This window comes from Achroia grisella, unplaced genomic scaffold (assembly GCF_030625045.1).
Source record: "Achroia grisella isolate CSIRO2021 unplaced genomic scaffold, CSIRO_AGI_Agris_v1 utg551, whole genome shotgun sequence".
In the NCBI taxonomy this organism is placed as follows: Eukaryota; Metazoa; Arthropoda; class Insecta; order Lepidoptera; family Pyralidae; genus Achroia; species Achroia grisella.
Window position 1 is genome coordinate 109,629 of NW_026712935.1, and position 144,179 is coordinate 253,807.

Sequence of the window (144,179 nt, forward strand, 5' to 3'; positions counted from 1 at the left end):
TTTCTATAATTAATCTCAAACATGCGGATGTGGGTAAAAATCGTGCAACTATATTTTTTTATTATTCGGATACGCTGCTATGTAAAAATGGAGAATAAGAGAATATCTAGTGATTGAAATAAGTGACCCCGTCATTTCGCCCTGGTTATCTTCGTAGTAATTATATAATTTTCCTAAGATGGGTTAATCCGTCTTACTTGATTATCTTTCACTGTTGGTGGTAGTGTATACCTACATTGGGAACGAGTTCAATATTTCGGCATAATTAATATGCCGGCCAAATGCTCTATTACCTTCTGTATTGTAAATGAATAAAATAAAAGAACATTACAGATATATCAAATTAATTACATTAGTTATGGTCGTAATCTACCAACACCATATGTAAATAAGCGAAAAGACCCTGCAAGATTAGCTCATCTCCACGTTGATCTAAATAGAAAGCTCCGAAGCGTGACTAAACGCGTACACAATGAGATAACGGGGTGAACGTAACAGATGCTATTCGACACAGTGTCGCTGACGGGTAACGTTGCGTAACTCAGAACACCCGCGGTGACATCGAAGTTATGACCGATACGGCGTCATGCCGTCGAGACTGAGAGTTTTCTTAATGGTCGTATATCCTCGGCTAATTAGATTATTTATTTGTCTAATACGAGGTTTACACCGCGGATTTGTTCCGTGTAACCCGTCATCTTCATTTTCCTTTCATATGGGAATTTCAGTATTCTTAATGTTAATAACGATAGTTATAACATGTGCTTATATTCAATATTGTATAATTATAGAATTTGGAATATTAGTACTTATAGTACCATAAAAGTTATCTGCTGTACAGTTGAAGTAAAATCATTGTTTTATTTAGTTATGGTCTATAAGATTAACATTTTGTCCATTTTGTGAGTGTCTAATTTTGTGTTTACTGAACTTTAATTAATTCACGTGGTGTAAAGTGCTGTTAGATCCTTTTATAAATGCTATCTATTGGTTCATAAGTTTGTTAATGTTTCGCAAAAAAATCTCGGCTAATATTATATCTTTAAAAAATATTTATTCCGATTAAATCTTTAACTAATGATTTTGTTACATATTTATGATATGAAATATTGCGCACATTTCATCTAGACACGCGGTAGCGTGTCAAAACCGAGTTCAAGTAAGAGAACTGGCGAGCGTAAATATTACGAGTAATATTATCGATGAGGTGTTTATTTATAATATAAAATATAATATAAAAATAATATTATGAAGTTTGGAAAATAAATTTTATGAACGAAGGTATCATAACCATAGACATTGCAATGACCTTGCTGGTTTGTATTTTATTTCAATGCCGTAACAGTTTCTGGCATTCGGTAGAATTGGTATCTACCGAAATCAATACATTCTATCTGTATCAAACAATTTATTAATAATTATTTTAATAGAGTAATTGTTATTCTAATTGACAAATAATCAGAGCGTTTGTCTTACACAAAGCATAGGAATGTTAAGTGAGTTTTTATAAATATACATTACGTATTATTAAAACAATATTATAACTATACAATATTGTTCTAATGGTCGACTACGACTCCACAGTTCTAGTTCGTATTGTCGTATTTAAAATCTTATTGTAAAGTTTAGGTGACTGAATAAAATTACGAAATGGTAAGAAGGTTGTACGTATATATATTTATTGTTCACTTATCACTGTCTTGTTATTATTCCGTAACAATGAAACAGTATTCTTACTGTTACTACTATATTACTAGTAAGAGCACATGCCTAGTTGTACTATGTAATATTAAATTATCTGTGGTTGTACCTAATAATATCTTATCTGTCCTAGTGGATACTGTACTAAATAACTATTTAGATTATCTAAAAGCGTTGAAATTATTGATGTATAAGGTTACTTATTTAGTTCATTGTGTTTTTTTCAGAGAGAATAATAGTGAACATGAAAGATGATATGGATAAGAGGAGAGAAGTTCAGATCGATCAGATCAGATCAGAAGGGTCGACGAGACTGAGAGATCGGTGGAAGATGAAATGGACCGAAATTAATAACTTATCTATATACAAAACAAATCTTTAATTGATTCCAAGCTCCAGATCGGTTCCATCCATTCTCCATTCCATCTTTTCTAGCTGTAAGTACCTACAGGTAGAAAAGATTGCAATATAAAACGAATATCGATTATAAAAGTACGATTTCTTTAAAAATTGTTTGAAATTTCCATCTTAGGTTGCTAAAAATGTATTAGTATTTGGCAGTCGATTATACTACGTGATTCCAAATAACACGCAAGGCTTGGCATGACGACTGATAATAATAATACAAACCGTACGTCTATATACATAGTGTAAGTACCTATGCGTAATTCCGGAGTTCTAAATAATTCATTACATTATATTATAATTCACGTCATGTGAGAATACAATAACAATACTACTGATCTACTACCTGCCACATCTAACACCATTGAAAAAAATGACATACCAAAAACATTATTGTGGGTATCTTTTTAATTAATAATTAAAATCAAGGGCAACGTCAGTTATTTTTTAATTGTGTCTATAACCACAGGTAATATAATATTACGTACTATAACTAACACATAACAATACAAATTTATATCTACTATAAAATATAGCACCCAGTTTATGACAGTATGGTCTAGGCCCCTATTTGTGATCATATCGACATTGCTCGATTTCTTTTACTCGTAGTTTATAAAACTCATATCTGTCACACTTGACCGAGCTAAATATTTTTAGGTGCAGGCTGCAGGTGTGGGCCTTGAGTTTCGTATACAACAGGCCAGATTCCGGCAACCTTTCCATTTGGTTGAGTAACTACCTTAAACACAACTAGTTGTAAATACAGATTAACAATTGTTTTAAATATACAGCAGCTTGATTATAACTTAAATTTATTATAATTAGCAACCCGGTTCTCAAGGGTATTTCAATTATTTTTAATAAAACCGTAATGAATTATACAGCTACACCTTTGTCAGAAATCACTCTGTTAATGCATGAAAACCTATCAGTAGTTTCTGTTTAAATTATCACGAACATATACGCAGTGGAGGACTTTCTTTTACTATACGTACAAATGACACCATATTTTGACCTACAGTAATTTCAAAACGTTAGTGATTGAAGAGTTTACATCTAATATAAATATAAAATTCGATCAACTTCTTAGCTGTTAATGTATGGAATTATTTTTCGAAAATGTAACTTGTTATTTATAGAATTTTGATTATTTGATAACTGAACTTTGCTTTGTACACATTCATTTGTGGGTATCATATTCCTGTCTAAAATAGTACTGAAATTACAGGTTACAGAGGCAGAGTACTTTAGTTCTCAGAAATGCATTTGGAGTACCAGAAACACTATATTTTGTGATATTCTTCTTCAGCTCAGTATATAACATAACTTTTTCATCAAATTAACATCAAAATCTAAATTATTTATTTATTTAGAACATGTCATTTATAAATGTCGGCTAGGTATATATTTTAAGAGGAATTTTGAAGAATCTCAATTGGTATTTATTATTATATAAAGCTTCATTAAAGAAAATAGTAGTTTCAGTTTAGTGACGGTTTCATTGAGTTCTATAATATTATGTACCAATAATAAATAGGTAATCTAATATTCTCGGATCTGTAATAGGTACAAAAAAGGAATTAGAAGGAAAGAACGTTTATAATTTTCAAATTATAATTAGGTCGTTACGTTTGAATTTCAAATTCTTGATTTTCTGGTTTTCAATATTGATGTCATCGAAAACTACATTCATCTGTTTCTTTATCCAGCAAAATATTTATAATATCAATATCCTAATAATTTTGGAACGCATTTTTGTATTGTATCCATTAATTTGCATTTGACCTTAGATTTCGATTGGACACCAAAAACAATGACTTTATTTGAAAAACTGCCTATACCTGTTTTCAAATGTTAGTTCATGTATATGTACATAATTTTATATAATATATTATTATAAACATTGTTAATGAAATATGTACTATGATAATAATCGCGCTTTGATTTGCGATAATCTTGATATATGACCGATTAGATGTAGTTGCTTGGCATATCTATTATTAAGTAATTTATGAACTAAGTAGTAATTAAATTTCTTGAGTAATCATTACATACAACTTGAACTATCAATCAGGATTAAACCGGATTCAATATACCTACATTAATTAATACTAAAATAATTATAAATAAATTGTACTTTAATTTCATGGATAGGTACTTAGTTTATTCCCACTTTGAGAATATTGATTGCTATACAAGTAGTACATATGTATATTATATATAATATTTAGACCAATTTGTCTCATATTTTTTTAACCTATCGCAAACGTATGCCAAGTTTTACGCTATCTAGTCTCGACTTTGACTTGATAAACTTGTTTTTAATTACATGTCCGTCAATTATGCGAATTCACATAATTTAATGGACTAACTTGTTCACTTACAACCAGTTGCTGTGATTCGATAAAGGGTTGCAAAACGCCTGCCTATTATCGATTACGAAGTTGTTAAGGACACTGTAAACAACTTAGGCCGTTTAGTACTTTCACTTTACGTCATACTATTACTGCAAATATAATAAAGTAACTTCTGAAAGGTAGTAATTTTTTTGTTATTATTAGTATTAATAACACATAACATATACTATAGCTATAAGTAGATATATATGTTATTTCTTACATTGATTAGTTCGAAGTCAAATTGGATTCTTGCTAGATATGTAATAAAATTATATTTAAGCTTATTTTAAGTAATAAAAAAAATATAGTAAGTTAAGAAAATTCTATAAAAGGTTATTCGCTATTACACTTTATCATTGGATTAAGAATAATATAATTGATAATTAAGTCCCTTGATCGTAAATTATATCAATGATGTTTAAATACTGGTAACTTTTTAAAGCTCTTGAGAACATTAATATACTTTTTATTCAATTTTTCGCAAATGCAAATAAATATTTGCCCAAATGCTAATTTGACATTTAGATAAGTAAGGACATGTAAAATAAATATAGATCTTACCGAAGGCAAGGCAGGCCAGTAAATACGCGAATTGGGCACTAATGGTCATATTGGTGGTTGTGTTCGCGGCGTGTGCGCAGTATACAAGGCCCGGCAGCACTGACAGTGTGCAACAACGCAACGCCCGCCGCTGCGGCCACACCGCGCCTTCTCTATAGTCAACACCACAGTTCTAGTTCGTGTTGTAATTTAAAATCTTATTCTACAACAAAAATATTATTTCTTACTCCTCTTTTAGTTATTTAAGAGCTTAGGAAAACTATAGTGAGAATGCTTCGGCTTAATTTCTACTTTAATTACATACTTACATATTTATATAACTCTTACAACAAATATTATATTATTTTACAAATATTACAGACAAATTTTATATTACTTTTATCCACAAATTTACAAGAATTAATGAAGACGCCCCGGCACGCCGTCATCATACATCAAACTTTTCCTGTAAGAAAAGGATTTTCATAATCACTTTAGTAGGTAAATCTGAACATCCATCGAGAGGAATAGCTACTGAATAAGAATGATAGGATTTATTGGTAATTTAACAACTAAAATACAGACACCTCGAGGCGCCTTTTGTCATATTCCTGGGATTGAACTGAATGCTAACTCCTAACAACAATGCGCCGTCCTGTACTATAGGTACTATTCAGCTTGTTAGCACATCTTGTTTGTTCTGTAGGTAGCAACTAACTTATTCTTTTAAATCATTGTTTTTAGATAAAATATAATTTTACTTATACTATCCAAAACCACTATCCAAAAACAAAAGATGTCTAACTAATGTCGTAATCCTGTAAAAAAGTCTCTAATTTAATTACAGTTTCTTCTATAAATAATATTATTCATTTTTTACTCTCCTACTTAGTATTCTGAAAAACGAACGATACCTACGCCTGATATGATCAGACTCGTATAAGAAATACGATGTCAAAATTTCCATAAAATCACAATTAGGACGATATTTGATGGAAGCAGACCGCCTCTTTGTCGTCATTACAGTAAAAAAATAAATGGCTTGATTTGCCTTGAATTTATTATATAACATTAATTTTCTTAATAGTTATTGTCTATTGTATGAAATTAATGTATGGGTGTCGACTATGAATACTGGTTTTTGCGGGTCAACTCACCTATTACGAAAACGATCAAACTAAAGACACGGCGTGCTTTGTGTGACTTTTTATTATACATATGACACCCACGAAGATAAACTTCCGTTTTCTAATTCCATTTGTAATTTTAATGTACCATAGAATTGTGTTCATGTACATGTGACATAAGAGTCACAATTTGGAACTCATGAATTTTTTTATACGTTATTGGTTTACTACTATTAGGTTTGTTGGTCAGATGTTTGGTTTTTATGTTTTGTTCAACAAGTAAGACTTCAGTGTATTTCATTCCGTCTACATGAGCACCGAACAAAGCTCTAGAAAACTTCCACAGCAACATATAATTCCAAACTAAGCAGAGCTTGTACGAAACAACTGATAGCAAAACTTATTTATTTTATACCATAATGGTGACAAACGAAGCATACGGTGATACGGATACGGAACATCTGATGATATGTAGATAACTGTAACCTATGGACGCTTGAAACACCGAGGTAGTCCTGATGCATTTCGCAGACGCTTCAGAACCGTATCTATACTCTTTTTTAATAAAATATCCACGTAGTAATCTTTAAAGAAAAAATGATTTTTAAATACATGACGTGCTCGGTAGTCTTGCGTCACACTTACGGTGGTCGCGGGCTCGATTCCTTGGACAAACATTTATGAGTATATTTTATTGATGAGTATATTTGTTTGTATGTGTTTGGATTTTTTATGTATAATATTATAAATATATATATATATATATATACATATACATACATATAGTACATATTATTTTAAAAATTGCCCTAAGATATTATTATTATACAAAATTTACAAAGAAGTACTACGATATACTACTATTATGAATATACTACTAAGAGTATACCCCTAATTTCATAATAATTGGTTAAGCAAATAAGGCATAAAAGTGACATGAACAAACAAACTCAATTTCACATGAATGTTAGCTAAGATGTACCTACGAGTACATTATGTGAGAGACTGGTACCTTAAGTAGTTATATCAATACCTGTATTACCATATTTATGAATTTTAATTGCACTACCTGCATAAATAGGAAGTTCCTGGGAGACCATACTTCTCTTCTTTTTTTTTTTAATTTGCCAGTTACGACAACTGTCATACCATAATACAAGTCTCTAGATCTATGTGATGTCAGAATATGCTCTAAATGTGGGAAGTGTTGTCTACGTTTTTGTGTCGAGTCTTGATTTTGTTATTATCTTTTGTCTTGTAATTACACTGTCATATCTCAACATTAAACCGAAACACAGTTTATAAAGCAAGCTGCTTGACGGCGGAAGTAGGTAGACAGAGGTACGTAGACAACTTTTTACAAAGTCTATCTCGGGTGAGGTGGTCAGGCCTTATTCAATATTGAAATTAAAACAAGAGATAATTGATATTCTTACTTATTTATTGATTACATTACGCACTAGAACCTTAACTATATCTATGACACTCTTCACGCCTTCTTAGGTAACTTGTTCTTCTCTAGCGGCTGGCCTTCGAAGTAATTTTCACTGGAAAATGGAAAATCAACATATTACGCACAATTCAGTGTAAAATAAATGTATTTGGAATATAATCATAGACAATGATGAAAAATTAAATTCTTAGTGTCTATACTTAGTTGTTATCTTATATATAAAATTCTCGTGTCACAATATTAGTTATCATACTTCTCCGAAACGGCTTGACCGATTTTTATGAAATTTTGTATACATATTCTGGTCTGATAATCAGCTAGTATTTATTTTTATGCCCTTAAGGGATAAGGGTTGTCCACCCCTGAAAACTAACTAAATTTTCTTTTATATTTTTTTATTATGTGGCATTAAAATACATACAGTACTAAATTTTCACCCTTCTATCACTAACCCCTATTTTTTAATAACCAACCCCTTTAATTGATATGATAAAACAACGTTTGCGGGGTCAGCTAGTAATTTTTTTCTTACAATCTTATTCTGTTATTATTATATAGATCAGTATAGTGAGTATGAAAATGTACAGATACTGTTTTCCCGAATATAAGTATGTAGGTATAAGTATATATTATAAGTATACTATTTTTATTAATTACTTCGCTCGATCCACAACACCACTAAAAACTAACTCTGAAATTTCTATTGTAACAACAATTTAAGATGAATAGTAAACATATATATAATAATGACAAAGAATGCTTGTTATTAATATATAATGAAAGAAATTCAAACTTCGTTTAAAAAATACAAAGGACAAATTGTTTTTTATGAGGCAAAAAGGATAACATAGGTACTTCTTTATAACTGAGTCTGACTAAAAAACAAGCCAGTAAATCTAACTAAAAAAAGGCAACTTGAAACTATGCTAAATCGAAATTTAACGTTTATAATTTATTTAATATTAAGAAAGAATGAATGAATGAATGAATGAATGACATTTACCATCCAGGAACTTTCTCGGGATTATCGCACATGAACGTGTCTTCATTGTAGACCTTTCCGGAGGGACAGCTTCCTTTTTGTGGTTGCACGCCGTTACGGCAAATGTAGAACTTCTGACAATCCTCTGGATGAGGATACGTTGGGTGGGGTAAGGCGCGACCGTTGGGTCCCATTACTTCACCGTCGGGGCACGAAAACCCGTCGTCGAGCACATCTAAAATTACAAAATTACATTCATATGTTGATATTGGTTCTTGATTGTCAATATTTAATTTGTTTTCATAATATAATAATAATTAGACTAGACCATTAAACACAGCGCTATCAAAAAAACTTTTCAAGTATTTCCATCAGTAATATATATATATATATATATAGACGCAAGCATCATACTCATGAATAAATGTATGCATCGTGCAAGGAATCGAACTAGCCACCATTGGAAGTTAGGTGATGTATTAAACCAAAGCCGTCATGTTCTATATATAGTACTAGCAGTACCCGCGGTTTTACCCGCGTTAAATTTCAATATATAGATTACAATATAAAATATAGCCTATGTGTTATACTGATGCATAAGCTATATTACTGTAAAGCTTCATCAAAATCCGTTCTTACTTAATACTTAGATAATTTCGCATTTAGAATATGATTAAGATATTAACAAATCCGTATCAAAATTTTATTACTTTATATATGTATGAAATAATATCACCTGCGGAAATTGATCGGTTTTAGGATCAAACCTATGTTAATGATTAAATAGTATGGTATTTGTGTACATGTATACCTATATATGAGTACATGTAAGAAACCCGACTGTATAATAAAGTTATTATTTTTAATCACTTGTCCATTTATTACTGAGACAGTATTAACTAGATTTCCTCAAGCATTCCATGTATGTCATCGGTTTACTTCAAAAACATACCTACTGATCGTAACGTAACTTAAATGTAATTAAAATATTATCCATAACAAACTGAATCGTGTGTTATTACAAATATTGAACAAACCTTAGCAAGATTTAAGACTATCATTCTCATATTAAATGTTATGATTTTATTATTAGGTACTTTGCCTATTGGAAGCTCATCGTTTATGATAATCAAATTTAATTTGAAATTTTATCTAGACACGCGGTAGCGTGTCAAGCCGAGTTTCAAGTAAACTGGCAAGCAGCACCGTGTGTATATTTACACGAACCATTTGGAGCCACTTTTGACCCCCTCATAACTCAAAAACTCTTTCACACAAACCTGTCAAATTTGGTTCATATATTGAGACTTGCGAGATAAATATGTGTTCCAAATTTCATAAACATATCTCAAACGGTTATTTAGATATTAATGTCCAAAAATCGTCATTTTTATCACTGATCAACTATAGATCAAAATTATAACCCACTTCCAGATGACCTAGGAAGTTCAAATTTGGCATGCAGATAGGTAATTAGGTGAATATAAAGGGAAAAATCTGAAACTGGTAAATTGTTGCCATTTTATTATAATTTTTCACTTTAATTGATTCTATTTCAACTTATATTGGACGAATACTAAAATTCTATGAAAACGTCGATAGCCACCAATTGACATTGATCCCTGGCGAAATATCTCATCTTGTACTGGACGGAAACTAATATTGTATGAAAACGTCGATCATTACCAATTTACGTTGACCCCTTCATATCAGTGTCGATAACCAGCAAACTTCAAATATTGCATTGAGCGGTAAACACTAGTTGCTATAATTTAGATTCTGTCTAAAATATACTCGTACTTATAACTAGGAGTATATGTAGTCGAATTTCGTATTTATTATGTTATTAACTGAGATTTGGTATTAATTATTGTTTCAATATTTAGCGCATATCGATAGTGTAAAATCATTATTTTTATAAATAATTATTAAATAATAGGCATTTATATAGGGCGCCGTGTGGGAGCGGTGCGATAAAACTCAATGTTTTGTTTCTCGATATCTAACCTATAAGGTTGCGATTTATGCTACGAAATTCATAGCTTTCTTAAATTATACTTATATATTTGTGGTTATATTATTATTACATTATTTTAGTAAATACGTATGGTATAGATAATAGCTTAAACCAATTAATAACAATTTTAGTATAATTATAAGTAGGAATGTATAGTTAACTCGAGAATGAGAACTCATTGGTAACAAATTGTTTTCTTGAGAATTCAATAGATAACAGTCAATTTGTTACATAATCGTCTTTACTAACTATAACGTGTCAATACGAAATTTCAGATATTAAATAATGTATATGTTGAAAGAGAACAATTCCGTATTTGCTTAACATATGCTATTACTATCCACAAATCACAAGGCCTTAGTTTTGGCAGTCCTCTTCTCAACATAGGCTCCTCTATATTTAATAAAGGGCAGGTTTACGTTGGACTCTCCAGAGTTAAAACCTTAGATGGAGTACGTCTTAACAATTTAGATCCAAGTCACGAGAGCTCTATTGTAGAGTACAACCATCTGAGGACGTTATACCGCCCCGATTTGCCCAAAAATTCCTGATACTGAATTGGCATTGCACTTGAACATTTAAAAGTTACAAGAAAATAACACAAAAAAAAGACAATTACACCCCGTAAATATACGAAAATAGAGTAATTTATCAAAAATAATTTGGTATTAATTTAGTTATAAATAAGTACCTCGTATAATTTATGTACAAAAAGTAATGATATCCCATCAAAAACATAAATGTGAAATGATAGCCGAGTTTAATATATGATATATACCTTGATTGTTGACTGCTACGACAAAAGAGATGAGATCTAAATGGGTGCCAAGTTCAATGGTCTGTCCTGAAATGTACATATTTATAACAATATAAAATATCATTTCTTCTTATAACTTAGGATAATATACTGTAGCCTAAGGTCTAACTTGGCTAGTTTTCATATACGAAATATACTGTAGCCTTAGCAAGTTCTAAACATGTTACTTGTCGGTTCCTATTTTAATATTATAGTAACTACCAATCGAAAGTAATAATTGGTATATGAGAACTGGCCAAGTTAGAACTTAGGCTACAGTATATTATCCTAAGTTATAAGAAGAAATGATATTTTATATTGTTATAAATATGTACATTTCAGGACAGACCATTGAACTTGGCACCCATTTAGATCTCATCTCTTTTGTCGTAGCAGTCAACAATCAAGGTATATATCATATATTAAACTCGGCTATCATTTCACATTTATGTTTTTGATGGGATTTAATTATTACAAATTTTCCATTTTCTACATAAATCTATTAAAATGTTCGCAATATATGTAATCTTTCATAAGACTTATGCATTATTAATAAAATGGTTTTAGAATTTAGATATCAATAGTAAAGCGCCTGACGAAATGAAGATTATTATTTTGCAGCAAGCAAGAATATTATTTTACGAATTCATATATTTCACATTGGTTTAAAAATACAACAACTAATAGTTCTAATCACAAAATGCTCACCCTTGGTAATCTGATCACATGTTCGGTCCACAGATTCCTTCCAGTCACAGTTGGATGTCACATCGTCGAAGTAAAGTCCTGGAGGGCACGGCAGCTCGTTCGGGGTGCCATCGGAGCAGTAATAGAACTTGTCGCATGCCTGTAATCAGACGAATGTAGCTAAATCAATCTACAGAACGTTCTTTATGCAAGTGGAATGACTATCAAGCTCACCTGATGAACGATGTTATAATAATACGATGGACCGTCGGCATGTGACGTTCGTCGTCACGTTCAAAGTGGAACATTGACAATAATAACGGCTATTTCGGAGGATAAGTCGTCATGTGTACCTACCCTGTAATTCACTACGCTACTAAGCTGTCACCGGCGACTTAGCCTGCTTTTTGTGGATAAAAGTTAACCTATGTTCATTCCAGTGACATGATGTTCACATCACATTAAGATCAGTTTAGCAGTTTAGTCGTGAAATGGTAACAAATAGATGTTATTAGAGTCGAATTTTGCATTCAAAATATTGGTTAGAATTTACTATTTTAACAAGGATTTTTGTTTAAAAAGTCGGAAAGTATTTTACAATATATTACCTGAGGATCGGGATGCTTGAAGTAGCCGTTCTGTCGTGGGCAACCTTTAGAAGGCTTAGGTTCCTCTGTGAAATTAATAATAAAAGAATTAAAATTTATATGAAATAATAATAAACTCATATGTGTATTTTATAAAATACGCATTTTAAATTGTGTGCTGTGAGTTAATTTTTGCAAACTAACCCACGCCAATTTAATGTACGTATTATTCATTACCACAATAAATAATGATGAGACTAGAGTTTAATGCATATTAATAACTTTCTCATTTCGTGTCTAATATTAATGTGACCTTTAATTAAAATGTAACTCATTGGTATCAGTATATGCAGGATATATAAGAAAATGTATTATTGTTGGATGTTTAAACGTTTTAACTGTTTAGTACAGTGCTTTAATCGCAACTCTTAAATGACAAATCTTCACTGTGCTCCAGTGGAATATCCACAGGCATAAATACAATTCTTAACGAAGAATAATTCTATTCGGTTCATCTTCAGTAGTCGTAGATATTATTATATTTTCTTATACTGCTCCAAATATAAAATAAATATTTAATGACAAGGACTTTTTACCAAAAATATATTGACGATTGTTCTAGCAGTCGACAAATTATTCCTATATTACTCTCATTATGTCGTAGATATGTAAAATAAAATGAATAAACACTAAAGATACAATAATTAAAAGCACCATATTGTAATACTTTATTTATTAAGATATAATAAGTATAACCTAAAAATATAATTAATAACGCAAAAATAACAACGAGAAACTAAACCATTATATATCACAATAATATTAGTTTAATTCAAAATCTGAAAAAAATATCCGCTTTGAATTTTAAATAGATGCCTGTCTGACTAATACACACGACTATGTATAGCAACATACCTAAGGACTTCTATAAAATCTTCGACTCTTTATTCCGCCATGAACTTCTAACTATCTTGTTACCGCAAACAATCTATACACAATCTATCTATATTCACAAAAAAGGAAAGAGCTATAAAATGTCTCGTAATTAACAAATTATATATTTATATAATAATTTCTCTTCTAATATTGCAAACATCACGGTTCCTCATTTATCTCTGTTTTTACTTCTGTAGAAATAATCAGTTCATCGTTATTAGAAAATGTGAGATCAGACTGTTTTGTTATGTTAGTTTTAGAAGTTGAGGGTAGTAACGAAAACTCCGCATTGCTAACAACATCAAAAACTTGACGTTTCACACTTAGTTGCAACTGTTTTGGAAATGTTTTTACAGTAGTCGCTATTGCACTAAAAAACGAATCAATTGGATCAGAAGGCATTATCAAATTCTGCGTACGTGATGTATGCCTCCTGATTCTACCCTCAGATACTCCACTTTCATTTAGATTACTAATAACTGACGAATTTTCGCCAGATATAGAACTTGAGTCATCAGATTGTGCAGTAGCAGGAGTCGTATGTGTTTTTATGAATGCCTTCAGAAATGCTAAATGGTTTTCATACTTCACGGGTCGGGCTATAGAGCCCTTTTTGGATGTTTCCCTCATTTTCATAGCTTTTCTATAATTCTCTCTTAGGCGAGTCCATTTCATCTTACACTCTCTTGCTAAAATCAGAGCAAACATAATTTTACGTAATTAAAAGACAGAAAATTAACTCAATTAATTTAGTTTTCATTTCTAGGATAGGCTGTATTATGAAACTATCGTCTAAAATGATCTGTTAAGTACATAATATGATAAAAAATACCTCGGCTACTCCCAAAAATCTTGCAGCTTATCCTTCTCGTTTGAGAACAAACCTGCGTCTAAAGACGAAATCAATCAATGGTTTGTTCTGATATTCTGAGATATTATCTCATAAAAATAGTATATATTTTATATTAGTATGACATCACATATTTAAAAGACGAGTACTTACGTCTGCTAGACATTGAGTTTCCTATTTCGTCCCAAGCACTAGCCTTCTGTTGAGCATCTCCGTAAGAAGGATCAAATATATCATACAGACATGGATACTGCTGCACTAATGATATAAGTTTAATTTCATTCCTTGAATCCATTGTTATGGTGTTGTGGTATGCGAGTTACTCATTCTCAGCGGATGGAATGCGAAGTGGCGCGAACGCTGCCGGACGGAACACAGAATCGCCCCTCGCCCCTCACCGCCCGGTACAGAAATATCTATACATCTTTCTCATTCACATTTTTTTTTTTTTTTTATTTAATATTTTACGGCTCTGGATACAAGTCCTTTTTAGCCCAACATAAGATACAAAACCTAAAAAAAAAATTATAATTTCTTCCCAGTGTTAGAAATAAATTTATATAAAATCTTGTATAGTGCAGGCCTTGATAAGATCTCTTCTAGAGACTTCGGTACTTCATTAATATGCTCTTGAATCTCGTGAATGAGTAATAATCTGTCGAGTCCGTATTTTCTACATTTGAATATAATATGATTCAAATCTTCGTCTTCATTGCAGTGAGGACATTTTGGGTTGTGAACCATTTTCATTCTGTATAGGTGAGTGCGAGTTTGATTATGACCAAATCTCATACGATTAATAGTCGTGATAAATTGTCTGCTGTCGACGTCTTTATCGTTGTGGTACCAAGGTTTGGCGGGCAGGGTTCCTTGGATCTTGGCATACCATTTTCCCTTATCGTTAGCAATATTTATGTAATAGTTATTCCATAATAATTTTAGAGCATTTTTAAGTGAGCTATAATAGTCGGTGAATGAAACTTTAAACATATTCGAGTGGTCTTCATTATGAACATTCCGAGCAGCTTGATCCGCTATTTCATTTCCAGCAATTCCTTTATGACCAGGTACCCACAAGAATGTTACCTGCTTACCGTTGTTTTTCAGATCATAAATATTTTGTCTGATATTATACAATAAATAGTTTAAATTATATCTAAGAGATATATTTTGTAGAGCTTTTAAAGCACTTTGCGAATCCGTTATTATCATAAAATTTACATCATTTATATTATTTATATGCTGTAATGCTGCATATATAGCATAACATTCAGCAGTAAATATACTACAATTGTTATCTATTTTAAAACATTTTGTTAATTTAAGTTGTGGGTCATAATATGCTGATTTAACATTATCAGAAGTTTTTGAACCATCTGTGTATATTCTATAAGAAGCCATATTTTCATTTATCTTATATATATCAGCATTACAGATATTATTATCTATATATATTGATATGTTATTATTTATAAGTGCATCATAATTTATATGATACAAAGGCCAAATTTTACTTTTATATATATTTACAGTTTGAGAATGAATATGCAAAACAATTCTTAATATTTCAGGTAAATAACCAGATAAAAGTCGGTTAAAGTCTACATAAGGGCCTGGTGTAACTGATTCAACAACTTTGGGAGGTATGATTCTATCCAAGACATTATTATTATTAGAAGAAATAAGCTTTAAACAAAATTTCTCTGCTATTTGTAAGCGTCTTAATATTAAAGGGGGGGTATTCGCTTCACACTCCATAATATGTATGGGTGTTGAACACATCGCTCCTGTAATTATTCTTAATGCTTTATTTTGTATAATGTCAAGTTTTCGTAGTAAAGTTGGGTTTGTATTCATATATGCTAGGGAGCTGTAGTCAAAATGGCTTCTAACTATACTCTTATATAACATAGACAATGTGCGAGGATCAGAACCCCAGTGAACTCCAGCCAGGGCTTTCAGTATATTAAGACCTTTACATGCAGATTTTATAATATTATTTATGTGATTGTTGAAAGATAATTTTTGATCTAAATGTATTCCAAGAAACTTTTTTTCCTGAATCCATGGCAGCAAAATGTTATTATATAAAATAGGTTGTGAACAATTGTGACTCTTTTTTGAAAATATTAATGCTCCACTTTTACTGGGACTTATAATTAATTTTAATTTATTATGATGGTAATCACAAATTTGTTTTAATGCAATATTTAAATTATTTACAGCAATAGTTACATTATTATTAACACTATATACAAGCAAATCATCAGCAAACTGTAAAAAATTTATATTATTATTATTTTGTGTCAAATAATTATTGATTTGACAAGTGTACAAGTTATACAACAAAGGAGAAATAGTAGCACCTTGCATAGTGCCCTTATAAACATATCTAGGTCCATGAATTATGTTGTTGTATTTTACATACATAGTTCTCTCATAAAGAAAATTAAATATCCATTTACAGACTTTGCCTGGTATGCCAATATCATCAAGAATGTGAATCATGATTGAAGGGTCAACATTATCAAATGCACCCTGGATATCTAAGAAAGCACATACTGTAAAGGAATGGCTATGGAAAGAATTTTTTATATCTGCAATTAAGGCAGTAAAACTTTCAGCAGCGCTCCTGCCTTTCCGGAAACCAAATTGTTGAGAAGGTAAAATGTTATTCTTTTCTACATAAAAATCTAATCTTGTTTTGAGCATGTGCTCGAATAGTTTGCCAATACATGATGATAAGGAAATAGGTCTATAGGAATTGTAATCGTCTGGTGGCTTGTCCTGTTTTAGTATTGGTATTACACAGTGTGTTTTCCATGTTTGTGGTATATGTTGACAATGCCATAGCAAATTGAAAATATCAAGGAGTAATTTTTTTGCATTTATATGTAAATATCTAACCACTTTATATGGTAAATCATCCAATCCAGGTGCAGTGTCCTTTCGGGACTGTAGTGTTGTTTCAAATTCAAGGAATGAAAATGGTTGAGAAAGAAACTGACAGTTTACATTTCCAATTTTTTTAAATATACTGTTAAGTGATATATTGTCAATCTGCTTTTCAGGAGGGGACAATGGAGCATATTTTTCAATAAATGATGGTATCCATTCATCATTTTTTGGGGATTTATGTACAGGTATGTATTTAAATTTTTTAATATAATTCCAAATAATACTAACAGGCGTATATCTATTAAAAGACTCACACAGTTTTTTCCAACTTTCTTTCTTTTTTATACTTAACATTTTTTTCTTTAAAGCATCTACTTTTTTATAATTAATGTAATTTTCTATTGTGGGGTTAGTTCTATAATAATTTAATGCTTGTTTACTATTTTTGACCATGTCTTTACACTCATCATCCCACCATGGTACTGGTTTTTTATATATATAATGAGATGTTTTCTTTATTTTCGGAATACAGTTGTATTTAATTTTTTCTATAGTGTCAATAAATAGGTTGTAACTGGCTAATGGATTATCTTGATCTAAATTAATACTATTAAATGCCTTTTCAGATTCAGAATGAAACTTGGACCAATCTGCTTTAGAATAAATATACTGTTCTGTGGGAAGTCCTATATCATATTTTTCTATAGATGTTTGGATATCAATAATAGTAGGATAATGGTAACTGCCCATTGGATCGTCATGGACTCTCCATTCGCATAATGGTGCTACAGATGGACTAATAACAGAAATATCTATTGCAGACGGTTGATGAGTAGAAGTACCAACTGTAGTTGGAGAACCTGTGTTTAATATGCATAGATCAAATTCATCACACATATTATAAATTTCAGTGCCTCTACTGTTAGTATTGTTACAGCCAAAGGCTACATGATGAGCATTTAGATCACCTGCCAGCATTACTGGTTTAGGAAGCCTTTGTAGTATTTGTTTAAGTTTATTAACTATAAAACGGCCTCTACCACTTTTTGGTGGGGGACAATATGTACATAATATAGATAGGTTACCTAATTGTGTTTTTAATATTATAGCTACAGATTGCATAAAGTCATAAAAAGGTGTGGGAACAATTGTATATTTAAAATCGTTTTTTATTAATATACCTACACCTCCATATCCACCTATACCATTTTGACTTACATAGTTATAACCAGGCATGTTAAAGTGGCAATTCTCTCTCAACCATGTTTCATTTAGTAAGCAAATATCTATATAATTCTCATGAATATAATTAATAAGTAAAGGTTTTTTATTATACATACTTTGTATATTGAATTGAGATATTCTAATAAATGACTTAATCACTTTTAAGACTTTTTATTAATATGTCCTTAATAACTGAGGATGTCAGTGCCCTGCTATCATTTCCTAAGGAGACTAATGCTCCAATAAGACCGTTTAGTACATGATCACTTTTAAGAATTTTTTCAATTAGTTCTTTATTTTCATCTTGTGTACTTGGTAATGGGGATTTTTCCGTAGATGATTTATTATTTATTTTGACTTGAGTATTATTATTGTTTCTAGAACTAGAACGTAATGTGGGGAAGTTAGTGTCATAGTTTTTTGTAATATTGTTTGGGTCAACATTTTTAAAATTCACAGCTTGAGCATATTTAATTTTATTGTTTTTTTCCTCCATTTTATACTTTTTAACAGGACAATCTCGAGAGATAGCAAGGTGCTGACCTCCACAGTTAATACATTGTTTAATCGTTTCTGCTTTACATTCAGAATAGTGATGATCACCTGCACATATTGAACACTTTTGAGCAGATTTACAAAACTTTGCGCCATGGTTAAATTTGAAACATTTATAGCATTGTAAAAGAGGAGCCATATATTCATATACTCTATATCTAAAGATATCTAAATACACATAGTCTGGAAGACTTCCAGACAAAAAAGTCAATCTAACTGAACCAAACGGTTTAACTTCTCCGTCTACTTTTTTTGTAAACCTATTTACACTTATGATCTCATACGGACAGGTAAGCTTTTTAAACAGCTCTTCATTGCTTATACTTGTGGGTACAAACCTGAGCACTCCAATTGTTTCCACAGCTGCTGCTGGAATGTGTGCATGATAGTTGTGCTTATTGAGAAAGTCCTCATTGTTCAAAAAATTATTCGCATTATTTACTTGTTTAAATGTTACACCGACTTTAGTTGCATTAATGCGCTTAATATTAAGCACGCCCTTGACATCATTCTTAAATAGATTGGCCATCACCAGTGGATTTTGGTTTCCAATTTTTTCTCCAATGGAGCTTGTGATAAATACGGTGTATTCGCCACTCACCATTGTGTTTTCTGGAAAGATTCTCTTATAACCAGGTTTTATGTAAGGTTTATAGTAATCATCTGAGGAGGTATCTTGTCTCCTTGCAGTTTTTCGGCCCGGAGGCGGGACGTCACCGTCCCCCTCAGGCATGATTCTAAGATAGGTATTTAACAACTATATACGACGTAATTATTATCTATATAAGGAAAAATAAACTATTTGCAGTGAAACTAGCAATAAATATAAATATTTTTTGAGAACTATTCAATTCGCGCCTATTTCTTCGAAAAGCCCGCCAATCAATCTTCTCATTCACACAGATGATAGTGTTACTATTTATATTTTACGATTACCAGAAAATAAATAACTTTCAATGGGAAATATAGGTTAGGGAAATATAGGTATTGTATAATTTAATTAAATAATGGATATTTAATCGAGATGCAATTTTGTTAGGTAAAGAGTACATGTTGTTTAAAAAACTATAAATAATCTGTCCAGTTTTAAATTAGATAATAAAAAAAAATATATTATATCTGGTAATTTTTTTTTAACATGCAAAATAAACTAATAAGACAACACTGTTCTGTATACTCCATACATTAATAATATCCGAAAAATATAACGAAGATACAACACAACGCAACTTATTTCTATTTCATTTTAATGTTCCTAAATGTCTATCATTTTGTAAAATATTCGTCTTTATTGGGGGAAATATGTCATTGGTATATTTTAGTTAGGGCAACACTGGCAAACGAGTGTAGCGAACGCGTCCGATAGATTGCTTACGTAGAAGTTATCTGATATCGGCATGGACTTGTCACAAAGCCAAAGAATAATATTATTTTGGTGTTTTCTTATTTCGCTCTTTTATTTAATGTATAAAAGGGACAAGGCGCCGTTCTCTCTCTCGTGGTTCTCAATAATATGCTCACTAGGAGACAATCAGCAACTTATAGCTTGCCTTAAGAGAATTTTATTTATGTAGGTAATAAGAGCGTACAAAACTTTTTGTTTGTAAACTGATTGGAATAAATTACATACATAATTTAAAGTAAAGCTACCAAACTTAAACTTGTGTATAGTTTATCGCTTAAACCGTTTCTGAAATTGACGAACTTGTGTTCATCAATCTCACATCATGATCATAAATTCACATCATGTGCACATAAATTTTGTTAATCGTTCTATTATGTCAATTTCCCAATGGTAGTTTTCTTTTATCGATAGCCGGGTATTATAATTTCAAATCAACATTAGACATGACAAAACATATTTTCATTATTAATATGCATTAATCTGCTATAATTTCAGTCGTACTAATATTTTCATTATTTAACATAGCCTTGTCATTTAATTTGTCTGTGATTCATAACTAATATTATTAACTTGCATGGATATGAATAAATTGCACTATTGTAATTCGTATGTACATCTATAGTTTTTTTATAGCACAGATTGTAAGTGATTACCGCCGCCAATGAGCACCTGCAACACCAGGAGGATTGCAAGTGCGTTGCCGGCCTTTCAAGAAGGAATAAGCTATTTTCTTGAAGGTTTCAATATTGTGTCGCTTCGGAAATACCATTTCAGGATGGATAGTTACTTACGTAATTCTTTCCTATCGCCACAGTCTACGTTAGATGGTATGTCACAGCGTTCCTTATTGGGGTTTTCATCAGAAAATACGAGTCCGTCCGGGCACAATCGTGTTTCCGCTTGACCTGGAAAAATTAGAAATTAAAACACAACTTTAGATAAATTATTTTCAAAACTTATACATAGGTGTAAAATAGATTAATAAGAAATGCCTAAATCTTTTCTAAACGTGTATTTCCATTTAACAAAACTGTAACTAGAGCCTTTCAAACAAGGTAGTAATAGCAAGTAATGGGAGATATTACTTGAGATATAATTTAAACATTTAATTATTAAAATAAGATTGTTAGAATTAACAATCTTATTATAAAATACCGTACAGATAAATATCTATAATGTTTAATAATAAATTTAGTGTTTTTATTCTAACTTGCATTTACCTAAAGTGAAAGGCTTCTTAAATATTATTCTGCTTTATAATCCAATTATATTATCCTGCTTATATTAGCCTGCACTAAAATGGATTTTAAATTGCTTAAAAGGTTAAAATATATTATTAGATATATATGTCTACATTGCAAATACATTCCGTCATAAAAGTATGATATCATCGATTCTCGTGAAATGTTTTAGGTATGTGGGTGTTATACAGGAACAAAATGTCAGTGCTAAAGTTTACAGTTGGCACTGCATTCACGTTATCCAAGGCGTTACCAAACTCGTTTAGTGTGGTTTATCAAGTCTGCTATAATCCAAATATTGCAATTATGTGGTTTAGATTATACATTATTATTACACATCTATATATATAGGGTATAATTTATTTTTATATGCCAATATCAATTTAATTGATTATAATTATTTTGTTCTATTAATATAGTCATAGGTGATTACCTACAGCTATATCTGTAATACATATACCTATATTTAAAGATATTTAAATAGTATAAAGCATATTCTATTCAATTCTATTCGCTTATATCTTTTAAATTACGTAATTGATTTTAACAATAGATGCAGTGATTCAAGAGGGAGGTTTATATGTGTGTTATACTGTAAAACAAGCTGAGAAATTCAACCACAAAAATTTTGATTGAAGATTTGTAATGCATCCGTGCGAAGCCTGGACGAGTAGCATAATTGTACTTTAATAAAAGTATTTGTTATGAGGTTACAATAAAAACATGGCTATAAACAAATTTTGTGATAACATTATTACCGCCATAATATTGCATTTTTCTGTTTTCGCTAGTCATTAAGGTCAATTCAATATTATTAGGAACATCATGTCGTAATTATAATAGCTGCCGAACATTGACTACAACTTTGTAAATATTCAATTACATTTCTGATAAACTACTTGAAGATATAACTGTAATATCTTCAAAGAACAGTATTTATCTGGTAGGCAATACATATTCAACTCTATCAAATCTATACTTATTGTAAAGGTTTTCCCAAGTAAATTAATATAAATAAAATGGTATTTTCTTTCAGTATCTATAAATTATAGTGATTTAAATTTTTTTATGTATTAATTATTCGGTTTAATTTAATAAGTTTAAATTTGATTTAAGTTGTAATTTATATAATACGTAAAACCATGGAATGTTATTATAAATATTAATTACTTTAATACGAATTGAATAAATTGACAAGGGCAAAAAATATGTATAATTTTACTATAAATGGGATTATTGAAAATAAATGATTCTGAATATTCTATTTATTTGTTACTACTCACGCAGATTCATTAATTCATTAATGTCTGTACAGTCGCTTAGTTGATAACAAACAGACAGACACTCTTACTTATTTATAATATAGGACTATGTTTAGTCTTAAGTGTGTATGTTGTGAATCGGATATTACGTGTGGTACAATTGTTTAGACGTCCAATTAACTTCAAGTAATCCCTACAAAACATTGCAAAATAATATATTAACATTGACCTTTGTGTAATGCAACAGATAGTTAATTTTAATTTACAAAAGCAACGAAACCTTCACGGCTCATAAAATTTATATAAGTTACATTGTAGTAAGTACTAGAAAATAATTTCGTTCACAATCGTACCGAGGAAAGCTGGGAATGTTCACACTCTATTTGCCATCGTAACAAGAATGGCCTAATGTTTACAAAAACTCCAATAACGATCAAATAATATGAAGTAACGATGTTTGATTCGTGAAATTGTATTCGCTTGTACATTGTCAGGTACAATTGATTAAATATTATTTATTCCGCCTACAATACAATTTACAAAAACAAGTATGTTTTCAATATTGAGAAATAAAAAAAATCTTTAAATGGAATTGTATTTTCTTTGAATAATAACAATAATAAGATAGCATTTATGTCAATAAATGTTAATTAAAAAATTCATCTCTCGTCTCACAGATTTTAACTATTGTTTGTTTTTTTTTTTTAAATTTGAAATTGATAATTGAAAATAAATAGAGGACAAAATTATCTGCTTAATAATAAAAAATACGTCAAACTATTAAAAATCAATTTTAGTTATTGAATTTTATACTTATTACCATTCAAGTTCTGTAATTTAAATAAATTAACAAAATCCGTAATTAAAATAGATTAATAGTGACTGTTTCTCTTTGCGATATTGACATAGCATTTTAATCTTCAGTTTAATATTTTCTGAAAAATTGTAATTAGGAGGCGAACATTTATTCCTTATTACGAGACCTATACGACAAAGAAAACAATATTGAAGCAAATAAATTATTATCTATTAGATACATAGATGATTTATTAGCTTGAAGATTGTTTTTAGATTAGTCTGGTTAACTACCTTATTAACAATGCAGTTAGTTATTTACTTTTATTTTGTATTTTCTACATCAGAAAATATATATATATAATATTACAAGCCTGAGATTAATCTTGTATCTAGCTAGATCGTATAACGGTACGAATAGTCGTATGTTTTTTTTAATTAAAATTCCAGTGCAATTACATTACACCGCTTGATAATATCTCAGCACAGAAACCGCAATTCTCATTAATATGCGAATAAAGTAGACCAAAATAATAGATAACTATAATAAAAATAACATGATTATGAGTGCTATTCTAGTGATATGTTATCTATACTATGTAGGTACATGTGATATGTATCCATGACATACGTTTATGGTATAAATAATAATAATATATTTTTACAAATTCAGCTTCAGATTGGAATAAGCTGACGTTGTTTTATAACTATTATATGTTTAAATACATATTTTTTTTATTAGGTAAACTTAAACACGTGTTAATATTTTCACTTTATTTACATTTCACTATAATTTACCGTTCAGTAACGAAGTATCTAAACATTTATCAGAAAGTCATGTCATGATTAGAGAGAACCACCTAATATTTAAGTGCAATAAGCTGTATCTGGGAGCAGCGATACTTACCGCATCTAATTATACTTTCAAACCTTCCAGGAATCCATTGTGAAATATACACCATTTTTGCTATAAATCGATTTACCCGTTTAGGAGGAATTAGATGACAAACACACATACAGAAGAAGGTCGTATTATATTCAAATGTATATAACAAATATTATATTATAGTAATATATATTGGTAAGTCATTGTATATTACTCATATTGTTAGGCATTGGCATTAGACAGCTTTTGAGTAAGAACTGACATTTAGTTACTTTGTAATGAATGCCGAATGCTGGTTTTCTAATGTAATTTTAAATACAAACTGGAAAGTATAAACTTCATGTACGTAATAGTTGTCTAAAGAAATCTGTTTAACAATTCTAATTTTACAACATTGATTAATATAATTTAAAAATATTTCAATTCTTTGAGCAGATGTCTATTATAGAAAAGTATTATGTAAATAACATTTATATATGTATGTACCAATGTTAATCTTCATAGTTAATAGAATAATAATATCAATATGCTGTCCCAACTACTATACCAGATAGGGTATACAGAATCATTATCAACTGTCGATGTCGTGGTAAACGCAACACTTGACGCTTGTTATTTTAATATGAACCAAATTTGACAGGTTTGTGTGAAAGAGTTTTTGAGTTATGAGGGGGTTTCCAAATGGTTCGTGTAAATATACACAATTGCTGCAAATATAACTCGGCTTGACACGCTGCCGCGTGTCTAGATTATAATTTCAAATATTATAGTGGACAGAAGTATTAAATTAACATTGCAATAGATTCTTAATGACAAAATAGACCTCATGATAAAATATCAAAAATATTTTCCTATTTTTAAATTTAGTAATGAAGGTCTGTATCGGATTATTTGTGTAACGTAGACCTAAGATTAAAATTAATAAATAAAGTAATGAAAATTTGGAAGCATAGAGTTCTTTATATCATGCAAAAAGTATTTATATATAGTACAACATTTTCTATAATAACACGAGAGCAGACTAGGGTTTCAATGACATTGCCATCAGGTATATTATAAGTTAAAAATCTTTGATATTATAATAAAAAGGTACAGGGAAGTTTTTTTTTTTTCTACATCAATACATTGACATCACCAGGATTACGAGTATACTGACCTTTCGAGCATTTGTAGTAAAGGTCGCATTGGTATGGATCCGGGTAGTAACCACTCTTTTCCGGACAGTCGAATTCTTGTCCTGAAACTGAATAAAATAAGGTTGGAAATTAAATTATTTGAACAATGTTTATTTGGCATATTTAAAGTTCTTAATACTTTAAATTGAAAAAACATATTTAAGCAAAGAAATGTAAGATTCAACAAAAATTAAAGACTTTTGCTTGATGATTGCTATAGTCAGTATTAGAAAATTATCAATATTGATTAATATAATCTAAACATAATATTACGTTGCAGGTAACATATAATATTCTGTCTCTTTATAATTTAGTTCAACTGATTTCAATAAAATTCTTGAAGTTAAACTCAACCCAATAAATATAACTAATAATTAGTCACTAACAATAAATTCGAATGTAGTTTTACATTTGAGTATTGCAACTAAGTATTATACACGTATTTGTTTGTCACGCGTACCATTCTATAATAAACGGTTTTCATACATTCAGCTTTACAGTCATCACTATTCTACATGTACATTCAAAATCGTGACTGCCGCTAATTCTCTAACACAATTCAAACTGCATATTGAATATTGATTGACTTTTGTCATTTTTACAACAGACTATGTCGTGAGACAAAGAGTTATTGCAGTTATATGATTAATAAATTGGTAAACGTTAACAGAATGTAACGAATTGTTTAACGTATTATTAATTAAATTACCTCTGTAACTATGTATACGAAAGAAATAAGTAACATTTTTATATTTTTTAATAACTTGGCATTGATATAAGTTGGGTATTCGTAATAAAATATAGAGTGTTACGTTTATATGTTAGATAATATGTAATAACTCTAGACTATTCAATCACCTAATCTTAAGGTAAGCTGAGCTTGTTTTATGAGTACTAGATAACTGATAGAAATAATTAAGGACATAGAACATACCCCGACCGATAAAACAATCATAGTCAGAACTATAAATGTTTGTAGGTACTATGCGAAATATCGAATCCGTGAACATCGAAAGGTGCTGTGCTAGACCGCTAGACCACCGATGCCGTCTATTATATATTGGGTTACAGATATATTATACGTATACTTATAAACGCTTTACACAAATATTAATTATACAATAAAATATATAGACCTTAAAGCAATATTCTTCTTGATATAGAACTTAAGGTTTTAATTACATACTGTACAAAATTGCAATGTGTAGACTTACACCTACATATCATGTAATTGGACGGTTACACCGATTACAGTTAATTGAAAATTTACATTATTATCTTTGAATAATGAAACTTTCACATCTTATCTTATACCTACATATGATTAAAGAAATTATAAACTGCAGTTTCCGTATTGAGACAATAATATTTAATATATATCAAGTTAATTTAGCTTGAATTAATACGTAAATATGAGTGAAAGCTTAGGTCTAAATGTTGTATGATAAATTGCAATCAATTCCATAATTGAACAAGATACTTAACGATTTACTTTACTTTTACGCAATTTAAACAATTTGGACTCATTTTAAAACATAAATTCTTTATGAACACGTGAGTATTTGTTTCGAAAATTCAATAAGTTTCCGTGACAGAGCTCAATAGCCAAATTACCCTTGCGTCACATACATTAAGTAAATTTACTGGAGCACTAAGCATTCGTTAGGACGTGTAAGTGAAAGGAGGACAGGGTACCTATTGTCGAAGTGTTTCGTTTATTGGCGGATTTATTAGTGCCATTTTTTATGAATCACTTAGTTCAGTATATTTCTGAATTTATATTAAGCTATTTTATACTGAGTAACTGTATGTATCTCATAATGTGAGTGAGATTTTGGTTAATCCTTTCTTAGTTACAGTTAGTTCATACATAATGCTCAGTATCCAACAACTCAGTAATTTCTAGCTTACAGACAAGGATTGCACACGTTGAAATTTACGTTGAAAGATTTATATAGCAGTTGTTATAGATCCTTCCAGCATCTTTAAACTCAGGACATCAGAAATACGAATAAGTTACTAATAATTATTTGTTCTGAATTTAATATGTACCTATATACATGACATATTCTTCTAGTTTACGACTATATGTGTATGTGCAGGTCAACTTTGTTCGGTATCTTTTTTATTTATTATTTTCAAGTTAAAATACAACTTTACTAATAGCACTTTAATATAGTTCCATAATTAGAACCTATATTAAAATACTTTCTTTTCCTGATTACTAACTTCGTTACACTATGTTAATTCAATTGATTTTATTGAAATTGAATTTTGTATTTGGAACCATGTCTTCATTTATGTATTGAAGCTATTATTATAATATGTATCACATAATATACTACTGTTATATATGTATAAGTAGGTAAATTTATATGAACCCTCATCGGGAGCGGTTCACCTCGGTGGCAGGGTTCAGCTTGCGACCTTGCGGTTAAACAGTAGTCTACAGCTAGAGCTACCTACATGTCAGAATTTGTTCATAACTACATCAGTATATATGTAAAATCACTTATATACATATTTAACTGATTCATTAAATTATATAAAATATTCTTAATTAAATTTATTATTTAATGTTTTGAGATAAAAGATAGCCTGTATCCATCCTCGTCATACATTCATCAATTATTATTCAGATGCGTTCAGTCGTGATAATGTAACAAACAAACAGACACTTATACTTTCGTATTTATAATATTGGACAATAAATAAATAAGCTGAACTCTAGAATGTACTGTATATTTAACATAAGTACATTTTAAAATGATGTTTTAGTTAATTTTATATTATATTATAAAAAAATACACCCAGACTTTTTCATAGTAATCCGTATTTATACACATCGAAATTCATTTATAACACTAAAACGGAATATATAGTAATTAGGTTAAAAATATTGACGCCTTATTTATACATAGGTACAAAAGCAAGTAAATAAATTATAAAATGTACCAACACTAGTATTCGTTATTTAAAAAAATCTATTATGTTCAATGCTATTTAACCCCAATGACATTTCTTTGTACACTTCCGTAAGAACAAGTTACTTACAATCTACTTTTGTATTAGTACATAAGTACCTATTAAAATTATTGCTTTGAACTAAAAGGTCCTCCAATTAAAATAAAATTATTGTTTTTGACACAGTTCTCCCAGTGTAAAAATTATTATACTTTATAAATAAATTATGATCATAAGACAAATATTAATAAATAACATAAATTAATTCAAAATATAGATAATGTGAAATTATTTCTATAATTCAGAATTTTGAAATGTTATTTAACTTACAGCTATTTATTTGTTAAACATTATAAAAATGACTCACCATACCCATACAGCACTAATCCTATGACCAATATTAAGTTTCTCATTTTGGTAACTGATATTATTTATATAAATAAATTAACTGTCTGGGCGCACGTGCGGTTCCTATAGAATGTTACTTGGTATTGCTTGTAGCTACAACCATTGTACTCATAAGCGCAGGCGCAGCTTACTAAAGGACGCTCACAAAAAGTAGGTGCCTCGTCAATGTAATTACTATAATTACCAGTATTTTCTATATGTATTATTTATAGCTATTTTCACGCTTGATTGAACACTGTATTAAATCCGTTTAATAAATTAATAAATCAAAAATCCATTTTATAACAAGCAATAAAATAATGAAACAAAAATAAATTAACCGAATATAGAAATAATTAAATGTGTTATACAAACAAATTAAATAAGTATTTAATTGTTAATTATTTATTTTATTTTAAACTAGACTAGCTAGTCGCCCCGGCTTCGCCCGGCTGTACATGTATTATATATATATAAACATTCCTCTAGTATCATTCTACCTATTTAAAAAAACAGCATAAAAATCCGTTGCGTAGTTTTAAGGATTTAAGCATACATAGGGACAGACAGCGACAGCGACTTTTATGTAATATTATGTTATCTGTGGTTATACTATGTTGTAATGTAATAATAATAATGATTATGATTATGATACTTAACTAATAATAACGTCAGTAGAACTCACGTAAGTGTTTTCAAGTTTCAATAAGTCAGATTCCTGAAACTATTAATTACAAGCACCATAATAGGTCGAATGTAGTGTATCTCTACTATTAACTTTCGAAAAAGTCAGTATTAATCTATTGTTCTTAGGCATTAATAATCTTAGTGTCATAATTATAAATTGACATGTAGGATATTTGCAAATCTACGGCGCCACTGTCTACAGTTCCAAAGAAGATGGCCTTCGAGTTGACATGGTCAATTTCATGGCAACAAAAGTTGTCCAGTATGCGAACATATGCACCTAACTACATATTTATTTGAACCTTCATTTCGACTGCGACAGCCATTTATGGATAAAGTTTAATTAGTCCGACTTCCGTGTGCATTGTTGAAGATAGCAAAGAGAATAACAAAACAATATGTAGACGGAAGTATGTTTAAATTTAATATAATTGGGTATTTCTGTATTACAAAGATACAAATAATGACAGTGAAATGACGATATATTGTCTCCCTGGTGGTTACGAGTCTCTCCTCATAAGTGGAGGAGGCCTACTAATACCACGCCGACATAAAGTTTTACATTTCCTTCTTTTTTTAAAGGATACTGGGTAAACGGTTGTTCGGTTAAGGTAAGTTATACTTATTATATAGTTTATGCAAACTGCTTATCAAGCGTATTCAGAACTACTAAGCCTAGAATGCTGAAATCTGCTAAAAACATAGGTGTATTTTTTACAATGTTTCCATCGGGTAATACATGATTTTTTATTATTGTTATGAGAACTGATAATACACAGTGGAGCACAAGGAAAGCCGTCCGAAATAGCTAGCCGAAGATAATCAAGAATATTTCATAGTACTAGTCCTATAGCATAGTTAAGTACAGCTTAGTAATGGTGTACCCTAATTGAGCAACTTCAACACGACAATTGGGGTTGAGTAACGAAATGCTTGTCTAAAACTGGTCTGAGTTGTCGGCTAATATTAAACGCCCGGCGTTCAATGCATTCAGAATCTTAACATGTTTCCTGACTCACTAATGATATTTAAGCAGTTTGAAAATGTGACAGAACTAATTACATATTTCCAAATTAAACCGGGAAATCTTCTATTTAAAAATATTATCAGTATAAAAATATTTAATACGGCTATTATTCTAAATAAACAGTTACTTTGCGTTGTTAAATAATTATTGAATAAAGGTAAAGGTTTACCAAGGTAGATTTTGTAAAAAATCGTCTACATGGATATCTCACATATTATTAGCGGGCGGTTAGTTTGTTTGTCATTCCAATTACATATAAAAAATAGATTCAGAGATAATTTATAAGAAAAACATGTTATGGAATCATGGAAGCTGGCATCCTAATTAAATATTTCTTTTTATTTTATTGAATAAAATCTTAATTAATTTTAAGTACATTATGCTGTTATTATTTCTTCTATTAAATAAAAACCACAATTGTTTTTAATCCGCTTCTCAATTACTGGTAGGGACATTGAAATAAAAATTAACATGCATATTGTAGATGAGTACGCTGTCCTAAATAGTGGTATAACGTAACGACCCATTATATCGTTTTGCAATATCCAGGAATGTACGCTATGATACGAATGTACTTACACATTTAAAAGGTCAGAATGCGTAATATTTTATTATTTGAGCAATAGGCAGTTACCAGAAACAGCATAATATTTTCATTTGTAAACAAGGTTGCACAAATTCCATGTATATTTATTTTGTTTTGCCGTATTTCGTTTTATTGTTATGATTTTAACAACCGTAAGATTATGATATTATATACTATAACTATACCACATATTATTATTTTCTTGTTTGTATAAAAATTATCAATAAAGTATACAAGGCAACTTCAATTGCAAACTAAACTTCTCTTCGTTAACTACAACATTTAATAGTTAAATGATATGCCAGATATCCTTTCACTGATTACCTGTCATCAACAATATATTATATTTAACTTTCATTACCGGTTACATATTCATACCATTTGGCATTAGATTAATTATATCCACTTACAAATGTTTTGTATTTTTTATTTAACGTTTCATTTGTAAAGAAATTAATAACATTTATTTAATCATAGATAATTCGATACTTTCTTAATTACTACATGTCCCCATATCTCTTAGTCATAGTCATCAAGGTAAATAATATTATGTCAATTAAATCGGTAAACTTTATTGTCATTTTATTATATAATACTTATCTACAGTTAGAAGGTTTTATTGAGATCTTTTAGGGCGTCGTGTCATAGTGGTTCGATCACTACCGCTACTTGGACCTAAATCTAAGTTTGAATCTGGCCAACATTATCAATCATCAATCTACATTCAAATATACTCAAGTCAAGCAATACCCAAGCCAAGTATGATGATATTATATTATTACGTTGCGTCGAACTCGACATTAACTTTTGACAATATCTCTGACAACTCTCTTCTCTTAATCTTATATTATATATTTTGTATTTATATCACTTGATATAAATAAAAAAAATTAACTTAACAATATTTTCTGTTATAGTAATAATCATTACATAGTATAATATAAAGTCGCAGCCGGGGCGAGTAGCAAGTTACATATAAAATTATATAATACCAGATATGTACGAGTATAATGAAAAATGATTATTATCCAAAATCAACTTAAAGACAATATCATTATCATCTGTAGATAAAATTTAATCTCTCGTACACTTTCAGGTTTGTTACCTTCAACCGTACACGAACATTGACGTGAACTTAAAGGTCATTATAAATGTCAACTAAAAGTTGAACCTATAGACAGTAATGGGGAACGTATTTTTGAAAGTTTATTGTCTTTGACACAGTTACATGTTAACAACGTCTAATACAAAAGTTCCAGCTCGTATTATGAGTTGCACTGTGAGTTTCAAAAGTTATTATTGTAATTTTGAGTCTTGTTGGATTATCTTTACAATCTCATATAGGACAATAGGATGATTTTAAATGATAGTCAATTGTCGACGTTAGCTTACACCCACCTTCAATTCAAATTTCATCACTACAATAGACTAAGATTATCGGCTGTTCCTTAATAAGTAATTTTAATTCTAAACATAATGGAATAGGCGTATATTTAGAAGAAAGCTCTCTGACAAAATGACAAAATAATAGTTTAAGATCATTGTATAATCACTAAGAAAATATAAAAACGATTTCACTAAATATTCCTCGGTGGTGCTGCTGTTTAGCACATCTAATAACGCCATACATTTGTAGTCGTGGGAGGGTGGATCATGAGTTCGATTCCCTACTATATATATATACAACAGTTGTATTATATAGTTTAAATAAGTGTACGTGTTTTAAAAAATATGTGTAAATTAGTATTTCTATCAGTTGTTTAGTGCCCATAAGATAAGCTCGGAGATTGAAGCTCAATAATATAATAGATAAATTATATTAGATACAATTCTCCAGGATATTATTATAACATTTTCATAGTATTGGAAAAACCTAAAAATAAGTATATCAGTATTGTTTTTAAGTTACTAATTTTGAAACAAAGACATATTAGGATCTATTACTAAATATCATTAAATTAAAGAAATAGTGTTGTAAGTATATCCACCGCCACACCTACGATAAGATACTTATACAACCTTTAATTAGTATATAAATTGTGCTCTACTTCGTATTAAAGAAGGTATATTGTTTCCTTACACAATTGTAAATGAAACTTTCTCCTGTGTTAGTCGTTATTTGATAACATAATTATTCAGCTTTCGCCGATAATATTATTAATAATAATTAATATACGAATGTTCGTTTCTACCATTTGATTTTATAAATATACTAGTAGCCCGCCTGGCTACGCCCGACTGCTTATTACATTCTGAGTGTTTTGTTGATATTAATATTATATTAACGTAATATATACATATATGTATAATAGAATTTCTCAGTCCTGGTAGTTTTAGAGTTTTTTTAACAAAATCTAAAATATTGTATATATTAGACTAGACTTGGATAGATTATACTGTATTAGTATAGATAATATATAATAATAATAATTTAAATGTAGGATAATAAAAATAAGAGACTTCTATTCTACTGAAATGTTCTCTGAATTTCTCGACTCTAACATAATATTATAAGCAGCAATATTGTAAAAATTATATCCTAGGCATCAATAGGTATCTTTTTGTTCAAGACAGTCTTGAATTGCCTCTAATTTTATATGTATAGACATAATCTTATAAATTGTAATAATGATTTTGATATTTCTATACCAATTTATACTTGGACATTTTGTTATCGAATAGTTTTATCTCTTTAAAAACTAAACTGTGAAGAAAACTTCGTATTTCACGTTTCTATATATGGAATATTAGTATGGAAATATGGACTAAAAGTTTCAGATCTCAACTGCAGTATTTCCTTGTTCCACATTCTACATTGTATTTTTTATCTAGTTCTGGCAAGCTTTGTACTAGTACTTGTAGATACATACACATAGACATATATGACACTCATATATAACATTCTTTATGTTATGTAAAATGTTGCTTTCACCACAACTAGGATAACTGTCGTGATTGTATGTTTATGTTGTTTATAACTAGTTCTTGCCAGCGCATATGCGTATGTGGTGTCTTTGTTGTTGAACTTAAAAAATTTCATAAATTCAGATATCCAATATATCCAGTTATAAAATAGATCAAGTTTCCAGACGATTCTAGACTTAATAGATTTAGTTGTGAGTAGAGAGTTGGTAAGGTATACATAATATAAATTTATAGATTCCTATTTCGATAGCTTTTGATTCGACATTTTTAGCTTTATGACGTTTATATTTCATATTCCTAATATAAGTCTACTGGTAGTGGTAACTATCTCTGTAGACATTAGATATTTTCTAACATCAAAATAACATTGGTATTATAAAAAATACTGAAGTATATTTATAATAGGTACATTTATTCAGATAAATATATATTTGAGTTAAAAATCCGTGTACCTATTTACATTCTAAGTTGTGCCATGTATTGAGACGACAAACTTGTTCTCAATGTCTCTCGTTCCTTCCTTCCTTCAACAATAAGATAAAAGTAGGTACTAATATAGCAGAAATATTCTCAAATCAGAGGGTATAAATAAAATGGACAGCTATTCATTATTTAACTTATGTATTAACTTAGTCTTAAATGTAGGCTACATTATGAGTATCACTAAAGAGTCTTAGGACCTCGCTTTGGGAGCAGGCGCGTCCTCCGCATCTTTGTACCAGTCCTCACTGTGAACATTAAGAAATACAAAATTAGAGATATTTAACTTATATTTAGGTATATATTTATGTACAATAGGTTAGAATATTTATATTTTTTTAAGCAAAGAATTACACTGAATATTTAAAATAGCCGTACACAGAGAATCGCCGTTGCTAATCATGAATATTAAAAACGAGGCCTCGTATAAAACGAACCATTTCTAGGTATTGTTTACATTAAATTGATAGTTTTTATTGTATCATAAAATAAAAATATGTTGTTAGAAAATCAGATACTGTTTAGATCCGCAGCTACAGGGGGTAGCTGCGGATCTAAACAGTATCTGAATTAATTATAGGTAATATAATAATAATAATAATCTAAGGACAATTTATACAGCGCCGTCTAGATCCAATTTAAGCTAGCTAAAGTTTGTGTTATAGGTACTAGATAACTGATACAAAAACATAGATATATATTTTTTTTATCATAGAAAACACCCAGACCGATACAAATAATCATACTCACGAATACAAATGTTTGCACCGTGCAAGGAATCGAACCTGCGACCATCGGAAGTAAGGCGGTGTGCTAAACCACTAGACAACCGAGGCCGTCATAGTAGTAGTTGGCCTTTCAAAAGAGGATGGGTAGAGGAAGGAATTAAGAATAGCTCTGCTATAGCAGAGCCGAGGAAGGACGTCTGGATCCACCTTTCATATTGTAAAGCAAAACGCGATAGGTAATACTGAACGCATTTGCACTTAAGCCGGTATTCTGAAGAGATATTCCCCGGTTCTAGCAGTGCCATTCATGCTGAACTACAACGCGTGTTCATACAACATGCTCTACTACTTTTAACACTAATATATTTTTGGTTAATGTTTGTAATAATGTACTAACCATCCGCGAACATTCTCTGGGGCGTCGCATTTTTGAGTCTCTTCGTTGTAAACCTCGCCGACTTGACAACCAAGATCACGGGGTTCAACCCCGTTCAGGCACACATAGAAACGCTGACAGTCAGTTGAGTGTGCGAACTTGGGGTGTGCCACAACCAGACCCTGGGAATCTACCTGAGGCTCCTTCGGGCACTCGAAACCGTCTATAAGTTTCTCTGAAAATACATTCTATTGTTAGTTACATTTTATATTAGCAACTTTATTTATGTCACATTTTCTATGATTCTGCAAAATTTTACATTGCATTGTCTAATCAGAAATGGCAACACATGAGGGGTACAAGATATAACAAAATTTATTTGGCAATTTATGTTATGAATCTAGATAGATATCTATATTCTCATTTGTTTATTTATTCTAAAGATAGTATAATTTTTCACAGTCACGTTGACTTAAAATAAACTTGAGTGAATATCACCCATATTAACCCAAACTTGTTTCAAGGAAATATTTTGTTGTCCATAATGACAAATGACAACAATCGTCGCAAAGTTTAAATAGTAAGTATTTTTCAAGAAAAAGAATTAATTCCTCTTGCCGTTGACATATGATATATCTATATTATCTGAATCGGGAACTAATGATCCGGTCCTGATTTTAGCAAAATTTTTCATTAGGATAAATAACTCAGAAACTATTAATAGTAATACCATTCCAAAAATGAAGAAATATTTACATTTTATAAATTACAAAGGTAAATTATACAAGAATAACTTACTGTCTTGTGCGTTGCATCCTTGTCTGCCAGCGGCATCAGGCCAGACGCATGTACCGGAGTACTCGTCGAAGTGAAGTCCAGCTGTGCATTTGACTTCAGTGGCTTCACCCTCAATGCAGTTGAAGAAGATGTTGCAAACTGCTGGGTCGGGATGAGCAAAGAAGCCGTTGCGACGTGGGCATTGATTATTGGGCTTGGGAGGTTCTGTTAAACAACACAAAAAATAGGTTAGGCAACCTATCCATACATCGCTGATCACTGTCTGCACATGGAAGATATATTAACAATTAACACAGCACATCTTATCACACGGTAAGCAGAGCTATGATGTAGGTACTTGATAATTCATATAATAGACATACATAGAAAACACCCAGACCGATACAAACAATCATACTCATGAACACAAATGTTGCGCGAGGAATCACTGTGCGAGGAATCGAACCTGCGACCATCGGAAGTAAAGAGGTGTACTAAACCGCTAGACCATCGAAGCAGTCATTTGACAGAAACTATAATATTATAAACACTGTCGAATTGAGAACCTTCTCCTTGTTAAAGATGGTTCAAAATTATTCACCTAAAATATAATGACAAAAGATATATCAAAGTCAAATATCACATAAGTGTATGTTTAAAATTTCATTATCATAAAATAATATAAAATGTTGTTTGGCATTTTATATGCGAAGATTTTTTTGTTATTAGTGGACAGTTTGACATTGAGGAAAATTCGATACGTTTAACGGAGCACCTAAAGATCATGTCAATGATAACCACTTTCAAGAATATATAACTTCAGAATTGAATTATTGCATCAATTTGTTCTGTATAGTATAAAATATAAATCGGTTTTAGAAGAGAAATCGAATCTTGTCTTAGAAACAGTTATTAAATATAAGTAGGTACTTAACAGGTACCAGAATTTGTAATTGCAAGTGCTACCTACACAAATTTATGTTTCAACTGTAGTAAGAAAATAGGTACTACGAGCGCCTAAAATTCAATTCACATGAGACTCAACATTTGAAGTTTTCTCTATTGAAACATTTGAAATTGTATTATTACGTATATATGCATCCAGGAAAAAACTACATAAATTCTTAAATGACTGTTTCACTTGAGACCTTGAGATATCTAGGTAAGGTCGTTTATTCTAGGAAATTATTCTCATAAGTAGGAAGTCAATTTGCACCAGTCGTCTTTCACTTTACGACATGAATTACTGGAAGCTCAACATTACTTGTTGCATAAATTGCCTTGACAAAACCTGATATGAAATATTCAGCCTCCTTTTCTTGAGGTAATAAAATTTATATTATCGTTGTAATAAAATTTAATTTACAAGATAACAATGAAAATACAATCAAAAGTTATTGCAATGAAGGATTGATGACAGTGTTATAAGAAAATGTATGTTTATACGATCCCAAGCTACTCAAAAATTCAGTCACGCTTCTGCGAATATAATGCGCATTCCTCACATACCACCTATAGCGATTACAGTATATTATTATATAGATATATTAGACCTATTTATTCTATAATAAATAATATCAATTCTTATTGAGATATAATATAATCCGTTAGGTACTAATTTCACAAAGAATACTTCGTTTTTGAACTCAAAAGTGAATTATATACCAAACCTAAACATGCGTGTTCGTACAATACAATATTTAGTAATAATGTATTTTAGTTTTGAACAGGCGTTATACATTCCAAATTGATTCACTTTTCCAAATTTAAGCCTATATATAAACATTAACTGAATGTAAGTACATAATATAAGTCTTATTCAGAGCGTTCCAATTGATTGATGTAAGAGGTACATGTCAGATGCAGTCGCCAGTTGGCCTAGAAAGGCACAGACATGTATCGACCTAGGTGGTCAAAGGTAGACAGGACCTTCACTTTATAAATAAACAAATACAGGAACAAGCGATTGAGTTCAATGGTAGGTGTGCAGCTTGACTTGTTATTCCCAAGTGTATTTAGTTTATATGATATTTTTATTGTTACAAGTCATGATAATCAAGACATAAAATAAAAGTAATTTACATATTACATTTATTAATAAATACATAGCTTTACACATATCATACAATGTTTCTTTGTCCAAAACCTAGCAGACCTTTTACTATATTTAAACATCTTAACATGGTATGTATGTTTCAATAGACTTACTGAGAAATAGGTATATTAATATTGTGTGAACATTAAATTTATGACCATCGGAAGATTGGGTAATTTGTTATGTTCATTAGAAGACCTTCAAATTTTTTAGTAATTTTATTTACATTTCATTGATACAATCTATTTTCTACCTGAATTCCATCACAATTTTATTGATAATTTTCAATATTACCTAAACTTAAAAATTAAATTACAATTTTATATGTTTTGTACCGCAATTGTATTTACTTACGTAATTCAGTCCTGTCGCCGCAGTCTACATTGAAGGGTTGATCACATTTGTTAATCTTCCTTATGGTGGGATCGAACACGAGACCATCTGGACAGAGCTTCGTGGTTACTAAGCCGTCGGTACATTCATAAAACTTGTCGCATTGTCTGTCATCTTCGTACTGACCATCCTTAGCCGGACATTTGAATTGTGCACCTGAGAATGAATAAATAAATACATAAGTATGTTTTATAGATGATTCCTTTTGATCAGCCTCCAGAAACAAATGTACAAGCTAATTATGTAATTACAGAAACTAATCATACATAGTTACAAAGTACTTGATATATACTATTAGGAGCAGCTACGTTAACCCTATTGCCTGTATTTCTGAAGGTACGTGCTTATTGTAATTAACTAGTTATTATAGTTACGTAATAGATACAATTGATGTTAAAATGAAAATAAGTTATACAGGATATTTTTTACCACTTTTCTCTTTAACGTTAAGAACGTTAAAATTTTGACTTTATATATGTATAGTATGTATATATACTTTATAATAAACTTTATAATATACTTTAAAATAAACACCAAATTATACAAATAGTTTACGCTGACGAGGTACCAGCAGGAGATCATATGATGAAGTGAAGTCCGATAGTCTATCGTGGCTAATTCACAATTAATGAATATAGTTTGCAGGGGGAACCGTGTACAAGACGACCTGGCAGGGTGCAGGGTCTAATAATGGGTCTGCCAGTTCTCTTTACTAACAATGTCCTCTCCTCTACCGAGTGTGCAATACATAGATAACATAATGAGCAAAATTAGAAAAATTACGACCTAAAAAAATTCTGGCAATTGTATTCAATAGAAAGTAGCAAAGTCGTGATACTGCAGTAACGAGCAGTTTTACTGCCGATTAAATTAGTGTATGTCGGTATTATAACTCACAACTGAGTAGTTATTTTTGAGTCAAGGTAGTAAGTCACTCGGTCACTAACTCTATAATGTAGGCATAATAAGAGTTATCTAATAAGCAAATGTCAGATGACGAAACAGATATACTAGATATTTCACGCAACTTCGTTTCCTTCATGCCAAATTTCAATAAGATGAATAACCATTTATAATATCAGTATAGAAGTACGGAAGTGGATAGAGGTGGAAGACATGTACAGGACAAGTCTAAACGAAGTCATATATTGGTAAAACAAAGCTATAGACAGATTTTGTTGGTAATCTCTATCTGGTAAACAACCATCTACCACCTAACTTAAGTAGAAACTAGTAAGTCTTCTGGTGTAATATGTGGGTATAGTTGTCGAACTTAGAGATCGAGTTTTTTATTACACAACGACCCATTCTTACGTAAGAAGAGTGAGTGGACGTCATCGGTACATAATATTGGCATGCATTTGCGTGTACTTTGTTTGGCAATACTAAATTAGTCGATAACTTGCTAGCCGTCTATCTGGATTTATCGTTGGAACATAGTAACGTTTAAATTATTTTTTATAGCACAGTATTAGCAATCGAGCATACTGGCTATTGTAAATTGTTACCGTAACCCATGGACGACTAAAATATCAGAAATGTGCGTTCTAAATGAATAAATACTATGTACCTATACCCGCGGTAGTCTATGTGATAGAGATATTTATAAAGTAGACAAAGTTTACTGTCTTTAGAAATACTACTATGAAATTACATATAATACATGTATACGGATTTTATTGAGTTATTGTATGTTAAGTACATACTTGTAGTGAAGGATTATGCCATACGAACGGATAGGTTAAATTTCTAATATTTTTTTAAATTATTCAACTATTTATTTTCTTTTATTCCGAGCTATTTTAAGAATTTATAAGGTTATATTTATTTAAAAAAAACGTTACTATTAAGTAAATGGATGATTACGCGAAAATTCAGGTTTGGGAACTGTAATTGTAAATTATCCTACAGGTTCATGAATCAGTATACTCATCAAATCAGAAAGGATTGATAATTAAAAAAAAGTTCATTTAGTAGATTATGTGATAAATAACTTTATTATAAAATTGACATGCTGAGACGATATTTGACATTTAATTCTCTATCGGCACTTGTTTCATAATTGATTTTAATGTGAATCGTCAAGGTCTGTTTTAATGGATGATACTGGAATAGTGTACAATGGCTTCCAGTAATGATAGAGTCACTACTTCCAACTCAACAGTCAAAAATTGTTATTAAGTTAAATATTCGGTATTCTAATTCTTGTAACTCTTCCAGAAATCCTAACTAACCACAAATTTCCATTAGAGTGAAGTAGAACTGATACCCTGTATCTCTGTACTATTGAGTTATTGTTTCCCTACTCACTGTTTCTTCTGTAGTATAACTACTTACTTTAGATACAGAAGATTGTAGGCACACCTATTTAAATGTACTACGCAATCAAACAGGGCTTATCGTGAGTTCTATGACTAATTTAGTGAGAGTGGCGCAATCTCGTGACAAGAATTTGTAAGTCGCCATTGTTGTTCACGAAGTTTTTTATCCTCCTGCCATTTTGCAGATACAACAGACATAAAATTATATTGAACTTAAACTAATGTAATCTCAATATCAGTATATGTATGTTATATTTAGACGAAACGATGATTAAAAGAATCGATAAGAATATCTATTAGTTCCTTCACTGGCAACGAACTATGGAATTATTATGTTACTAATGTATAATTCAGGAGTGTAAAAAGATGAGAAGTGAGGTGAGAAGGCGGCGACCTTCGAATGGATGACAACACTAAAGAATTTTTAAGTATCTATTAAGATACCACTATAATCATCAGGTATTTCTTTTATATTTTATTAAATAATTTACTTTCAATTAGTTTGGCATGTTCTTTTTTTTTAATAAATTGTTTGATTTTAATATAATATTTGCAAGTTCGTAGCTACACCTATGTAATATACATAGGTGTATCAGACAATCATCACGATCCAGTGCCCACCATGACCTAATTTTGTCATGATTGTAAGTACGTGGGATCAATAACGTGTAACACATGATTATCGGAGGCGGGCGTCGCAACAGGCTGCGCTTGCGCAAGAAGTGAAAGTGTAGGTACTTGCGACAGCGGTGCATCGGCGCTGATGCATCAAGGGTTAGTAGTATAGAATTACAATATATTCTATATAGTAGCATAACGCATTTAAAGTCTAAAATGTGATTCTATGTCAAACAAAAAGGGAAAAATGTATTGAACGTATTATATTTAATATTCTTTAAAAATTGCATATAAAAAAATCTCAACGGTAACAAACAGTTCGCAATAATAATCGATAAAATTGTAAATTGCCATGTCATCCCATATTATACTGTCATTTCAAGAAAAATAAGTAAAACCGAGTTAATTTTGGCGAACAAATCAAGTAACATACACCCAAAAAATCTAATTGCAAGCTGAAGCGAATTTATTATTAATTAAGAACAATGTGAAGAACAACAATGTAAAAAAAGTATCTAATATCTATACTAATATTATAAATATGTAAGTATGTCTGTCTGTTTGATATCTTTTCACGGCTAAACGGCAGAATGGAAATTTTATATGAAGAATAATGGTACTACGAAGATGAACATATGTTATATTTTATCTCAAAACAAGCAGACGAAATCGCGGGTAACAGCTAGTTAGGACATAAAAGTAAGGTGATAGTATTACTCCAATATAACTAAGAATACAATTATTAAAGTTCACCGATAAATTAATTATCATCATCATCTGCTTCTTCCTTTTCCCATTTATTTGGGGTCGGCGTAAACATTATAGCGTTATTTACTTCCTTTCTTACCATATCATCTTTCACACAGTCCATCCATCTTTTTTTTGGCCTTCCTTTGCCCTTATATAAATTAATTATATTAACTTTAAACATTATAGCCGCTAGCTGCGAGATTGATGGATAGATTCAACAAGATTCTTATTAGTTAAAATGCTCGTTTTCTGTCTCAGTAGATAATATGTTTTTACTATCTATGTTAAAATATAAATAATTTGTTCATAGAAATGTCAGTATTTGGCATTGACATTTGATTAACCTAATTCTTTATTCGACTTCGACTTTTTTAATGCAAATTAATATATTAAATAAACTGTACGTTATTTTATCTAAAACTGTTAGAAAACCTAAATGGTATTTGGACACTATTTGTTATTAAGTTTTAGGTATATACCTCACTAAAAGTAATGTGTATAAATCAACTAGTAACTATACAACCTACTAAGAATCTGTTACCTAGTAAGAATCTGTTCTTTTCAAATATGTTTGGAAAGGATATTTTCACTCTTTAGAAAGCAAATAATTTGACAAATTGAAGTAGTGAGGAAAGTGATATAATCGTCCGACTAAATATTCGGATTTATTTGTGAACTCTATATCTAACTTTGTGTTACCATCTCGATGGAATCTCTGTTATAAAATTAATTATATAAAACCTAGGAAAAGAATGGAAGATGAAAACGCACACTTCGCCTTAATATTCTTCGTAATTTTCAGTAAACGCTTTCCTAGATTATAAAGGAAACCCTATATATATATATATACGTAATACATTATTAATAATAATTACAATGTACAGCAATTACGACTACATATCGGTACAAGAATTGCAAATATATGACCTAATGCATAACATAAATTCGGAGGTAGATATAGTTATAAAATCGAACAAGAATCCTGCATTTAATATTAATGGCCACATTTTAGGCTAAACGTACTCGTACTTCACTCGAGACGACCACAGGATTGTAACCAATCGAAAAGAGGCAATGACATCATAATTTTTTATAGCGTTTTATTTTATTCCACGTAATGATTGTAAAACATTTAGAAATATGCACCTTTGTCAAAGTCACTAAACATCCATTTATTAAACTTTATTTGACATTCTCTATAAGTGTCTCGTCTCAAAATAAATCTACCTGTTTTTTTTTATGTAGATAGCATTAATGTTTATTCCACATACAGACAACGACAATTACAATATTCGGTTTCATGTTTCATTACTAACATTAATATCTAATTTGGCAAAAGAATTCGTATCTCAGCATTGTACATACCTACTGTACCAAAAAACTTTCATTCACTTTGCATTTCATAATTAACATTGTTTAGTGAAAAAATTATGTATGAATAGATTATTATATTTCTGATTATTCTTCATTAACAACAAAACAAAGGTATGAATTTAATATGTCCATATAAAATTAGCATAAACCGCAATTTTTCTAATTGATATCACAGATATTTTACATTTACTTCGTTTTATCTTTTTGTCATTTAAGTTTATTTATTTATAATACTAAAATAATTATTTAGTTGCATTACATTTCCTATCTACGTTGCCCACTTTCTCTCAACAGGTAAGTAGTTATTCATTGCAAAAACGGAGCTTGAATATTTGCGTAAATTTTAATGGCTTGATGTCAACATGAACCGATTTCATAAATTTATGTTACTGTGTTTTGATACTGCTAAATTACAAAAAACCAAGTTAATGTCAATGTCGACTTTTAGTGAACTCGCTCGACGGTAAAATATAAAGTAGGTACCAATATTTTACTTACAATTTATAGCATTCATTATTCAATTTTTATTATTTTTATACAGTCATTTAGTCTTATGTTTGACTACTTGCCGTTTTGGTAAAACCAACTTTAGCGGAAATTATTGCAAATTATTTATTTATTTTGATATCTCGATATGAGTTATGTGATTCTGTGTTCTCGAATAAAATTAAAACAGTAAAATTGTTACAACGACAAAATTTATAAATAAAAACTTTAAAAATATACAAGGTTATAAATGAATCAGAATTTTACATGTTTAGATATGCGTTTTTAGTCATTCTGATATTTTTTTATTAATTATTGTATTTAGACTATTTAGTCCTAAGATTAATAGCCAATTTAGTGACAGTTATATATAGTTGCAGTCTCACAGCTTTTAGGTATTATTAAATGTTTAAGCGTCTAAAATTAAAACAACATATGTAATATTATATTATCTGTGGTTATAGTCTCAAAGTCTACATATATTATTAGATTATGTTTTGGTGTGTGTTAAAACATAACACGAAAACCTCATCCGCGCTTTCATTTAGAACTAGATTATAATTGTATTCGATTAATAAATGTTGATGAAAAGTTGACGTCATTATGTTAATATAAACACCAGTTTATCTATAAATAGTAGTGTGTTTACCAAATGAATGAGATTATAAGTACATTAAAGAATTTATTCGCCAAATAACTTTCTAAGTAATTAAGATTAAGACACCTAATAAATATAAATGATTCTAATAAATTTTTCTGTGGAATCAAAAGTATATCATTAAATAAATTCGAAATTGTCTACTACTAACATATTCAACTTAATAATAATTGCACAATTGGACAATGTTATTAGATTTGAAATAATGAAATAACTATGACAATTAAATTTAACTTGTAAAATACTACTAACGAATGTCAATTACGTACAGTTGCTTATCGAATAATTTGTCTGACTGACAAAGCATTGCCAGCAAAACCGTATGAATCTGCTAAGAAAGGATTTGAATGAAGATCAACTAAGTCCTACCATTTATATTACCCTTAAAGCAGTTTATTAATAAATAAATTTACTTATGGATAATAATTAACCTATTGGTAGAAGGCCAGTAAAAATTTAAAGAAACGTGGGCGAAAAGGTGGGTGTATTATATCAACCCCATCTATACAAATTGTTTGTGGATCTTAAATTCTCAAACACCATTTTATTTGATGTTTTCCATAGGTATATATAATGTTATACTATTATACAGAAATTTTACGTTGAAAGTGAATATCTAGAACAGACAATTCTTAGTAACATTTTTTAGTTTTAAATTTTGACACAGATAATAATAAGATATAATATATAAATATTTGGTATATAATATGTATATAAATGCATATATAATGAAGATCCATCAAGCAGTTAACATAAATAGTTAATTAAAATGTGAAGTTATTATAAAGTAGGTAACCTTGACAGCTACTGATGAAACTTTTTAACACAGTGTCATTGACCATTGACGTTAAAAATATAAATTAAACGTAGAAACATATTATCTTCACACTATGTCATATACGGGGTAGGTAGATCGGACCCAAACATTGTTTTAATCTTCTTTCATGTAACTGAAATAACTATCGAATCAACAAACAAACTAACGAGGCACTAGATGGTAAGTCACCACTCATACTTTGGAATGAGGGAAAGCTCTGGTATCCTACGTCACCCTATAATTCCTCACCCTTGATCCCAAAACCATTTACAATACAATCTGCCTCGCGGCTGAAATAAATGAGTCAGAGGGGTACCTCTGACTCATTTATTTACGCAGGCTACCTTGTACAAAGTGTAAATCATCAAATTTCATTTATGTAACAATAGAAGCCTTTGCAAGTCGGTTATCTTATTTGATTTGCATTATTAGTAATTATAACTCATGTAGTAGATATACGCCGGTTGACGGTTGAAGCTTCGACTCCTCCTACAGAATCAGACACATGTTTGAGAACATTAAAATGCCTATGTACCTATGTTTTTTCACTTGATATTATTTCCACATATCGTACTCATTTAATAAAATATCATCTTATAAATAAATAAATGAAGGAAATTTGATTTTGTAATAATTAGTAGGTTAGTACAATCGTGATATAAGTTTCATAAGGCGCAACTGTTAACATTTAATGTGGTAATATTGCCCATTAGGTATATAACAAAGTTAGGTATATAAAGAAAGTAATAATAATAAAAATTTGTACTATTATTAAAAAAATATTTCATCCGTGTATTCAATTTTTGGGTTTGGTTTGACATTACATATATTACTTTATGTTCTGTAAACCAGTAAAGAGTAAGGGAGTGGCCACAGGCTGTCGTTATTACTCAATCCATTGCATAATAAACTGATATCGTTATGTGAAATTTAATTTATAAAACAAAAAAAGTGATTACTATCTAGCTTCGTTATCCAAGTATGTAATTGGTAAAAAAATGACAATGGAGCACGTTGAAATCTTTTGTATGGAATGTTACCTGTAGAGGTTCTACAAATGAATACTTCATTATATTTACTTTCTATGTAAGAAATAGAGTTTTTAATAATAATTATTATTGATATTGTAATTATAAACATTAACGCTATAATAATATAGTATAATTTGTTATATCTGAAAAATAATACTTACTCGCAAGTGCAGTGACTGCTGTCAAAACTATGAACACTTTCATGATGACCTTTCGATTCCGAAATAACTATAAAAAATAAGTTTAATGACTAGATTTCTGTCCGACCCCTCTAGCGGCCCTGGAGCGACTGACGGCCTCAGTCTGCGCGCGCGCCTTTTCTTCAGGTGACCTGCACACGCGCATAAACCGGTACGAAGACTTAGGCGTGATTTAACAAATTCTTCCATTAGTGTAACAATACTAATTTGCCTGCTTTGTGGTTGCATAGCCCTTAAATGAGCTGACGATGACGTTAAATGAGGAATTTTGCATTATCAATTCTTGGTTCAATGAACTAAGCTTTACCTTACCATGATAGCAGTTCTTCTGTCCGTATAGTGTCAGACTGCACTATATCCATATATAGTAGTGCAGTATGACAGTATATATATTTATGTTTGAAATAATTAATTTATTATATTAACTAAGGTTCTTTTAAAAAGAAAAACAAAACTGTTTAAATTATAAATTCGTCATAGACTCCATGAGTTGAATTTAAAGACTTCATTATTAAAACAGAATGTTCATAATAAGTTTTTCTTGCCTATCTGTCCATCTATATGTACGCTAAGTCACAGCTGTATAACGAACAACAAAGTGTTAAAAGTTCTGATTAATTTGAAAAAAAGATTTAACATGTACCTATTATTACATATGTAAAAACTACCGTCAGTTAGGAATGCTGCAAGAGTGGAGACAAGAAACTTAACTCTTATTCTTTTCAAATGAGTCTATTTTCAATAAGCGTATTTTTGTAATCATGTACACGAATACAATAATACAAATTTGTTTTTAAATTAAATTAAAGAGAATCTAGTGACCACCAGACTATGCTATTGCATTGTTATCAAAAGAAAATGCTTTAATCAGTAACCCGAACAGACTAGTCCCCACAAGCATACTGTAAATATATTCACATAACCTACTATAAAATTATAAATATGAACGCTGTTACCCAGATGGATTTTCTATTGCTTTGTAAAACTCAAATATCAATTACGATTCACATCGAAATTATATTTGGCTGATTGATTACATTCGAGACATTCTAAATGTTATAAATAGGTATATTTAGATTGATTACAATAAAGTAGTTGCTGTGTGAATCTCAACGAGGTGCGTGGATGTATTCGTTGTAAATAATTATAAAACACCAAATTGTAAATTAAATCGTAATTATATATATTTATTAAAATGTCGATGTAATTAGCGATGTAACAAAATATTGAAGCACATTAAAAACAAATGATAATCGTAATTATTAGAACACAGCGTTACTATATTTAAATATTATTAAGTAAATAATTAAGAAGGTTTTCATACCTATTTTTGTTGGAGTTTCCAACAGTTGTAGTGTACAATAAAGTTCGTACCCACTAGAATACGTCCGAAATAAAGATTTTGTCATTTTATATAGACCCATGGTTTTATTGAACCGGGAATATTAGTATGCGACGGATACGCTGGGTTCATTTCGGTTGTACAGTTAGCTAATTGCATGACCAGAAATGTAACAAATTGCCGGTGGACAATAGCTATTTGAATATTTATTTCATACATACCTTCCTATATTATGAATGCAAAATTGTCTGTATATTTGTTACCTTTTCACTACTAAATGACTGGTAAAATTTGACGTGAAAATAGATTATATCACGAGGATGGACATACTGACAGCCTTTTATCTCAAAGCAGACGAAGACGAAGGCTTACTAGGCTACTATTGTATGTATATGTACGTTTTTTTAATATGTTTCTACATCTGAACAAAGTTAGTCCTCACGTGGTGTCGGAGGGAACACTAGGGGGCTGTGTCAGTTCAGTTTCCGGGACGATTTAATGCATGCTTGCATAAGGATGTATAGTAGCGTTTCCTCTTCTGCTTGGAAAAAATCTGTAGATTAATGTTAAGCTAAGGTCTAAATTCGCTACGTGCTTATTCAGCTTGCAGTGTCCCGTGAGGGCCTATGTCATGATGCATATATTGTTTTTTCTCAATGGTAATAGTCTATTGGGATCCGAGTAATAGTTTTCTATTACACTATATGAATAAGAAGAATGTAGGTCTTTCGCAAAGTATTTAATAGTAAGTACCTAATGTAATACATTGTAAATAGAGTTCTGTTTTAGCTGACTCCGCATATCCGCATTATTTTATTGCTCAAAGGAGAGGTCATTTGGGCTATTGTGAGTGTATAGCCGACACTACTAGACTAGCTTGCCAAGCACCTTCCAGGTGCGTAGAAACTTCCTGGTGTCTTTCAAAACAAGTTCACTGTTTTAAGGGTTTCAGGACGTTGGGAGGCCACTGCTACGCACTCCACGATTAAAAGAGCGGCTGTTTCTTCTGTTTATCAAAGCAAATCCGACATAGAGGTCTATCGTACACACTGTATACCACTCATAAGACGTTACGCTACTCCATCCTGTAATTTCATTACCGTATCTTGATTGCCTTCAAATGATACACAGCTAACAAATGGAAGCTGCTTGGCGGCTGAAATAGGTGTGACTGGGGAGGACTTTCTACAAAAACCACAAAAATTTGATTTGTTTTAAAAAAATTAATAGCACAAACGGTCTTGTTAGTCATTTGACATTCAAAATACTCCTTTCGCTGGCGGATACTTAATTCCAATGCCAATTCCAATACCAAATCACCATGATAATCTGCTTTATAACTATCACCGTTCATAGCATAAACGATTTTGACCTTTGCCTGCCTTTTTTTATTTAATTTAATTTTACATTAAAGGATAATTTTGGCAACTATTAAAGGATATATTTAATGCTTAATTAATTAAAACCCTGGAAAATTCACACAGTGCCATCTAGTATTTTAACAACTGAGCATATCTTGACTGGACAACTGATACAAATACTTATATACATAGAAATATATACCTAGAAAACACCTAGACCAATAGATACAATCATATTCATGAATACAAATGTTTAAATCATGCGAGGAGACGAACTCACAACCATCCGAAGGCTGTGTGCTAAACCGCAAGATCACTACGGCATCACTAATTTATAATGAGTATAATATATAATAGAATATATTGAAACGTAAGTGGTCGATTATGCCGATATTATACTAATTGAAAATTTTAGGTCATTAAACAAAAAGTTACTTTTGAATAATCCAGTATGTATTATACATTGTGATAGAAAGTAGGTACTACATACATTTTTTATTCCTACACTACTTTTTGTTGTAATTCATGTTTCTTGTTAAGTAAGAGTTCTACATTACCACGTTGTATCGGTAGACCGTTGGATATTTTGCCATTGCAATGTCATAAAAAATGGTACCAGTTGTTTTAAACTGTTATTTTTCGTAAGACTAAAACCATAACATAAGAATGGTATCTATACCGCATGGATATTCTATATATAATAAATTGCAAATTTCAATCCATATGCCTTGTAGAAAGTTCACTTTAGTTTTATTAACAGTGTCCTATCTAAAAGATAAGTTTTTAATGTCCACAAAAAAATTTTAACGGGTTTGTTATACAACTTGATTATATAACACGGACTATAATATACAAAAAAAAATAAAGTAAGTACAATGATAATTATATACATGTTTTTTTTTAATTACAATAAACAATTTGTGCGATTCATTACTTATATATGTTATAAACTTGTAGCAGATTAAACTCTAATGTAGATATTTTTTTAAGTTCATGTAAAGTTAAACAAACTATGGAAAAAATCACGAAATTGAAAATAAAGAGTATCTACGTTTTTTAGGTATCCCCTTTGACATATTTACTAGATGTTGTAGTATAAACTGAACTAGTTTGTAATTATCAAAATTTTAGAAATATCATATTTACAATAACTACATCAAGAGCTGACGACCAGACTCATAGAAACAATATAAGTTACGTTTGTACCGCCACAAACAAATATGAATACAATGTCATAAATACAAATATTTGTATTGTGCCGGGATCGAAACCCTGACTAATATTAAGTGGGTATTTTACAGCTACATAGGTCGTCTTACATATGTATATTGTATATACAGAAATATCATAGAAAGTGTCACTTCATAATTTTCAGTACACAAATAACAATTCCAGTTTAGTAGACAGTTTGCACTAAACAATTTTATAACGGATTACAAAAGTGACCTTTGCAATACTTCAACCGGAAGCAAAGTATAAAAATTTTTCACTGAACATATCGTTACATCATGTATAATTTGCTTGCATTATACGTGTAAGTTTGTTTTGCACTTAAGTAAATGTTTTTCATACCTACATATACACATATTTGCAATAACACGTACACACGGTTGAAAAATCGACCAATATTTTTCTGTATCTGGTGCAATAAAGAGTATAAATAAATAAAAAAACAAATATGTCGATATTTAGCAATTAACATAAATATAAAGGCCTAATAAAATAAAATATTGAGGCCTTCCTGTCTTTACTAATGTTGGTAGAGAAGCCAAATGGGTATTAGGCACAAATAAGGGAACAAGCAATCGAATTAATGCTAATGCTAATGTTATCACAGATGGGGTATTCATAGGTTTTGTCAGCTGTCGACGTCATAGTGAACGCAATACTTATCATGCCTACATACTACTGAATATATGTGAATTTAACTGTGTTTTGGATATACTTTCTGTCTCCAGTGCGTGCCTCCGATACATGACGCTGGTATACCTAAATGGTCGTAAGTATAACGACCGATTGCCATAGAGGTAAAGAAGATGACAGAGGACGAGCTTGCCGCAGTATCTTTTTTTTTTGTTCATTAACCGTATTTTCTTCAACGAAGGGTCAATCAACAATCAAAAATGTTTGAAACAAAATGTGCCTATGTAGACACCCTTTTTTTAATGCGGCCACATCCGATCTCATAATTTTTGGTCCTATTCAGGTTAACAGCGACGACGATACTTTACCCTTAAAATAATTTGAAAATAATATTAAAAGGAAACATGTATGCCACTTCAAACTTCTTTAGTGAAACTGTGTGAACATGACCTCACAAAGCTAGTAAACTAAACAAATTGAAATTCCATCTATTTGTTTAGCAAGTTAGATAAGTAACGAGATTAGTAGATACTATTTTTTATAAGTAACACGTGGTCGTTCAAGACACACCTTATCAGCTGGCTTGCTAGCACACAATACGGTTGATAAAGTGTCTTGAACCACGTGTAACTTTGTTTTATACTATACTAGCTTCCCGTTCCAGCTATTATTGCTAAAATATTGCATCTATCGCTAAAAAATGCAATAAAATCTGTTGCGGAGTTTAAAAAATCTATAAGGTAGCAACTTCATTTTATACTAAGTAAAAGGTGTGTACATATCCTAAGAAATGATCAGTATATACAGTGTACATTATTTACTTACATCCAGGTACCTATATGATGACCGTTGACGTGACCCCACCACGGGTCATTGCGTCGCAACTCACTCTTGTCTAGATTTGATCTGACATTTAAATGTTGCATGATGTCGTCGAACTCGAATACAATTAGCTTTGCTCAATAATTTAATCAACTCCCATCCAAACAGTTACACTTTATTACAAGTTTTTATGTAACTGGGGTGGCTAACAAGCAAAATATTGTAATAATAATATTTAATAGAGAACACTAACATAATATATATAAAATACCAAATCACATATTTATCATTGTGTGTTGTTTCCATTCGCAACACAACTTTGGCTCTACTTTCTCGGGCAAGATGTAATCGATAAAAAAACACCCCACCCCGTGGTAAGACAACCGTCTCCCATATACATAAAGAGCAACATGGACATCACGTTATTATGTCGCGTAATACACCTATACGTTGCTATTGCGGAGGACTAAGATATTCAGGTACCTTGTAATTTCACTGCAATGGAAACACAAACAGCTTGTAAAAAAAACTGCTTTGTTACTGGTTGCAATGTGTGAGATAGAGGACAGAATTTTATACAATGAATATCGCTGGTATGGTTACGACGTTTATTTGATGCGTGTACCTACATGCTTGTAATTACAGATAAGAAATTTTAAATATTCAAATAACGTTCTGTTTGCGTCAGATTTATCTATGTAGTTTTCGCATATTCAGATTTATTTTATGAAGAACTGATAAAATTATAGAATAAGTCTTGCCTGCGCTCATAGTATACATTTGTTAAGTAAATATAATATGTAATGAAAAATACCAACAAAATACATATCCAGTACTAATAATATATTTCATACGTACATAACCAATATTCACCAGTGATTGTCTCCTATTCGAAATGACAACTTTAGCTCTTCGACATATAAACAATCACTTCGAAAAGTAGCAAATTCACCATTATGGGATTCGAGGAGTGGCAATATGATGTCGACCTGACATGCTACGTTATATACCATAGTGTCAGTAATCTTCTTTGCTAACAATCAACTCCCCAATAGAGATAGTATTGCATACCACTTCAAAATATGTAGTTAGCATATATTGCATATTTAATAGCCGTTAGCCCTTGCTCTTTAACATTAAATTTTCACATGTCAGCCCTTTTCATGTCATAAAAATATTCAAACAGTTAAATTTAAAAAATACGGAAGATCTCTGGGACATGTCAGTTAAAGTAGTTAGTACATTCATAGATATTGTTGCTCCTTATCTAGCTACTATTTTCAATAAATGTGTTGATAATGGCGTGTTTCCTCAATTAATGAAATTTAGCAAATTAATTCCACTCTTTAAATCTGGAGATAGATTTGAGCTAGGCAACTATAGACCAATTTCTATTTTGCCAGTTCTAAGTAAAGTATTTGAAAAGATTATGTTTAACCAAATGTTAAAATACTTCAGGGATAACGGACTGCTTCACAGTCAGCAATATGGTTTCATGCCGGCAAGTCACTACTGATGCAGGTGTAGCGCTTATTACACATATATTCGAATCATGGGAAGACTCACAGGATCTCGGCGTTTTTTGTGACTTGTCGAAGGCGTTTGATTGCGTAGATCATGAAACACTTTTGTACAAGCTCAAACATTATGGTATTAGAGATAATGACATAAGTCATTTAAAATGTAGATATTGATGGTGTAAAGTTAGGAACTAATATATATTGTTATATTGCCCATATTTAATAAATGCTACATTAGCAGATATAGTGATAATATTTTTTTACAATGTATTTAACTGAGTGTTTAATTTTTGTGTAATGCTCCACTAAGTGCATTAAATTCATCATAAAACAAGTAAATCGGCGTTATTATTAAATTTTGTTAATGATACAGTTTTTTTAGGAATAACAGTGGACTCGAAGTTACAATGGGGGCCCCATATTTCAAAATTACCGTTATACAATTAGAAGGATAAGGCAATTAACAAACAGAATTAGCATTATTCATTCAGATGTCTTTCAAAAGAGAGGCAAGAGATTTATAGATATACATATGCACAGGATTTTAACTTTTGCATGTGGATAAAAAAAGCTAATTTTAAAACGTCTACACAAAGTTAGTAATTCTATTGATCGATTCATTACAAATTGTCATCTTATATTAAACTTTCTATGCAATATATGCAAGAATAAATTACGTTATAATTTTAATTTTCATACTCTTCTTATAAACTGTTCTTATTATCTTTAAAGACGAGATACCTCAGTAGACTTTCTAAAAAATCGTCTCACCTATTTTAGTCGCTAAGCAGCTGTTTCTCGATTCTTCAACTGAGATATCGTATTCTGAATTTGAGTATTTTTTTAATTACAGGATACGAGACATTATATCTTAGTACTCCAGAATGAAAACGCATGAGTGATATCACAGTCGTGATCATGATCACATAATATTCTTTGTGCTGTTTATGTACATGTATAGGCGACAATTAGGTACCATTTAATGTCAATTATGCCAGTTTGTTTGCTATTCTGACTGATAACTTAAAGAATCTAAAAATCAGGCATAACACATGCAATTTATCTGGTATTGCAGACTAGAATAGCTCTAATCCCTTACCAAAATCATCATTTGTTGTATGCGTTTTACAAAAAGAAATTGTCTGCCAGAGTAACTACTGTATTTCTTTATCTCTTCAGAAAAACTTTTTATTGTTTTATAAAAAAAAATATAAACATAAGAAAAAGTGTCTGCGCCTATATATATTTCATCACAGTATATTAACATAAATAAAACTGGTCGTGCTGCGTACAACATCGGAAGATAGATTGCTGACAATACCTCTCAGACAATACTAACTTTCACTTCATCTATTTGACGAATCATTTGTATAAGGAGATTGTCTGTCAAACGACGGTGACCGACCGACCGTGAACCATTTTTATGTCTAACTTACACAGTTTAAGGCGCACTGAATAGTTTGTATGTATTTGTAATAATAAAATCTATAAAAATAAGTAAAAACGTAGGTTACAATTACATAGATATTTTAACTACTGAACTTATAATGACAACCGATCTGAAACCTTACTCTTTTCTCCTAAGTTTTCGTAAGAGTGAAAGCTTACTGTGCTCTCGTCTCTAGTTTGAATTATTTGCATTAATGTAACTAAATATATTTTTGTTGTGTACCTATAATTTTTTGTTAGCGCTATTAGTCGTTATATCATCCGAGTCCCTTATCATCTCTTCACTTATGCATGGTTTCACAAACCCTATTCAGTGGAATAGGGTTTGAGTTTCAGTTTCAAGGAGTGCCTCGTGTGTTTATATTTCTATTAAAAATCTACCTTTTTACTTGCTGTAGGAGACGAATTTTGCAAACAAATTTTTAACAAATTTACCATTTTGTACTTGATACGAAGAGCTATTTCTTATCTGAGTTGTTAGACAGGTGATTACGAAATTATCAACACTGCAATTGTAAAATCGTTATTTTCAGAAAAATCAAGAACGAGACGAAAAGTATGTATGGGACACGAAAGATACATCAAAATAATAATTGCATTTAATAATGTCTAGTAAGACAAATTCAATATTGTCTACTAGGCACTGCTGTATCTAAACTGTGTCACCCCACCTTACATTTTCCTATTTTTATTTAGTATATAAGATCATTATTTCTATGTACATATTGTCAGTTTATCATCATCTGTAAAATACATCGTCTCGACCAGCAACATCGTATTATTCACCCGCAACAGTGGTGATCTGGCCGACGTGATCTGCCCGACGTGATCTGGCCGACGTGGTCGAGACGATACCTGGGAAAACGACGAGATCAAACAAGAGATCTCTGTCTGACGGCATCCTGCGCACCACCAACGATTGCACATTTCCACCGGCTTCCCAGAAGCGGGTCTCACCGGCTCGGAAATTCAAGAGGCATAAAAGTCGTTGGCAATACTGCACAACAAGGATCCTGCCGTGCTACTGACCCCCAGTAAACACAACTGCCTGCTGAATATAATCTCTGGACGAAAAATTGAAACTGGAAAAATAAAACAAAAAGTCATTGCACACCTGTCGTCATAATTGCGACACTGCGATCAGAAATTGCTGATATACGCGAAAATGGATGTCACATAGTCAGAAAAATGACTATTATTTATATTATAGCAATATATAAAGAAAAGATACAAAGAAACGCTCCTACCGTCGGAAATCTAATTGATATTTTAAAAGCGAACATTCCCATAGACTGGTGAGATACAAGCACCATACAGTTCTCACACGTAATTAAGCCTATTTCCGGTAGTCTTCGACTGTTTTATTTTTCGATAAAAAAATTTTTTTTGTGTGTAATATATATTTTTCTATGGGACACTACATCCAAAATAATAATTGCATTTAATAATGTCTGATAAAATCCACCATCTTACCAAATTTCACATTTTCCTATTTTTATTTCGTATAAAATCAATATATGTAAAAGAGTTTAACAGTAATATAAACACACTTATTATTCGCATTTATTAATCGCCAGTGTAGATATATGCGATAAGAAACTACTCTAATTGATATTTTAAAAGGATTCTCATCCTAATAAGGAAATAATTGTGTCTATAAAAAAACAGTATTATTAGAACAGATAAAACAAACAATTTCTGTAATTATTACTAAACAAAGTTCAATTATTTATTTTACATTAACAAATAATTTTGTGTAATGCTAATTATTTATAATTAGTACTTAAAAGTGATATAGAATCTATATCAATATTTAACATATGTACTATGGTATCTGTGTAATACAATATTATGTTACTATTTGTACATAATTTACTCTGTGTGCCACCAAACAAACACCACTTAACAATATATTTCATTTAAAACTAGTCCTATCAATTCTAAAAAAATATATATATAAAAATGACCAGTCACTTGATTGGTCACTCATATGTTTACAGTAAAATTATTATGAATTATTTAATTTGTTATCAGCTTATATTTTGTAAGGCATTTTCGTCCTGGTCGCCTTGTACAACGTAAACTATATCGCCGTCGTTATATTGACCCTCGATGTTTATTCCTTCTGGCACATTTTCAACTGCTTGTAGCACAATATTTTGTAAGCCTTCAACATTTCCAAGTATGTATTCCTCTACATTTGCCTGCTTGCTCGATGTATCACTATCCACTTTTAAATTTTTACTCGTTTCAATAGCTTTCGCCAATGTATCTTTGACATTCTCAATTTTTTCAGTATTCTCACCAGTCAATTTTTGCAACATTACTTTCTTAGAAATAAACTTGCATATATCTTTTTTCAAATTTCTTTTAACTTCGTTCAAATGTGCTATTTGATGTTCCGAATCAGATATTTGAGAGAGTAGTGATTCTTTGGTTTCTCGTAAATGTTGTAAATCTTTCTTGTAATTATGCAGTACATTTTGGGATTTGACGCGATCCATGTGTTTATTCCTAGATGTTAATGCACTATTTGCTTTCTTTAATGAATCCACAGTACCTTTTAAACTGTGAATGTATCTAGATTTATATAATAACTTTTTCTTTAAAGACATTAGCTTTTTGCAATATTTTGCAGCTTCCAATTTGTATTTAACGCGATCGTTACAGTCGAAACCGGTCAGAGAAGGGACATTTTCAACTAAGTATTTAATCCTAATTGTTTGCATATCTACTTTTCTTGTTGTAATCAATTTGAACATAGTTTTACCAAGATATAGGTTGCTCAACATATCAACTGCTTTCATTTTAGTGTCCTCCGCTACTGTTTGTATGTATCTAAGGAACCATGGCTGTGTCATATATTGGTCTATGTTGAATCGATGTATGTATTCATAATCGGAATGGATGGAGGCATCTGATTCATTAAGAAGCTGACTATCATTATCATGTGAATCCATATATTCTTTACCATCTAATATAGTACTTTCATCAACTTGAAATTCAGTACTATCATTAGCCTGCAATTCAGTATTTTGCCCAACTGTATTCTCTATGAGTCCTGTACTATCATCCACCAACACATAACTATTAGAATTAGCCTCTTGGTCATTAGCTACGGCAGTATGATCATTGTCATATACCACTTCGGATTCAGTGAATCCCTGGCCTTCAGCATTATAAGTAACTACAATACCGTTTTCCAAAACATAACTTTGTGGCACATTTTGCCCGTTACTGGTCAAAACATAGTTTACAGCATTGTGTTCATTATTTTCTAAGACATAAGTCTCACTTCCACTGTTTTCCAATACATATACCTCATGAGCATTCTCATCATTATTAGCCAACACGTAATTCTCAGTGACAATATGATCAGCACTGTTATTTATCTCAGATACTTCAACATTTTGCTCACTCATGTTCTGGATGTAACTTTCATCCATATGTTCTGCTTGGAACGTATTTGTAGCATTGCTCATTTCCAATTGTTCTTCATTTTGACTTGTTCCCATACTGTCAGACATATAGGAAGACCTAAAACAAGTAAACAAGATAATACAATTGTATTAGCCACCACAGATGTTATTTATTTATTTATTTATGATATAAAATACTAAAATAAACCTAGCTAATAAAAGAGACGGTGTTAAAGATATACGTAAATGTCGATGATTTTAAATAACACACTCTCATAATAGTAATCAGAAAAGGAATCAAATAAAAAAATTAAAATATACCAACCCGTTAGAAGGCGCTGGGCAAATGTCTTCAGAAATCCAAGGATTTCTTTGTGTTTCGCATTGAACAGAACTCTGCAATCTCTTTACTGACTCTAATGTTTCTTCATCATAAGATAGTCGTTGTAGACACGTCTCTAATCTGCTTTTTGTATCAATATCTTCATATTCTATGTCTGAAATGAAATAAATATATTTAAAAATATTAATTATTTAAAGAGGTGTGTCACGGATATTTTGATTCAAGATTTTATTTCAAATGAGACAATCCTCTTACTCATTAAACTACCCCTTAATTTTTAGAAAGCATTATGGATGTTGGATTTTTATATTTCATAGTATTTTACTCAACAAGTACATCACTTATTCGATCCCGACCTGTCAGAAACGCAAACTCTGGTAATAAGTAAATATATACTAAGGTTGACTGATTAATAGAAATTAATCTATAATCATAAGGAGATAGGACTACAGTTACCCTTCTTTAATTTCTTGTCCGATGAATATGGTGTACCAAATTCGTCATCATGATTAATATCTTCTGAATTAGCAATATTCACACCTATAAAACGAAATTTATTTAAATAATATAATCTACAGAAATCACTGAAATTAATACATATGTTTAACACATATTCTTGACTACAATCTCAGGCATATAGGATCAATTGTATGTAAAAGTTAGAGATGCCCAATTGCAAGTTATATTTCTAAAGTAAATATTTTGAACTAAATTTTCTGTATACTTGAGCTAGACATAAAACCCAAATCAAGGCAAATAGGAAGAATTAATCTAGTGTTTTATATTAATTTGACAACTTTAAATCATTATTCCATTACTTCTCCATGCTTTTATGAAAGTTATTATTAATCGTGGAATAAAATTTCTTCTTACTACAAATTTTTTGAATTGTATGGTAAAAAAATATCACGTTTATTTTTAAATTATATAATGAGATGAGATTTTATATATTTTATCTAATATTTTAAGACCTTTATTTATATAAACAACTCACTGTCATCTCCTTTACGTTTTCGTCGACCTCTTTGTGGTTTCTTATTCACAGTATCATCTTTAATGTTGCCATATATAAATCTTAAATCTGTAATAACAAATAAATCTGCTAAAATTGTATATATGTTATGTAATTCCATGTATTGGTTAATAAACTATAATTAGGTATAAATTATGTCAGGTTATCTGCACCCTACAACTCAAAACACAACATACAAGACTGAGGTATTAAGTATTTTTTTTTTAAGTATTAAGTATTACCGCCAGATTGTTTTACCTTTTTTATATTTTGCGTATTATCATTTTTTTTTTTTATTTCAAGGATGACTACCTAATACTTCATCCACAAACAAGAATTATTAACATCAATTGGTCTTTAGCTATATATAATACACATGTATTGTAGAGAAACGTGTAAAAAATACACTTTGCAAGTGGGAATGTGGTGTTACGGCATTGAGGAATTTCAATCACTCACCATCACCACTCGTGTTTCTCGCCGTGCCCAGCCAGGTCCACTAGGAATCTACCAATACTGTTTTAGATTAAAATAATTATTGATCTACGAAATTATATTAACCTTTAACTTTCTTCGTTAGTTCATCAAACTGTTCTGGAGTAAAAGTCCTTTCTTCATTATTTTTTTTCATTTTCCTGGCAATGTGGACGAAATAGTTCAGGTTCAAATTAAATCCCGTTAACTCCTGTATGTACTTTTTCAGAATCTTTGGTTCTACATCCAGATACAGAAGATCCATTATCTGAAATTATTAGCATTGCATAAGGACTTTTCTCTAAGGTATACAGTTTGTCATGGAAGCTCATTGTCGATTTAAGTAAAAAGAAATTAAAAATATACTGAACAGATTTAAGAGAGACATGAGAATTTTAGCTAAGTTTCTTTTTCAATAATAAATTTGAGTAAACCAAAAATATTTATTTTTATATATAGTTGAGATCAAATTTATATTCGTAAATAGTATCTTCTTGAATTCTGTGTTTAACAACTTAATTTTAAATGGACGTGTATTTAATAAAAACTACTTCAATACTATACCTCTTCCTTAACTTGAGGATGCAGTCTCTTGCCATGTTGCAATTTTAGAAAATTTTCATTAGACAGTTCATGATTATGATGATCACACACAAACTCAACTGTAAGTACATCTGGATTGTATGGCAATCGCTTCAAAACTATTTTACATGGGCAACTCGTTTTGAGAGTTTCTGACCTATAACAGATAAATTAATTCTAAAAAACTACATATAGCAGCAAATTAATTTGCAGCAGTTCTATAGTTTATGGATGTACAGGAAGCCTATTTATTCAGAATAGACAAGAATAGAATATTAAGCACTTTTGAATAGTATCTTAAATAATTGGTGTGTAAATTTACATTTTAAAATTGAAATTTGTGAATACAAACTACCAACTAACAATAATTGATTAGAGTAAAAATATTAAATATACAAGCAAGTGGTTTAGTAACTAAATAAAATTAAATCAGTTGTAGTAATTAGAGCAGACCAGTCCTTACAAGCAGTACTCATTCTAAAGTATGACAGATGGATGAACAAGTGAATGCAAGACGACTTCTCTTACTGATTACTATATCTGAATCTGAAAGAGGTTTAACTAAATACTGCATCAGTCTAAGCAATCATAGACATCCTCTACTCACTCGACATAATAATATCACAATGTTTAAATAATGTACACAACAGATTTTCCGCACTATCCTCCATAGTAAAACATTCAATACATTTGCTTGAAGCTTTTTTGCGTTATTTTGTTATATTGGATTTCTAAACACATATTATCTATCTAAAATCATTTAGACTAGATTTAATAGTTCCACTTATTGTTAGGGATTCTGCCATTCATTCCTAAATATTATAAGGGTGTTGCTCTACATAACATCAATAAAATAATATTCTTATACCTTTTCCTCATTCCCTTAGGTCGGTAATCACACTTGGGCTTGCAAAAAACACATCTATACGTGTAATATTCTTTGCTGGGATCCTGAGTATGTGAATCAGCACAGGTGTAGTAGTACAACCATTGCTCTGCAAACCCATTAACATACAGACGGAAACTTTCGTGCGTGTCGAACATGTCGCCTGGTTTGATAAGTGTTTCATCCTTGTGGAGGTACATGTCACTGTGTTCAGTGCAGTTTTTGATATTGGGGTCAACTGAAAAAGCAATACAAATAGTGGCTCATCATATTTTGAGTTTCAACTTCAGATGGACAAAATCTACATTTAAGTCTACAAAAATGATTTTCGTTATTATTTTTGTATTGAAAGTGACAATCAATGAATTATAAGAGGAAATTCTGAAATTTGAAACCTTGAAATTTGTTGATAGACCTACTTTGTGGTCTACATGTGTCATCTACATGTGTGTGGATTTTGTAGGGCAAAAATAAAATCTAGACACATTAAAATTGACATGGTGTTACCTAATTGTGTTAACTCACCATTAATAAAAGAATATTGTTGGCTGTCCCCATCAGCATCTGCTACGACATCGCCATCCATACTGGAAAGTAGAAGGAAAATTATATGGAATTGTTATATAAATGTATATGAAATTAGCTAAATCGCGTAACCTTGTCTGTGGCACATTTTTCGCTTTTTTGTAACATTGCTGCTCCGCTCCTATTAGTTTTACATAGAGTGATGTTACAAAGCCAATGACTTCCTTGATAAATTACTATGCAAGTAATTGTCAAAATCTGCTCAATAGATTCAGAGATTTATAACATTAGTATACAAGGAAGATATTGTTAGTAGTATGGACAGTTGACTCCATAGCTACCAATGTTCCAGATTAGTTTGATTTCCTGGAAACCATCATGATAAATTCCTAGTGAATTTATCATGATGGGCTAATTGACTTGACCTCATGCTCATCTTATCATCATCCACTGGAGCCCTACCACCATATTACTAGCAACCTGCCCTGGCTTCGCACAGGTGGATTACTATTTTTTTTATTTCTCAGCTTGTACTATACTATAACATGTGTTATATATTTAAACCTTCCTCTTGAATCTCACAAACTATTTCTCAAAACTACATTAAAATCTGTTGCATATCCAAAAATCTAAGCAAACAGACAGCAGCAGCAACTTTATTTTATACTATGTAAAGATTTCTGTATGCAGTAATAATCTATTAACAGTGTTCACTACCTAATTCTCACAATGTTACCACATATAGACAATAAAAAAATAATTAAACATACATATTTTATAAAAACAAAGGTGTCTTTGTCTGAATTGAATTTAATAAACCAAAGTTGTGGCTTTTGTATGTTACATGTGTGTAACAGCCAGTTTTCAAGGTTTATGAATATTAGTGAAAAGGAGAGTCTTAGATAAGTATTGTTGGTAATAATATAATATTTTATAATACATTGGACTCCCGGTTATCTGACAAATGTTTTGCAGGGCAGTGTCGGACCACCGAATTTGTTAGATTATAGACTACTGTCTAAGAGGGTCCCCTATTGTCCAGTTTTTATTCTGTGTTATACATGTATGTATGTATATGCACTCTGAAGTATGTATTAGACTTTATTATGTATGTCAACTACTATAAGATTCGTTACGATTTAGGAAGTCTAAAATATCACATTTTTCTTTAATTGTCAGTGTATTGTGCTTTCGCATCTGAGCTGATAACAATGAATACACAATAATAAAGTAATACACAATGAATAAACAGTAAACAATGAATACATGCTATACTTCATCACATATAAGTAGTGAAATTCAAACTAAGGAATCATAATCAAAACAATACCCTATGCATAGAGTACAACAGTAGTGATGCATACAAGTTGAAAGTTGTTCAGTCATGCATTAAGGAAGATTGTAAAAAAAATATTCAATAAAAAATAATAGACCATGTCGGATTGCAAGGGGGGCAGGATAAGACAGGGGCTGGATTACCACTGCATATTGTGGTGAAGTCAACACTTGACATGTCCACATTTCGCTGGGCATATTTTCTACCTATGTTTATTGGATTACATTTTGGTTTAATCCATCACCTTGAATATAAATTGACACACAAGTTCTTTTGTGATTCTTTTCATATTAAAATTAACTATTTCTTAGAGCTAATTTGGAGTACTAAATCACAAGTCATGACACCCTCAAATCAGATACACTTCCCACTAAAACTTTTATATAAAAGTACATCTAATTAGAAAAAAATTAAATCAAGTATGAATTTTTTTTATTATTATATTTATATAAAATACCTTTTAATAACTTGGACATAACAGTCCTTAGACAGCTCTAGAGTGTTACTTTTATCCATGTCTGACAATAATGAAATAGTCCTTATATCATTTTGATCAACATTCTGATCATTTATTATCAATTCTATTGCATTTTCTGTTGTGTCAACATCTGAATTACTATTGGGACGAGTCCTGGCACTTTCAGACTGATTCATTTGAAGACCTGTAAATGTATATAAATTAAATATTAATTTGTTCTTTATTTAAATTTCACCTCAGGATTAAAGTTATTAACATTATGTTTTTAATTGTAAATTGTATTAGAGAATGAAAATAATTATACTCCTATTATTCTTATAATAAAAATACCACTTAAAACTGATAAATAATTGAAGGTTATAAATCTAACACAAATAGCTTCTTGTAAAAGGTAGCAGCACAATCATTAATCGATGTACACAGTTTTAACGTAAACAAGGATTTATCAAATTAACAATAATAGTAATGTAAAACTATTAAACACATGCATAATGTATAAAGTCCCTACATATATAGATAATAATAATAATTATGTACATCAGAAATGTAATCACTAATATTGTTTCACTACAGGACACTTTCGTGTTAGGAATTTGGTAACTTCTACAATCACATAAGACAAGCGATAAATAATAAAACCTCTGTTGTATAGGTAGGTTATTATTACAAATATGTAGCATTCTCACTTCCAAAATGTAGGTAGCGTGTGCGTCATATATAGCAACTTACACTTATTATTTTAGTATATTTTTTTAACCTACCTGTAAACAAGTAATGTTTTGGAAATATGATGTAAATAAATCAAAGTTAGCTTCGGTTTTTTTAATATGATTCGTTATTTTCCCGAAATTACGTACCAAACGCTCATTTCGCTCGCTTTTAGATTTTTTTTTTCAATTACTTTTTTTTAAGTTGCGTCGGTGATGGCAAAAGCGTATAGATAAAAATAAGCAAGGCGCTTAATTAAAAGCAACGTATTTCTCCGCGGTGGCATATCTTGTAGAGATAGTTTACTATATCCATTCTAATTTTTAATGAAAATATAACATAATAATGTAGAATATGAATAAGCTTTTTACACAGATGAAGTTATTAATCACTATTAAATTAACTACGACAGTTACCATAAGCATTTCAAATACATTACAATAATTTTTAACTGAATACCATTTAATTTAATATGTTAGGAGTCACATTTATCATTATGGTTGATGTGTCTTTTATTCCAATTTTAAGATGTAACAATTTTATGTTACACGTAATTATAGGAGAAAAATAAATGTCAAGACATGATGGAATAAAAATACCAAATCGTGAAGTTTATTATTTATTTATTGCGATAAATGCGAATTTAATTCCTCGCCCGTGAACATATTTTTATTCAAAAGTATGATTGTTAATATCGGTCAGGGTGCTTTCTATGTATTATGTCTGCACCCACAATACAAGCTCTGCTTAGTTTGGTCCTATATTGTGTTGTATAAATTATCTATGTTTGTTCTTATTTATTACTAGGTATTTACTGTTAGATAATAATGTTACAAGAAAAGTACCTACTGTATATGTAAACTGAATAACTATTTTAATAAAAGCATGCTTATACGCTTTATCTGTTGTTTTTTTAAAATATTTTGATTGACAGTGACAGTGTGACAAAATTTGAAAAACAAGTTTTATTAATTTTTTTCTATACGAATTTACAAAACAAAACAAACATGTGAACATCATGGCATTACCCGGTAAAGTTTGGAGATAAATCTTAGAGATATATTTTAAATCTCCAGTCGTGAAGAATGATTATCGCATTGCAAACTCTAATATTCTTTCGTGAATCTTTATTGACTGCCATAGATCGGTTGCTACGTCCATATTACAAATATTTTTTGCTATTTAACCATAATGGAAATGTGATCGAAGATGACGACTCCGAGGACCATGTATTCGCGGAGTTTGATGATGAAAAAGGAGTTGTTTTTTATCCACCAGTATATGCACAAAGGTATGCAGCAGTCAGCGATTGTCTCATGGATGACCGGTGGTGCGGGAAGTTAGAGAAGGTGGGTAACACTGTTAAAATTATTATCTCATCAGCATTCCATTCGAAATCTAACTTTACACTTTCTCTAGTATACCGTTGTACTTGATTATAAAACTAAGACACTAGTATGCATCGTCATCCTGTCATCTTCATCACTGCTGCACTGAGTACCATTAGAGCACCATTCTATAAAATATAAAATGGCTACTTATAAAATTACATTTAGTGTAATAACATACATCTATTTAGAGAACCACAAAAGTTTTATAGTTGCAAAGTGATCTGTATTTATAAATGTAATTTTAAAACTAGCCATTTTATAATATAAGGTTAGGGAAACTGTCTATACATATTAAAAATATCTAAAAAATGGAAACTTTATTTACTTTTTTATTTTAAAGAAATAATGGTAATAATAGAAGAAAATAATTTAATTTCTAAAGAAGAATAATATGTATAAATATCAATTATTAACAACTACTTTTAATGTTTATGTATTTTATTAAATTCAATTTGATTATTTTTATGACATCTTTTAGGTCGTAGATCTTGGATATCATGATATGAGCTTCATAAAATACCTGAAGGACATGCCTGGTATTAAGTGCATCCTCGGTGTTGATATTGAAAGCATACCTCTTCGTTGTTCATCTGACATGTTTGCTGCTGATGAATATTCTCCAAAGAGGGAACATCCATTACAAGTAACTGTAAGTAAAACTCAACTTTTAAAAATTTGCTATCTTACTGCAGGTCATTCATAAGATAAGGATATTTAGCTTATTGTTACTAAACTGGCAAAATGATTTGGTATACTGTTTTATCTCGAGTTTACCTTCTATTGTATCACTGTGGTGATAGCTTCTGTAGTCTAGTGGTTTAGCATACCTCATTACTTTCTATAGTTGTTGGTTTGATTCCTTGTACGGTACAAACAAATTGTATTCATAAGATTAATATAATTATATGAGATGAATATATATATTATTCTTTATTGTACACACACAGAAAAAACAACAGTAATAAGGTAAATGTAATGTACAATCTCTAAAAAGAGATTTATTCCAGCAAACCTAGAATGCAAATATTCATGTGTGTATAAAAAATGTATTTTTATCAGTTGTCTAGTAATCATAACATAAGCTCTGCTTAGGTTGCAACTGATGGTGCTTTGTTAATTCTCCTGAGATATTATTGTTATTTTTATTCTTTGTTTAAATTTATTTTCTATTTTAGCTCTTTCAAGGCAATGCTGCAGATCCAGACTATAGACTTATTGGCTGTGATGCAGTAGTAGCCATAGAAATGATTGAGCATATGCTACCACATGACCTGGAAAGACTTGTGCACACAGTGTTTGGTTTTATTAAACCTAGGATTGCTGTGTTTACAACACCTAACTCCGACTTCAATACACTCTTTAAGGCTTTAGAAAAAAATGGTCTTAGGAGACTAGACCACTTCTTTGAATGGTCAAGGGAACAGTTTCATGATTGGTAAGCATTATTTATAATTTGTTGGTTTGTTTGATTGTGTGTAAAAGAAGTATCTGCATTTCAAATGATGAGAAAATGTAAAAGGTGTTATAATACATAAATTATTGACTATCTAATAATACTTAAATATATAATACTAAAATTAAATAATATATAAATATATTGCACAAACTAGTATTTCATATAGTTAGTAGTAATACTGTGATCTTACAAAATAAAACCGCACTGTCGCATTGTTATTAACCTTATTGTTAGTATCCTCATATTGAGGCTTTGCTTTTTCTTTTACAACATACTGGAATTGTTATAATAATAGAAGCCTTTATTGAAACAGTAGCTTTTTTTACATTATAAAATGATTTTGTATTTCATCTCAGATATATTTATGCATCAACAAACTATCTATAAGCCACTTATTGGCAAATGCCTCCTCCAAGATTTTCTCTGTCTATCCCTATCTAGCTACCCTTCCCCATGCATAAAAGACATATTATGATATTAATCCATCTCTCAAATGGGAGGGGTAATCATTATAGGTAAGTTTATATCTTAGATATGCAATTCATTTTAGCCCTAATATTTTCAGGTGTAGTAACATAGTGTCCCGTTATCCACAATATACAGTTTCCTGCAAGGGTATTGGTCCAGGACCTACTGGTACATTGCATTATGGCTGTTGTAGCCAATTGGCACTATTCATCTCTAAGGACTATCATAAACAACAGGATTTGAACTTGAATAGCTTGGCTCTGGTTGCAAGTGAGTCATTATCTTATCGAAATTATTTTGTCTATAGTATTTGTATATAGTCCGTGAGTCCACGTGGTCATGTGTAAGTGGCAATCATTGTCTATATACATGATCACTGATCATCAACTGCACTATCAAGTTCACATTATTACCTGACTCTTATATTAACCCATCTTGAGTTGCCATTTTGGAGGATTAATATGTTATTGTTCAGTACCATGTAATTTCACTGCCATGTCTCTCCACTCAACCAAATGAAGCTCACAAAGCTGCTGCAGCTGGTTGACATGATTGAGATGGAGGTGCCCATGTAGATGACTTTGTACAGGTCTATATCTGGTAATATAAACTAATTAATATTAACAGGACAGGAACAGGAATAAACAGACCGACAGGCAGACAGACAAAAATTGTAAGAAATGTTATCTTTGTGAATGTACCGTATATATATTTGTATGCAAGTAGTAAAAAAGGTTATTTCAATATTACAAACATACACTCCAATTTTATTTATATGTATAGATGTATAGATTAGTATAAAGCTGATGATTGTAAAAGGAAAGTTTGTTTTTTAATCAGTATACTTGATTGCAGATGCTCCAGATTGTGACAATGTACGTGAGTTGATTGGCAGTTGGGAATTACCTGAAAGCCCCAAGTGTCATTCAGAGAACAAAATGCTTTGTTTGCCAAACAAGTAAGTCAACATTCCTTACCATAATATACAATCAATGAAAGTTCGTTATTGGACTGATGTCATCTCCTAATTAAAGGGGGACATTAGACACTTACTGCAACATTGTTTAGTAATATGGAGTAGGTTATTATTGTTTTGACAAGTGTTGACACATTATATCTATACTCTGGAATCTGGAAGATAATCCGTGAAAAACATGTAATTATTCAAGCTAAACCAATAGACCACTTGCTGCTGAAAAGCCCTACAGAGATCAGTACAATGACCAATAAATATACTATTATGTATAGCTCCATTATTATTACTGAGACTATATTCTAGGATCGTATTGATTCAATCACAAATACTCAATTCTCGAATTTTTTAGAGGTTTTTAACTATATAGTATATCCAATGTTATATATGCATATTGGTATTCTTTAGGATTACGATGTTCTATCTTTAGTTTAAGAGGTTATATCTTAGAACCACGATCTGCTGCTTGACATCAGAAATAATTAAGACACTATAGAATAGTTATAACACTAATTCTAGTAGACAAAGAAAGTAAAAGTCAACTTTCTGGAACTTTCCTGTGCCATTCCAGTGTGGATTCCTTTAACGAGTTTGTATTCTCGGATAAGCAATCATGCGTAACCGTCCTCATTTCACCCTCCTTCTCCCTGGAGACCCTCGAGTACCGCGATAAGATGTCACAGTGTAATTTGGATTTTGAAGTGGGCAAGAATTTTCTTATGTTTGACGATGAGTTGTGCTTTGACGTGTTGGTGCCGCGAAGGATATTGAACAATAGGGTTTATGAGATTGAGGATATAACTAGCAGGTCCAGTTTTTTGTTTATTATCATTGTTACTTAGGCTGCTAATATACAGTTGGTTAGTATAGTAAGCAGGTTGACCGAATAAGACTAACATTCTTATGAAATTTGATTTAATCGAAAATGGGCGGAGCGTAGCAACCATCGATGTTGGTCTTATTAGGGTAATCTGACAACTAACCGATGATTGTATATCGGCTGTCATAGTTGTTATTTGCACCATTTTATATATAGTTAGCTGTCAGTATAAAGTTTGCTTGGCAGTAATGAAGTTGGTTTACTACTTTTTGACCTGCGAAACTTATTATCGCATATCACCACGCAATCGTCACGTAGTCATATTGTTTTGGTTTCTGAGTTTAAACTATTTTTATCTCATATATCCAAGTAGTAGAATATACACATACTTCTCCCATTTATAGAATCGCGTCTAATAATTTAGTTAATTTATTTCTTTCTTTGATATATAGAGCTTGAAATTTCGGAACGTGTTGGAAAATTCAAAAGTTATGCTACAAAATGACTAAAGTAATAAAAAATATCATATCACACTGCGTCATCTAGTTTCAAGCTTGTATTATAAAACTCATAGGGATACTTGAATATATTTAATTATTCAATGTATTAATTTTAGATTGAATTGCACAACGTTGCAAGTGAAGAAATTCTCAAAAACCACCCAAAATATGATGGCGAGGAACAGAGTGGATACACTTGTGCACACCAGAGAGGTGGTAGATGAAATACGGCATTTGACTAAGATGTTGAACTTTAATAAGGAGTTCCTAAATAAGGAACAAGGAGATGGCACTTGGTATAATTTTAATTGGGGTGATAATGCGCCCTATTGGAACCAATATTATACAATTGTTCGAGAATACAACTATCCATTTGAGGTGATTAAAATTATTTTATGATACATTATTAAACATTTAATATTCAATAAGCTATGAATATAGTAACAATGTTACCGATCGCTGTCTGTACATTATATACCATATCACCATAATAGAGCCCAAAGCAACATTTGTTAGACCTATTGTCTGTGTGTTCGTGCGTGCTAATCCCAGAAACGATTTAACCGATTTCATTGCGGTTTTCTGATATATTGATATATATGATTTTCTGATATATGACTGATATATTGTGGTAATCTTCACTTTTTTGTAATCAGTTAACAACCAAAGTAGTTATATGGATAGGAAACAGTGGTGGGCCAAACTTAAGCAGGCCCTAGGCACCTAGGGAACATTGTAATTTTAGATCTATTTTTCAGTCGATGTTACCAGTATGAGCGATCTCTTATATAAATAATGTTTATTCAACTAAACTTTTTTATTTTACAATTCATTCGGAACGCAAAATCCCAGGAAGAACCAGGAAGAAACTTCCGTGTTGCTCTTTTAAATAAATGTTGTTAGATATGTACTCAACCTTGCTTTTATTGTTTCAGAATAAATCAGAAGAATGTCGTATCCTAGATTTGATATCTGATGAAGTAAATAGATTTATAGATATGCAGTATGATGAAGAGTTCTCAGTGGACGTTAATAAGCTGGACATACCAATAGATCAATTGATGAAGGTTGTCCAACACATTACACAAGATGTCGATAGAGTTAAGTATGTATCAAAAATCAACATATTGTGTTGTTTTTTTTAATTTACTGTCGCATGTCACGACGTCAGTTTCTTCATGATCAATCAATTTGTATATATTAAATTCTACATTCGTAATGTCTGCAATAATTATAGCTATGATGTTCGCGGTTTCTATTCCTCGTATGGTATAAACATTTGTATTCATTTCAGTTTTTGTGTGTCGGGCTGGGTATTTTCTATGTAATATGTATTTATAGAAAAAAAAATGTATACAAGTATATATTTGTATCAGTAGTACCCATAACATAAGCCATTTTACTTTGACACTAGATGGCGTTGAATTGTGTGAATTCTACTGGGTTATATAATAATATCATCTATTATTGACGTTTTACCATTTTTATTTTAGAGATCTGTTGGAGTGGAATGGCTATGAAGTGGTGGGTGATGTGGTGATCCACTCACGGCTCATGGTGGACAGTAGTTCTGTGATCACCCGCGATGCTGACTGGCAAGACAACGACACCATTTCTGATGTAAAAATGTTGTAATGTTACTATAGTTTGTTATTTTGTAAATATTAAGTAGTATTTATGTAATATGTACCTACTATGTTTCTATATTTTCATTGTATATTTCTACATCAAGTCAGTATATCGTACGGTTATACTGCGTTAATTTATAGTGATTGTAGTGATTAATATATTTTAATAACTAGTTAATAATTCGAATAACTAGTGTATTCGTATTATACATATAAACCTTCCTCTTGAATCACTAAAAACTACAATAAAATCCGTTGCATAATTTAAAAGATCTAAGCGAAGAGATAGCGAAAGCTACTTCTATTTATGTACTTTGTATAGATATATTAATCACTGTAATTACGACACCATAGCATAGAGTCATGATTAGTAATTTGGGAGACTGAAAAACATGCCATTAGTTTTTATATTAAGTTATGTATTTTTATAATATAAATACTATTAAAAGTAACATTTTATTTTTATTTTAGTCTTTTAGAAACCAATCCTTGTGTAAGTAATAAATATGTCTTGCAATTAATTCATTTCATCATTCATATATATATTTATATAACTTTTTCAGTGGGATACTACTGATATACATTCTACTTCATTGTCTGATGGAAGTACTACAGCCCCGGAGTATCATGGTTCGCAGTTTATTAATATTTTTGTTTCACATATTTGTGTGATATTTGGTAGTATAAATATTATGCCGTCTAATAAAAATTGATAGTGGCGTATCTACAGGCACCATTTCAAATATGTACCTATATATTTAGTTATACTTATTTAGAACTAGAGACGATATTTAGCGACAAACACGTATTATTGTGGTAACTAAAAGCATGAATAGATGTGGGTACTAGCTACGTGTTAGCGTGGACACGTTTGCGTCGTAAGTTATCAATCCATGCGTTGTATTTTGAGTGTGAAACAAAAGCACAGATGATTATCGCCAGTCTTCGTAGGTCGTAGTTGTATTATATGTATATAAATACATATATCGTTACTATTTTGTTGACCGTTACTACTTCTCTTTCTTCTCTTCTCACACTGTCTTATTATCACGAGTTTGATTCTTGCATTATTTTTGTATTCTTGAGTATGAACATATATACTTTAAGTATTTTTTTCATTTTGCTAGTACGTATAGCCCAGCTTAATTTGGAACTTAAATTAAAAGTTAAATAAATATAGAAACAAACTATAGGGCGTTGCTTGCGGCGTGCTCTCGACCACAAAGTGCGCAGGTTACGCTCAATGTTAACCGCTGATGAAGATATCGCCGGTGAATTGGATCGAGTCGTATGCAGGCTTATGAAACTGGCCCTGAGGACGAGCTACGGTCGCCAGGCGCCGCCGCCTTCACGATGGATGCAGTGTAAACTGTTCGACTTGCTCACACTCACTGAAAAGGCTATCGAGCGAAGGAAGAAACACTTCATTGACAGTTATCCCTTGAAGGCTATTGATTATGGTAGTTATTTCAATTTTTTTCGTATAAATATACTCTACATATTTAACATTTATATAACCATTTTCATAGTTTAATAACTTACTCTATTTTTTTACGCACTAGCGAGTAGTATATCTGAACTACATTTAAATTCCTATTGTTCCTCTGTGTCCTTTATTTCAGACTATCAAGAGAATAAAATTGAGAAGATTCTCAATCTAACTAAACACAAAGACGACAACTCAACGTAAGATTTTTATGATTCAATATTATATTAAGACACAAACAGTTTAATAATATTAATGTAGACTTATTATTTCAGGAGAGCTTTAATGGACAAGTATCGTCCCTTAGTTGATTCTAATGGTAGGCTTTAGTTTTATGGTTCTAGATATCTTTTCGGGTATTTCATTATACATGTTTATTGAATATATAATGAATATATTTCAGGAATCAAAGAAATTAGAGAAAAATCAATAGTTCACAATTATTTAAACTTAGGAATGATCGATGATGATTTCAGCATTACTAGTAAAGACGTAAAAGGTTCTTAAATTAAATACTTAATTTCACGCTTTGTTATATGTTAGGGTTACGTTTAGGTATTTTAGTATTCTTAACTGTAGCTTGTTTTTGAGGTCCCTAATTATGTTGAAAATTAAATGACTACCAATACATTTGATCAGTAGAATAACATCTGTGTTTCTTAGCTAATCAAGCTAAATTATATTTCTACAATAAGGATCACTTAAATCATTCGGGCCTATATTTTACAGAATTGGATTTTATTGATGACTCGATTCACTCACCTTCTCTGGTAGACACTTCACCTTTGGTAAACGATGTTATTTATTGTGATAAACTATTTACAAAACCAAATAAAGAAGAAAGTAGAAAACAGAGAATACAAGCTTGGGTTGACGACGATGTTGAAATATTTCCTTATCCAAACTACGATCCTGTAGCCGTTATAAGTTTTGTTGGAGACACAGATCCTAGTGTTTCCAATTTGGTTCGTTATACACTAAAGAGGTCAGACATTAAGTGTCAGCAATCTAAAACTAAACATATTAATGAGTTGAATAGGAAAGGAAACAAAGGAATAGCAAATAATAATCAGTATAAGTCAAAAAAATATATTAAAAACAAAAGCAGGGATAAAACTTATAAAACTAAACTAATAAAAAGGGTTGTTAAAGAAAAATCCAATTATAAAGGTTTGATCAAGACGTATAGCAATAAAGTTTCTTCTAGAGAATTAAACCATTTCAAAATAAAATCTATAAGAAAAATTAAAGAGCATTCCAATTTAAAATCTTCTGTCTCAAAACCTGTAAGTAGTTAACTTGAATTGTTTTGTTGAAGATTTTAAATATATTATTCAATTTAACACATTACTTATAGATTCCAGAAAGTTTTGTGAAATATTGCCACCCAGAAAATAAAGAAAATGACATCAGCGAGGTTCAGTATTTGACAGCAAGCGAGAGGAGCTTTAGTGATAGTATCTATGAAAATGTTAATGTTTCGGCTACAGAAGAAAGTTTACTAATAAATATAGTAACAGATGATATAGAGGAGACGATTGCCTTACGGCGAACTATTGGCACTAACGCAGAAGACGAATTGGATATTTTGAAACCTTGCACTGTTCTTTGTAGTATGGCAAGCATCCTTAAAAATGATAATGGTTTTTGTTACAAGTCTGAAGTTAATACTGAAAATATCCATTCACAAACTATATTTTTGTATGGTAATAGATACATTTATTTTTAAGTAAATCATAACGTGTTATTACGTATATACCCATATACCTTTATAACACTTGTTACATAATTTTAATTGTTGTAGATATAAATGAACCTAGTACCTCTAAGGGTGTCCGCCACATAAGTATGGACGTACAATGTGGGCCAGACATAATAACCCCGGTGTGCCCCATGTCTTCTACAACAACATCAGTCACAAGGGTACCTAAAATATTTACAACAGGAATAAAAATAGGCGATTCCTTTACAAATATAAGAACCCAAAATAGCATTGATTTTGGTACTTCTACAAATGATTATAATGAACATTACACAATTATTTACCCAACGACAAGGTCGAACGGTATTGAGAAGATAATAGATTCTGATTTAATAATTAATGAAAAAGTCGACTGTGCCACGATGATTACTGACAGCATTATGAATCAAAATGTTTTTTGTACTGAAACGAAGCTGATTAAGCCCATATCTAGTAGTTTATATGAAGAAGAATCAGTCTCAGAGTTTTATAATAGCAAAGTTGCTGAATGCTTTTCTAAAAATACCAGTGAAATACGACTAAAATCAACTGTAAGCAAAGAGGTTGTACATGATAAATATTGTACTAGATGCATTCGACCAAAGCTTCGTTGCGGCGGTGTTCATGTTCATAGTTATCGGGATAAGCAAGTATATGAAGATGTTATTTATCAAGGAGAATGGCAGCAACATCGGCCGAAGGTTTTAGCTAGCAAACGAACTATTTATGATACAGGTACTGGAAAAAAAGTTAGTGAAACGATGAAGAAAGCGAAGATTAATTCCAAAGAAAAAATACATGGACCTATTAAAATTAAATTTGAGCACAAGAAAAATATACTAATGCCTGTCTTTGAAATGAATAAAGTAACAAAAGAGCTTAGCGACACGAAAATGCCTACGTCTAATAACATAATTAAATATAATAAAAATATTTTTAAGGTATGTTTAGCGTCGTTCTTTACTAATTTAACTACTTCAAAGATATTATTTGAGAAATATAGTATATACGTTTTATGCAATTTTTCAGATAGGATCTAAGCTAATATCCAAGTGAGTTTTTTTATATAATAATACGTTTATAACTGCTTAACATTACACTATTATAAATAAGTAATAAATAAAATAACTAATTTATATATAATATTTTAGTGGCCCATCAAAAAACTTTAAACAAGTTCTTACTTATAAAAGAAATATGTCGACAACTGCTAAAAAAGAAAGTAAAAATTTGGCTAAATACAGAAAGAAGAATAATATACCAATGGACTTAAAGAACAATCCGATCACCCAAAACAAATATATGAATGGCTTAAAGAATTTAAATCAAAATATAGACTCTGTTAATACAGTACTGAAAGTTAACAAAGAAAAACCTGTTGGACAAGTGGCACCATTAGTTCGATTAAAAACTAAAGATATTAATAAAGAGTTGTTAAAATTTACTGATATACCACGAAATAATATGAATTACATTGTATTCCGTAATGAAATTGATAAAAATGCTGATTGTGAATCTTCATTTAGTACCAATAAAAATATTAAAACAAAAGAAACCGAGAATAAAAGACCCTATAGCCCACAATCGCAGAACAGTTCGACCTATTCTTCTCCTAATAGTGTGGCAACTGTTAGAGTTGCTTCAAACCGATCTAACATTTATTCCAGTAGAAGATATTCGTTATCTAATGAAATGACTTTAGAGAGTAGCCAACCAGATATTAATAACGTATCTATCATCAGAAATAAGAAATATACAAAGAAATGTAAAATCGCTAAAAAGACTGATGACAAAGGAAATGATAAGGAAAACATTCCGGAGTCGTCTACAAAGTATAAATTAATTAGTAAGAAAAATAAGAATACAACTAATTTTATTGTAAGAAATAAAAGCATTTATAGAGCGCAGTTTAAAACTGACAATAAGACTTTACAGAACAATATAATGTCAAAACAAGTTGATCAAACTGCTATAGTATCCAAAGTTATTATGCCGTTACATACGGACGATATTGAATATTCTTCCGTTTCAAAAAATATATCTTTGATGCAAACTGAATCAACTAAAGGAGAGCAAATAATAGCAGATACTATAGTAGCAACAATCTCCAATCAAATACATTGCCCAAATACACAAGTCGATATTCCTTCGGTAGATAGTGCTGAGACAAATTGCAATATTGTTGAAGATCCTCAAGCCTTAAATAGACATGATAATTGTGATGATATTTTTTATGATATGAGGCTCTTGGTTGAAGAATGTCTAAATTTAGAAAAGAGGTACTTTGTTGGTTGTGATGATTCTGTAGATTCTGAATCTCTATTTTTGAGTTCCGAAGATATTTATAATGCGAGTATTAACGAAGATTCCTCTCCTACCAGTTATAGAACCGTTATTACAAATGAAGATCTAAACAATTCTTTACAAAGTGATTTGGATAATACTATGAACCAGACTTTTGATTCCATTTTAGGTGAAGATTCTATATTGACCGTGCCTGGTAGTGGATTAACTATAACAGATTTAGATCTAAATTCGTTTAAATCTATTACATGTTCGAGAAAAATATCCGAAAATGTATTGGCTGCTGGTCAGAACAATAATACTCAAATTCCAACTGAAAGTTCTGTGCGAGACTTATTCGAGAGAAAAAATCTGCTTTTAATTCAAGTAAAATTTAATTACTTCAACCTGATAATTTTAGTTTAAGGTGTATCATATGGATATGATATAATAAAATGTATGTATTTCTATAGAATCCCGCTGGAGCTCTGGCTCTTCAAGCGTTTAGTGGTTATTCTGTAAACATCGAACCGATAGTTGGCGATCGACCCGATCGTGTCAATTTTATTGATTCAGAAACTGGAAGTGTTGCTTTGGATGTAGCTAGGCAAGTTGTGAGTATAGTTATGTAATGTCTAAATAAATTATCAACTGGCAAGCTTTGAAGTTATACCTTTAAGTGAAAATGTACCTACTTCTTAACTATTTTCATTATTTACTTTTCGATACCGATAGAATTAAACAATTAAGTTGTATATATTGAAAATAATTGTGGGAGAAACTAGGCCATTGTCACTTTGTTGATTTATTTATTGATTTTTTTTATATTTTATCCAACAACAAATTTCAATCAGCCTAGGTACTCATCCTGTATTAAGATGACGAGAATAAAGAAGAGTTGAGGATTCAAACATTGCATATTAATAAGTTACTTTCTTTATTTGTTTTACGATTATGACAGACATCAGAGGAAGTTTTCATATCTGGAAGATCATCCACCAGTTACGAATCCTGTTTAACTGACGATGACGCTGTACTTCCGTATTGGCTCTTTCATATCATCAGTCAACAATCTGTATGGTTACTTTAATTTGATTGTAGATTAAATATTGTAACTATTAAAATATATTTTATAGTTTGCGTCCAAAAGAATTTGTACTTAAGTATGTAAGAATTTGTACATCCGGTACTTCGACGCAACCCTTCATAAATTCACGAGTAGTTTGGTCTATATTTTTTTAAATTAATTGTTAAAGCATGCTTCTGAAATCATTTTTTTTATTTTTATAATGACACCTAACGAATACACGCAACTTCTAATGGTAATGGTACCGTCATAGTACATTTCTATAATTAAGATGTGTTATAAATAAATACTTGGTCTTACACAAAATTAGTAGAATAAATTAAAAATATATAGGTCCAAGAAGAACTAGAAGAACCACACTCTGAACTGCCATTGGCTATGCCCGAGCCGATGCTTGACCCAAATGGCAATACGCTGGGTGGTGTGGGAGTAGCGGTAGGTGCAGGGGACGGACATGGTATGCACAGCGACCGCTCGCAGGACAGCTCTGGGCGAGGCACTTCCCTCAGTTCCACTGGAACCTCGTCGGGAGTGCAGAGTGAGGTGAATTCAACACTTGCGTTTCCAATAAAGCAATGATTCTATGTGTTATTCAATTATACATCTTATTGATGTAGATTTGCATAGCATGATTTCTATCGATCTGATTTTTAGTTTTGCCTTCTTAATAAAATAGTATGACCAGAATCGAATTATTCTACTTTGAACACTTTGTTATTAAAGTGAACGGTGTTTGTTCATCCTTAATTTCAAACTTCAGTATTGTCGACATATTTGGACAATTCTATTACATATATCAATGCAACTGTATATTTTATAGTCTGATATAGTCAGCAGTGATGTGTTTCTGTAAAGATTTCATTATATATTATTATTATCATCCACAGGTGATACTTATTGATCCGTCGGCTTTTACTGCACAATTCGAATTGTTACGAGATTCCATGGACAATAATGCATCGGTACCTACCATTTCGATAACAAACGCAGATATGCCGGATGCATCATTCGTGATAATTGAAGGTGAGTCTTTATAACAGATTCGTCGTATATGTACCGACATCGAATATTTTATTAAAAATATTAGCTTCTGCCTGCAACTTAGTCTGTGGACTTAATAAAAATCCTATAACTTTTCCACCTCAAACACTATGGAATTGAATACCAAATTTTGTACTGGTTCTGCTGTGAAAGTGTAAGAAATCAACTGGTATTAAATTTTTGTGTCACTTGTAGTGACGTGTAGTGTTTATTTACTACTGGTCCGCTCCGGATTTGTTCAGGTACACTAAAAAGTCCAGCGACGCCTATTTATCGGACAAATATAATATCTCTGAGAGTTTTGTATATTGTAACAAAAATATAACTTATGTCGCTCGGTAATTATAAGTGAAAGTATTTCTCAAATCAGTGCAGCGGAACCACTGCATCTATTTGGAAAATTTACTTTCCTAATAACAAAATGGGTGCTCTATGTCTTTTTATAATATTATTAGGTGTGGTCGCGGTTTCACCCACGTGCAATTATTAGCCTATGTGTTATCACAATGACATAATTACATCAGAATATATAAGCCTATAAAATCCATTCGGTAGTATTTGCGTGAAAGAGTAACAAACATCCTTCCAACCATCTACACTCACAAATTTCCGCGTCTATAATATTAGTAAGATTTTACGGTCACTGATCTTTAATAAATAAAACAAAATATATATGCAACCTTAGGTGGCGTACACCACACTGGTCCCATTAGTCTGGATGGGCGTAGGAACCCTGTGGTATCTCAGCTTGCAGCCAGCGATGTGGACGCAGACATCAGTTCTCTTGACACCGATGCTCCAGATTCCTCGGACAACTGATTAATTCCATAATTGTGACGTTGCAAATTATAGTGATACGTTCGTGGCACATACTGTAAATACGTTACCTTTATTTCTCATGTCCTCAATAATAAATTATTGTATTTATCTACCTTGTTGTTCTGTTTCTATTCTTAAGCATTTTTTAATAATAATACTAACCCCTGGTCAATTTACAAAGCGCCATCTAGTCCCAAGCTAACCGAGCTTGTGTTATGGGTACCAGAAAACCATTAGAAATACATAAAATGTTTTTTTTACAAAATACAGGCATAGTATAAAAAACACCCGGATGAAAGTAGACAATAATATTCTTGAATATAAATTTCTAGTCATATTAGGAATCGAACCTGCGACCATCGGAAGTAATATTCTATACCCCTAGACTACTAAGGCCGATTGTGTAAACGAAAAGGTTGTTGTAAAAAGCCAGCTGTCTTGTTGCCAGTGTCAAACTAATCAAACGAATCTATTGCTATTGTAGGTACACAAATGTTTTTTACTATGATTAGGATTTATATAGGACAAAGTCGTTATTGATAACTTAATTTGACTTCCTTTAGTATAATTATTCATTTTCATGTATATTAATACTGAGGTTTACTTGATTACAACTCATGTGTCTATTTCTTTTAATAATAAAAATCTCAATAATACGTGTCCTAATCTCATTTTACTAATGGACAGTACCATCCCTGTCGACCAATATTTCTAGTGTTTTTATGTGCCTTGCATTACTTAATAAGCTAATAATCCACATTATGGAAAATAATAACTCTCTCTCTATAGACATGAACAACGTAATGGATATATAACAAAGTATACTGTGACATCCATTATATACTGCATGCAGCTAGTATTTTCACTGTCTCATCGTATATTTTAAACGGAAATAACATAAAAAAATACACATTAAATGAACACACGTTGTCGAGGAAATGTCTTTTTTGCATTTATTCATATTATACAATCTTATAATATGATTCATTCTGCAAAATTTTACAGGCGAGCAAGAATTCATATATAAAACAGTAGCTCTTTCGTATTGTACATAACCATTTTACCAGTAGGTATAGTGAAAACATGCGTATAGTTTTTAGTTTTAGGATAATAAATTACTTAAATTCTAATTTTATGTTTGGTTCTTTATATTAATAATATACCTATTAAGGTACAATATCAATAGGATTGCACTATCCTGTAAATTTATTGGAACGTACCAAAAAACATACTATGGTGCTCTCTCGACGCCGATGAACTTTCTATGCTAAATATACAATAATAATAATAATATAATAACGTTTAATATAAAACATGATCGTCGTGAAGCGATTACACAGATACAAGGCAGGCATGACAATATTGGGTACAGACATTGTTATCTCACTTCTCTATTCTAATTTGTTTCTTCATATGAAACTTCACTAATGTGGAAAGATTTAAAATCATGAACATCTACAAAATAAGGAAGTGAGATCAGACAATAAATGATTATATTAGGTAATATTAATTATTTAACAATTTTATTACATATTGCTGCTGTCGTTACTATATTTGATGTTGATAAATAATTTTTTTTATGAATTAAAAACAAATTTCCGTTTTGACTTGCATAGTCAGAATAAGTGATGTGACATGATAAAAATACTTATAAGAACAATTGTAACGCCACTTATCTGTATTAGTTAACTGTTACATCGAATATTCTCATTATTACTTTAAGGCAGTGAAACACCCAACTTAAATTCAAGGACAGTTGGGGACGAGATTACCTAGCTAACATTAAGATTAACTAATAACATATCACTAGACATTTTCGCAGGCGACCTCTACACAACGGTCGCGTAATATTTTACAATATTTACACGTCTTAAACACGTATGTTAGTGAAACATCGTAATATATACGAGGGAGTCACAAACACTAAAGCGGGACGCACTTTGAACTATACCACTCAGTCATGGAAAGTCCATCGGCTACATGTACCATGCTAACACCCCAATTACAAATGACAGAACGAAAATATCGACATACGTGTCTATACGATAACAATATAAATATTTTTCATGAGTCAATATCGATAAATAATAAACCTACAATAGAAGAAATCTAACACTCTGAGATCGAGGGCAACAAGATACATTTGTGGGACACTCCTTCGCGAACACTTTATTATTTTTTTTATTAAAAAAACAATGTTTTATTACGACTAGATTAGCATTGTATGTAATTATAACATTAATAATATCAAATTTTTTGAAAATTATCTCACGTTACAGTAAACAGAATGACGTTTAATGTAATAATATGCGTTTGCCTGTGGACGATCTGCACGTAGTCCACAAGGCCGCATTCAGCATATAGAATAATTTGTACTAATAACTATAACAGAGGTAAAATATAAAAGCTATACAACCAGCTCCCGCCCCTCGCAACGAACAACAACAATCAAAGTATTATGAGAGGAATAATATCCGACTAAAGGGATCTACTTCGACTGCCGCGTGTCTAGGAAAAACTTCAGACTAATGTACTAAACGACCCTGGTAGTGGTAGGTATTATATTCAAATCGTGAGAAACATTGCCATTTTCAGTACGACATATACGTAGCTTTTGTGCGAATTTATTAATACATTTCATTTTGAACTATCCACTCAAGCTACTTTCCATTAATTACGAGTATAAACAGTTTTTATATTATAACGGCGACACCGTCATCTATATACTACCAGTGTTGGCAGGTAGACTTTTCAAAGCCTCGAACAGGTTATTCCTAAATGCACGGCGTCTTACAGAAATGAACAGCTTCCCCATGCAATCACACAGTTCTAATAATAATATACTCATTATGTCTCATGTTATCACAGAAAATTATGTATTTACAATTTTGTCGTACTAAAGTGTCGTACGTAACCTACATCATGCCTTGCAACGAATCATATCAGATGGTGTGGAACGATATTACACAGAACAGCGAATGTTGTATCAAAATTGTTTTTAGATTTTCTTATTATAATACAAAATGCAATTGCTTCAATAAATGCTTTTATTTGAATGCATAATCTAATTATTGTATTAGGTGTTTTCCATCAATAGTTCGTATAATATATCCCCTAACCTAAAAAGCAACACTATCATTTGACTACTTAACGTGTAAAGAGTATGATTTGTACTAATTCCAGAGGAAATGTCAAATCAGTCATTGAACACATTTCATACCATCATTATTATATCATCCAACATGAAATCATCCCATGCTGTACACTATGTAATGAACTTGATGTTTGGAAGTAGAGAGATATCTTGTGCAAGTGCTTGAGGATTCTCACAAATAGTACCTATTTCAATTGAATATTCATTTTTATTATTTATATTATGTATCTAACAATGTCATCTGTAGCATTGTAGTGATTAGCTATTGTTTTGGCAAAATACATTTTATAAACTTAGTAGGTATGTCTGTTCAGCTACAGTTTTTTATAATAGTTAGCGTTTACTCGAGTATTAATCTTATATTAATAAATATAGGATTCGATTTAATTCTTAATCGGATGTGCAATCTTTGTTGATATAAAATCATATATCACACGCTACAAATACTAGCAAACTATACTGCATTAGCAAAAAAATTTAATTTCGGAATATCCACTATAAAGAATAGTTCCAAAATAGAAATGTTTTTTAAATTAATGCAGTATTGTTTTAAGCTTGTGATATTTCAACAATTTTCATTCATTCGTTTTGTTTGTTTGCTTTTTGAATTGTTGTTAATACAACGTTCGCGTTCAGGTACAACTAACATGTCTCTATTAATGATAGTGGCGTGATATTATAAGTATAACGGTAGTGAATTTTTTTTTCAATGTACAGTCCTCAGCAGAATTGCTTCACTACTATTCTAAATAACAGTAATACACTTTAAATATTTTAATATAGATTTCATACAATTTAAATATTTACTTTGGAAGTAATGAAGGACATATTAATATTGCTTTTGTGAGGTCGTTACGTTGCCTACAAACACACATTACGCAATCCTGTTGCCGAGTGTACAATATAACAAACAAATTTTGTGCCTGGTAAATAACGAACATGAATTGCTAATATCTGTTCTCTTTACTGGCATATTAATAGTAGAATTAATACAGTGAATAATATTTATATTTAAATATAAAAATTAAGTAATTCACGATTTTTTTCGTCACGACATAAATTGAACGACTTAACCGATTTCATTACTCTGCTCTCTTTTTGTAATACTTGGTTTTTCTTACTGAATGAAAAGTTAATTACTCAAAATATTGCAAAAATTCAGAAAACTTAACGACTATTTTTCTTCATTCGTTTAACAGTTCACACATTTGGCAACAGTTTGCTCATTCACTAAGACAATGTCCAATTACCTGGACCAATTAGTTAATAATATTGAATTTTAGATTAAACACATACTAAACACTTTAAAAGTGTATAATCTCTATATTTCAGCGCTGCCTATTGACTGGTAAAGCCATTAAGGTTGTATTAAGGTTATTTATACATTTTTTGTATGCAGAGAATACTATCGGAAGGAATACCAAAGCGTCAGATCAGCAAAAGTGTTATTTAAATTTACGCACGTTTATTGACCACACTTATGGTAAATACCCAAATTCCTTGTTTCCGTAGCACTTGCTACGAGTTAGGTATATTTTGTCCATTGGTATTTGATCTATTTGTATTTGTACATTAATATGAATTTCTGGTTTTTGAAAAGTGTGTATCTTCGAACACTTCAGCAATATTTTGTATATACCTATGACAGAATAACAGACAAAACAAATCTCAGTTTATTATCACCGTCTCAATCTACAACATCCTATTATTATCACGCAACACACAACAAAATCTTTTAAAACATTTACTCTATTTTATTTGGGCAGTGGTATAAAACTGTTAATTGGAATTAATTTAAAACTTATATTAATATGCCAGTCAGAGTACCTTACAATTACAGAGTTTTGACTAGAGAGTATCTATTTTGTTTCGTTAATTAATTAATATTAGTGTTTTATTAAATATCCGAAATTTTGGCTTCAATGTTTTTTTTTTCTTTTACTACGTTCTAAAAGTTACAACTTGAGGTATATATTTAAAAAATCCTCGCACGCAAACAATGTAGATACTCTCAACTGGAATGGAATTTTTATATCTACAATATTTGTGATATTATTATGCATAGTACATACTAATGAAAACCAGGCGACAAAATATTTATAAATAATATCGGTACACGATTTAACAATTTCAAGGTAATCTTTTAATTCTGAAATATATTTTCGAAGTTTACATACAATTCATAGTTATTAGTTTAATCGTATTTAAATAACGTAGGTATAAAGCACTTGGGGGAAGGACAGCAAATTCAATAAAAAAATGTTTAATTATTTATTTAGTATTATTAACTAAGTAAAAATTATTTGCTATGTAAATATTTTATACAATACTAGTATTAATTTGTTTGACGATGAATCGCTAGTGTTCTCCCAACGTCTAACTCGAATATGAAACGGTATCGAGCGGGCCCGGGTGAACCCCGCCGGGCCCGCGCCCACCCCGTTTCGGCAGGCGATATAACGTAGACTTTATTTAGTGCAAATTTAATATAGAAATTTTACCTTTACGATACAGACTAATAATTTCATTTTATGTAAAAATCCTAGCGGAAACGAGTCGTCTGGCACCGTTTCATACTTCGATTACCTTAACCGTAATATAAATCAAGGAGTAAAATTTTAGCGAATTAAAAATTAAATTTTCCAAAAGTTTGTAAATACTAGAATTTGGATATAGCTCGCGGAGGCCCCGCGGCCGGCGTCGGCGGCCGGAGCGCTCCCGAGGGTCCAAACCGGTGAGCAACGAGAGTCGTCTATGTATGTACACACGCGCCAGCACGAGCACCGCACGAGGTCGCCGGGGCCGCCGGGGCCGGGGCGCGCGTCAGAAGGTGCGCGGGAGCGCGGGCGCCGGCGCGCGCACGTCCCGTTGCGAGCGCGCGCGCCGGCGCCGCTAGCACCAGTCGTCCTCGTCCGAGTCCGAGTGTCGCGCGCGCGGCTTGTACCCGTTGGGCAGCCGCGGCGCCGGCGCCGGCGACGGCAGCGCGCGCGACCCCCCGCCGCCACCACCCCCGCCCCCGCCCCCGCCGCGGCCCATCGCCAGCGCCGCCTCGTAACTGAGAGGCGCCGCACTCGCCACGCCCGCGCCGCCACCCGCCGCGCCGCCGCGCTCCGACTCGTAGCCTCGCCCGCGTCTGCGGCATTCACGTTTGCAATCACATATGCCGAAATGTACCATACTAATATTATGAATTCGAGGGGAACGCGATTATCAGTAATGAGACTAATTACACAATTGCTAGTAATGTATCATGTCAGGTAACCATCGTGCCTATGTCTTAAATAACCAAGAGGTTATTTAATCACAATGGGCTAATTGACTTGACCTCATGTTTATCTTACCATCGTCCACTGATACCGATATCGCAGACGGGTGACTCATGATTCTATTGTTATTAGTGTATTGTATTGTTTCTGTTTTTGGCACTAGCTTCGCTAACGGGTTTGGGAAGGATGATAACATAAAAAGTCAGGTTAGTTATCAGTTGCCCATCGTAGCAACTTTAACAAGTAGTAGAAAGATTAACCACGATGTGCCCTAGGACGGATCGTGTGGAGATCTAACTGACATTAATATTGCTAGCAAAGAAGTTATTAGTCTCCATTATACTAACATTACTAACAACCTCTTCTCCAAATAAAAGATGAAGAGGCTATCATTTATTAATAAAAAGTACAAACTCATTATCTGCTTTTACATAAAATTTTATTAATATCCATTTCGCTCATGGAAAAGGTAACAAACAACAGACAAACTGGCACATATATAATATTAGGTTGATAATTAACTAGTATAAAACAATAAATCAGGCGGATAACTGTTTATGCATATTATACTTGTTCGATTGCCGCTACGGTTTGCTACGACGTAGCTCCGACCTATAACGGCCAGTACGTAGACCCAATCAAATTAACTATAAATTAACCAAAATTTCTTATAATTTATACCTTTCTCTAGATCTATAATCTCGGTGTATCAGTCTTTCAACTTCTCGGCCATACTCGTACTCGTCGTGTAGAGGCTCTACGGGTTCTCGTACCGTATGCCTCAACGATAACTGTAATAATTTTTTATTTGTTTATTTAAACTTAACAACAATAATTAAAAATGAATTACATTGAATTTATCAAAGTTTGGAATTTAGAAATTCAGCTATAAAATACGTAGGACAGGTACATATCTAATTAATATTATAATGATAACCCAGGACAATTCACACTGCGGTTATGTTTATGGGTAGAAATGAAAACAACTTATAGAAATAATTACTTAAATGCATTTTTGTGAATAGATGCGTAGTATTCTTAAATAGCACTATATATTAGCACATCCCCGATCTTCGGAGGTACAGCGATGTGCTAATATGTGCCGATACTCTATGTCATCACCTCTGTGTCTTGTTCTTCTGCCGTCAAACTGACAGTATTTCAAATTAAAGCCGTGTTCTGATTTGAAGGGTGCGATATGACATCGCAAGATACCTCAGTCCTTACTAGTGGCAACCGGAGCCGTTATAAATTCATATATTACATTATAGTACTCGTATATATAAAATAAATCTTGTACATGAATATATTATTTGTAATTTCAATTTGAAGTCAAGTACAAAATTATTTATTAATAATATGCTCACGTGCGAAGGGCTGTGGCTGATTCTGGTGAACGGCGGCTGCTGTTTAACCTGTAGCGTGGACGGCTTGGTAGGCGTGGGAGGCAGCTGTCGGCCGCGGCCGCGCCTGCCGCCCTCCCGCTCCCACGACCGGTCCCGCCACTCCCGCCACTCCCGGTCCCGCTCTCGATCCCGGTCTCGTTCCCGGTCTCCACCTATCGGTGCCCAAACTGCTTTTTGAATAATCTAGAAGTTCTATTCGACGGCTCACTTCTTTTGCAAACATGCCACAACAATGATCACATTTATCAGGAATATCGAATGACCAAAATCAAAGAAAATAACAGGGGTCAATGAAAATATATAAGGTTAACAATAAACAGATGTGCAAACAATTTTCTTATAAGATATTCCTTCACGTCCGTCTTCTACGCGCTTCGCTTACAATCATCCACATACGTGCAAAGCGTTCACCGGAATTGCGTCATAGTTAATATTTTGAACATGACTTGGTGATATCAGCAAAAGGTCTTATTATTGCACACTTGTTATTTATAAAACAATAACGTTTTCAATTTGCATATGTGATTAGACCCTTTGCTTTACAATAAGTATTATATTCGATTTAGGTAATTCGTATAATAAATAAATAGTTTTCCTTTAATCACTCGTTTAGTTACATTAGAATACCTGCTTACTCCTAACGTTTGTGTTAAGAATGTATAGAAAGTGAATGCTTGATTATATAATGTTTGTGTTAAGAAGAGTAAGAACTGAACAATAGTGAATAGTGAGGATTCAGTGCACGCTCTTTCTTATACTTAGTTTCTGATAATTGGCTACATATGGCACTGGGCAATATGTAAGGGTGTGTGCGAGCGCGGTGTGTGGCGAGTGGATCTCACCGTAGGTGTGGTGTGGCGGGCTGGGCGACCGCGAGGGCTGGCTCAGGCTGGTCGTAGGGTGCGGCGACCTCCACTCCTTCCCTGCTGTCAGGAATACCTTCATGTACCTTCCACCACGCTTTACCCTAGCCCGTCGGATTACCGACCCTTTTTTCCCTTACTCACAAAGGTGACTCTAAAAGTTTTGGGTGTCTGTTCAAATGTAAAGGTTATTGTGGACACGGATTGGATTATTAAGGAATGGATATTTGATTCTCGGGAATGATTGTGTCCAGTGACTACATATAATATGATACTCAAGATAGAACGTGAATACATTATTATAATTTTAGTACTTTCATTACAATATAAGAATATAATAAAACACAGTGTTCATCATGTTATTATTGCCGTCTACTGCAGAAATACTTAAGGTAAAATATAAAGTCATTAAGCTTTTTGCATGCTGCATGATTCGAATGATTTTGCTGAAGTGCATGCGTTTGTCAGACACCTCTGTTTCTTGAGGAGCCCATGAATGAAGCATTTGGTATGTGCAAATAAGAGCAGAATTGTATTTTAACTGGGCACCAAACCTTTTAGCATGCAGCAGGCAAATTAATATCAGTTTCATTAAAAATTTAAATAGATTATTCACAGTGAGGCCAATTTCGTAAAGATTCACAGTTGAATTTGGCTTATACTTTATTGGAATTTCAATGCCAGTTTATAATGCACTTACATCTAAAATGTAAAACAATGTGGCCTGACGCTATAAAATATTAATGATCTTACTAACAATTTATATGAATGTATGAATGAGCAAGTTAAATCGTAGCTATTGATTACAAAACTAACTTTGTGAAAATATTCCATATAGCTAGGATTTACAATCTATTTCTAATTTCATGGTCTTAGTTATTTATAGCATAATTGCATTGCTCTCGAGTATCTTATAACTACAACTACTAAAACATGAATATCTACAACTACTTGTAAGCTAGACTTCCCATCTTCTCACAAAACTTTCAGAGTACCTTCATGAGAAGAAAAATGTTTGCAAAACTGTTTTGATTGATTGAAGCTAAATAAAATAGTAGGTATGTTCACGTTATAAATTTCAATATGAATAAATACTACTATAGGATTGAAATAATATAATATATAGATAATAATAAATTAGAGGCATTTAGCTTATTATGAAGACTAAACGAATTTTATAAATTATGAAATTGTTGGAAATAATTAGGCCTACAGGATTTATAAGTTAGCAACAGCATGAAGCTAGCGATTAGTAAATCTGCTAATACGTGGACATATATTAAATATAATGAATTAACATATGTATGAATATAAATAGCTACATGACCTGGTATGGATAAACTTAGGTACCAGCAGATTCACATGTTCACTTTGAACTCGTTCTCTTAAGAGTAAAATGTATTTTAGCGATTTCAGCTAAATAGGAGGTTGCACCTACCATGTGGGTGATAGTGATGGGGCGCACGATGCGTTCGCCCGTGTCTGTGGTGTTCGTGCTTGACTATTTCAACGACGTTACTGACAGTGTCCGAAAAGCCGATGTCGTGGTGGAAGTCTCCGTAATGTCGTCTTCTTGGACTCGGCGTTCGTCTGGAAATTAATATATTTTTTATCATAACGTTTGGTAGACAACCCGTAACCATGCGTGTCACGATTCATGCAACAGAGGTTAAATAATGGAATTAAGTAAAGGGAAGGTTAGTCCTAAGTCGAACACAGTTAGTGGGCAGTCATTATAACAATGGCGTGCTTGGTGAACATACCATTTCTCACTACGATTACTTTCAGATCAATCGCTTCGTCGACGGCACTACAAAATAAAATAAAACCGAAAATAACACAAACTAAAATGTAACAAAAATGTGCGAGAATATATATAATGGAGTTGTCATTACCTTAAACTAGATGATCTTCCATGGTGACCATTTTGGTACGCGTGAGGCTGTAACCGTCCCTCGTCCAAAGACTCCATTGAGGCATGCTGGGAGCCTTGTAGTTCCGTTACCTACAAGGCCAACTGATTAGTTATCTGTATTTATCGTAAAATTTCAATATTTATATATGATGTAATTAAATCATTCTGCTGTCCCATATTTACAAAATTTTATTTTATTAATATGAAATAACATGCACGTAGATTGGTGCGACGTACAATTTGAAATTGCATGCAACAAACCGTGCTTGTGCTATGCTTATAATTATATGGTACTTACCGATTATCTCATGGTTATCTATATGTTTACTATTAATATGTATATATATTGGCATGCTATTTGTTTGTATATTAGTAAGTAGTCACATGCAGTAGTTACTTTCTATATATAAAAGTAATCGGTAGGGTAAGAAAATGTATAGGTGTCATGTTAGATATATAGGTACGTTGTATTTATGACTGTTTTGTTAGTATGTTTATGTATGAATTGTGATAGTGCTCGGTCTAATTTTGTTAAAATTAATAATTAGTTATCGAACCTAATAAATAATTTAACCTAATGTAATATCATTCACTAACCTAAGTCTAGTACATAATAATAGCTGAGGATATTTCTACACTATCAAATAGAAATTACATGTTCCTAGAATACATAAGTGTTTACCTAAACATCAATAACCATCTGCAAACTTTAAAATATTAACCATTAATATATTATTTAGGTACAACACATACAACTCAGTTGAACAACACTAACTGGGCCTAATGCCTTAAATTATTTTTTTTATAAAAGGTTATGTTAACAACAATCACCTATTAATCAATTACTATTGACAACGAACAAAACCTATGAGCATCTTTATTTTGTTACAATCAAACAAAGCGCCCAATATTTATATACAACATCGACTATGTATCTATGACAAATGGAGAAATGCATCGATGTGATCGCTATATGAGGGTACACCCAATTAGCAAATACAATGACAACATTTCAACCCGCATTATGATATCCAATGGTCGCCTGATAGGTACATTTCAACTTTTCCAAATAGCATAACAATGGGATCCCAAAATGCTATTTGTAAAAGGCCGAATAGGTAATTTTGGTGGGTAATTTTGTATGCGAGTGAGATATTAGTGTAAACATCGACTGCACTTGACAATGGCTACCATGATAGACTGATTGGGTTTTAAAATGATGGTTGGACATCCTATCACACGCACAGTATTCACCTTTTTGTTGTTCCTGAAACAATAAACATAAACATTGTTAATTTTGATGACATTTTTACCTATAATTTTGGATCAAGTCGGATGCCGATTACCTAATGTATGACTTATTTCTGTCATATAGCAACTACAAGTCGTGTTAAGATATAAAAAATGATTATAGCTATTTATTAAGTGACTGGTACTTTATCTGAGTCCTCAGGACTGAGATCGCATAAAAGATGCTACTGTTTTCGGTATTCACTACTCCACTGTATGAGATGGTATAGGTGTCATACCGTGCCTTTTTTTCCGATCCATATATTTGAGCAAAATATTAATTTGCCATCACTTCAATCAATTCAATAGGCTATAATATAGAATACTCTTAAAGCGGAAATCAAGAAATTCTTTAGTAATTAATTTATTAATAAAATAAAAGATGGCGTTGTAGAAATAGTTTATTATTACTGTAATTTCACTATTATGTACATTCACTATATACCATTAAATGGCGTCTACAAATATAAACACGGACGATGTTGCGATCGCCACTAGTAATAGGTGTCTTTACACTACATATTTTTTCATGCGCGATTTAGCACAGGAAAGTCAGCGCGCGCAACTGTGCGCGATTGCATTTACACTGGACAATTTTTTTGTAATTACTCCTTTGCACAAAGGAGTCAAGTCGTTTGACTTTCTTTTAAAATTTCATTTTTTATTCCAGAGATTTTATTTTTTTATGACCATACATTTTGCATTGATAATTAATTATTAAAAAGCTACGCGTGTACGTGTAAAGACAGCTAATGAATAAAATAATAAATGAATACTAACTTGAGTGACCTTCTGGTATTCCGGCGTGCGAAGTTGGTTAGCATGTGCGGGTCATCGGCATGGCCCTCGGTGGCGGCGGCGGCGCCGGCGGGCGGCTCGTGGCTGAGCGAACCGGTGCGCGAGCCGGGGCCCAGCCCCGCCGCCACGTCCAGGAAGCAGTTAAAGAAGGACGCCTTCTGCACCACGCACCCCACGTCACGCACCCACCCACACACACGCACACTTGCGCATGCTCATGTCACACATTGTCCAAGTGGACGCAATCGCTAATGGCTAAAGCCTACATGAGTTTGCGCAAACATCCCATACATCATGTCCATGCTGGAGTTCTTTATTCAATTGTGTTTTTAGGTTTGTGTGTGTCTGTAATGTGTGAGTAGAAATCCAACAAATGGACATAATCCTAAGGGTTAAGGTAGTATAGAATGAAGTGAAGTTGAATTCGGCTAGATATATCTGAGAAAATAATTCGGATTAGTCGTAGAATGGCATGTCAGTGATATATGTTCTGTATTGAAGGATACATGTAGACACAATGGTATCTGTTTTATGTAGGTATACGAGCTGTAAATTACAAAGCATTTTGATAATAAATTAAACCTGTGCGTATATATAAAATTGTGTGCAAGATTGAAGCCAGAGGCAGATATAGGAATTTATTAACAAGATTATAAAAGTTTTTAAATTTTATTACAAATAACCAAAACAATATACGAGTAGGAACTTTATGTATATCTTGTTCTCCAGCATGCGCAGATTTGAGTATCATGACAGATTAATTTTCAAACCTTAATATATAATAGATACTATGATATAAATATGATATGCAAATAAGAGCGTAGCAAGTAAGCATTCAATTGTATTTTTATGACAGGCTTCTAAATGGTATAGGTATTTATTGAGCCAAAATGTAATCAAATCAAACATGTTTTTCACAACCAGAAAGCCATAATTTAATTTTAAATAAAATATAAGTTTCACATAATAATGTTAATAAAAATCATGCACCAATTCTCAAGAATAGAATGAATATGATACATAGACCTCTGGAAAGGAACTACTGAATGCTAAGTGGAGGTACTGTCTAGAACAGAGCGAGACAAGGGAAAGTAGAGACGACACATTTCGGACAGACAAACAAAACTACAGTAGGACTTACTAATGCTACTAGACAAACCAATCAAACTGTTCAACATGGACAAACTGGTCTACTAACAATTTTGCAACTATAGGACAGGTCACTATATCGTGGTTTACAAAGCCCTGACGGACACTTGACTCCGGCAAAAGTGTGCTCGACACGCACAATTTTGCCCAAACTAATTACATCAAGTGCGTCATGATATGCTAAATCTAATAAATTTTTATAATTTTCTAATCTACGTCGGTTTAATTGATTGTTTTATGAAAGCTTTATTATAGACCACAGCATTTATATTGGTTATCGCGTTTGCTTTATTTTGTTATGTTTGGAGTTAAATATGAGTCATTTAAACACGATGCGAGAAGAAGTTCATGATAAAACAAAAAATATCTAGAACAGTGCAAGAAAAAAGTATCAAAGTCGATCCGTAAAATATTTAATACTACCGGCTGAATGGCCGTAGGGCTATTCTCGTTGAATGCCTGAAAAGTAAACCACCAATGTAGTCGACTCGTAAGAGTCGATTTCAACTAGAGTGACGCTGTATTGTTGTACTGTTTATGACTTGTACGTTCACAAGGGAGCCAATATTAGGTCATCGAGGACACAATAGACATGGCAATTCAGTAATGCAATGGATTGTCATTATACACAACAATACATCCACAAGTAGACAACACAACCAAATCTATTTCACTAACTATAATGTCTCAAAGTTATAATCTAATGTGAGGATTTATAGGGGCCATCAACAAACACTACTTGTAAAGGTGTAGTATACCTACCCAAGTAAAAGTTACATTTGGCTCAAAATTGCAAAAATTTACGTATATTATATACAATAGGCAAAAGCCACACGTATTTACTCTGGCTTCATTTATGTCTACATTAATAATAAAAATATGTATTATATTAAATTCAAATGTATAAAATATTAGATTAAGCAGTTTACTTACCGAAACGTTTTGTGGTTTATCTCGGCCAAACCTTGACGTTTTCCAGTTCTCCATAATTAGATAGCTCGCATATATCTTCCCAACGGTCAATTTTCCAGTATTTAGTACATCGTTTCGAGGCACCAACAAATCTAACATCTTCTTCGCTTGCAGAGGCCATATGTGGGTGATTGTTTCTCTCAATTCTTCATCTGCTTGGTCCATTTCCTCGGCTGTAGAATTCATATATTTTTTTGAGCAATTATGACCACTATTTAATATTTATACATATAAACCGTATGTCATATTTATTCTAAAACTCCTATTTATGCATAACTAAAAATTTAATAATACAAATACATATTTTATAATTATATCTAAAAGAAATGATATCTTACCAGATCTCATCTTGATGTTCAGGTCTTCCCGAATTAAGGCAAATAGTGTTGTTGTAAAATTAACTCTTCCGTTGTCGTCTAGCGGCATATTCATTCTAATTAATTTCTTAAAGGCTAGTCTATTTGGACATTTATGGCCAAACCCCAGCGGTGGCTCCATATTTTTCAACATATCGTACATTTCTGCATAATGAATCTTTCCCCTAAAATAAAAATTCAGTAATTTCATTGTGAATATAATGTGCACGTAAAATTATTCATTATTAATCGTACCAAATGTATACCAATATAGTACAACTTACGTTGCATTTGGATCATATTCAGCCCATATTCTAACAAATTCATCAAGATGATGAGCTCCGAGGATGGATGAGTCCCTCGTCAGGTAGTCAAAATTATCCATAATGACGGCGACGAATAAATTCAACATCTGGAAATTATTAGTATCAAATGATTTCTTATTATCTATTATATGTTCTAATGATTCGTATTAGTAGTAGCAATAAAAAATCGTCTAGTATTAATGGCAAAATAAATAAAAAATAATAATTATTATTAACGGTAAAAAAATACAGACAAATATATAATCTTGACAGATTACAGGTTTTATAAAAAATAATATAATTTTTAAAGTAGTTTAAATGGAAGTTTTGAAGAAAATTTGTTTACTTACAAGAAATGAACAGAAGAATATAAATGACACGAAGTAGGCATAGGCGAGAGTGCTGCCGCACATCTCGTTTGCTGGCTTGCCAGCGGCTTTATCACACTTGGCCGGCTTCAGACATGCCAACATGATATTGGGCCAGGACTCACCCGTCGCGCATCTAAAGACAATGTGACTCACAGGAATACGTTTCTCATCAGATGTTTCAGAAATGTATGAAAAATCCAAGAACTAATATTTGATTATGAGTGAATCGTTAAAAATATTGACTAAATATATGAAAGAATACTATAAAAATACAAAGGGTTAATTGGGTTAAATATGGTTGTATAATAACCATTATACCTGAATACTTTATTCTACTGGAACTTTAATTATTATATGAAGATATTAAGTGAATATAGATACGCATGCGGTCATGCTGGTTGGCACAGAAACATAAGTTATCTAAGAAATTATGGGTAAGTACTAGTAACATATTAGACACCACAAACATCTATTAAAAGCATTATTTGCGAAACTAAGAACACCACTTTTTCTATACATTGTATACCTGTTATATTTCAGAAATAAAAATCGAATAACTTATAATGTAACATAGATTTTTTTATATTGTGTCGAATATAAATATCTACGGTGAACTTTGTTATGTAAACCAGAGCTATTGTAAGTATCTAACGTTCCTTACCTGAATAGTAGCATGAGTGCTTGAATGAAGTTTCGAAAATTGTTGTGTCTGTTCATATCTGATTCTGGTGTTATATCTATATTGCCAAACACCTGTGTGCAAGCAAATACAACACGGAAAGTCAGCATAGTGCAGTACATACGTGTTACCCGAACATCCTATGCTCCACACCCCGATGCATATTCTAAAAGGCTACCTGAATGACGTGTCTATTACTAGCACTAGGGATACGATATGAAAAGCAAAGGTATACAAATTTATCTAGACAAGGAACAAACATAAGATGCATATTAAAATTCAAGGACAATCAATCAGAGGGCAATTTGACATCACTAAGGATCGACTAAATCTACATTTGTACGTATAAGATGCTATTATTACGCTGACTGATGATAATATCCACATATCCGATGATAATGGTTGATGTACAGGAATACAAGTAACACTGATAGTAAAGACAGATTTTCGACTGTGACCGCAAGAATGAATCGAGTAACAAGATGCAACATCCGACGAGGTTCCATGTGCCATGCTCTCTAAGAGATCCTGTTGTTGGATGTTATTTCACAGAAACATCTGGTGACTACGCCGATACGATAGACATGTGAACAGTTAGGGTCGATACAACTACGCGTTACTGTACTCTCACCGAAATAGTAGTAAAAGAGCCCCCACGAAAGATCGGAAGTTGTTATGCCTGTTGACGGCACTGTCTGGATCGTATTGGATGTTTCCGAAAACCTGCCATTAGAAACGTGTCAATTCCTACTGTACTTAAATGTTATGCGTTCCCAAATCCTATAATGGTTTTTAGGTTAGGTCATGTTTCATATTATAATGAGCAGGAACTGGATTTATATGGCATGAATTCTAATAAAGGTCATAAGTTATACATATTAAATCTATTACGGCTAATGCTTTTGATTAAATTTAGGAGCATACTCTAGTAATGAGCAGATAACTATTGGAACTAAATAAATCTAATTGACATTGTACTGAATATTGACCTAAATATACACACCCCCAATGCTACAATAAATACTAAATACTTCAAAATAAGATATATTTTTATATTATTAATCTAATAAACTCAAAAATATATGAATTATTCTTAGTTACCAGTACTGCCTATTCATTACGTAGGGCAAAAACTAATAAAGTATTGAAATGAAACGAAAAGCACATGTTTCTACATTACAAATTATGCATTTTGTATCAGATTCCCCATAATTAGAGTATCTATTAAAAATAATCAATGTAAAATTTTTATTAGTAATCAAGTATCAGAAGTTATAGCTGTAATATTTTATTATTTGTACATAACGGTGAGAATATAGAAATATGATTTGAAGTGAACACTAGAAATTAAAGGACAGACCTGCATCCCGATGATGGCATAGATGAAGAATAACATCGCGATGAGAAGGCACACGTAGGGTAAGGCTTTGAAACTCTGCACGAACGTCCAGAGAAGTATTCGAATGGTGTAGCCCTGCCTGAGCAGCTTGATCAGTCGCGCGGCTCGAAACAGGCGTAGGAATCCAACGTTGAACGTATTCTCCTGTAATTTTTTATATAATCTAGTAAGATAGAGGTAAAAATATAAATAAGTGATTAAATCGACAACACGACTATAAATTTGTATATCTTAATTTTCTACTAAAATTTCTTGCACAAACATTTCCAATAACAGTTATAAAAATTTATTTAAAGCTTTTAGCAAGACGCGCTTAATGAAATCTAATTAATTGTAATGCTAACAACATTTTTCCATAAACAGTAAACTAGCATAAATAGACTAACGATGTAATGATAGATATAAATAAATAATGATTAAGAAAAAAATTAAATAACAAAAAAATAAATTAAACTAGACTCTAGTGTATTTTGAGTCTATAAAATTTATTCTGTAGCGGTTTTATGTAAATAGCTGTAATTAATAAAAACATAAAAAAATTCTTTCAGTATCTAAACAACCCCAAAAATGGTTCCCTAGCACACCACTGCCTACATAAATCACTACAAATAAACTAAACATCATTTGCTAAATTTTTCTAGCACTAAGTACTATTATTGAAACGTTTTTCGGTAATTTACACATACTCTTCTAAACCAATAATAAATCTTTTACAGAAAATCTAAAATTCCTAGCAATTAAATGATTAATTTGTTACCTGCTGACAGGATATGTCAGCACAGTTTTCGGCAAGGTCGGTCTGTAATCAGGATATATCCTTATGTTTACTTTCATACAAAATCCAAATATCACCAGAAAAGAAGACGCAAACAGTTGTAGAAGCAAGGGTAATGAAAAAATCGAAAGCTGTTCAAGATGATGAATAAATAGTAATACTTACGCCAAACTCCATAATGAGGGCATCAATAATACTTCCAATGACCGTTATGAAATCAAAGGTATTCCACGGGTCTTTGAAAAAATTCTGCAAGGAAAAATTGTATTAGTCTCTAATCAAATTATTATATAGTTATTATAGAAGTAATTAAAACAACACGACTTGTACGTATATATATATATATATATATATATATATATAATTATAATATTATTTTAATAATTTATAGTATACAAATGTACACTTTCTATTTTAAAGAATGCCTAATTACATTATACATTTTTAAAAAGGACTATTGACAAAGGAAAGGAAACAGGACTTTTCTCTCGATTATTGAATATCTATGTAAATAAGTACTTAAAAATATTTTGCACATGATTAAAAATGTAATAACTATAAAAATCTATTAAATCCTAGATTTATTTAAACAAGCGTAATCTTCAAAACTTTCTATGTAATGATCTCTAGCTTTAATTATATTCAAGTCAATATTGAATATTGATGCTAATCTAAAAAATGAGTCAATAAAAATAACAGTGTAGTATGGGCAAAGTTGAAACATTAAAACCATTATAAAAATTTGGTCAATAATAAAACAATAATATATATAATAATATTTCCATTTTTTAATGAATCGAAAATTGAGGCATTTTTTTACAGATCGATTTCAATGTTTACTTTGTACATACAGTCAGCATTATGAATGATTTACACATTATTTTTATATGAAACTGTCGTAAATGACAAATTGTGTCATTATATTATGAACTGAAACTTTAATACTAAAAAAGTGTATAATTCCTTACCGTACATCCGAAGGCAATCAGCTTCATTACGGTCTCGAGAAGGAAGAAGAACGTAAAGACGAAGTTCATGAATGCTAACATGTCCATGAGTAGTAGTGGAGCCTCGTGAAACTACCACAAAATGAATACCAGCATCTTTTAACCGTAACCCAAAATATTATCAGACATAAAAATAAAAGCTAAATGCCAGAAAAGAGCACTAAAAATTTAATAAAAACGAATTCTTCAGACCATGATTTGTTTCTAGCATTTAACTTGTGTAATATATCTAAGAAATTAAAATCCTAACTAACTGCTATTTATATAAGAAAATAAACGGAATCATATTCATTATGTAGTGAGTGTAACGGTTGGTGTTTGTGTTTTGTTTTTTTGTATGAGCCCATTTTAGATTTGTGTCATGTTTTCCAATAGTTCATTGGTATTTTAGTGCACGTGCTCGCATGCATATTAGAATATACAAACATGCATATGGGCGGTTACTGCAAATAACCCATTCCACTTATAACATAATTAGGGTTTACAAATATAAAAATTAGTACCAACCTTGAAAGCTGCTGATATCCGCCGACTTACCTCGTGATACAGCACACTGACAAAACCTGAAGTCATCTATTTTAGTGCCAATAAAAGGTCATTAGTCGGCGTATGTGTTGAAATATACAGGGTGCTACATGCGGCAGGAAGATAAAGCCATGCTTAACAACTCGCAAATAAACTCATATCATTACTCTCAACGTTTTAGAGAGAGAAAATAGTAACGGACACAGGAAGGGGTGATATTTACTCGGCTTGAAATAATCCCATACAGTCATGTAAATAGACAAAACAATTAGGTTAATAACAGAAAGAGTACATTTGCACCTATGTCGTTTCTTTTTATTTATTAGTACTGTTTGTGTCCATTCAAACTTGTGTGGTTGTGTACTTACTTTGACACCATAAGCGATGATTTTCAACACCGTTTCCACAGAAAACATTCCAGTAAACCCCATATTCGAATACTTGAGGATATCCGCGTAGAGGTCGTTTTGATTATAGTACTGCCATTTTGTGATGATGTGCCGGGCGTTTTGGATAAACCCATGGCAATGAAAATACATATTTGTTATTTCTTACGTACATTATATGAAGTATTGTTGTGATGTACAGAATTAAATTTGTATTGAGATATGATGTGGATTGCAGAACTGTTTTCTGGTTAATCTCTTTTATTTTAGTGCCCTAATACTTTCTTTTTAATTATAAAACATAAGAAGAGGAGGATAGTGGTTACGGATTTGGTAAGGAAAAGTGCAATAATCGTTAGTATATTATGTAGAACTATAAAAAGAAAATCTGACAGGGTCACAATGAATTTCTGTTATGAATAGTTTAGACATAATATAATTATAGTAAACATAAAATAAAAATGAGAATAATTGTTAAATAAACTATATTTAAATAATGATGATTATTCTATTTTAGTGTAATCGATATTTCATTTTTTTGACATGGTCTGAATATAAAAATATAAAGCAGCGATTAGCCACCGACAGTTACACCTGGCAGTAGGCCATTCCACAATTCATGCAGAAATTCCACATAAAAACAATTAGGAATAGTTCTTAAATAAGATCATGCAACACGAACAACATAAATGGCCCATGCCACATCCTAACTGACTCCGGAGATGTTGTGCATTCACAGGCACGAATAACCGAACAAAATGTTTGTGTATGTTGTGCTTGAGATGTGCAGGAAGGATAGGTTATACCGTGCAGTAAAACACTTATACATAATAATGTATGAATAAGCAAGCAAGGAACATGTAAGGATTACTCAACAAAATATAGGATGTATTAAATAAACGTTTGTTGGTACATTTGATAGGAGAGGCTCAATCATATTTCAAATACTGACATCGAACACAGAAAAAAAGTATTGTATTTTTGTAGTCATGTGTGTAATTTTGATGTTGACGTGTGTGTGTTTATCAAGTTCCAGGCAGTACGTGTTGCCAATTATAATGTTAAGATCGCAGATAGTTGTGATTTTTCTTAATTTAAAGACAGTGTTCAAGAAGATTTGTAAATATTTTTCTTACTTATCTAGAAATAAGTGCCAACAGTTAAACACAGAAACATAAATAATTCTTAAGTATACAGTGAAAAAGTACATATTTATTACAAACTATAGACAACATCGTTAGTTTTAATATTATGAACACATAGAATACTTATGGAACTCTCTAGTCAGGTCCTGTGCAAGCGTTTGTGAACGTCAGGGGTTGAACACTAGATCTAGACCTTCGTTGTCCGTGGCTTGTGAAACAGGCTCTACCTCAATAATAAGTGGTCATTTTCTACATTTCACATTTAAAGTGCTCAAATTGCTTTTGTAGATATGTAATTTGTTGAGGTAATTTTTGATAAAAATGTTTAAATCATGTTCATTATATAAGTTCCTGCTAATACCTTATATTCTATGATAATTATGTTTAAACACCCAGTAAACATGTAACTACATACCTTCATCATGAGCAACAATGTATTGAGGACGATAAGGGTCATGATGAAGTACTCGAAGGGTGTGGAGACGACTATTTTCCACACTTTGTACTTAAAACTCCCCCTTTTGCTTGGCATATACCTCTCTAGAGGTCGTGCTTCTATCGTGAAGTCTATACATGATTTCTGTAAAGACAATAAATGGTTACTAGTACAGTTTAATGGAAATCAGGTCAGAAACACGAATGTCTACAGGACGTACCTGATTTTTATCAATTTCACCGTCTTGCAGTTCAGCTTCGCCTTGCTCTTGAAATGTGATAATTATCAGAGCTACGAATATGTTAACAAAGAAGAATGGAAACACCACAAAGTAAACGATATAAAATATGGACATTTCTATTCGAAAATTTTGTATAGGTCCCCTATCTTCGTACGTCGCAGCCATTGAATTTTGTAATACTCTGTGAAAAAGTAATTGACATTTAATATTGTTACAATTTTTTATTTAATTATAACACTAGTATAAATATTAAAACACTGATTTATTTAGGCAAGAGTCTGGTTAAAAAATTTACACAAAGGATGTTTTTATACTAAGTGGTATAAACTTGATTATCAAAAGATGTTAATAAATTAGAACTTCATTGCAATGAGAATTTTACCGTGAAATTTTCCAACTCAACTAAGGAACGCACTAATCAATCTATGGATTTTTTACTACGTTACATATCTGTACTTTTAAATTTGTGGTAAAATATTGGTAATTAAGTGTTATAATAATTCATTATATTTGTTCATAATTTTTCATACCTGAAATACGGATGGCATGAAATAATATGTAAAGTAGTCATTTTCTGTGTTGAGTATATGTATATTTAATGTGAAGACTTACTGTGGCCACCCTTCTCCCGTTTGTACCGCGAACAGCGTCAGCATTGCCACTGCCACGTTGTCGTAATGGAAATTTTGTGTCTTCCATTGGCGTGGCATTACGTGTGGCAACAGGCTGTTGGACTCGTACACGAAATACGACCCTCTGTAAATTACGTATGTATTGTACAAAAAATATTTTAAACAGAGTTTTATTAATTTTGACGTTCTATCCCATTAAAACGGGGTTCGAATTTACGATTGCCTGAAACGAAGTTCACCCTCAGATTGAGTCGTATCCGCCATATCGTAGGCAGGTAATGGTCTTCAGCGAGTTTGGATTAGTCAAGAGAGCATTAGAATAGTTCGAAGAAAGGTAATTTTTATTGGGACCATGTCGCTCGTATACAATATGATTAAACTTATATTTTTTTATATATTAACTTAAATCTAAATATTTTTTATTCTTTTTTATGTAATTGGAATGAGCCGAATGTCCATCTAAAAATTCGTGGTAACCATAGTTTATATACATTAAGGCATTATGTTATTATGTGTCGCCATGACATCACAATGCTTTATTCCATAGAACAAAGATATAATTCCTCTTATACTATAATTTGACTACCTCATCTCACCCTTGAATCAAAACACATCTTACTTGGGCTGAAATAATGAAGTACCCACGCAGTCGACTTTTAACAAGGTCTGTTATGTAATATTATATTATCTGTGGTAGAGTCTTATACAGAAATTATTATGGATAGCGGAAATAAATGTTAGCGATATAAATATAAAGCGTAAAGAAAACACGCAATAAATATTCTAAAAGAGAAAAAAATATTATTAGATAATACTTACTGGCAGTCTTCATATGTATTCTTACTGATATCGTTGCAGTGAAAAAATTTACCGTTAAAAAGTTGAACTGCAATTACAGCGAATATGAATTGAAACAATATGTACACAATGAGAATGTTGATGACATTTTTCAACGAGTTCACAACACAGTCAAACACTGCTTTTAGCTTTGGAACACGTTTTATAGTTTTTAATGGTCTGAGCACTCTTAACACTCTTAACGACTTTATTGTGGACAGATTCTGCCCTGCACCCTTCTTGACACCTCTGCAATAAAAAAAAAATACTTTAAAGTAGCTAAAAATCGAAACTAATAGAGATATTATAAATATGGTAGTATATCTGTGTTTACTTTTAGTTAGCTTTTCAAGGTATTTAGTAAAATGTATTATATATAGATTGCAAGACAAGTCAGGAAGGCTTTCTTTTATTTAAAAAAACCAGACCTAGTCAATGTAGTAAAATATATTTCGTTATCATACGACGAGCAATCCAATTACTATATGTAAGTTAATTGCAGGTACTATGCATATTTTCACGAAATTACAACTAGTGATAGGTAGACAAAGTTTTAACAAAACTAACAGACCTGACTTCGTGAATTGATTCATTGAATATATTAGGTTAGGATATACTTTTGAAGAAAATTGTAACATACCCGATCTCGAAACCGAAGCTGACGAGGGCGCAGATTACAACAGCGGCATCCATGATGTTCCAAAGGTCACGTAGATACGCGCCCGGGTGGAACAGGATGCCCAAGTCCACAATCTTCAGCAGCATCTCCACCGTGAATACCCCCGTAAACGCGTAGTCGAAGTAGTTCAGGATTTTGTTCCTACACAAGTTTTTAAATGATAACAACTAAATTTGGATTACTTCTTTAGATTTTTTTGTTGATATTGATTTGTTAAATTATGACACATTATTTTTATGTTACCAATCCTTAAACATACTTCTTTCAAATATTTAACATTAGTATAACAACTACTTAATAAATTTTGATAAAAGTAAATTGTTATGAATCTCTTACCTACTACTTTCTTCGACTACAGGGTCTTCAGCTGCTAAAGCCGCAGAACTCATACATATAACTATCATAATAAAAAAATCAAAATATCTTAAATTTACAACCCAGTGTGCACCTCGCCTAATTCTGTAACAAAAAAATGCATTTCAAGTGTTTTATTAAAAAACAATATTTGTATGCGGAGAATTTTACAAGATATTGTTGATTTAATAATTATAAAGCTGAAGAATTTGTTTGGTTGGTAGGTTGTCGTGCTAATCTCAAGAATTAGGTACCCGTTCGTGTTGAAAAATAGTTTAGTGTTATCGTTTATTGAAGACAAGCTTTTAAGGAATGCTACGTGCTATCTAACGTTACACTATGAGCAATAAGAGCGGAGCATCAATGAATAATGATGCAAATACGGGTCTCTTAAAAGAAATAATTAATTATACTATTACTGACTTATTTTGTGAAATTTTGATCAATACAAAGATCTGTTTATTAATACCTATTTATAAATATAACATATTTTCAATATACTGTGTATATTTTAATTTTTATTTGACTTACGGATTAGTGGGCGATAAAATAAACATGGACGAATATGGCAGCATTGGTTTTGGTCCATCTGGTATCTCCTCATCGTCTTCTTTTTTGGCCTCTTCTTTCTTTTTATTCTGGAATAGCGATCCGTACAATTTATTAATATAGAAAATACAATACTAAATTTAAAAAATAACACAATATCAAAATGTACAGCACGCTTAATAAAAAAAACTGCATTATGTAAAAATAATATTTTTAGAAATCTCCTTTAAAGTTTTACATTTAAAGTCAATTTCTGGAATATTATTATTTTTCAGTCAATGCATTTTACGTCGTGCGATGTATGTAATGATGATGAATGAATGAGTTCATCTAATTATAACAAAATATATGAGCATTAATTGGCATTGATTTCACTCTGAGATGACTTAGTACATTACTGTAACGCTCTTGTGCATACTCACCCCAAGATATTTTGTGGGAGACGATGATAAACTTACTAATTTAATTGGTAAATCAATATATTAATTTATATATGTGGATACAGTTATATTTGTATTATAAGAGTTACATTTACATCGTTTTAATATTGTAAATTAATTGAAAATTTTGAGTATTCAATATAATAATAATAAAGATGTTATAAAAAAATTAGATAAAGCATCATCTGATAAACACGCTTTCTAATGTAAAGTTGGTATCCCTTGTATGGTAAATATTTATATCGGAGACTCAATTTACTTTATTTGCCTATATTTTTATCACATTGAACTACAATATTAATTGTTCATGTCATATGAATACTGCAGTACAAATGCTTGATAGTTTAAATCAAATTACTAAAAAACATTAAATTGGTTCCGATAGATATAACAAAATATACTGTATCAGCTGTATGAAGTCGACATATTATTACTGGACTACATGCAACCAGTAATAATATAATAATAAATAATGATAGACATATATCACAATCTCAATAATATACTGCATAACTCAAAATTAGCGTGTTTCGGAAAATAAACTTTAAATTTTCAAGATTAGAATTACATTTCCTACATTTGTAATTAATGAGACGATGCAGTATCCTATTAGGCGTGCGATATATGCAGCTAAGGAAAATAAAATAGTATCTATTCTAAATCTACGTATATCCAAAAACTACGTATTCTGAGCAACATTATCAGCAATTGCCGTGCTAGTGACATCTACATTAGTTACAGATTTACATTGAAATATGCGCAATAATTCAAAATAGACAAAATAAAGCCATAATAATAATTAATAATGAGTTTGTATGATGACAATTGTTACTACTCCTACACTACACTTAGGTATAATATGTGCCCTATACGAAATTAATGTAAAATTATCCAGTTCCTCTATAGCCATCTAGACATATTTATGAACGTTGAGAGAATTTTAAAATTACACCTATTGTAACATTCTGCCCACAAAAGCGACACCGATATCTCACCACGACCACACTTAAAATATTGTTGACTTAGAAACATGTCTAAGTAGAAGGTAAAGTGTATCTACAACATACAATGAAACAAGACTATATAATATAATACCATCAATGTACATACAACATGCGATGCAGCAGTGTAAAAATGGATTACAACACGGATGATGGTAAAACAACAGTTAGTATATAAACATCAACAATATTTTAAGTGGCCGACATCAATGCACACGAGTAAGCGTAGCTTAGTACCACCGCCCAACTGGTTTTACCTTCCTACTCGCAGGCGATGAAGGGTTTAAGTCTACCCGCGGTGGGGTTCCGTCTACCGCGTGTAACGCACCCATCTCTTTCTCCAATTCCTAATTCACCGGAACAGAGGTTGTCGTATGAAACAAATTGAACTTCACATATCTAAATAAAAGGTCCAATCTTCCATACAACAACTATTTTAAAAGTAAATGCTGGTGGAAGAGTGGCAGACATGCTATGGCATTGAAATTGTGATTCTATTCTAAAGTTAAAGCATCAGAGGATGAAAGGTAACATTCTAGTGTAACAGCGTGACAGATAAACGGAAGCACACTTACTTGGAGCTGCTTTTCCTTATCTTCCTCCTCTTGTTCCTCTTCAGCCGCCGTCAACTCCTGAAATAACAGAAATGCAACATTTACACGAGAAGCAGCGTCAGTTAACAATCGAGCTTTAACGTTTACACAACATCACGTATCTACCGTTTATTAGTTTTTACATTCAGACTGTTAAGATTTTGCTCTGGCTGATTATAAGTATACATATATGAAACATAAAATAATTTGACGACATTATGCAATATGTTAGTATCAAGCAAATTTTACAGCCATTATCATCAACTAAAGCAAAACCGGTGGTATAGTATAGTAAGTAACCCACCTGAGCGTTAGCCAAGTTGTCGACAGCGATGGCAAGGAACACGTTCAGTAGAGTGTAGTTTCCGAACAAAACGAGAATGACAAAGTACATGGAGTAGATCATGCCCTTCTGTATGCCGCCCTGAGATTGGATGCCATCATACATCACTTCATTCCAATCTTCTCCTGTTAGGATCTGTAAATCAAGGCGATGGTATACAATACAAACATTGTCAATTTCATAACACAACGGTGTAAGAAAAATTAGCAACAAAGGACAAATAAAAAAGGGCATTAATTATTTATTAGAGACTTAAAGTTTAGATAATGCACGATTTCATTATTTTATTTAGTACATATTTGTAATTGATTTACGAATATAGAAATAGATGCCGTGTGTTGATTTGCTAAAACTCAGTTAATTAGAAATATTTGGAACATTCAAATTAAATGAAAAAAATAGTTTTATAAAATTCTTTAAATGTATGTCATATTGTGGCCAATAAATAATATTTCTGTGGTAAAATAAATGTCATAATTTTACAAATGAGTATAATCACCTGGAAGACAGTAAGTAACGCAATAGGAAAGGTGTTGAAGTTAGTTGGCGGTGTGCCATCCTCGAAGTTGAACTGTCCACCAAACAGCTGCATACCAAGTAAGGCGAATATAAGAATGAACAAGAACAGAAGGAACAGCAGTGAAATGATAGATCTCATTGAATTTAGTAGAGATATCACCAGATTTCTTAATGAAGACCAGTATTTTGTGACCTGAAAAACAACCAACGAAAATCGTTTAGTTAATATTATTTTTTCTATAATCTCAACTGAAAAGGTGTCCGTTTAAATATATTATAAATATACCTAAGTTTACTGTATCTTAAAAGAAATGATAAATGTGTAAATAAACATCTAATAACAGTAAGGCAAGACTATTTATAGGCCGTAGTATAAAATGATAGTGAAGAAATTACTTACCTTAAATATCCTTAACAGTCGTAAGGCTCTAAGAACAGAGAGACCAAAGGAGCCGCCTTTAACCTCTGACCAGACGACTTCAAATATGGAGCCAGATATGACCACACAGTCAAAGCGGTTGAACGAGGATTCAAAATATATACGCGGCCCCAATGCGTACATTTTCACCCACATCTCCATCATGAACAAACACAAGAACACAAATTCTGCATAATCTGAAACCAAATAAAAGATATGTTTGCATTTAATACTATATTCAGGAAACTTAAGTCAAAACTCTCGGACATTTGAAATTAATTCCTATGGTTTAGTTAGTTTTCTAAAGATAGGTACGTGAAAGAGCGTCAATAATAGATTAGAAGCACAGTTTATATTAGACTTAGGTATTTAAAGTATTTTCAGACCATGTTACCAATCACTTAGAAAAGAGAATAATTAATATAATATAGATATTATTTTGAATAAAGCGACTTTCAAAAATAAACTACTTACCTATTTATATCTTGAGAATATACACTTTAATTTGTTATATAACTAATGAACATAATTTAAAGAAAAAATTACGTATATGTTTACTCACATAAAAATGATGTTAGCCACTTAGGTTGTCTGTAATGCTCAACAGCTACGCATATCGTATTGAAGAGCACCAAGACAATGACGAACCAATAGAACCACTGAGTCTTCACAGTGTGCCTAATCCAGAAGCGAAATCTCTTCTCCGCTCGCCAGAAGTCCGCACATTTCCCAGCCGACCGTGACTTGCTTTTCAAAAAACCTGCAGTAATCATATAACATTTAGATATTATCTCGATAATATGATACTGGAATACCATCGGTCAAGCAATAGCAGGTACTGCTGATGTTTACTGCATGATCGACGGTAACTTTACTCGCAGCTAAGTCAACTTTGACAATCAGCTAATGTTACACTAGCTCTTACTCACATCACATTTAAGCTTACAATTTCCATATGCTACTCGATTAGCGATATAATCCAAATGCGATTCGTTAAATTTATACATATTATATACTATTACTTATATATATGATACTAAAATATATATTATAGCAACTTGCAAAATACAATGTAATGGAACAGATTATCCACTTAGCATATAAATTTAATCGTAATAGCAATTCAATACGATGTGTCATCACATTTTTAGACACCAATAACGATTTTCTGGGACTACAGTCATGTAATTGCCAGATTTTTTTGTCTAAGTCACGTTTATGGTAACTTTTAGAATTAGGTTAAAGCTTGGAAGTTTAAGGTATAAAGGTGAGGTTAGCCTACGGAAGAAAGAAGATAGTAAAAGACGAAGAAGATAACGCCCTAACGTTTAAATTCAATAATAATTCTTAGGGTCCCTAATTTATTTACTGAGCAATACTTTTACATTTAAATGAGTTATATATTTAAGTAGATATAAACGAAGGGGCGTTTCCATAATTTTTGGATATGAAGGAGGGATCACTAATCCTAAATCTATAACTATACTATTACGACTACATAGAAGATGAAAAGGAATATTCTACCAGAATCACGCTTGATCCCATACCTTGCTTTTTCTTTGGAACTGTAAACAACCAATACACAAATAGAGTACGAATAGATAATGGAAATGAGAACGAGTGTCAAGAATTAGTACAACACTTATCATGCAACATCCACATAATAAAGTTACCCTGAGACTCAAATGGTACAAAATTTATGTCCATATGTTAACTCAATTAGTATAATTTCTACATATGTACGTTTTCAATAATGACACTAAATTATATTATAAGAATAATCAGAGTGTAAACAATATACTTAAATAAAGAATTAAATTAATGTATACAAAAGGAATAGAACAATATGATACGAAAATATCCTCATGCTACTAATCGAGGACATGCAAAAAGTAAGTCAAAACAAAATATAAGTAATAAAATATCTTATAAACAACTTCTTTAAAAAAGAGAGATTTCGCTTCTTCTAGCTAATAATTTAAAAAAATTACTATACATACAATTATCTAAATAAATGACATTACAATGAATTTTAGTCCCACATATAAGAGTAATTTAATAAATTTTAGGCACCACTATTTGATGTAATGTAGCCTACCTACTTGACTTGTTTCTTATCTAAAAGATAAAATGAATGATTTGCAAGACTACATAAACCCTTTTAAATTCATAAATACCTCATTATATAGTTCGCAATTGCAACTAATACATATTTAATTTGTAATTGTAAAACTTTCAATCACAATCTGTTTTAATAAATAACGATTTACATAATTCAGTCTCTGATGTAAAGCTATTATCCTATCTATAACTATAAAACATATTTCTTCCTAAATAATCACCGATAAACGTTACAGAACATCACTTCGATGTGATTTTGTTATTTTTTCAATCTGAGACTCAGAATACATTTTTAGACACGGATTCAATTTTATTTACCTTATAAATTTGGTTTCAATTTTACAATATTGAAAAACAACTGCATAAGAACAATCTATCTCACAGATTTAAAGTCCAAGCCATCTCTATTACGAAATCTCCCTAAGAAAGAATAACGGCAGTATATATATTAATAAAATTAGAAACATTGAATTTTTGATAATAGACAGACACGAAAACTTAGTAATATAATTATAAAGAGTACTGACCGTCGTCCCCGCAGTCTTCATCTTGTTCCTCTTCCTCTGTATCGGTGCTTTTACTCTTGCCTAGGTTTTTTAATTTCTTTTTTGCTGCGGCTTTTCTTCGTGCTGAGAGAACATATTGTATTTTTATTATTGATTTTAAGCTTTATACAAAGTATACTTTCTTACAGTTATAGTTATCATACCTTCTATTATGTGCATCTTTTCCTCTTCTGTAGTTCTTTCTTCAGCTAATATTACTTCCTCTGTGGAAGACATAAACATATTAGCATTTTTGTAATTGAGACCCTATATTCTATTTTGATTATACTCACCGGCCTTACATATCCACTCAACATAACCATTAAGTTCTTTCTCAAGTAGTTGTTGTCTTCTTAACTTTAGATATTCTTGTCTATTTTCTACTTTCTCTCTTTCTTTAGCGAATTCACTGTGAAATATAGTACATACATAAAACACTAGCAGCCTAATACATTTGTAATGAGCTTCACTACTTCTACTTATATGCGTTTATATCAACTTGAAAATATTTATGTATTATTAAAATTATACCACACCGAGCAAACGCTTTGATTTAGCTGTTAGGGATGATTATTGTATATTATATGTATAAATAACATCTATAATTAATATAGTAACAGTAACTACAAAAAATATAAACAAAACAGAAGAACAAAGAGTTATAAAGGAAGAGAAAGTATAGCCTACAAATGCATATCCTTAATTAAGTAAATACTGAGAGTGTTTTCTTTTAGAAACTTAGGTAATTATTATTCAGAAAAAGAAGATAGCAGTTACAGGTACAAAACAGAATTTTGTTATCTAGCACCCTCTAAAATTAGTAAAAGCATCCACGCGGTTCCAAAATAGACCTGCTTCTGTGATCCAATTGATGTACGCTGTGAAATCTTGGTTGAACAACAGCTGAGCTCTCTCTTTCTGGAATTGAGCACGTCGTTCAACTCGTCCTCTCTCATTTGAAAACTCACTGAATTTTATTAAACATATATTTAATACTGGCTGGTGCCCGCGAATATTATGCGTAGAATTATAATACGTTTTATATCGATACTATTTCCTCGCATGAACTATCTTAGTTTATTTCACCCCCATAAAGTTTTGTTTTCGCGATAAAAGTAGCTTATAACAAATCTATTCGTCTTTCTATACCAATATGCATCGAAATTTAAGTTCAGTAGTATAGGTGTGAAAGAATAAACAGAATAATTTCATATTTATAACTGAAGTACAAATAATAGACGAACTGAAGAATATAAAAGCAAAAATTAATAGAAGTAAGATTAAATTTATTGAAAAGAGGATTATAATAATTGTATTTAACTCACCCGCTAAGGACACCGAGAACTAAGTTGAGCATAAAGAATGAACCCAATACTATGAGAGGCACAAAGTAAACCCAGTTGAACGCACTACCTAACGCGTCATTCGTCTGAAACAAGGACAATTTATTAGAGCCGTAGAACAACTATATTTTTTGTTAAATATTAAATTGAATTAGTAAAAGTTAAGAGTGTATTTTATATTACAGAAATTGATTTGATAGCTTTTGTTTAGTTATATGGAATACTGCTTAAATATGAGATATTTTCTACATCTGGTTATTATACTAAACAAATAAATATATTGTATGTGATATTATTTAAAAGACTGTTATTGTTATTAAAATAAAGAAGTCTAAAATCAGTAAATCAATCAATTGATATTTTAAGCATAGAAGTATGAGTTTATAGCTTACCCAATAGAGGATGGCGGTCCAGCCCTCCATGGTGATGCACTGGAAGACGGTGAGCATAGCGAAGCCGATGTTATCGAACGACGTGATCCCTCGGTTTGGCCCTTCCCACTTTTCGAGGCACGTGCTCTTGTTGTATTTACATACGTTGGCCCCATACGGCGCAAGATTTTCGTCGTCCGCGTTACATGGCGTTGGATTGTCACCATCATTCATTATTTCACCTGTCAGAGGGAATTCTCGGTTTAACATAGTTTTAAATTGGTTTCTAACTTAATCTAGAATCGCTTATACTACTGAAATTCTATCAAAAAATATAATTTAGTAATAATTTGAAAATAGTACTCACTAATATCTTCTAATGTATAACAAGTCTTATGCAGCGCCCCTGAGTAGAACTCGAGGCCAATAATGGCGAAGATGACAATCGCGAAAAGCACCAAAAGGCCAATCTGAAGCAGCGGGGCCATCGCCTTGATGATTGACTTCAATACCACTTGCAGACCTACATAAAGATATTGTTTATACAATTTGCTTAATTATAGTAATGTATTGATGTATAATTTCTTAAACTAAGCATAATATAATATTATGTTTTAATATATTAAACCATTTTCAAAATTTATCACAGTGATAATATTTATGAATGATTACTTAAATTAACTGCATCTGACCAAGAGGTTATATCGAAATCCGTTCAGTTTTAGTGAAGAAACTGTGTAATACAAAAAAGGCAATATGAGAATATCCTCCCTTTTGGCAGTTGGTTGAAAATGCAAATATTGCCAAGACTAATGGTTGCATTAATATCAAATCCAATATTTATAAAACCAAAACTTTATAAGAAAATACAACAATAATATAACTACTGGGTTTGAAAGAATTGTTCATTAATTATTTTCATATTTCCTGTGCGAAATTGGGTTAGTTTTATATATATTTATTTATACTACAACGCTAACTTCTGTCATTTTGCATTGATTGCCTGCTTCTTGAGTTGGAGTCATGGCAGTCAATATTCAAATAACACTGGCATTTAATTTGTTGTTTTGTGTTTTCAATAAAACAGAATTTGACAAACACGAAAACTAATTGCTAACCAGTTTTTTTTAATTTACTAATTTACCAGTTTTCAGAAGAACGTTCATGGTACTTGTAATATTGAAGTCACTATCTCTTCAAGCTTTTAATATGTCACGAAAATAAACAAATAAAAACATTGAGGGAAAAATTATGACAGGATTCAGCATTATAATAAACTAACATGGATTTGGTCTTAATGAATCGTTATAGATATACTGTGATGTAAAAATGTCCTGTACATACAAAGTACCTAAATTATGTCATAGAATATATCAAAGACGTACATATTTATATTACATGAATGCACAAACAATCATTAACTAAATATAAACAATTCAAAAGGTTTATACGTGTACATTATTTTAATAAAATATTAAGGTAGATCATTAAAAAATAAACATTATAATATTAGGTAAATAAAATTTGGCGTTGCTATGATAGTTTTAACACTAGATAATATGAAATATAGTCTAATATCACAACTAGATAGGGTAAACGAAACATTAAATACTATAATTTAATAATATGGTACAGTGAAAATAGAATATGTAACGGTATCGTGCAAAAGTTAATTAGCTGTAGCACAATTTTACTGTACATACATTGAAATATGCGGCTTCAGTAATTATATAGTAGATTATAATAAAACCGAAGTACAATGATTTAGGTAACAGTCCTATTATATATTATACATAAATAATAAATCTTTCGAAATGATCAGAAAAATGGCAGCAATTATTATTAAAATATTTTTTAAAATTAAAAAATAGAACAGTTTAAATTGTGCAACAGCCAGTGCGGGTATTGCTACGGGTAACTAATAATGTTCTAGAACTCACTAGGAACGCCCGATACTAATTTAAGGGGCCTCAGCACCCTAATGGCACGCAAGGTCCTGAAGTCGACTTCGGGCACGATCGGCAGCTGCGTGATGATACTGCCAAACACATATCACTCGATACTATAGCTTGAACTAGCAACTAGCTTAGTAATAAAACATCTACTTAGGACTGTGCATGTATATGTTTTGTTTCATGTATGTATCGTGTCACTGAATAAATGATAATATTTTTTTGATTAATTTTATACTAATTACATATTAAATGATTTTAGACAGCACAGTCCTATTATCTGTAATAAAAAAATGTAAAATGAATTTTCTAGCTTAATTTCTACTGTCTAAATATCGTGTATCTAATTAGTTCTGTTATTTTATTCTAATCACACGTTATTGTTACGTCTTTAATTCTAAATACACCATATTTATTCACACCTAATTTATTTTTATCTAAGTAGTCTTACGTTAGTTTTTTTTATATAAGTATAATATATTTGAAATACCTACGCAATACACAATTATTAGCAAATTGTTACTATTATGCAACACGTAGCCGAAATTCAAATAACATTTAAACATTTTCCAAAAATCACACATTTTCTAAGCTGTATACAGAAACGTTTCATAAAGTAATCATGTCGACAAATCGACGCTACGTTTCTTTACTAAAATCGAAAAATTCTATTTTGAAAAAAATCACTAGCGATATTTTACTACGTTCCAAAAAGTTCGAAATTCGAAAACATCTAGCGAGAACGTTCTATACAAATAATGTAGGTTATTATGTGAACTTTTCGCCAATTACTGTGAATTACTTGGTATCCGCGAGACGAGCTTCAGCGGTCGGAGCACTCTGAACGAGCGCAGCATCCGCAGGTCAACGTCCACGTTGTATTCGGCGAAAATCGTCATCGACCTAGTTTTCGTTATCCAATATTCAATAAGATAATTAACTTTAACCCTCTAAACCCTATCAGATCCTGCACACAAAGCCTACAGATGTCTAAATTTTGGTTGTATACAATACATAAATGAACCAATTAGCAGAACCTGTTAATATAATGTTTATTAACACTTTTGAATAAAATAAGAGTATTTTGTATTTTTCAATATGATTAAAGAGAAATCGTTGCACACTTTTTGTCATCTTTAATAAAACTAATGGTATACTTACGAGTTACGACATATATCATGGTTTTTGCTATAAGTATCATCTTTACATTATTATATATAATAAAATGATAAAATCGTGACGTGTTAAAACTTTAACATTGACAGATAAACTGTCTATGTAGTTGTTTGGTAAAGTTTTAGCTGGAGGAATTATGATGAAATTTTCACAGAATATGTATGTTGTTCAACATATAGGCTAAAGAATAATAGGATAATATTGTATTAAAGAAGTACGTATACTATTACGGATCCGTAATCCGTAACAGAATATACTATTACTATATTCTGTTACGGATTACGGTTTACGGGTAATAAATACCGTATTTATATAATTTATAGACTTATAACAATTAATAATATTATATAGAAATATAATAAATAATATATTATAGTACATTGAAGTAGATTATTTTTTATTTGTATGCAACGATCTCCACTGAAAGTAGGTAATGCATGACAATTTGTATGGTAATAGGGTAAATGGTACATGTAGTAATTCTCAACTACTTGACTGTAAAGAACAATAAAGGTTATGTCAAAAATATTGCTGTCATTAAAAAATATTTCATATTTAACCGATGCATATAACAATATACTGGTTAGCATAAACACAACATATTTATTGTTATTTACGTAGTGTATTTTGAAGTAGGTAACAGAACTATTATCTACGAGTAAGGAAAATTTTACTAACCCAGTTATTACTACAAAAAAATCCATGATGTTCCAAACGTTCCTAAGATACGATCCTCTGTGGAAAACAAAACCTAACGCTAATATTTTTAATGAGGCTTCTACACAAAATATCCCTAAAAAGTACGCCTCGGTCTTTTCCTGAAACAAACATAAATAATTAACTTAACAAATATCTAAATTCATAAATGAAACCTATAATATTCAAATTACATTGATATTTAATTATAAACTAATCCTCTTTCTCATCCATTTCGACTATTGGATTGTGTTTTTAATTTACTTTCAGATTATGACACTAATTTGAAGGAAAAGGACACGAGCTAATAGTTAAGAACAAGTGTACTAGACCTATGATGTTGCAAGGATGGTCGCACGAAAAAGAGAATACGTACTTCGTTATAGAGAAACACTTCGACAACAAACACTTCGGTATTAAAATGAAAATAGTCATTTATACATCTATATAAATTAATAATAGCGATAAAGATATCATAACTATAATAAGTACAAATCATTAAATGTCGTTCTATAAATTTAAAATTGTAAGGATAATATAAGATTGTTGTCCTAAAAAATAAAAAAGGGATAAAATCGTACAATCTAGATTTAATTTTAAAAATAAATTATATAATATAATGAACATACCAGATTCTGTGCTAAGATGGTCTTGTCGCCGTTGGGCAAATGCTCCTCCAGCGCCAGCACCACGCAGTTGGCGATGATGGTAAGTAGCACCGCGTACTCAAAGGGTGGCCACTCGATGATAAATTTTGTATACCTGAAAATAGTGATGATTTTCATTTAACATTTATATATTTATTTAATATTATTTTGTATTTTTGAATAATTTGTGAAAGAAATTTATTAAGCTTAACAAATAAAATTTAATATCGTATATAATTTTAGAAAGTTCCAATATTAATTACCTATTCATTTATGAAAAAAATAAAAAAAATCGAAATAATTTTCGAAGTTTGAATTTTTTTTTTTGTGATTAATTTTAATATTATAATGTACATAGTAAGTACAAAATTGATGATGTAATAAGATGAATACAATTATACGTACACTGCAGTTAGTATAATAATATTCTCCTGACCCGTCCTACATACATAATTTAAAGCATCCATTACAAACTTGTTCCGTGACGACATGAAAATATTACGTTTGTTGTTACCACAGACAACTGTATAAGTGTTCATCGAATAAATTAATCCATCATAAAATTTGGGTCAATTTAATTGTTAATTCTTTTTTGTTGAACGCACCCAGCTGCTTTCTCTTATTTTTATTTTCAGTAAAACAGATTGTCATTAATAATATCAGATTTTGATTAATACAATTATTTAGGACTTTATTGAATATATACATGAAGGGGTTTTTATGTCTGACGCGAAGATATTGAAAATTAGCTGAATAATTTTCTTTAAACTATATAATATAAAAAGAGTGATATATATTCCAATCTGATAATTAAATATTTATTTTATTTATGTTTACCTACTGTTAAAAATCAAATATCATACATAATGTTTATGTATGTTGTTATTATAGCAGATAGCATTATTCTCTATTTTATCTAGAAATCATATGCGTTAATTTCTTTATAGTAGATCCCAACACCTGACAAGAAATTAGGTAATCTATCGATAATATTGACACACACACATGGTTCACATTCGATATACTCGTATGTACATACATAGGTATATTCGTATTGTAAACGTAGATACCTACATTAGTATTCCCGTTATTATGCACAATAAATCGAATAAAGAATATTAGAATGTATAAAGAATATTTGATATATTGTCCATATAATCAGATAATAGAAGCGATACTTCTTTAAACAATTTTTTTATACGTAGGTACGTATAATTGAAATTGATAAATATATGTATTCATTTGTTCATCAAGCATGCCCACTTCTAATAAACTTGATCTTATAGGTTTAATATTATTCCTCATATATTTGTTCCAGTATAAGTGCACTACAATAATGAAGATAGTTCCATGTTATTTTTGTTGATAGCTTGTTATATTCTATATAACCACTGGCAATGAATTAAACTGGTTTCCTGCCGGTACCATCGGGGAACAAATTTAATAATGTATATTTGTAATAAATCAACTGTCTGATTTGGATAATATTAGAATGTTCGGAGTGTTATATAAAGACACGCGTCAAACAGAAATATAACTATTGCGACAAACGTTATATTTTTGCTGTCTAATTTTTCTGTCTGTCTATCCTTCCACTTCTAAAATAGTATAGATTTATAGTACTAACCTCCGAATAGGATTTTCCTCGGCAAATATAAGTAGCGACCTTGGCGCCGGACTTTCGGGCTGGTGCGCGCCGCCCATGGTATCAGCTGGCGCCGCGCGAGCCTGCGCGCCCGCCGCCTCCTGCGCTGCCGCCAACCTGAAAAACGTCATTGCAACAATGTTAACATGGAAGAAATCCATCTTTATGCTGTTGATGTAAGATACGAATAGACGGAAAACAGTAAGTACGGTTTATGTACATCGTAGGAAAAGATGACTGATTATCAGAGAGAGTTTGACGTTGTAGGGATCAAATAGTGGTAGTATATAATTTTTAAAATCACTTATACGAGGAAATCAAATTGTTTTCTTATAACTTTTATTGGGTTGTTAGAGATATTGTCAAGTAAATATAGTTAGACCTGTAACATTGCGACCTCAGTAAAACTATGTGTGCTAGCCTGATATCTGATTACTCATGTGAAATAATTTATAATCTTTTTAGGAGTTATATTAAAGTTATAATCTACCAGGCAATCGTGGAGCTACTCGCATAGTCATTTTGTATTTTTTCTGTTCGAATTTCTAATAGAAACTTTTTATTATTTTCCATTTAGCGTGATATTGTTTGTTTACAACTTGAAACCGCTTACGATATGTAAAGCGGTATTTGTCGTCTAAGAAAATTAGTAAATAATCATTATGTTTTATTTAGGAATAAATTGATGGACAGATATTCTCATTTAAGGGTGTTATTCGTTTTTTTTCACACATACACAACTATGCATGCAATTATTAAGTAAGTATGGACTGAATAAAGTGTATTAATATAGGTGTGAATATTATTAAGATGTTTTGTGGATGTTTTCTCTATATAAGTTAAAATTATTATAATATTTGTATACAATGAAAATGATCAGATAAACCATATCATATACGATCTTATGCGATACATTGCGTTATAACCTGTGCCCATTCGTAGCGTGTCATAAGAACATAAATGAGTTTTGTGCATGTTCCTTGGCAAGCTTTCGCTTAATAACATCATCATCAATTAACATTTAATTTTCCTGTTAAATGCCTAGAAATTATTGAATATCAGTAAACAAAGCATAGAAAAGTATGCACTAATACATTAAATAAATAAAATTGACGATTTAATATTAATTTATAAATATGTCTGAACATATACATATACTATTGGATAAATGTGACGTTTTTAAATTTTTAAAATTACATTTTATTTAAAGCAATATTCTTTATATTCTTAGTATTCAAAATTTTTTATTTGAACAAACAAAATAATATTTAAATATATTTTTATTATACATGGGTATAATAAATAATATTTAAATAATATTTTGTTTGTTCAAATAAAAAAATTATATACTTTGAGATTGATATTAGCGCAAAACAAAGCAGATTGCTCTTTATAATAAAAGTATTGGTTAAGACAAATCTTTTAAAATAAATGTATTGGTTCCCATGGGACAAATAACATGTTTCTTAAGTTGAATAACCAAGTTATTCAAGTTAAAAAACCATGTTATAAGAAATATTGACTATTTTAATTGTATATTGGTATAATAGATTGGTATACACAATTAAAAGTTAATACCCACCACCCAGATTTGCCCAGTGGGTGAGATAAGCATTGCAATGTATTTGTCACTATGTTATGTTATAAAAGAATTGTCGTGTAGGTGTATATATTATAAATATGCATTGCAGGACACCCGCAATACATATTTACATAATGCGGAATGTAAGTGTATACGACTGTAATGTATTTTAAGTACAACATTGTAAAGTATTTATACGCAAATTAAATACGTATATGTATAAGTATAATTTTAATCATAATACGCTATATTTACATGTAATAATATTAAAGCATAAATAGACATTCAATATGTAGGTCAGTAACTCCGGCTCTGCGATGCTATATAGGAAACGAAGCGAAAGGGGAAGTGACGTCACAGACGGGTGCATTAGGTTAATTATCACACACATATATAGGTATGTGTATATGTAGAGAACTTCGTGGCTTAGTGTTTAGAATCACGACTTGGAGCGCAACGATCGTGAGTTAGAACCTCGACGACGCGGCAACAATTTGTGCTATGTCTATTTAAATTTTTGACTAAATCTCATACGGATTTTAATGAGACAAATCTTAGAAAGATTATTTCTCATTAAGTGGTATTTATCTTTACTTCAATACTTGAAGATATATAATATAGATACAATATATTACATCATCTTTTATCTCAAAAAAGAAGACAAAGTCGCTGATTTTTGCTAGTCCATAAACAAAAATAACAAATATCTATTCGATACTATAGAAAGTGGAGTTATGCTAGTATTTCCTATTTATTATCATTTTCATTCCCCTAAATGGTTCGAGTACTCATGGGAAATAATGTAGTAATCACCATATGTTATTTTGATGTACTGTGTACAACATACTTGTATAACTTTTTAAAGTACTATATAAAAATGTTAGGCAACATTAGATTCTTATATTAGGTAGCAACCTGTTACCAAGCAGTTTGTAGTATGATTTATTTATTAAAATATTCTATTGCATTTTTGTTTTCTTTCCAAATTGTTTTAAACGTCTGTCATTAGTAACTACTATTCATGCACTGTTTACATTGACACTAGATGGCGTTGTGTGTAAAAGTTGCTCGAAAGTGGCAGTTACTGCATTGTTTTAATTTACTTATTTATTAGCAGTATAATTAGGATACGAATCATGATATTGTTACAATAATTATCAGACTTTTTAACAAATTCAAGGCCTCAGTTATTTCGCGATGCCGACGAATCAAACTGTAATAATTCCTAACCAGTTGTAACTAGGTCAATGGAGCGGCTAAAGCGGGAATAGCCTGAGAGTTCGATATCCGGATGTTATTTAATTAACTTATGGAACCACTACGCTTTACCCGCGACTTCATCCACATGACCGAGCTATTTTGATTGAACGGAATAAAAATAACTTATGTACTTCTACTACCACATATTAACTTTATATGAAATCTTTAAGACAAAAACAGAGGCTTAAAATCCACACCGGGGCTCAATAGCTAGTGGGTCGAGGGGTGGCATGAAGTGGGAAGGGAGGTCGAGTGATCGGCCGTTGCGAAGGACGTGGCACATCTTGCCCTTCGCCCGCCTCATTAGCCGATGCTACTCGAATTTGAATTCGGATTTCATAATCTTACAGGCTATTGGTTCAGAATATCATTTGTCTACATGCAGCTAGTTTTATTTCTTACATGGGGTAATTTTGACAATCTCTGGTCATAGTAACAGCACTTGGCAAGCGTAAAAACAAGTCGTTAAAGTGTGTGCCTTAAGACTCGCACACAATAGGTGACTCATATGTGAAATAATTGTTAGTCATATGTTTATAGTACAAGGGTGATATCTTAGTATTTGTATGTGATAAGTGATATTTCTAGGATATTTCCAACATCTGAGTCATCACTAGCGAAATATAATATTTAAGCTAATAAATATAAAAAGTAAAAAAATATAAAAAATCTTTTTGTATAGAAATAAAATATTAATCTTGCAGCAACATTTTGAATAAACTCTCTCCCACATTTAAGATTTCGATTAAATACTTGGAAAGAATAATAGCAAAACATGAAGGAATATGTCAAATTTTTAGTGCAACTTATTCGAAGAATAATATTCGCATACAATGTAAAATAGTATTAATTATTGAGAAAAATGAGATATTGTTACTTATTTTTTAAACAAACAAGTAATGTTCTACATAATTTGAAAGAATAAAATCTTTTTGAGCACTCAACAATCTCACTGATATCTATTGTCATAAACTAATTTTGAAATCGAAACAGGGTATGTTCTAACTAAAAAATAAATACCAAGACTTCTTAGTTGAGAAATTAGAAATAAATTAAGTTAATAATACATACTTTGACATTTGGAGTTTTAATTAATTTAATATTAGAGTTGTTACATATTCAGCACATATTCACTAAACCAGCTTCAGTATTTATCTCGTTATTCTTTTCAAAGTGAGGTGTCTCTGTCTTAGTCGCTTACCCACATATTTTGCTGAGACTTGGTTTATAGTTTTTTTTTATTAAGTTTATTGGCTTTGGCTTCCAGTTAACATTTCATTAGTATTTATGTTCTCTGTGTATGTTTTTACTTTTTACTAGTCATAATACAATCGAAATAAATGATAATGGAAATATTATAATTATTAGCTATTAAGAAAATCTATTTACGGAATAAATATTATTAAAAAATTGTAAACAAGAATCTTGTTCGATCAAGGACCCTTGCATGATACTAGTTACGTATGAATAATTTAGATGTGTGTTATTGTTGTGTTATGTCTGAACTCTTAACTAAATACTCGACAGAAAATAAATAGAATCTGTCTGTCTGTTTGTCTGTCTCGCTTTACCTGAACCAATATAAATAAAATTTGGAACATAGTCTAGACCCTGAGAACATGGGCTAGTTTTTAATGCGTAAATAAAAAAGTAATAAAAAGGTACAACCCTTTTCATTACTTTTTTATTTACGCATAGCTAGATGTTAAAAAGGGAGATAAAATTTTTGTATGAAAGAGTCGTCATTTTTAATGCTAAACTAGATGCTCAAAACTTATTTTTTAAGCTGTTGATTAAATATATATATTATAAATATGACGCCCCAAGATTATAAAATGTTACCCTTAAGGGGATAATTAAAATAGGGGCTGAAAGTTTGTCAGGATCACTATAACACGCGGATAAAATCGCGGGCACGGCTAGTAATTAATATAAACCATACCCGTTACAAAGCCAAATCATAATATAACTACCCATTCTCCAATCATATAGACAGTAGATTAAAAACTAATAAAAAACATAAAAACTCAATAAAATACTTACATTAGTTAAGGTGCCAAATCATAATATAACTACCCATTCTCCAATCATATAGACAGTAGATTAAAAACTAATAAAAAACATAAAAACTCAATAAAATACTTACATTAGTTAAGGTGTAATATGCACACTAAAATGCACTACAGTAAGGCACAATGATAAAATTTTAATTTAAAAATTAAGCGGACAGTATGCATCGTTATCATTATAGGTGTCACTATGATATGGACAGCATGTTAAAGTTGATCACAGTGCCTATAATAACAGAATAATTACTTAAGATAATTAGTATACAATAATTATGTTATATTAATACAAATGATTTGTTAATTAACTAAATACCTTGTATACTAACATAATATGGTATGTTATTGTGTAAATTACCCTAAGTATCCTTTGCAGTTAGAGATAATAAGTTCAGAGACGTACAAATAGATTATTATAATCTGTTTTCTACTCCAAGTACGCGACGTTGATTATAAGCATTTTATAAAATAAAACAGTCACCTCGGTGGTTTAGCGGTTTCGAACGCCACATTAAATCCAATGGACGAGGGTTCAATGCCTCGTAATGTCATTATGAATATCCTTTCTGGATAAATGGCTATTCAATATAAAACTATTTTACGATTCAGACCAGTAGATTGCCGCGTATAACCAAACTAATAAACACTTTAACTTTATAATATTACCGTAGATTTTACAATGTAATAGAACAATCCATCCACGTGGATGTCATAACAGTTGGTGGAGGCATGTTGCGAATATTCTGTAATATGGAAAGTGGCCAAGTCGATCATGATACGAATTTCGTTATAATTATGTAACATTATGTTATCTGTGGTTTAATTATGACCCAATTTGACATTTCATTTATTGTATGAACAATTGTACTCAATCATTATTTCTATACCACGAACATTCAGCGCGACAAAAGTTAATTCATTTTATTCAAATAGGGACTTTTTTTTAAAAATGGTTTTTACGGTTTGGCTGATTTCTTGTGACTTTACTATTTTCTAAACGAACTACACATCCAAGACACGAGTTTGAGGCAACTTCGCACAAAGTCTTTTAAGAAAAATATTAAGAGCTAAAAAGCGAACGGATCGCAATGAAGAACTTGAATAAACTATCTGTATCAAGAAGACGCAATAGTCAATCTTTTATGTAAAAAAATCATACAAAGTCGCAGGTAATAGCTAGTAAACCGCAAAAACTATTATGTCTACGTCTTTTTCTATATAAGAATACATAACAAAAAGCTGTCCACATCTCGTTCGGAGTACAACGGAAAAATGAACTATCTCACCACGACACTGATAAATTACGACAATACCTAGAACATAGGGTTTCCCCAGCCGATGTGCCATTAACATAAAAACCATATCGACCTCGAGGCCTACATCAATAGGCAAAAAATATTCTCTGGGTGCGTTCCAAGGCGCCTGGTTATCTGGCACTTCAGAAGATGCTGGTAGACGAGACGGCGCCGTCGTCGACACAGTGGCGCCGTTTGCCGCGCATCGCCTACAAAAATATTGTCTCAGTGACGTTTCACTGCGACCGTCTCGATGAGAAATTAGCCTCGTCAGTTCTTAGATATATCTACATAGATACTGTAAAGAGATAAAATTTGTGAGTTTTTGAGATTATATCGGGTAATCTTTGGATGTATTGAAACGATTTTTAAAATGAATTATTTTAGTCTTGGATCATTTATATAGAAATTATAGCGTTATAACATCACGCTATAATTAAGATATATTATAGGTGCAGAGCGCCAATGAAAAATGTAGCAATAACCGGGGGAATGTGATCTAGACGAAGTTGCGCGGGTCAACTATTTATTTATATATATAGTAGATGAATTATAATGTTTTGAGATATTACATTATGTAGAGATAGGATTTGACTTTTTGCACAGCGTCTTACTTCCTATGGCTATTGATTCGATTATTGTACTATGTGAACATTCTAGAGTAAAACATCTTTAGAATACGAGTAGATGACGTTGTGTGAATGTAAAGGATCAATTAAAAAGTAATTATAAAATATTACATTTTTGTTTGTACGGGGTAAACTCAAAAAATACTCGACAGATTTGAAACATACTTTCACTTATACTTTGTAGGTTTAAACAAACAGGCACTTACTTACACTTGTAACAATAAAGTTGAATTAATTCAAATTACGAACGTCTTTATGATTGAAGTTTTTTACGTGTAAGTATAAAACATTATGACAATATACGACTTTTGTTTAGATTACCCATGTCACAACGAAAATAATGGACTACACAACACTTATTGGAACTTTATTGTTTTTATGTTTGGCCGTTCTTAATAGACATTATATCTAACAAGAATTTAGAAAGAGTGCGATTTTTATCTTCTTAATCATTCCTTGAAATTTTTGCTGTTAACATGTGGTGAGCCAAGTGTTACCAATAACTTTTATAATTCACAATATTTATTTACACTGCGGATTAAACTCCTACGCTACCATACTATGCCGCGTCGAAAAGGTGACGTTCACCTTTAAATCCACCGATCGACTTAGCCATGTAAAGATGAACGTTGAAACTTGAAAGTTCTGCCAACTATCAGTGACTCATTGAATGTGACTTAACGTGGGCGGGCACGATTCCCCGAATAACTCGATAAAATGAGATTCATAAAGATTTCTCATTCTACGAACATGCATGAGTGGACTTATGGAATACAGAACACTATACAATTTATTCAATGTAGGTGATTTCGTTGTAGAATTTTTAATTAAATAATGTAAATGAAACATGCATTAATCATATTGTTCTAATACAACAAAGTACTGAAGAAATGAAGTACAAATGTTTCAGTTACAATAGTAATCAGTGTGTTGCATTTGGTTACAGATTATTATTGACAGTCACAGAAAAAAGTTGACAGATGTATAAGATTTTGCGTTACAAAAAGAAGTCTTCACAATAAACAAACAACGTCCCCGTAAATACATGGTAAAAATAAGATAATACCATATAACTTAATGTTTTTGAATTTAGAATTGCAGATAGTTAATAAATGTGGATGGGCCCTGACTGTTATATACAGTTGCCTATAATGGAAGCCTAAGGCCAGTCGTAGATACTAATAACGAGAATGATGATTAATAACGTTCAATGAAATGATTTTTAGAATGAATATTATTACAATCTCTAAGAGTATTTATTTTGTCTAACTCCAAATTAATCTTTACATTGAAGGTACAAACAAAGGTGTCGCCCGAGATTCTAGATGTAATTTCTTACTTTTTAAATTATTGCATTAATATAAGGTTTCACTAATATTTAAATATATTTATGAGTATATGTAACGTTTGTACGTATTGGTACTTTATTTTGTACAAATCGAACAAAGACGGGACAAGTTATTTAAAGATGTGTGAAATAAAAAATATTGAATAAATCTTATAATATATAACTCCAATTGGGAGGTAAAAATGACGCAGAGCTCAAAAACCTTCCGTTCATTTTAGATCCTATCCCAGTGGCGACATGGGCGGAGATTACTCAAACTTGATGTGACCTAGATGGCGCTGTGTAACATTAGTAATAAAAGAATATTAATGACGTAAATGTCCTAAATAAATCCAAGCTCTAGACATTACATAAGTTCTGCAGCTAAGTTGTCTGGAGTGCCGCCAGATCTGCGTCCTTCGCATCCTGAGACAGAGGCGACGGCGTGGCGCCACTTGCGATATGAAATAGTATGGTTGACAACAACCAGAAATTATATAGAATCGTTACATCTATGGGTTTTGCTTCTGACGACGTAGATGCTATTTGAAGAATACCCTATATGAAGTGGAGACTAGACGTCTAGACACTTTGTCTTTAGAATGAATTTTCAGATAAACAGTAGACGTAAAACATATTTCTGTTTATTTATTTTATTTACAATTTCGTAAATATTACAGTGCTGGCTCTACTTTTATATTAATTTAACAAAGGAAAAGTCCTTAACTTGATAGAAATTTACAGTCTTACAACTATGCAAACATATGTTTACGACATTAATTCTAGATGGGATAGTCATAGCTTGTCAAGAGTCGAAGTCATGGAAAACGCATTCGCGTCATTAAAAGTATAAATATACATGAACTAATACAAAAGGCAGTCTTATTGCTAAGGAATCTCATCCAAACTACGTTTAGGTAGAAAAAGTATAAATAATAAAAGTGTAAAGATCTCTATGGAAATATTGGAGGAAAAAGGAATATGAGATTAAAATGACAAAAGAACTTAAGTGGAAAGACAATGGGATTTGACAGGCACTTTGACGCTGACAAGTGATTAAATGATCCGAATGCAAGAGGAGAGTAAGTTCCATAAATTTAAATGTATATATAATTTTATTTAACAAGGGTGGTTAATAGTTGGCTCTGCTGTGTCGTCATATGGATCACCATCGACCCTTAGTATTATTATTTACATTTAGTAACGTGGCTGAAACTGTAACCAGTTGTGCGTAAGTGATCGAGTTGCCGTGGTTAGCAGCTCGGTTCATCCGTGTATTTATAGGACAGGGGAAAATGTACGGCTTCTGCCTTTTATACCTAATACTCGCTCAAGCTTATTATAGGACAATAAAAATTAGCCTGCTTTTAGGTATCAAAGAAGCTTATTGGAAAATATTTTTGTAATATGTGGTAAAAATAGAGAAGTGCGTATTTGGGTTTTCGATTCTATAAGATACGATATGATGTAGGTCGTCCCTATAACGCCTTATATAAGATATATATAATTTTGCGTTTTTCGCGAACTGTTTTAAATACTGTTATTAAAATTACTACTGCCTAATATATTTTATTTTTGAGATTTAGGTCTATTTGATATTTTATCAGGTAGTTAGTTATTCATATAAATTAATAAAGTTTTTAATAAATAGTCCTATTTAAAAATGTCAACGTCTAGTTTTTACTATTGGTTTTTATTTTTAATAAAAAACTTCAAATTCGGGGGACGAATCATTAATTATATACATTATATCAAGCGCTTAACATTGCCCTTATGTATTTATGGGTATTTTATTAAATATCAAACTGTAAATATATATCTACTATATTACATATTTATTTTATATTCATATTGATTTGTCCGAGTGGCAGGATTTGATTTCAACTTTATTCAATTAACCGGGGTAGGTAAAAAAATACCTAATACAAGTGTATAGTTTTGTTTCAGAAATATTATATATTTACTAAATTATATAGGCGACTGTAATAGTTGAGTACTTTATTTATAGCTCTCTTCGTATTCATATCTTTTTTAAATAAAATATGTAAAACTACATGTAATCATACTCGTGACAATAAAGGGTTTCCCCTAACCTACATATTAAATATCCTTAAAAAAACATGACCAAAAGATAACGGAATGTTTAAACCATTTCCCTCGTTTAATATTGTATTGAATTGTCGCGCGGCGAAAGTAAAAGGGTTGCTTTTACCTTCTTTATTACGTTTAGTTGGTTGTGCCGTTATGAAAAATGTCCCGCCATCTATCGTCGTTTGAAACAGACAATTTTTCAAAAGTGACTTAAGCTGCACCCGCATATTATTGAAAGCAATACAAATAAAAATACGAATATATAGTATTAAAAATTCGTAAGTTCGTTTGTCTGTCTATCTGTTAAGTTATCTCAACTGAATGGCTTAACGGATTATAATGAAATGTAATATAACATAATTTTTTGCCCCTCCCGTTCTTTACATTTCATAATAGCTCACATTTGTGAGACTCTCGTATCCCTAGTATGATTTTCCAGTTTTGCCATTTTACTTGTAAATTTAGTGTAAGTTCGTTAAAAAACAATAAGAATTTAAACCTAATGCTTATGCTGATGAAGTTGGAAATCATTTTTAACATGTAGTGCATAAATACTTAGATTAATTAAATTTTTCAACGTGACATCATGATATTTAGGACTCCGTATATCCCATGTCATACAATGTCACTCTTTGTCAACCTCCTTTCTCCCCGATATGTGTGACATTATTTGTGAATCGTCCGTTAATGACGAATTAGAAATAAATTTTAATTAGGTAGTTTTAGCTTTTGACGGCCTCGGTGGTCTAGCGGTTTAGCACACCGCCTTACTTCCGGTGGTCGTGGGTTAGATTACTCGCACGGCACAAACATTTTAATTCATGAGTATAATTGTTTGTACCAGTCTGGGTGTTTTATATAATATGTAATATTTATGAAAAAAATCTATGTATTTATCAGGTATCAGGTAGTACCCCAGGTAATAACACAGGCTTAAGGTAGCTTAACTTGGGACTAGATGGCGCTGTGTGAAATGTCCAGAGATTATTATATTATTAAAGCTTGTCTTGACACAATGTATGTACATTCTTAGAATTTCATGTAAGCAGAGAACTTCTAATGAAATAGAGAATCAACATTTCATTCATTAATCGCTCATAATATTATATATAATGTATCGTAATAACAACGTAACTGCAAAAACATAGTTTTAAGTTGGTAACTCTTATTGAATGGACCGACGAGGATTATGGCGGGAAAACACGCCATTAAAGAGTACTGACTCACTATTTCGGGTAAGTATGGTCTTTTTATAATTTATCCATGACGTCATCTGTATAGAATATAATTGATTTTTGTATTTTAAAACTAACACGAGTTATATATGTTTGCGTCTTTTTGTGAAATCTTGGTGTGTAATTAAAAATGTAAAAATTCCTTGATATTTTTTTATTTAGGTACTTGAAAATGGTGCAATTGATGCGTATGGTCGTTCTTTTTTTTTAATCTGAAAGGTATAACGGTTATATTATTGTCTTTGGCCCGCTGTCCCTACATTTCAGTGTTGCAGTTTAAAAATAGAACTTGGGCCACATATTCGTACAACCGCGCCTGAACAATATATATCACAGTAGCACTTTACTTTTCGAAATACTAACTATTACTACTTCATCTATATAAACATTCACCATCTGTTTCAGACCCTTCCAAATTATTTTTGCAGATAAAAGATTAGTCCGCTTATGGCAATCTTCGCACCGTGAAGAAGTAACAAACAAACAGATATACTTTCGCATTTATAATATTATATTATAAGCTCTGACAATATTTAATAATCTGTCCTTGAATATATGATAGCATTGATAGCATTGATGCGTATTTATAAATTTAGTACCTACGTCCGAATTTCACAAACTGAGATAGAAAATGTCATTTCTACTAAGTTAGGGATAATATGTTATCGTTTTGAGAAGGATGTTTTGTTGGTAAACTCAAACTCATCGTTCGTACGTCATCAGGCACACCTACACAGCGTTATCTGTTCAACACAAACACAAGAATCGCAACGAGCTATCGCCCAGATCGGATATAGCCCAATTTCCCGACAAAAATGACCGCCATAGAGCTGCTATCGATGCTGTTGGGAGGGGTTGCGTTGACAGCGATTCTATCGCTTAATTAAGCGACGTTTTTTAAGCGTCATAGTATTTGAATTTTATGTTAACAACGAGCAATGTGTAAAGGTAACATACAGTAACAGAATATTAGATTGTATAATATTTAATAACTTATTTATTGCTTCTAAGTATGTTCTTAGTGCAAAATATAACAAAAGCACAAAGTATCATAACGAAAGTGAAACATATGTAGGCTATTATTTTTATACCTATTTTGTCAAAATAGTATCATAAGCATTCTTAGAACAGTTTTAGAAATAATCTTTGATCCTATTAAAAGACATTTCTATAAATCTTATGTAGAAATGTTTATTATTTTTTATACAGGTTTCTTTTTATGTGGTTAAATTAAATATGTAGTTAGTTATCTGTACTTCCGTCCCTGTCATAAAATGTTATAATACTTTTGTATCCAAATTCGAATTAAGTAAAAAACATAGATGCTTTTTTTATAATCATAGGTAATTTTTCATAGATAATAAAAGTAATGTTCAGATTCAATTTAAATAGTAGTAGCAAGTAATAGTGTAATACCTATATTAAATTCAATTGTGTCTACAATCTCTCCGCTTATACAGCATCCGTACTACCGTAAACTTGGTAAAGTAGCGCATCGCGAATTCTACACAAACTTGAAGGTACTGAACAACCAATGTTACTGTGTACTTGAAACCGTCGATAAGCAGTTTTAGTACTTCGGCTAGACTGAAATAGTTATCATTGAACTAAATCTGGTGTCTACTATTATTATGATCTAAATATAACGAAATTTAAAATTCTACGAGGTTAGCTCTGCACACTTAATGGTTGTGTATCACAAAAATGTAGGCAAAGTAGGTAATTTTATTAATATTATAAACACGTAGATTTGTGAGTATGGATCGATGTTTGTTACTCTTTCACGCAAAAACTACTGAACGGATTTTGATGAAACTCTACAGGAATATAGCTTATACATCATCATAACATATAGGCTATAAATTTCACGCGGATGAAACCGCGGGGACATCTAGTATATCAATATAGCTATTATTGAATGTTTATAACTCAATTCCGCTTCAACGGCTGGACAGATTTGAAAGGAATTTGATACACAGATTAATCATAACTTAGAATAACACATAATAATAATAAAAAGATATAATAATAATAATACCCCTGGACAATGCATACAACGTCACCTACTCCCAAGGTAAGCAGAGCTTGTGTTTTTTGGGTACTAGACAACTGATATAATAACACTTAGATATTTTTTTGTAAATACATAGAATATACCCAGAGCAATACAAATAATTGTACTGCTGACTATATACATACATAGGATATTTTCAATTCTAAATAGTAACTGTAATGAGATATAAAAATTACCTAAATAGAAAAACACTATTACGTAGTTACTACGTATTGTATAAAATGAATTCTATGTAAATTGTCAATTTATAATTAAAGGAGACTAGCAGATGCAACTTTTGTATAGAACAATAAGTTTTCGATAATAAAGTACATAATTACTTGCTATTGAAATCATCCATGAACAAAAAATTTTTTAAACCCAGTTATTATTTGAAAAAGTATAAAAATATTTAACTGGGTTATAATTATTATAGTAGTATAAATTAGATAATAGTTATATATTATTAATATATATTATTTTATATTATAATAATTAATAGGTAGTAGTCGTATTATTTTTTTTTTAAAGAAATAATAATTATAATAATAAATGAAAACTAAGTATTTTTATTTTAATAAAATGTACTTAACATTGAAGCACAATCTAACATTTAATACTAGGCTTAAGAATACGTATACGCACATACATTTATGTAATTCTCTTATATTTATTTACAAATTATTTGAACGTCTCATCATGAATCCTATTTCATCAACCCTTCACATACTGTACTGTCACTATCCTCGTTATATAACACCAGTACAAGCCCGTTTCATTTAGGAGCAAAGAAGGAGGCAATCTGGCTTTGTGAGTCACAAAACCACTATTATTAGGAGAGGAATGTGCCCGAGATCCTTCTATCAGTGTCTCGTGTACTTGATGTAGTCTCATTTCTAATGATATATTGTAAAGCTCTACTACATTATAACGATATTTTTACTAAATAAAACTATCATATTACATCACATTAAATTTGTTTCTAATATATAAAATTCTCGTGTCGCGATGTTTCTTCCTGAACTTCTCCGAAACGGCTTTACCTATTTTTATGTAATTTTCTGTGCATATCGGGTAGGTCAGAGATCGACCAACATCTGTTTTTTTATAACCCTCAATTATAAGGGTGGTTGCCCTAAATATTTTATTTATTATTTTGACAAATTTATTTATTTTATTATGATTTAGCATAGACAAATATACATAACTTCAAATTTTCACGCTTCTGTCAACCCTTATGTCCCTATATTTTATTGTAATATTAATTTATATGGCAAAACAATGTTTGCAGGGACAGCTAGTTGATATATAATATTTACTATCTACTATCAATTAATAATATAACTATTTATATAAAAATTCCTGGATAATAGCCTTATAATTATAGCATATGCTTAATTTCCTAAGGGTATCTCAGTCTTACCAAATATATACACTAAAACATTTAACAAAATCTGCCAACCCGTTACGGTGGAGACCAATAACAAACATTAGATATCAATGAAATTGATAATGACATAACGTTTTAATACATTTCATCATCTTTTGATAGTCGCTGATTTAATCACAATACAAATACAAACAATTCATGGATATATCTGTTTGTATTGGTCTGCGTGTTTTTTATATTATGTAGATATATACACACGATTTTGTTATGGATACTAGACAACTGATATAAATACTGAGATATATTTTTTTGTAATCACATACATTTTATACATAGGCCACCCAGACCAATACGAACAATCACACTGACGAATATAAAATGTTTGCATCGTTCGTGGAATCAAACCGCGACCACCAGAAGTTAAGCGCTCAATAATATTACACACAAAATTTAATTCTGCAGTAATAATTATCTTTTTTCTTGGTATTATCACCCTTACATTTAAGTATAATTAAAAATGTTTGTTAAATTTTCATATAGATATATTACAGATCGTTACCCTTTCGTTAAAATAAAACATGATTTTTGTTTTTATAACATTTTGTCATCAAAAGATTATGAAGTATTTGTAGAAAGTTTTAGAAGAAAATAATGTTAAATAAATACAGTTATTGTTTCACTTTAATTTGAACTTGTAAATTTACTACACTGTAAGTTGGTTAATAGATAATAAGTATCATACTCGTGGTCTATAATTATACAAACCAAATTAAAATAGTAATTAAATTGCAAATTTAAATTAAAAGTGCAAGAGTTTTATGAAAACATTTGATTATTAATTTTGTTTCATACTTTATCTGATTGTGTAATGTTTAAAATTTTCATACTCGTATATTATAAAACAAAGTACCCGCGATATCTTTTTACTGCACGAATTTTCATGCTGTTTTCATACTTAATTGGTTACGGTTTTAAGGGAATCAATGGAAATACTCATGCAAACCCGGGACGGTTCGCCAGTATTATTAAAATTTTCTTCTAAATTTTTTTATTTTACTTTTATCAAAAAATGGGAACCGTGTTTCTTGTCCATTCCTCTCGATTAAATTTATGTTAAGGTACGATGGTATAAAATTTAATTATCATATAACTGATAATTATTTTCTTGTAAAAGTAAACCGTCTGTTGAAAAATTCGACAAATTTCAATGGACTCATATTGAAGAATTTCTTAGAAGTGTGGTTTTTAATCAAATTCACTTGTATTGAACTTCTAGGTAAATTATCCGATAAAAAAGTATTCAACTCTATTAAAAAATGTCTGTGGTTATCCGACTGGACGGTATCAGTTTATATGCATCGTCTGTGTGAGACATAAGAGCCACGTGCACGAGCCCGGGCGGTTGTGTTAAAATAAATATTAGTAGCGTATTTCAGAACGCAGGTTTCAGTCAAGCAGCGGGGCTATGCGTGCGACAAGGACGGCCACAGATAATATCCTGAGTGAGAGTGAGATGTGACGAGCTTATCCGATCGATAGCCGCAGCCGCAGAGTGCCGCTCGTGTGACGTCACGCGCTCGTCATCTTTGACTCTGTTCAAGAAATTGTCACTACATTTTCGGTGTAAAAGAACAGACCATTATCGGTAGTTCGGTAGGTAACGTTCTATGGAATGGCCTTCGGAATTATGTAGGAGGTAATTTGAAGTGGCTAAGCGTTTAGGTACTACATGGCATATATAAAATACGCTTCGTTATTTAATCAAGAGAGAGTAGTCTTTCCCCATAAAATGTAAAGAAAACGTTGGTAAGATTTGTTGTTCCGCAAAAAGTATATAAATCTGGAAGTTTTATAACACCATTTATTGCTTTTTACTTTTCTTGTCAGTGATAATTTATAAAGATAATAAGAAAAAGCTTCACCCTAGTACCTAATTAGTTTGAAAGTTAGGCATAGCAATATTTATATGTTGGTCTGCATAAGCTGACTTAGGGGACATTTTACAAATATTTAGCATATGTATATTAAGATGATGTTAACTAATGTATAGGTATACCTTCAGTTATAGATGCCAATGTCGGATATAGAATCTCCTTTTGTAGTTAAAAAGTATGATTTTAAGAAAATTATAAAGAAGTAGTTCAAAATATTAAAAATGTAGTCTTGCTTAATACAACCAAATTTTAGACATAAATCCGGTGTTAGCCTAACTAATATTAGAAATACGAAAGTGAATTTGTTTCGCTGTTAGCATAGATAAGAGAATATTATTTATATATTTGATAGTTACATTTTTCTCATATTCACCGCTCAGAGAGAACGATATTCTCGACGTTCTCGAAATTTTTGTCTGAATCAATCATGATCAACTGTTCGAAGTCAATGAAGTCGTGGGCAGTTTGGTTATAATTTTTACATAGTATAAAACAAAGAAGAAGCCGCAGTCTGTAGACTTGGATTTTTTAAATTACACAACAGACAGTGTTCTCAACTATAGATAGACTGATTCAAGAGATAGGTACATGTATAGTATACGTACACATGTTGTACAGTAAGTCGAAAAAAAGAAATATTTGTAATGCATCCATGTGAAACCAGGGTGGATAGCTAGTTTGAAAATAAAATAGACACTTCAAATAGGTATTATTTCAATACAATTCATGAGTTCTAGAACAACCCAAGCTAATAGGTATCTCACTTGACAGGGCTATGTTGACATACAGAGGTATTGTTATACTACATCCATTGTCCACTGAAATGAAATCCTAACGTCTCTAGCTACCTACCAGTGACAGTAGCTTCTATAATAAACTTTCGCAGATATTCATTTAAACTATGCACTACATTTTACAAATGATGCTGAATATGTTCAGTAATATTAACAAGAATAAGAAAATAAAAAAGTTGTATATTTATTATATAAGATAATATATCTAAATATATATATAACTCAAAGGTGACTGACGTAGTGATATATCAACGCACAGCCCAAACCACTGGACGGATCGGGCTGAAATTTGGCATGCAGGTAGATGTCATAACGTAGGTATCCCCTAAGAAAGGATTTTGATAAATTCCACCCCTAAGGGGATAAATTAACGTGGGCGAAGCCGCGGGCAATAGCTAGTTATAAGATAAATCCGAAACGACAATTTGTGGATTAATGATAGAGTCCAGTGTACTATAGACACACAACTTAAATTGAATCTCTCTCTTAGATAATATGTCGTTTATATAACATGCACTATTATAAACAATTGTAAAAAAAGGTTTAAAATAGTATACTATTAATACCTGAAATTACGCGGGCAGCGTCGCGTCTATAAAGTGCAGACGGCTACGACATAGGTTGCTACGGGCTACGCCGTAACCTTCTACGAGCAAAGCCGGCATTTGCTACGTGAAACGTAGACTTTGATTTAAGTATATAACGAAGATTTAATAATATGGCACTGTTTGCAATATAACAAATGAATATAGTAGTATATACTGTGATTAATCGATAGTACGGTATAATGAAATATTCTGCAAGGTCAGTAAATAGGAAACTAGTAATTGCAGTGACGTCATGCAGCTGTGACGTTACTGTTGATATGTTGATAGCTGCATACTTGAACTGTGTGGTTTGTTCAACACATTCATTAATGTTGCCAACATAATTACATTCAACATTGCTCACGTTTCAGTTAACACGTGAAATATTTGATATGTTTATTACCTTCATTTCTGCTATTCCAGATAGTCAGATATTATACTCATAATTCGCTATTATATTTTGAGTCTCTCAGCATCTCCTGGATAGATTTTGGTTTATTATCGGTGTTTCCATTATATTCAGTCAGTCAGAAATACAAATTGACAATGAATTACTTCTTGGGGTTGGCCAAATTCCAACTAGAGTGACTTTACTATAATTTCTAACACTGCCAAATGAAAATATATATTTATAAATAAAATAAAATAAATATCTAATTACAGGATAATAAAATGTAGGACAGTTGCGTGCTACTTGATATTTTAAATACTTGTATTTTTGAATCAGTAAATAATACGTAAGGTTTAGTAGTTTCGTTTATTTTAAAATTTATATAATCCATTACATTTTGCAGCTTCAACGTGAGGTCCCTTATTAAACATAACGAGTAATGTAATGAAAGAAATAACCACCGGTGGAATTAGTCATATCCATAAGAGATTATGGCATAAGTTGAATTTTTAAATACGTCCGGACCGCCCCGGGCAGCGTAAAGCCCTTTTAATACGTCAGAGGGCGAGTGCACGTATTTTAATTGTGGGTAAATATTACACTCACTGTAATTCTTGTAATTTTGTCGTGTAAATAGTGTAATACACGGATTGCTTGCGCAAACCGGTTTATTTACATTTTGGTGTGTGTTTGTGGGTTATAAAATATACTAAGACTCATATAGTTACAGTTCCTTGATGACTATTAATTTGTATTATATGATTTATCAAGATCATTATTTAAACGTAATATTGGGGAAAACAATATATCGGGCTTAGTTTGCCATTTGCCCGCTGCCTTTCAATTGTCACGTGATGATGTCAGTTGTAACACCGCCGAAATATTAACTCAAAATACGAATAAGATTTGGTTACATTGTATTTAAAGAGTTAATAATAAACAATTGGCTGATTAGTCCATGGTCATATATGTATATAGTTAACTAGCTGTATACTATTCACCCTTGCGAATTCCAATAAAAAAAGTATCGTATTATATATTCTGAAATTCATTCAAATATGTCTATTAGTTTCTGCATACAGTACATGCAAAACAATAAATATTATATACTTTTTGTTATGGTAAAATCTGATTACTTAAATAAATCTGCACATAAATTAATAATCAAGTTACACAACATAGTCCCATAGTACTAGTTAGTTATTCTATAGTATCCTTATGACTATAATGCAATACATGTAAAAGTCGAATTTAAATTTATCTTTGCGTTAATATTTACTATCTATTTATAATTTTGTAACTGACGAGCTAAATGTAACCTATTTTACATGGTAAATAAATAAATCTGAAATCTGAAATCCTAGATGAGGTAGTTAGAGGTAATACCAATCATTATTATTATTCCAATTTAATACAAAAAGCTTTCTGTAAGTAAGAGTAGTAAACCATTTGGTCACGATGCTCGTAATATAAGAAACATTTTTTTAAATATATATATTTGTTTACTTAGTACGAAGTAGGAGAACGTCACGTAACTGAACGTAACAGGGTATATATGAATAGAGTATACGTACGCATCGCATGACGGTAGTGAGTTCGATTCTTGACATTAAAATATCCCAGATAAGCGGCGATAGAAATATTTTTTGTCAGGTGCACGGTATATAAAAATTAATTTCATGGCATTCCCTTGTTAGTCCAATTTCGTAAGTTGGTCATAATGTTGACATGCATAATGGAAAACTATTTTATTTTAGAATCAATGACTGAGTGAGTGACCTACCAGATTATAGATACCAGTGATAACTTAAATTTTGTTTTCATAAAAATCACATAATTTCGTACAAAACAATTTCTCTGTAAAAATGCTTATTATAATATTGAATATATTGAGTTTGTAAATGATAATAATGTTCAGTGTAGAAAAAACTCAAAATTAATAATACTGGCAATATTTTCTGATTGCTCTAAGAGTGAAGAGAGTGCGTAGCGGTTTCTTTATTGATTGTCGCCTCTTACTGATTCTTGTGTAATTATTTATTTAAAATAATATTTATTCAAGAGAGCAAAACACAAGTTTCTTGCTCAGTTTCATTCTTCTTGAGATCAGTTTGCGTTCCGAATGAGTGGTAGAATAAAAAAAAATATGACTATTCAAAAGTGCCTGTATTGACTACTATTTTAAAGAAGCCATTAAAGAAGGTCGTGGTCTCACACATGCTAATTGTAACGGAATTAAACAAAATAATATAAATTCATTAAGTAGTGAAATGGACATCCGCAAAATAACACCTAATTCGATTAAAATGCTTATATTGAGTTTATTTAAATGAAGATTATTTCTATTTCTATTTTACAACATTAATAATGATATAATTCGCAACTGAGCAAAGTCTATTGATATCACGTCACATATTAAATGGTTGAATTGAGAATATCTTTTTTATTGAAGTCAGCTTAAAAGCAATCACCGGTAAGTGGCAACAAGTGGATATACGTACGTAATAGTGATAACAAACTAACAATGTGTGATATTAATTGATAGATATTGAAGTTAACGTGCTGTTATGACGACAATGATGCTTCTATATATACATATTATATAAACTTATATGGTGGACGCCATGTGCGGTAGTAATTTTATCTATAAACGTTAACTATATGAACATAATATCTTTTTATGTAATAGATATTGACGGCCTCGATAGTCTAGCGGTTTAGCAAATCTTACTTCCGATGCTCGCGGGTTCAATTCCTGGCACAGTACAACCATTTGTATTCATAATTATAAAAAAGATAATTAAGAAAATTGTTTATATAAAAGAATGTATAAATTGTTCTTTTAACCTGCATTGAGGATATAAAGTTACATATATGATGTTTGTGAAACCACTTATTCGCTATTAGCTAAGATATTCTCTTAAACTATAATTTTGTGGCCATATGTCCTTAAATCACAGTTTACAAAGCTACTTAGTAACTGAAATAGGTAACGAGAGATATATGCAGACGACCTTTTAAAGACTACATCTGTTAGAAATCCAACCTCGAGTAACAGTGACAGTGAGTGACAATACAATGTACACCATTTATTTTTATATTGTTAATAATAAAAACCTGTAGATTGAAATCTATTTGAAGCATTATTAAGCAATGAATACAAAAAAATTGGCCAGTTGTTTGTATGTGTGCTTAAAATTTTAACTGTAATAGTGCGAAAAGTTATAATTGCTACTCAAGACAAGTAATGTGGTTATTTTTTTTTAATAAACTGTATGATTATTAAATGTCGCCGCTTCTGATATGGCTTATAGTAGGTACTTTTTGGAAATCGAAATAAATAGCCCAAATAATTGTTGGCAACCCTGCCTAATACAATAATAATAACAACCCTTCATATTTCAGGTTGCATGATATACAAAATTTCCTCTGACTCACCTATTTCTGCCAGTACACAAAAGCTTGTAAAAAGTTGATATCAGTTTTAATTCTGAGTAGTGTACGACTATTCATTGAACCTTAGTAATCATCAGAAACGATAATGTAACATACATTGTAGGTTATGTAGTTTATGGTATAGTTTATTTTGTGTCCATTATTGGGAGTATCACTGAGTATTTCTATCATATGACTAATATAAGTTGATAAGGCTGGAGTGTAATCGATCAAAATTATATCACTTTTATATACCTAACATAATATATATTAATGATGATATTAAAATAATTTCTAATCAAAAACTTGAAAAAAGCCAACACTTAAAATATTAATCGATAGAATCTATTATATATATTAAATCTAACTACTGGATAAAAGTTACTGAGTCGATAGAAATCTACAGTAATAGCAACACTAAAACATTATTTCTCCATACCGAAAACCATGCAATAAATGCTTTAGGTATACAGATAAAAATAATTGAACCAATTTATAAGAGAACAAATGTTGCCAGATGCTGCTATTAACAGAGTCATTAAAAGATTGTAGATATTAGATATAAGTAAATCATCATAAATATCAGTAGCTAATCATCATAAATACTGCCAGTCATTTATTACAATAAGTAGATTATTATAACTGTATCTCTTTTTCATACAATAGTGAATATTCCGATCTGACGACATGCTTTCCTACAGTTCTACGTATAGTTCACTGCTACTGATGCGTTGGATGATGCTTATTATAAAAGGCGTAGAGGTCAGAATTATAAAAAAAGACGAGTTAAAGGGTTGATGAAATCTAAATTTGAAATTGGAACACTTTCAATGTGTGTGTAGTCGACTGTGTGAGAATGCCGACCTAAATTAGTTAACACTTTGACATTTAGGGGTGTCTCAATGACATAACTAAATTTAATATCACTAAAACGTGAATCAAACTTGAGAAGTCATTAAAATCAGATCGTCTTATAGTAGATCTGGTATGAATTTAATTCCAGTTCTACTATAGTGAGAAATGGCAAAATATTTCATTGAGGTCTCATCTGACTTCATTGAAGAGTAGGCAATTATAGAATATCTCTACCTTGTTATACTTGGTATACTGATCCATGGAGTTTATTATACAAACTCTTAGCATTGTATTTGCTTTCCAAAGCAAATTAGATCCATAAACGTGAGTTCCAATCTAGATTTGACCAAAAAAAATTGTAGATCACCATCATTGATCAAAGCGATAACAATAAAGAGAGAATCTATAAGCTCTCTAGTATTTAAATAATTAATGAATAAAACTGTAGCTGGTGAATGAATTAAAAAATAATACAAAATGCGGATATTTTTCCCAACTGTTTTTAGTATATATGTTGACCTATAGTTAGTAACATATAT

General features: G+C 31.2%; 6 protein-coding genes and 1 long non-coding RNA gene across 13 annotated transcripts; 2 read left to right on the top strand and 5 right to left on the bottom strand.

Moving 5' to 3' along the window:
• Positions 1 to 7,609: 7,609 nt before the first annotated feature.
• On the bottom strand, positions 7,610 to 29,373 carry LOC131848354 (protein obstructor-E-like). The gene is made up of 7 exons (XM_059198176.1): positions 29,256 to 29,373; positions 25,906 to 25,992; positions 21,357 to 21,470; positions 12,719 to 12,783; positions 12,132 to 12,270; positions 8,632 to 8,845; positions 7,610 to 7,722 (listed from the first exon to the last, which is right to left on the bottom strand). The coding sequence occupies exons 1-7, from the start codon at positions 29,299 to 29,301 to the stop codon at positions 7,665 to 7,667; spliced, it is 723 nt and encodes a 240-aa protein (XP_059054159.1). The 5' UTR covers positions 29,302 to 29,373; the 3' UTR covers positions 7,610 to 7,664.
• Positions 13,479 to 14,860, bottom strand: LOC131848355 (uncharacterized). Its single transcript, XM_059198177.1, has 2 exons — positions 14,637 to 14,860; positions 13,479 to 14,322 (listed from the first exon to the last, which is right to left on the bottom strand). The coding sequence occupies exons 1-2, from the start codon at positions 14,776 to 14,778 to the stop codon at positions 13,793 to 13,795; spliced, it is 672 nt and encodes a 223-aa protein (XP_059054160.1). The 5' UTR covers positions 14,779 to 14,860; the 3' UTR covers positions 13,479 to 13,792.
• Positions 14,945 to 18,759, top strand: LOC131848356 (uncharacterized). Of its 2 annotated transcripts, none has more exons than XR_009357758.1 (5): positions 14,945 to 15,242; positions 16,055 to 16,126; positions 16,951 to 17,146; positions 17,555 to 17,626; positions 18,008 to 18,759. It is a non-coding gene; the product is annotated as an uncharacterized LOC131848356 (long non-coding RNA). The 2 variants fall into 2 exon arrangements; XR_009357759.1 differs by lacking the exon at positions 14,945 to 15,242 and adding an exon at positions 15,344 to 15,550.
• A 5,731-nt stretch (positions 29,374 to 35,104) lies between the features above and the next one.
• LOC131848351 (protein obstructor-E-like) lies at positions 35,105 to 47,712 on the bottom strand. Its single transcript, XM_059198169.1, has 5 exons — positions 47,566 to 47,712; positions 39,311 to 39,505; positions 36,883 to 37,086; positions 36,106 to 36,319; positions 35,105 to 35,228 (listed from the first exon to the last, which is right to left on the bottom strand). The coding sequence occupies exons 1-5, from the start codon at positions 47,606 to 47,608 to the stop codon at positions 35,174 to 35,176; spliced, it is 711 nt and encodes a 236-aa protein (XP_059054152.1). The 5' UTR covers positions 47,609 to 47,712; the 3' UTR covers positions 35,105 to 35,173.
• A 9,976-nt stretch (positions 47,713 to 57,688) lies between these two features.
• On the bottom strand, positions 57,689 to 65,898 carry LOC131848360 (uncharacterized). The gene is made up of 10 exons (XM_059198181.1): positions 65,778 to 65,898; positions 64,996 to 65,200; positions 63,203 to 63,264; positions 62,660 to 62,915; positions 61,774 to 61,948; positions 61,297 to 61,477; positions 60,718 to 60,804; positions 60,180 to 60,263; positions 59,706 to 59,877; positions 57,689 to 59,498 (listed from the first exon to the last, which is right to left on the bottom strand). Exons 2-10 carry the CDS (start codon positions 65,190 to 65,192, stop codon positions 57,992 to 57,994), a joined length of 2,721 nt encoding a protein of 906 aa, XP_059054164.1. The 5' UTR covers positions 65,193 to 65,200; positions 65,778 to 65,898; the 3' UTR covers positions 57,689 to 57,991.
• Positions 65,899 to 66,675: 777 nt separating this feature from the next.
• Positions 66,676 to 81,498, top strand: LOC131848374 (uncharacterized). The gene is made up of 23 exons (XM_059198196.1): positions 66,676 to 67,073; positions 67,594 to 67,764; positions 68,291 to 68,550; positions 69,137 to 69,309; positions 69,895 to 69,997; positions 70,584 to 70,820; positions 71,449 to 71,710; positions 72,268 to 72,437; positions 72,826 to 72,952; positions 73,524 to 73,590; positions 74,154 to 74,420; positions 74,583 to 74,646; positions 74,722 to 74,765; positions 74,850 to 74,945; positions 75,176 to 75,411; positions 75,804 to 76,152; positions 76,251 to 77,223; positions 77,339 to 78,857; positions 78,944 to 79,084; positions 79,432 to 79,554; positions 79,891 to 80,100; positions 80,445 to 80,580; positions 81,284 to 81,498. The coding sequence occupies exons 1-23, from the start codon at positions 66,810 to 66,812 to the stop codon at positions 81,415 to 81,417; spliced, it is 6,126 nt and encodes a 2,041-aa protein (XP_059054179.1). The 5' UTR covers positions 66,676 to 66,809; the 3' UTR covers positions 81,418 to 81,498.
• Positions 81,499 to 87,463: 5,965 nt separating this feature from the next.
• LOC131848353 (voltage-dependent calcium channel type A subunit alpha-1) lies at positions 87,464 to 120,847 on the bottom strand. 6 transcript variants are annotated; one of them, XM_059198175.1, is made up of 40 exons: positions 120,699 to 120,847; positions 119,054 to 119,186; positions 118,407 to 118,546; positions 116,541 to 116,638; positions 114,968 to 115,123; positions 114,622 to 114,842; positions 114,212 to 114,315; positions 113,180 to 113,295; positions 113,051 to 113,110; positions 112,869 to 112,970; positions 110,783 to 110,980; positions 110,203 to 110,417; positions 109,783 to 109,995; positions 109,245 to 109,418; positions 108,923 to 108,979; positions 108,605 to 108,694; positions 106,889 to 106,995; positions 106,340 to 106,462; positions 105,965 to 106,144; positions 105,307 to 105,573; positions 104,468 to 104,611; positions 103,835 to 104,036; positions 103,594 to 103,758; positions 101,084 to 101,194; positions 100,281 to 100,364; positions 99,302 to 99,484; positions 97,924 to 98,015; positions 97,242 to 97,395; positions 96,871 to 96,998; positions 96,569 to 96,771; positions 96,192 to 96,403; positions 95,682 to 95,717; positions 94,092 to 94,267; positions 93,276 to 93,288; positions 92,002 to 92,111; positions 91,545 to 91,696; positions 90,086 to 90,166; positions 89,205 to 89,410; positions 88,519 to 88,628; positions 87,464 to 87,704 (listed from the first exon to the last, which is right to left on the bottom strand). In XM_059198175.1, exons 1-40 carry the CDS (start codon positions 120,845 to 120,847, stop codon positions 87,464 to 87,466), a joined length of 5,706 nt encoding a protein of 1,901 aa, XP_059054158.1. The 6 variants fall into 6 exon arrangements, with proteins under 6 accessions (XP_059054158.1, XP_059054154.1, XP_059054153.1 ...); XM_059198171.1 differs by lacking the exons at positions 93,276 to 93,288; positions 94,092 to 94,267; positions 101,084 to 101,194; positions 119,054 to 119,186; positions 120,699 to 120,847 and adding an exon at positions 102,016 to 102,126 and having other exon boundaries at positions 89,205 to 89,395; positions 118,407 to 118,447; XM_059198170.1 differs by lacking the exons at positions 93,276 to 93,288; positions 94,092 to 94,267; positions 101,084 to 101,194; positions 119,054 to 119,186; positions 120,699 to 120,847 and adding an exon at positions 102,016 to 102,126 and having other exon boundaries at positions 118,407 to 118,447.
• Positions 120,848 to 144,179: the final 23,332 nt, after the last annotated feature.

Bases quoted from the DNA above. Each gene is read 5' to 3' on its own strand.
- LOC131848355 (XM_059198177.1), bottom strand. From the start codon at position 14,778: ATGGATTCAAGGAATGAAATTAAACTTATATCATTAGTGCAGCAGTAT. The intron at 14,323-14,636 runs GTAAGTACTCGT...CTCTGATTTTAG, and splicing joins AAACTCAATGTCTAGCAGAC to CAAGAGAGTGTAAGATGAAA.
- LOC131848354 (XM_059198176.1), bottom strand. From the start codon at position 29,301: ATGAGAAACTTAATATTGGTCATAGGATTAGTGCTGTATGGGTATG. The intron at 12,271-12,718 runs GTAATATATTGT...GTCTGATTACAG, and splicing joins TCAAGCATCCCGATCCTCAG to GCATGCGACAAGTTCTATTA. The intron at 7,723-8,631 runs GTAAATGTCATT...TCCATTTTCCAG, and splicing joins CCCGAGAAAGTTCCTGGATG to TGAAAATTACTTCGAAGGCC.
- LOC131848351 (XM_059198169.1), bottom strand. From the start codon at position 47,608: ATGAAAGTGTTCATAGTTTTGACAGCAGTCACTGCACTTGCGA. The intron at 37,087-39,310 runs GTAAGTAAATAC...GTTGTTTAACAG, and splicing joins CGGCGACAGGACTGAATTAC to AACCTCCCAAGCCCAATAAT. The intron at 36,320-36,882 runs GTAAGTTATTCT...ATGTATTTTCAG, and splicing joins AGGATGCAACGCACAAGACA to AGAAACTTATAGACGGTTTC.
- LOC131848360 (XM_059198181.1), bottom strand. From the start codon at position 65,192: ATGAATCAGTCTGAAAGTGCCAGGACTCGTCCCAATAGTAATTCAGAT. The intron at 62,916-63,202 runs GTGAGTTAACAC...TTGCTTTTTCAG, and splicing joins ACAATATTCTTTTATTAATG to TTGACCCCAATATCAAAAAC. The intron at 61,478-61,773 runs GTATAGTATTGA...TAATAATTTCAG, and splicing joins ATCCTCAAGTTAAGGAAGAG to ATAATGGATCTTCTGTATCT.
- LOC131848374 (XM_059198196.1), top strand. From the start codon at position 66,810: ATGATTATCGCATTGCAAACTCTAATATTCTTTCGTGAATCTTTATTG. The intron at 69,998-70,583 runs GTAAGTCAACAT...GTGCCATTCCAG, and splicing joins ATGCTTTGTTTGCCAAACAA to TGTGGATTCCTTTAACGAGT. The intron at 77,224-77,338 runs CTAAGCTAATAT...ATAATATTTTAG, and splicing joins TGCAATTTTTCAGATAGGAT to TGGCCCATCAAAAAACTTTA.
- LOC131848353 (XM_059198175.1), bottom strand. From the start codon at position 120,847: ATGACGTTTTTCAGGTTGGCGGCAGCGCAGGAGGCGGCGGGCGCGCAG. The intron at 113,111-113,179 runs GTGAGTATAATC...TGTCTTCCACAG, and splicing joins TGAGTGGATATGTAAGGCCG to AGGAAGTAATATTAGCTGAA. The intron at 106,463-106,888 runs GTAAGTCAAATA...TTTTTGTTACAG, and splicing joins ATTTTATCGCCCACTAATCC to AATTAGGCGAGGTGCACACT.